The sequence below is a fragment of the Durio zibethinus genome, chromosome 3, assembly GCF_047325235.1.
Source record: "Durio zibethinus cultivar Kanyao isolate XHJ-2024 chromosome 3, ASM4732523v1, whole genome shotgun sequence".
NCBI classification, from domain to species: domain Eukaryota; kingdom Viridiplantae; phylum Streptophyta; class Magnoliopsida; order Malvales; family Malvaceae; genus Durio; species Durio zibethinus.
The window spans coordinates 7,732,325-7,872,457 of NC_143164.1; the positions used below are offsets into that span (position 1 = coordinate 7,732,325).

At 29.6% G+C, this 140,133-nt stretch overlaps 4 protein-coding genes, 1 long non-coding RNA gene and 4 pseudogenes across 6 annotated transcripts in view; 5 read left to right on the forward strand and 4 right to left on the reverse strand.

The window, feature by feature from the left end:
* The window catches only part of LOC111298388 (metal transporter Nramp7.2-like), a 20,278-nt gene extending 679 nt beyond the window's left edge, over nucleotides 1-19,599 (reverse strand). Inside the window, exons 1-8 of the mRNA XM_022893117.2 lie at nucleotides 19,079-19,599; nucleotides 17,812-18,906; nucleotides 17,627-17,705; nucleotides 17,499-17,539; nucleotides 17,215-17,293; nucleotides 17,001-17,105; nucleotides 16,456-16,473; nucleotides 283-374 (exon numbers count right to left, since the gene is read on the reverse strand). Coding sequence (XP_022748852.1) covers nucleotides 283-374; nucleotides 16,456-16,473; nucleotides 17,001-17,105; nucleotides 17,215-17,293; nucleotides 17,499-17,539; nucleotides 17,627-17,705; nucleotides 17,812-17,988 — 591 coding nt within the window. The 5' untranslated portion in view covers nucleotides 17,989-18,906; nucleotides 19,079-19,599. The remainder of the gene's footprint in view (nucleotides 1-282; nucleotides 375-16,455; nucleotides 16,474-17,000; nucleotides 17,106-17,214; nucleotides 17,294-17,498; nucleotides 17,540-17,626; nucleotides 17,706-17,811; nucleotides 18,907-19,078) is intronic.
* Nucleotides 19,600-32,776: 13,177 nt separating this feature from the next.
* Nucleotides 32,777-33,864, reverse strand: LOC149519592 (uncharacterized). The gene is made up of 2 exons (XR_016338637.1): nucleotides 33,288-33,864; nucleotides 32,777-33,115 (listed from the first exon to the last, which is right to left on the reverse strand). It is a non-coding gene; the product is annotated as an uncharacterized LOC149519592 (long non-coding RNA).
* Nucleotides 33,865-44,282: 10,418 nt separating this feature from the next.
* Nucleotides 44,283-45,566, forward strand: LOC111299957 (hydroxyproline O-galactosyltransferase HPGT1 pseudogene; annotated as a pseudogene).
* Nucleotides 45,567-52,107: 6,541 nt separating this feature from the next.
* LOC111299965 (pentatricopeptide repeat-containing protein At1g77405 pseudogene) lies at nucleotides 52,108-53,542 on the reverse strand (annotated as a pseudogene).
* A 2,984-nt stretch (nucleotides 53,543-56,526) lies between these two features.
* LOC149519593 (uncharacterized) lies at nucleotides 56,527-74,886 on the reverse strand (annotated as a pseudogene).
* A 5,607-nt stretch (nucleotides 74,887-80,493) lies between these two features.
* Nucleotides 80,494-84,219, forward strand: LOC111301774 (cyclin-A1-1-like). Of its 2 annotated transcripts, none has more exons than XM_089757929.1 (11): nucleotides 80,494-80,757; nucleotides 81,198-81,564; nucleotides 81,654-81,805; nucleotides 82,195-82,287; nucleotides 82,541-82,674; nucleotides 82,794-82,869; nucleotides 82,958-83,034; nucleotides 83,129-83,162; nucleotides 83,401-83,550; nucleotides 83,663-83,797; nucleotides 83,912-84,219. In XM_089757929.1, the coding sequence occupies exons 1-11, from the start codon at nucleotides 80,566-80,568 to the stop codon at nucleotides 83,972-83,974; spliced, it is 1,473 nt and encodes a 490-aa protein (XP_089614055.1). In that variant the 5' UTR covers nucleotides 80,494-80,565; the 3' UTR covers nucleotides 83,975-84,219. The 2 variants fall into 2 exon arrangements, with proteins under 2 accessions (XP_089614055.1, XP_022753455.1); XM_022897720.2 differs by having other exon boundaries at nucleotides 81,669-81,805.
* Nucleotides 84,220-107,938: 23,719 nt separating this feature from the next.
* On the forward strand, nucleotides 107,939-108,421 carry LOC111299974 (uncharacterized). The gene has a single exon (XM_022895528.1). The coding sequence runs from the start codon at nucleotides 107,939-107,941 to the stop codon at nucleotides 108,419-108,421; it is 483 nt and encodes a 160-aa protein (XP_022751263.1).
* A 2,357-nt stretch (nucleotides 108,422-110,778) lies between these two features.
* Nucleotides 110,779-118,111, forward strand: LOC111299982 (amino acid permease 3-like; annotated as a pseudogene).
* Nucleotides 118,112-138,866: 20,755 nt separating this feature from the next.
* Nucleotides 138,867-140,133, forward strand: part of LOC111298399 (chloroplast processing peptidase-like) — a 4,413-nt gene continuing 3,146 nt past the window's right edge. The window contains exon 1 of the mRNA XM_022893121.2: nucleotides 138,867-139,166. Within this exon, the coding sequence (XP_022748856.2) occupies nucleotides 138,939-139,166 (228 nt within the window). The 5' untranslated portion in view covers nucleotides 138,867-138,938. The remainder of the gene's footprint in view (nucleotides 139,167-140,133) is intronic.

The window sequence follows — 140,133 nt, forward strand, 5'->3', positions numbered from 1 at the left end:
GCAAGTTGAAATTAATACATACAATAATTTCATTAAATTTATTTTTTATTTGTGCTTAATTCAACTCACGTTCTGGAAAGTAGAATAATAAACAGTGTAGAGTACTTAATTAATTATATAGTAAATGTTTACCTTATCTTCATAAGGAAAAATAAATAAATAAATCCTGGTTTAAACTATATTATTATGTCATATAGATGGAAACAAACAGTTAATTTTGTCCTTGAAATGAAATTTTAATGCTTTAATGCTCCAAATTGAATGTTCATACAAATAAATTACCCCATATCTTTGCAGGCCAAGGAGGAGGAGAGTGCCTAAACTAGTGCAGAGAACTCCAACCCACACAGGGATGTGAAACAAAATATTTAGTGTAAACACCATTATTATTATTATTATTATTATTATTATTATTATTATTATTATTATTATTATTATTATTATTTACTTAATTTTTTTCCTTTTTTTTTGTATTTTTTCTTCTTCTCTTTTTTCTTTTCTTTTTTCTTTTCTCCTTTCTTTTTCTTTCTTCTTCTTCCTTATCTGATTTAAATATAGTGTATTAAATGCACAATCCCTAAAATCCAAAATCACCGTCGCTAGTTGCCAGCGGCCGACCGACAAGCCGCCAATCACGAACGATAGGTGTGATTTCTCAGTTGAAAAAAATGGGATTCGAATCCCAGAAGATCTGGGATTTGAATCCCAAAAAGCTTTATAAATAGAGCTTCTTATTTGCAAATGAAAAGAAGGAAAAACAAAAAAAAGGCAAAAAGTTTTAGAAAAAAAAAGGAAAAAAATGTTTCTGTTTGAAAAAATTTTAGCAGAAACACAAAAAAAAATACATAGTCTTCCCGTAGGGAAGAACCCAGCGCTAAGCTTCTTGCAAGAAAAAAAAAAGGTCAGTTTCAAAAAAAAAGAGTCAGAATAGAAAAAAAAAACTCACCGAAAACATTGAAAGTAGATCTAAGGAAGTGGGTACTTTTTTTGTGAAAAAGATCTCGGATCTGAACTCAAGAGACCGAGAGGAACTTTTTGGTATTTTTTAAGAATTTTTTGACCACCAGAGAAGGCGGCCGATGACCGACGAACAATGACGACGACGGCCAGCCGACCGGCATTCGGCTGAAGAAGAAAGGAGAGAAAAAAAATAGGGCGTTTTATTTTCTGAGAAAAAAAATGAGTGAAAAATATTTTTTTGAACCTTTTATATAAATGCTGAAAACCAAAACGAGGCCGTTTCGATAAAGTCCAAAACGACGTCGTTTTAAGCACCCAGGATCCGCGCGTCAACCCGCCACCTAACTCGGGGTCCACGCACCCGACCCGTGACATACTTCCTTTATCAGTCTCTGACCGATCTACTAAACCGAAATCGAACTGTCCAGACCGGATCGAACCGTCGGACTGAACCATCGAACTAAACCGTGCGTTGACCAGACCATTGATCGATCCGATTCAGGTAAAAAAAATTTTTTTTTTTTAATTTTTCTTATTTTTTATATATTATTTTATTAATAATTATGTATATTAAAATATTTATATTTGTTAGATTAAATGATGAAATTGTGGTTAAAATTTTTTTTATATAATTATGTTAATTTTTAAAATAAACTTTAAAAACAATAATATAAAAATAAATTTAATAATAATACTAAAGTAATAAAAAGTGAAGGACAAGGAAATTTTTATCCAATTGTGAGATTTAAAGGTATTTCGAGTAGTGATGCCTACGAAATCTCTAGGTAAGAGATTTTTTTAAATACTACCAGTGTATTGGAGTATTTATAAAAAATTTTCAATACAAAAAAATTTTCTTTTCTTGATAAAAAATAAAATTAATTATTTTAAATAATAATATAAATAAGGAAAAAGGAAATTTTATCCAGTGATGGGATTCTAAAAGTATTTTAAGTAGAGATGTTTTAAGAAATCTCTATGTGAGAAGATTTTTTGTAAAATATTACCAGTGTATTAGAATATTTATAAAAAATTTTCAATATAATTAAATTTCTTTTTCTTCAAAATTTCAATTTTAAATAAGAATATTAATAAAATTTCTAACAAAGGAGAATAAAATGTGTGCATAAACATGGTAACATTTTTGCATTACATGCATGACATTTTTTTACGAAAAATAAATTTGAGCCTCTGAAGATGAGATTCTAAGGTATTCCGAGAAGCGATGCCTAAGAAATTTTTAGGTGAGAAAAAATTCTTCTAATGTTACCAATATACTGGAACATTTTAAGAATTATTTAAATAAAAAAGTTTTAATTTATTTTTCTCGAGAATAAATTTTTTTAATAAATAAAAATTATCAAGGAAATTATTTTTCGAACATCGAAAATTGGACTATTTTTATCAAAATCAAAGGATAACACGTTGTTAATTGGTACTGTTTTTAACAGGTGCTATAGGGGTGCTAATCTTTCTCCACGCGTAGCCGACTCTCGAACCCAGACTGTTTCGTAGATCATAAAATTATCTTTTTAATAAATTTTAATTAATTTTAAAATTTTTTTAAAAGGATATGTTTTAGTAGGTAGCCAATCGTACCTAGCCAAAAAAGATTGGTGGCAACTCCGTTATTTTTTATTTCGTTTCCAAATTCGTCGGGGGGGCACAAAATCGTTACGACAGCTTGGCGACTCCGTTGGAGACACCTTTTATTTTCGAGAGTCAGGCCAAAATTAACTACTTGTTATCCTCAAATTTTGATTTGAATAGTCCTAATCAATTTCTTAAATTTTTATTCTTTATTTTTAGTAAAAAAAAAAAAAACAAAACAAATCAAAAATAAAAAGCAAAAAAATTCACACACATTTCTTTTACTATGCCTCTTATGTTTTATTTTTCTGTTTATATTGCTTTCAATAAATTAGGATATATTTGCACACAATGGCACGATGCATCTCATACATGAGCTCTATACCTGGGCTCTGTTTTTTATAGGAGGAAATAAAGTACCTATGCTCTCGTGAGGTGATAACCTCTACAATGGCAAGTGAAATACTTCCACTCGAATTGAACCCTTTTCGTTCGTAACCTGTAATAGGTGAGGATCGGGGTACCTTACTAGTCTAACATGGACGACAGTGAGGAACAATTTAGGAACCTTTAAACCCTGTTAACTAGCATATAATAAGCCTAGGAAACTAGCCTTATGTAGAGCCTTATCTATCTTCTTGTAGGAAATACCTAAGAATAAAAGTTGTGTATAATATGAAACAAAACAAAACATAAAAAATCTCAAAAACACTAAAAAACAAAAAAAATGTATTTTTTTTAACCACACTAACTCAATTTTGTTTCATTTTTTGCATTAATCATATCATACAATTTTACATCGAGATATTTGCTCTAGGACATATTTTTCCTAAGAAGTTTTCATGGATCCCGTAGAACTATAAATTTGCTCATCCTCAGTCAGTGTGCCATGTGAATCATATAATGAAGTACATGTTTGGTCGAAAGAAGTTCAACAAAAGAATAGAGATTGTTTGCCTACCGGTTATGTGTCTGAATTACCCGAGAAAGTGCATTTAGATCTCACACAGAATGATTTAAAAGAGTTAGTTGTTGTCTGGGGTCAGTTAAGTGAAGAAAAAAAAGAAAGCTTTTGTAAAAAGTATGAGCAGATTGCATCTCTCATTTCAATAGTGATTGATGAACAGCTAGTTAAAGCAGCTATACAGTTTTAGAATCCATCCTATAGATGCTTCACTTTTAATCGGGAAGATTTGATGCCAACTATTGAAAAATATTCGATTTTGCTTGGGATAAAATTATAGTGTCCAGATAAAGTATTCACCCGAAAGCCAAAATCAGGTTATCGTAAAAAGTTGGCCAAGCTTATGGGGGTTAAAATGGAAACCATTGATTCCTTTACGAAGCCTAAAGGTGAACATCTCGGCATTCGTTGGGACTTCCTCTGAAACTTCATTCAGGAGCACTTAAATGATGACAAAGGCATGGCTGTGTTTGCTTTATCATTGTATGGCATGGTAATCTTTCCAAAGACTTTGGGTTACATTGAGATAACTGTGGTGGACTTTTTCGAGCAAATTGAAACCCAAGCAATTAATCCTGCATTAGCAATCTTAGTAGAAACCATTCGATCATTAAATTTTTATTGACGAAAAGGAAATGGATGGTTCATAGGATGTGCACCTCTATTATATGTATGGGTTAGAAGTCATTTTTAATGTCGAAAGAGTGCATTTTCAAAGCCATATCTACAAAACAAAGCACCAATAGAAGAGTTCTGCAAGAGTCAATGGCCAACATTGAAGATTAAGGAAGAATGGGTCATTTTCTTACGAAAGATTATCGATGATGAAATTGAATGGATGGCACCTTGGATGCCTCGAGTGCCCTTGTTGTATCGTGAAGGAAATGAGTCGTGGATACCGTTGTTAGGATTATGGGGTATTGTAAGTTACGCTCTATTAATGGTACTTAGGCAATTTGGTGTAAAGCAGTTTGTTCCTGCTACTCACGATTTGGTCCAAGTAGAATTCATTTATGAGGAACCGAATCCATCAAGAACCTTGAAGTAGTTGATCCAAGCATGGAAGAGAACACGAAGAATGAGTTTAGGGCCTCTCATCGACAAAGTCACTTTTGATTACCAGATTTGGAAAGCAAGGCGGCCTAGAGACATATTACTCCTTCCTGATGATAGCTCATATCAATTGATTAATCTTTCGAAAGAGTTGCAATTATCAGAAGTTGAGCTTGTCAAGAAAGAATTAGAAGCTGAAAAAAACAAATAAGAAGAGAAAATTTGAGACTTCACGAAAAAGTAGGGTAACTAAAATATGAAGCAGAGATACAAGGGAGCAGATTAGAAAAAGTCATAAAAGAACGAGATCTGGCCAATAGTGATTTGAAAGATCTACACCAAAAAAATAAGAAGTTACGAGTTTAATTTAAAATTGAAAAAGTCACCAAGTCTTACCTTAGTCGATAATATGAAATGGATGAACTCTAGGAGGGAATAAACCAATGGAAAGGCAAAGCTCAAGAAAAGTAAGAGGAAACCACCAGAATTTCTCAAAAATGTCAGAATTGGAAGGGATTATATTCTACAACCTCAACAAGGTTGGTAAAATGTCAAAACGAAAAGGAAAGGTTGAAAGTCATGCTCGTAAAAAAAAAAAAGCACTTCGAAATACTGAATGAAAAAGAATCACTTCACCAGGTGATCCAAGGGTTGGAGCTACAACTGCAAGATCACTAAAACCATATTTCAATAATGATAGATGAGTGGCATAAAAGAGAAAAAGATTGGATCTTCACATGTGATTCAGAAAGAGAAGCTCGCATGATGTGGAAAGCAGAAAGTTTATGGAGGTAATAGTACATAGAGCACATAACTAGTCAAGTTTGTAAGGTAGTAAAAAAGGCACGAGAGATAGTGAAAAAGGTAGAAGCATTAAGATAAAAAGTCAATCCTATAGAAAAATATGGACAACACCTAGTAAACTTTCTAGATAAGGCAAAAGACCATTATGAGTAAGTCAAATGCTTCTATGGATATAATTCTAGGATGATAAATCACATATAATCAAAGTTGTATGGAATCAATGAAAATTTCAAGTACTGAAATTTATCCAGGAGCAAATATTTTTTTTACTTGCATTCATACATCATTTGCACCATTTTTTTTAAAAAAAAAATTTTTAAAATAAAAATTTTGACACATGGCATTTTGATTTTTCTAAAAATTTTATGGTAATAAAGGTTCAAGAATAGCTCATCCTTCAAAAATTTTGACTCAACCCACTCGCCATTCATACAACACCAGGACTCAAAAAAGAATTATGGAGCAAGAACAGACCAGTCGATTTAAGAGAATCGAGAAAGCTTAAGAAGAACTAAAAAGGGATCTTAGTACAATAATGGATATGCTCAGGAAACTTGACAAGGGAAAAGCAGTGGAAGAAAGTCTCAGTTTTCAAGAGCAATCACCAGACATGATGGTTCTGTTTATCCTTCAGGGTTTGAGCCACAATCAACTCAACTTTCTTAAGGAACTAGAGTACAAATTCCTATTCCCAATGGATATCCCAATCCTTATCCAGGAATGACATCTACACCTACTCTGAGACAATTTCAAAATTTTGTTAATCCTATTATGATGAAAAAACCACCCGAGCCAATCTTAGTTCCTGATTTAGATGATCCCAAAGAAAGAGAAAAGCTAAGGATAAATATATCTGAGAAAGTGAAAGATAATAGTGCTCAGAAAAAGATAAAGTTATTAGAAGAAAGGCTTAGAGCAGTGGAATGAATGAATTTTTATGGTTCCATAGATGTAACCAAGCTTTGTTTAGTCTCTGATGTGGTCATTTCGCCTAAATTCAAGGTCTCTAAATTTAAAAAATATGATGACACAAAATGCCCGATGACCCATATCACTATGTATTGTCGAAAGATGACAGCACATGCTAGCGACGAAAAGTTGTTAATGCACATATTTTAAGATAGTCTTACGGGTTTTATAGCTAAATGGTATGTTCAATTAGATAGAACTCATATTCGTTCTTGGCAAGAGCTTACAAAGGCATTTCTTACACAATATTGGCATGTCATAGATATGGTTCCAGATCATCTGTCTCTATAAAGTATGGAAAAGAAAGCAACTGAAAATTTCAAAGAGTATGCACAAAGATGGAGAGACATGGCTGCACAAGTCCAACCTCCTCTCACCGAGAAAGAGCTAACTGTTTTATTTGTGAATACTCTGAAAGCACCATACTATGAGAGATTGATAGGCAATGCAACTAAAAACTTTGTAGATATGGTGATATTGGGTGAGATTATCGAAAACGCTATAAAGAATGGCAAGCTCGATACAGGAGAGACAAGTGGAGTAAAGAAAAGTGGAGCTCTTAAAAAGAAAGAGAATGAAGCCCAAACAGTAAATTATGTGGGGCAACAGTTCAGAGGTTTCACGTCCTACCCTGTACCAATCTACCAAACCCATTACCCTTCCATAAATAATGTTACATCCATCCCTCATCCATATCAACCATACCAACCACTACAACCACCAGCTTATCCATCCCATTTTTAGCCATCTTTTTGGACACCCACCTATTCTTATAATCGTTCTACTGTACCTATAAGACTAGAATGAAGACCTAATAATGGTTTAAGAGCCCCAAGAAATATCTAAGAAAAACTCACTTTCGATCTCATTCCCATGACATACACAGATTTGTATCCCCAACTTGTTGAGAAACATCTACTTGCTCATGTTATTTTGAACCTTTGAAACCTTTGTTTCCTAAATGGTATGACCCCAATTCACATTGTGATTATCACTATGGGAATTCAGGTCATTCCACTAAGAACTATACTGCTTTAAAGCGTAAAGTGCAGGGGTTAATCAATAAAGGGGTATTAAACTTTAATACCAACCAACAAGGGAGTCCAAATGTCAATAAGAACCTTCTACCGAATCATACTAGGCCATCAATAAATGCTTTGGTTTATGGGTAAACAAGCTATGTGAAAAGAAGAATAGAAGAGGTCAAAACTCTTATGGCTAAACTGTTTGAAGCCTTGGTCAAAGCTGACATGTTGAAGCTAATAGAACCTCAAAATTGCTCTGAAACGATTAACTCAACTGAAAGCTGTAATTATCACAAAGGTGCTTTGGGGCATTCTATCAAGAATTGTTATCAATTCCATCAAGAGGTGCAAAAATTGATGGATGAGGGTCGAATAGAGTTTTACCAAGAAAGAGAAAAATTAGTGAAAGCTGAAGTGTCTACCATTAATTTAAAGAATAAGTTTATACATAGACCAGTAACTATCTATTATGATGAAAAGCCAACATCGAAGCTAAAAAAGCCCATTTCCCGACCAGTGGTGACAATTAAAGTTTTTGGCCTTTTTCCATATCAGAATGATAAAGTAGTACCTTGAAAATATAATTATGATGTCGTAGTTAACCCAAATACTGCCAACATAACAGGTGTAGGAGGCATAACTCGAAGTGACAGGTGATATACCCCAAAGGCTCTAGAAAAAGCTAGAAAGGAGAAAGTCAAGGTAAGAGAAGAAAATGAAAGTCAGAGTGGTCTTGACGTAACCCTAGAAAAATAATGTCAGAAGCCAGTATTTGAGAGTGAAGTAGGTGAATTTTTAAAGTTAATAAAGTATAACAAGTACAGCGTGGTAGAACAGCTTAACAAGATGCCAGCTAAAATTTCTCTATTGTCATTATTACTTAGTTCAGAGTCACACCGTAATGCTTTGCTGAAAGTGCTAAATCAAGCATATGTGTCTCACAATGCTTCTGTTGAATATGTGGAACAGCTTGTTGACAATCTGACGATTTTAAACTATATCTCTTTTAATGATAAAAAGATTCCTCCTGAAGGTAAAGGAAGTACCAAGGCTTTTCACATTACTGTGAAATGTAAAAGTTATATAATGGCTAAGGTTTTGATTGATAATGGCTCATCCATCAATGTTATGCCTGTGACTACTCTGGCAAAACTCCCTGTTGATAGATCTTATATGAAACCTAGTCATATGATAGTGAGAGCCTTTGATGAAACTAGAAGAGAGGTGCTATGAGATATAAAAGTACCATTACAGATTGGCCCATGTACTTTCAACGTGAAATTTCAAGTTATAGACATCTTTCTTTCATACAGTTATTTATTGGGTAGACCATGGATTTATATGACAAGTGTTATCCCATCCTCATTACATTAAAAAGTTAAATTCATTGTTGAAAGGAAGCTAACATGTGTGACAAGAGAAGAAGATTTATTGATAATTCAACTGATAAATACTCCTTATATGAAATCAACAGATGAAGCTCTAGAATGTCCTTGTAAATCTTTTGAGATTGCCTATGCAACATATATAGCTAAAAGATCTAAATTGTATTCGTCACACTTGTCTACAACAACTAAAATGGTAGTCAAACAACTTACCAAGATGAGATGGTGACCTGAAATCAGACTTGGGAAGAACTTGCAAGGAATCACAAAGCCATCGACTATATATGAAAAGAGAGACAGATTTAGCTTGGGATATAAGCCAACAAGAGAAGACAGAATAAGAATGGTGGATGAGAAAAGAGATAAGAAATAGTTAATCTTAAGGGATATGAGCCGGAGTCAGAGTTCATAATCATTTCATACCTCTACGATTCTTTTTACTTGGGAGGATACATTTATCCAGATTTACCGGAAGCCTCAAGTGCAAGATTCATGCAAAAATTTTTAGATCTGGCCATTCAAATGGTGGATGATAGAGAAAATAAGAGTCAAAGTGAAGAGCTGTCCATGTACCTTTGTCCTTTAGATTTTAAGTTGGATAATTGAAAAGTTACAGAGCTGCTTGTTGTCTTTAAAATTTTAGAAAAGTAATGTACTGTGAAACTTTAAATCCCTAATTACTTTTTACGAATATTAGGAGATTTTTTATGGTGTGTTTATATTTGTCATTTTAATAAAAGACTTCGAAGATGCATCCGTATTTCTTCTATTGTTTTCATCTTTATTTTACTTTCCATTCTTTTTTTTCCATTATTTTCTTGTCAATTCATTTTTATGTGCCAATATTCTCTTCATCTTAACCTTTGCAAGGTCTCAAACAATGAACATGAAGATAATCACGGTAATAGTCTCAGATTTGATTTTGAAAACTTAATTCATGTTGATGAACTTGATAATGAGGAAGATTCAGATAACTACACATTGCCTCTTGATTTGTTAAAATTAATAGAACATGAAGATAAGCCAATTAAACCCCATCAAAAAATTATTGAATTAGTGAATTTGAGAGATGGTGAAAACAAAAAAAAGGTTAAGTTGGTATATCTCTTTTACCAGCTAAAAGACAGAAGCTAAAAGAGCTGCTTCATGAATATGTAGTGTGTTCGCGTGAACTTACTAGGATATACCGAGACTTAGCACTGATATTGTAGAGCACAAGTTACCTTTAAAACTAGGATGTAAGTCGATGCAGCAAAAGCTAAGGCGTATGAAACCGAGATGCTACTGAAAAATAAAAAGAAAATGAAGAAACAATTCGATGCTGGATTTTTGGAAGTGACAAAATGTCCTGAATGGGTAGCCAACATAGTGCCAGTTCCTAAGAAAGATAAAAAATTGAGAATGTGTGTCGATTATCAAGACTTGAATAAGGCAAGCCCTAAGGATAACTTTCCTCTACCTCATATCGATACTCTAGTGGATAATACTGCAAGGCACTTCACATTTTCCTTTATGGATGGTTTTTTAGGCTATAATCAGATCAAGATGGCTCAAAATGATATGAAAAAAACCACATTTGTGATCATGTGAGGGATATTCTGTTACAAAGTTATACCTTTTGGGTTGAAAAATGCTGGTGTTACTTATCAAGAGTAATGGTGACTCTCTTTCATGACATGATGCATAAAGAGATAGAAGTGTATGTGAATTATATGATCGTAAAATCTCATGAAAGAGATGATTATATAGTCAATCTTAAAAAGCTGTTTGACAGGTTGAAAAGATTTCAGTTGAAGTTGAATCCTGTCAAATGTACATTTGGAGCCAAATCAAAAAAACTATTAGGCTTTGTAGTCAGTGAAAAAGGAATCGAAATTGATCTAGATAAGATACAAGCCATCCAAAACTTATCTCTTCCTCATACCTCAAAAGAAGTGCGAGGTTTCTTAGGGAGATTAAACTATATTGCTCGCTTCATCTCTCGACTAACTTATAAGTGTGATCCTATTTTCAAGCTTCTCAGAAAACATGATCCTGGAGAATGGAATGACGAATGCCAAGAAGCTTTTGACAAGATTAAAGAATACTTATCAAATCCACCTGTGTTGGTGCCACCAATGCCAGGAAAACCTTTAATTTTATACTTGACAGTGCATGAAAATTCAATGAAATGTGTGCTGGGGCAAAGAGATGAAACCGATAAGAAAGAACAAGCAATTTACTACTTGAACAAAAAATTCACTGATTATGAGTCAAAGTATTCACCATTAGAGAAGATTTTTTGTGCATTGACCTAGACAGCTCAAAGGCTTAGACAATACATGCTTTATCACACTACTTGGCTCATAATAAAGCTGGATCCTATTAAGTATATCTTCGAAAAACCCTCATTGAAAGGAAGAATAGCACGATGGCAAGTTATGCTTTCAGAATATGATATCATTTACATGACACAAAAGGCTATTAAAAGGAGTGCAATAACTGAATTTCTTGCTGATCGTGCAGTCAAAGATTATGAGCCAATGAAATTAAAATTTCTTGATGAGGATGTGAAGGCCATTGAAGAAAATGAACCTGTTAAAAAATTATAAAGGATGTATTTTGATAGAGCTGCTAACACTTTGGGTCATGGTATTGGGGTAATTTTGATATCTCCTGATGGACATTATTACCCCATCACCGCTAGGTTAAATTTTAATTACACAAACAATATGGTTGAATATGAGGCCTGTGTTATGGGTCTACAAGTAGCAATTGAAAAGAAGATCAAAGTGTTAGATGTGTTTGGAGATTCAGCTCTAGTCATCTATTAGTTATGAGATAAATGGGAGACAAGAGACTCTAAGTTGATTCGGTACCATAACTACATCTCTGAGTTGGTCAAGCAATTTAAAGAAGTACAGTTTAAGCATCTACCTAGAGAGAAAAACCAAATTGCTGATGTACTGGCTACTCTAGCTACAATGATTAAAATAGATGCAAATACTAAAATCCAACCCATCAAGCTGGATGTAAAAGATATACCGGCACATTGCTCAGGTGTTGAAAAAGAAATTGATGGGAGGCCATGGTATCATGATATCATGCAATACATTAAAAGCCAGCAATACCCAAAACATGCAACAGAAAATGATAAGAGGACTATCAGAAGATTGGCTATGAGTTTCTTCATTGATGAAGATATCTTTTATAAAAAGAGGTCGAGATCAAGTGCTCTTAAGATGTATAAATACAGCTGAAGCAAAGAAAATTATTGAAGAAGTGCATGATGGAGTTTGTGGGGCACATACAAATGGTCATATGATGGCTAGACAAATTATGAGGGCTGGCTATTATTGGTTGACAATGGAGGGCCACTGTATTGATTATGCTAGAAGATGTCATAAATGTCAGATTTATGCTAATAAGATTCATGCTTCGCCATCAACATTACACGTTCTGGCTCCTCCGTGGCCATTTTCTATGTGGGGAATGGATGTCATTGGTTCTATCACTCCAAAAGCTTCAAATGGGCATAGATATATTTTTGTAATCATTGATTACTTCACCAAATAGGTAGAAGTTACATCATATATTAGCATGACCCGATTTGTGGTATGTAAGTTCATAAAAAAAGAGATAATATGCAGATATGGGCTTCCAAAGACAATTATTTTTGATAATGCCAAAAACTTGAACAATAAAATGATGAATGAAGTATGCACTCAGTTCAAGATCCGTCATCATAATTCGACACCGTATCATCCGAAAATGAATGGGGCAATAGAGGCTACGAATAAGAATATCAAAAGAATTTTAGAAAAAATGACTGAAACTTACAAAGATTGGCATAAGAAGTTACCTTTTGCTTTGCATGCTTATAGAACATCAGTCTGAACATCTACTGGGGCCACCCTATTCTTTTTGGTATATGGAATGAAAGCTGTGCTATCGGTCGACGTGGAAATTCCTTCATTGAGAGTCCTGATGGAGGTAGAGTTAGAGGAAGCAGAATGGGTTCAAAATTGCTATGAGCAGTTAAACCTCATTGAAGAAAAAAGACTATCAGCACTTTGTTATGGTCAATTATATCAAAAGAGGATGATGAGAGCACATAACAAAAAAATTCATCCCCGTTGTTTTAGGGAAGGAGACTTAATGCTAAAAAGAATCCTTCCAAATCAACATGATAATCGAAAGAAATGGACACCAAATTGGGAAGGCTCATATGTGGTGAAAAAGGCCTTTTCTGGTTGGGCATTGATTTTGACGAAAATGGACGGAGGTGATTTGCCTACCTCAATAAATTCAGATGTTATGAATAAATATTTTACTTAAAAAAAAAAGAAAAAGAAAAAAATGATGACTTATCTAAGATGAAAACCTGAAAAGACGGCTTGGATGTGAAGTAGAAGCATCATCAGAAGAAAATCCCATAACACAGGGGCAAGTATAGTTTGACGAACTCTGAATGATCAAAGAAATCATCTGATTTAGTTTTAAAAAAATCTGAGAATATTTTTTTCATGATTATCTTGTGATCATTATTTGGGCACCTTTGTTTCAACTCAAACACTTTGCCATGCACTTGTTATCAGCTTAATGAAATACACTTATCCTTTCATTTATCCTTATCTGATATTTTTATTCATCGTACAAGTGAATAAGAGAAATGTGTGATTGCATTTTATTTGTCTTGAACTAAAAATGATGAAAAGAAAAACAAACATGAAAGATCTCAGCATTACTTTTTAAAGTTGACAAAGACAAATGAAAAAAGATGAGAAAAGCATGACAAGACATTGATGTTGCAGACTTTAGAAGAGGAAAAATGAAGAATATAATGGTCAGAAGTTAAGAGCAGATTGGTCATATAGCAATTGTTGAGAATTTTGAAGTAAAAAAGTGAGAGATTTTGAGAACCTTTTTACTACAATTAATAATTTTGATTGCATTACATGCATTGCATTTATAGCACTCAGTACATGCATCCATGAGAAGTTGTAACAAAGATAGAAATCTTCCATTTCTTAATGAAAAACAAGATTTTGGTAAAGACAATGATCAAACAAAAGAATTTAAAAGAGAGAAATTTACTTATTCAAAGATGAGAACTCAAATTTAAAAATATATGAGATTTTAAAGTTGTTGAGCTTCTGCTGAGAGGAGCTTTTTCAAGATAAAAATTTTAAAGTTGTTGAGCCTCTGCTGAGAAGAGCCCTTTCCAAGATGAGATTTTAAAGTTGTTAAGCCTCTACTGAGATGAGCTTTTTCAAGATAAGAATTTTAAAATTATTGAGCCTCTGCTGAGAGGAGCTTTTTCAAGATAAGAATTTTAAAGTTGTTGAGCCTCTGCTGAGATGAGCCCTTTCCAAGATGAGATTTTAAAGTTGTTGAGCCTCTGTTGAGAGGAGCTTTTCCAAGATAAGAATTTTAAAGTTGTTGAGCCTTTGCTGATAGAGGCCCTTTCCAAGATGAGATTTTAAAGTTGTTGAGTCTCTACTGAGAAGAGTCATTTTCAAGATGAGATTTTAAAGTTGTTGAGCCTCTGCTGAGAGGAGTCATTTTCATGATATGAGATTTTAAAGTTGTTGAGCCTCTACTGAGAGGAACTTTTACACTAAAAAAAAATTTTTTTGAGCCTCTGTTAAGAGGAGCCTTTTAAACTTTCAAAAATATCAATTGAACCTTTATTGAGAGGAGCCCTTTTCTATCGAAGAAAAAAAAATTTTTTTCACAATGTTTCATCTTTCCAAACAAAATGGTTGTTTGTTTGTTTGTCTTTGCCTTATTTCTGATTCACAGAAATAGACAAAGAGGGGCAACTGTAAACACCATTATTATTATTATTATTATTTATTTAATTTTTTCCCATTTTTTACGTTTTTTTCTTCTTCTCATTTTTCTTTTCTTCTTTCTTTCCTCATTTCTTTTTCCTTCTTCTTCTTCCTTATTCGATTCAAATCTAGTGCACTAAATGCACAATCCCTAAAGTCTAAAATCACCGCCACTAGATGCCAACGGCCAACTGACAAGCCGCCAATCAGAAATGGCATGCGTGAATTCTCAGTTGAAAAAAATGAGATTCGAATCCCAGAAGATTTGAGATTTGAATCTTAAAAAACTTTATAAATAGAGCTTCTTATTTGCAAACGAAAAGGAGGAAAAATCGAAAAAAAAAAAAGGAAAAAATTTTTACAAAAAAAAAGGCAAAAAAAAAGTTTCTATTTAAAAAAATTTTAGTAGAAACACAAAAAAAATACACAGTCCTCCCGTAGGGAGGAACCCAGCGTCAAGCTTCCTGCAAGAAAAAAAGAAGGGTCAGTTTAAAAAAAAAATGAGTCAGAATACAAAAAAAAAAATCTCACCGAAAACTCACAACTTGACCCGAGGTCCGCGCACCCGACCCGCGACCCGCTTCCTTGATTAGTCTCTGACCGGTCTAACTGAACCGAAATCGAACCGCCCAGACCAGACCAAATCGTCGGACCGAACAGCCAAACTGAACCGTGCGTTGACCGGACCGTTGATCGATCCGATTTAGGTAAAAAAAAAATTTTTTAAAATTTTTAAAATTTTATATATTATTTTATTAATATTTATGTATATTAAAATATTTATATTTGTTAGATTAAATGATGAAATTATGGTTAAATTTTTTTTATATAATTATGTTAATTTTTAAAATAAACTTTAAAAACAATAATATAAAAATAAATTTAACAATAATACTAAAGTAATAAAAAATGAAAGAAAAATAAATTTTTATCCAATGATGAGATTTAAAGGTATTCCGAGTAGTGACGCCTACGAAATCTCTAGGTGAGAGATTTTTTTAAATACTACCAGTGCATTGGAGTATTTATAAAAAATTTTCAGTACAATAAAATTTTCTTTTCTTGATAAAAAATAAAATTAATTATTTTAAAAAATAATATAAATAAGGAAAAAGGAAATTTTACCCAATGATGGGATTCTAAAAGTATTCCGAGTAGAGATGCTTTAAGAAATCTCTAAGTGAGAAGATTTTTTTGTAAAATATTACCAACGTATTGGAATATTTATAAAAAATCTTCAATATAATTAAATTCCTTTTTCTCAAAATTTTAATTTTAAATAAGAATATTAATAAAATTTCTAACAAAGGAGAATAAAATGTGTGCATAAACATGGTAACATTTTTGCATTACATGCATGATATTTTTTTACGAAAAATAAATTCGAGCCTCCGAAGATGAGATTCTAAGGTATTCCGAGAAGCGATGCCTAAGAAATCTTTAGGTGAGAAAAAATTCTTCTAATGTTACCAACGTACTGGAACATTTTAAGAATTATTTAAATAAAAATGTTTTAATTTATTTTTCTAGAGAATAAATTTTTTTAATAAATAAAAAAAATCAAGGAAATTATTTTTCGAACACCGAAAATTGGACTATTTTTATCAAAATCAAAGGATAACACGTTGTTAATTGGTATTGTTTTTAATGGGCGCTGTGGGGGTGATAATCCTTCTCCACGCATAACCGACTCCCGAACCTAGACTGTTTCGCAGACCGTAAAATTATCTTTTTAATAAATTTTAATTAATTTTAAAATTTTTTTAAAAGGATATGTTTTAGTAGGTGGCGAATCGCACTTAACCAAAAAAGATTAGTAGCGACTCCGTTATTTTTTATTTCACTTTCAAATTCGTCGGACGGACACAAAACCGTTACGACATTTAGTGCAAAGGCTATCCCAATAACTGCCACAAATAAATGCATCAAAACAACGGTTACATATGTATATACAATTATATATATATAGATGTTTATTTAATCAATTCAATTAATTTTGAACTAAATTATCTAAAATCGAATTATAACTGTAATAAATAAATATATATAATTCTATATCCATGTTTAACTATTATTTTGATGCATACATATATATATATATATATATATATACTATAAAATTGCCTGATTATTTGTTTTGATTTTGAACTAATTTCATTTAATTTTTATGAATAAAACAATTCTGGTTGATTTATTTGCTTTAAACTTCAGACATTACACATGCAGACTTATTTTTTTATAAAGGAAGGTTGTAGTTTAGGGAAAGCAGAAGTGATTACAAGTTTTAAGATATGACTTTTAGACATATTAGGTGTCATATCTTAAAGATACAGAATAAGTCAATTAAATTAAATTATGAATTTATTTGTAGTCTTATTTGTATGTTGCAAAACTTAAATTAGTGAACAATTGGGTAACTGAAACAATAAGAAACCTTCAGGTATATCAGCAGCTATGACAGCAATTTCTGCAAGTATCCATAGGCAATATTTCACAAAATTTGGGTACTCAGCCTTGCACAATTCTGATAAGTGCTTGCCTGAGAGAAAGAAGTAACTCAAAATTACAAGTTAATTAATTAGTTAATCCTAATTAATTATATCAGAAATGAAGTTGATTCATTATTAGTATGAGATATAATTAATTACCAGTGCTGACCCCAAGATTAGCTGCAAGAGACTGGATTATGAGAGCAAAGACTAATCCAATTAACACCACCCACAGCAGCTGAAAATTGCAATATATATAACAGCAAAATCAGCACATTCTTGTATTGGTAATCGAGGGTACCAGAATTTGAATTCTGATCACTTGAATTAAGAATCCATTACCATACGACTGTTGGCAAAATTGGCATATTCTTGCATTCAATTACTTGTCCAAATTAAGAAGTTTATAAGGCTTTCTAATGTTTTTATTCTCTTGAATTTACCTCATATCCATCGTTGGCTCCTGCTTGCAAATCAGTTTCCACTGTGACATGACACCAATCAGATGATGATCATAAGTTGCAAACATTGAAAATGATTGATGGAGGGAGGGATCTGAGAGGTGACTTACTGTTGCCAGGATCAAGATAAGCTATTGAGACAAGGAAACCAGGGCCTACAAATGACAAAAACTTTCTCCATCCAGGTTTCTAAACATCAAAAAAGACCAATCACAAACCATATACACAAGCTATATATAAATCAATGAAATTAAGTAGCAAGTGTATCAAATTCTGAAAAGAAACCAGACCAGACCTGATCATGTTTTGGGTCATCATGATCAAAATGTTTGCTGTTGTTACCAGAGTAGGATTGCGGGGTGGTTCCCTCCACATTGATAGCAGCTATGCGGTTGCTTCCACTACCCCATGATTGAGGAAGTGCAATATCACTCCCTTGCTTTTGCTGCTGCTGCTGTTGCAAACTTTCCATCTCTCCCACTTTAAATCTTTAACTTACTAGCTATATCTCAATATCTATATTATCTTAACAAAACTTTGAAGAATTATATTGACACACATATTGAAGTAACTGAAACTGTATTTATAGTACCGAATGAAGAATCCGTCTAACATTTGGCTTAAAAAGGACAGCTTAACAGTCCACATATATTTTTTAATTTCCTTTCTTCTCTCCCAAACGGTGCCGCATGCCTGACATGTCACTGTCTTTCCCTTTGTAAAGAATGACTTCTCCCAATAAAAGATTAACAGGGAAGAGGGTAACTCTATCTATATCTAGCAAAGCATGAAAAACCTAAATTGGAAGCCTCTAACTTATCTAAATAAAAGAGATACTTGAGTGGCCTAGAATGATAGGCAAATAAATATAATAGTATTGATTTTCAATTTTTCACCTATTAGCTATAAACTTTATAATTTGATGCTTGCATTCTTATGAGCTAAATTATTTAATTCTTTTATGAAATTATTGTAGACACCGGTTTTGTCCGGATCTACTGTTTTTTTTTAATAATAATAATATTTAACAAAACAAACAAAAAACAAAAAATAAACAAACAAAAGAAACAGAAATAAAACAAAAGTCAAGGGGTTGGTTCGGCGCCGAACTGGCCCGACCAACTACCCGATCAGCCTCCCGACAAGCCACCAATCACGGACGGTAGGTATGATTTTTCAGTTGAAAAATGAGATTCAAATCTCAGAAAATCTGAGATTTGAATCCCAACAAGCTCTATAAATATAGCTTGTAAACTAGACTAAAAGGGGGAACGAAAAAAAAGGAAAAGAAGAAGGCAGCTTCTGTAAAAAAAAATTCTGCAAAAACACACAAAAAAAAAAAAAAAAACAACAGTCCCCTGGAACGGGGAACCCAGCGCCAGAAAGCCACCTGAAAAAAAAAAGAGAGAGATCAGCAGATTCAAAGAAAAAAAAAAAAAAAAAGAAAAAAAGAGAGACCGAAACTTTGAGCCCCGATCTACGTCGATCAGGGCTGTTTCCGGTAAAAAGGACACCGGATCTGGAAAGATCGCGTCGAAGAGAACTTCCAGAAGAATTTTCACCTTTCCCGGTCATCAGAAACCACCGTCCAAGACTGCCGGCGGCGAGCCAGACGGCGGCCGGCACGGTGCTCCGGCAACCGACCGACGACCTCTCCCCCAGAGCTCTCTCTCTCTCCCTCTCTCCCTTTTTTTTCTGAAACAGAAGCCAAATGAACCAAAAAAAAAAATCTTCAGCTATATATAGTAAAGCAAAATCTCAAAACGACGTCGTTTAGATAAAGACCCAAAACGACGCCGTTTCAGCCAAGGAGGATCCGCGCGTCAACCCGCGACCCGACCCGGGGTCCGCGCACCCGACCCGCGACCCGCTGCCTTTATCATCTCTGACCGGTCTGACTGGACCGAACCGAACCGCCGGACCAAACCAACCAGATCGAACTGAACCGCCGGACCGAACCAACCAGACCGAACCGAACCGCCGAACCGAACCAGGAGTTGACCGGACCGTTGACCGGTCCGGTTCAGGTAAAAAAAAATTTTTTTTTTTGAATTTTTCTTATTTTTTAAGTATTATTTTATTAATATTTATGCATATTAAAATATCTATATTTGTTAGACTAATTAATGAAATTGTGGTTAAATAATTTTTTATATAATTATGTTATTTTTTAGAATAAACTTTAAAAACAATAACATAAAAAATAAATTTAATAATAATACTAAAGTAGTAAAAAAATGAAAGAAAAAGGAAATTTTTATCCGACGATGAGATTCAAAGGTATTCCGAGTAGTGATGCCTACGAAATCTCTAGGTGAGAAGATTTTTTTTAAAATACTACCAGCGTATTGGAGTATTTATAAAAAAATTTTCAATACAGTAAAGATTTTCTTTTTTAAAAAAATAATAAATAAAAATTGATTAATAAATTAAAATATAACTAATAAAAAATAAGAGAAGAGGAAATTTTTATCCGATGATGAGATTCAAAGGTATTCCGAGTAGTGATGCCTACGAAATCTCTAGGTGAGAAGATTTTTTTAAGTACTACCAGCGTATTGGAGTATTTATAAAAATTTTTCAATACAGTAAAGGTTTTCTTTTTTTTAAGAATAATAAATAAAAATTAATGAATATAATAAAAAATATAAGTAATAAAAATAAGAAGAAAAGAAATTTAATCCAATGATGAGATTCTAAAAGTATTCCGAGTAGAGATGCTTTAAGAAATCTCTAGGTGAGAAGATTTTTTGTAAAATATTACCAGCGTATTGGAATATTTATAGAAAATCTTCAATATGATTAAATTCCTTTTTTCTTCAAAATTTTAATTAAAATTAATAAAATTAATAAAATAATTAATAAAATTTTTGAATGAGAATAAAATGTGTGCATAAACACGAAAATATTTTGCATGGCATGCATAACATAATTTCTTACGAAAAGTAAATTTAGACCTCCAAAGATGAGATTCTAAAAGTATTCCGAGTAGAGATGCTTTAAGAAATCTCTAGGTGAGAAAGAGTTCTTTTAATGTTACCAACGTACTGGAACATTTTAAGAATTATTTCAATAAAAAGGTTTTGATTTATTTTTCTCGAGAATAATTTTAATAAATAAAAATCAAAGAAATTATTTTTCGAATACTGAAAATAAGACTGTTTGTATCAAAATCAAAGGATAACACGTTGTTAATTGGTACCGTTTTTTAACGGGCGTTGTGGGGGTGCTAATCCTTCCCCACGCGTAATCGACTCCCGAACCCAGACTGTTTCGCAGACCGTAAAATTATCTTTTTAATAAATTTTAATTAATTTTAAGATTTCATTAAAAGGATATGTTTTAATAGGTGGCCAATCGCACCTAGCCAAAAAAGATTGGTGGCGACTCCGTTATTTTTTATTTCGTTTCCAAATTCGTCGGGCGGACACAAAACCGTTACGACAGCTTGGCGACTCCGCTGGGGAAGCCTTTTGTTTTCGAGAGTCAGGCCAAAATTAACTACTTGTTATCCTCAAATTTTGATTTAAATAGTCTTAATCAATTTCTTAGTAAAAAAAAAGGTAAAAAAGAAAAACCAAACAAAACAAAACAAATCAACAATAAAAAGCAAAAAAATTCACATACATTTATCTTACTATGCCTCTTATGTTTTATTTTATATATTGCTTTCAATAAATTAGGATATATTTGCACACAATGGCACGATGCATCTCATACATGAGCTCTATACCCGGGCTCCGTCCTTTATAGGAGGAAGTAAAGTACCTATTGCTCTCGTGAGGTGATAACCTCCGCAATGGCAAGCGAAATACTTCCACTCGAATTGAACCCTTTCCGTTCGTAGCCTGTAATGGGTGAGGATCGGGGTGCCTTACTAGTCCAATATGGACGACAGTGAGGAACAATTTGGGAACCTTTAGACCCTGTCAATCCAAACCCAGCATATAATAAGCCTAGGAAACCAGCCTTATATAGAGCCCCATCTACCTTCTTGTAGAAAATACCTAAGAATAAAAGTTGTGTATAATACGAAACAAAAAAAAAATCTCAAAAACATTAAAAAACAAAAAAAAACAAAAAATGTTTTTTTCAAATCACACTAACTCAATTTTGCATTAATCATATCATACAGTTTTGCATCAAGATATTTGCTCAAGGACACATTTCTCCTAAGAAGTTTCATGGATCCCATAGAACTACAGATTTGCTCATCCTCGGTTAGTGTGCCATGTGAGTCGTATAATGAAGTACATGTCTGGTCAAAAGAGGCTCAACAAAAGAACGGAAATTGTTTGCCTACCAGTTATGTGTCTGAGTTACCCGAAAAAATGCATTTAGATCTCACACAGAATGATTTAAAAGAGTTAGCTGCTATCTGGGGTCAGTTAAGTGAGGAAAGAAAAGAAAGCTTTTGTAAAAAGTATGGGCAGATTGCATCCCCTATTTCAATAGTGATTGATGAACAGCTGGTCAAAGCAGCTATACAATTTTGGGATCCATCCTATAGATGCTTCACTTTTAATCAGGAAGATTTGGTGCCAACTATCGAGGAGTATTCAATTTTACTCGGGATAGAACTACAATGTCCAGATAAAGTATTTACTCGAAAGCCAAAATCAGGTTAACGTAAAAAGTTAGCCAAGCTTATGGGGGTTAAAGTAGAAACCATTGATTCCTTTGTAAAGTCTAAAGGTGAACATCTCGGCATTCGTTGGGACTTTCTCCGAAACTTCATTCAGGAGCATTTGGATAACGATCAAGGTATGGATGTGTTTGCTCTAGCATTGTATGGCATGATAATCTTTCCGAAGACTTTGGGTTATATTGAGATAACTGTGGTAGACTTTTTCGAGCAAATCAAAACCCAGGCAATTAATCCTGCTCCAGCAGTCCTAGCCGAAACTATCAGATCATTGAATTTCTGTCGACGAAAGGGGAAAGGACGATTCATAGGATGTGCATCTCTATTGTATATATGGGTCAGAAGTCATTTCAAATGTGGGAAGAGTGCATTTTCAAAACCATATCTTCGAAACAAGGCACCAATCAAAGAGTTTTGTAAAAGCCAATGGCCGACGTTAAAGACTAAGGAAGAATGGGTCCTTTTCTTGCGAAAGCTTACTGGGGATAAAATTGAATGGATGGCGCCTTGGATGCCTCGTGTGCCTTTGTTGTATCGTGGAGGAAATGAGCCATGGATTCCGTTATTAGGGCTATGGGGTGTTGTAAGCTACGCTCCATTGATGGTACTTAGGCAATTTGGTGCGAAACAGTTTGTTCCTGCTACTTATGGCCTGGTCCAAGTAGAATTCATTTACGGAGAATCGAATCCATCAAGAACCCCAGAGCAGTTGATCCAAGCATGGAAGAGAACACAAAGAATGAGGTTAGGGCCTCTCATCGATAAAGTCACTTCTGATTACCAGATTTGGAAGGCAATGCGCCTTAGAGATATAGTACTCCCTCCAGATGATAGCTCATATCAATTGGTTAATCTTTCAGAAGAAGTGCAATTATCAGAAGTTGAGCTTATCAAGAAAGAATTAGAAGCTGAAAAAGAAGAAATAAGAAGGGAAAATTTGAGACTTCGCGAGAAGGTAGGGCAATTGAAATATGAAGCGGAGATACAAGGGAGCAAATTAGAAAAAGTCATAAAAGAGCGAGATCTGGCTAATAGTGATTTGAAAAATCTACACCAAGAAAATAAGAGGCTACGAGTTCAATTCAAAACTGGAAAAGTTACCAAGTCTTACCTTAGTCGACAACGAGAAATGGATGAGCTCCGAGAGGGAATAAACCAATGGAAGGGCAAAGCTCAAGAAAAGCAAGAGGAGACCACCAGAATTTTTCAAGAATGTCAGAATTGGAAGGGATTATACTCTACAACTTCAGCAAGATTGGTGGAATGCCAAAATGAAAAGGAAAGGTTGAAAGTCATGCTTGCAAAAGAGAGAAGAAAGCATTTTGAAGTACTGAATGAAAAAGAATCACTTCACCAGGTGATCCAAGGGTTAGAGATAGAACTACAAGACCACAAGAGCCATATTTCAGTAATGATAGATGAGTGGCATAGAAGGGAAAAAGATTGGATCTTTACATGTGATTCAGAGAGGGATGCCCACATGAGATGGAAGGCAGAAAGCCTAGGGAGGCAACAGTACATAGATCACTTGACTAATCAAGTTTGTAAGGCAGTGAAGAAAGCATGGGAGATGGTTGAAAAGGTAGAAGCATTAAGAAAAGAAGTCAATCCCATAGGAGAATATGGACAGCGCCTAGTGAACTTTCTAGATGAGACGAAAGACCATTATGCGCAAGTCAAACGCTTTTATGGATATAACTCTAGGATGTTAAATCCTATGTAATGACAGTTGTATAGGATCAATAAAAATTTCTAATGTTGAAGTTCGTCCAAAAGCAAATATCTCCCACTTGCATTCATGCATCATATGCATCATTTTTCAACACATAACATTCTAATTTTTTTTTTCTCTCAAAACAAAAATTTTGTGGTAATAAAGGTTCAAGAATAGCTCGCCCATCAAAAATTTCGGTCCAACCTACTCGTCATTCATACAATACCAGGACACAGACAAGAATCATGGAGCAAGAACAAGCCAGTAGATTTGAGAGAATTGAAAAAGCTCAAGAAGAACTAAAAGGAGATCTTAGCGTAATAATGGCTATGCTCAAAAAGCTTGACAAGGCAAAAGCAGTGGAAGAAAATCCTAGCCTTCAAGAGCAATCACCAGATATGGTCGATCCTGTCTATCCTCCAGGGTTTGAACCACGACTGAACCAACCTTCACAAGGAACTAGACTACCAGTTCCTACTCTTGGTGGATATCCTAATCCTTATCCAGGAATAACATCCACACCTGCTCCAGGACAATTTCAAAATTTTGTTAATCCCATTATGATGGAAAAACCATCTGAGCCAATCTTAGTACCTGATTTGGATGATCCCAAGGAAAGAGAAAAGCTAGGGATCCAGACACCTGAAAAGGTAGAAGATACTAGTGCCCGGGAGAAGATGAAGTTATTGGAAGAAAGGCTTAGGGCTGTAGAGGGAATGAATTTTTATGGCTCCACAGATGCGGCTGACCTTTGTTTAGTTCCAGACGTGGTAATTCCAACTAAATTCAAGGTCCCTGAATTTGAAAAATATGATGGCACAAAATGTCCAATGACCCACATCATCATGTATTGTCGAAAGATGGCAGCATATGCTCGAGACGAGAAGTTGTTAATGCACATATTTCAAGATAGTCTCACGGGTTCTGCAGCTAGATGGTATGTCCAACTAGATAGAACTCGTATTCATTCTTGGCAAGAGCTTACAAAGGCATTCCTTACACAATATCGTCATGTCACGGATATGATTCCAGATCGTCTATCTCTTCAAAGCATGGAAAAGAAAGCAACTGAAAACTTCAAGGAGTATGCACAAAGGTGGAGAGATGTGGCTGCACAAGTCCAACCTCCTCTCACTGAAAAAGAAACAACCATTTTATTTGTGAACACCTTGAAAGCACCATATTATGAGAGATTGATAGGCAATGCAACCAAGAACTTTACAGATATGGTGATATCAGGAGAGATCATTGAAAGTGCCATAAAAAATGGTAAGCTTGATGTGGGAGAGACAAGTGGAGCAAGAAAGAGTGGAGCTCCTAGAAAGAAAGAGAATGAGGCCCAAGCAGTAAATTTTGTGGGGCAACAATTCAGAGGTTTCACACCCTACTCTGTACCAGTCTACCAAACCCATTACCCTTCTGTAAACCATGTTACATCCACCCCCCATTCATATCAACCATACCAGTCATTACCACAACCAGCTTATTCACCCCGTTTTCAGCCATCCTTTCGAACACCCACCTATTCCTATAATCGTCCTGTTATACCTACAAGACCAGACTGGAGACCTAATAGTGGTCCAAGAGCCCCAAGAAATACCCAAGAAAAACTCACTTTCGATCCCATTCCCATGACATATACAGATTTGTATCCTCGACTTGTTGAGAAACATCTGCTTGCTCCTGTTATCATTGAACCTATGAAACCTCCGTTTCCCAAATGGTATGACCCCAATGCACATTGTGATTATCATTATGGGAATCCAGGTCATTCCACTGAGAACTGTACTGCTTTGAAGCGTAAAGTGCAGGGGTTAATCAATGAAGGAGTATTAAATTTTGATACCAGCCAACAAGGGACTCCAAATGTCAATGGGAACCCTCTACCGAATCATACCAGACCATCAATAAATGCTTTGATTGATGGGCAAACAAGCTATGTGAAAAGAAGAATAGAAGAGGTCAAAACTCCTATGGCTAAGGTGTTCGAAGTATTGGTCAAAACTGACATGTTGAAGCCAATAGAACCTCAAAATTACTCTGAAATAATAAACTCAACTGAAAGCTGCAATTATCACAGAGGTGTTCTGGGGCATTCTATCCAGAATTGTCATCAATTTCGTCAGGAGGTGCAAAAATTGATAGATGAAGGTCGAATGGAGTTTTATCAAGAAAGAGGAGAGTTGGTGAAAACTGAAGTGTCTACCATTGATTCAAAGAATAAGTTTGTACGTAGATCGGTAACTATCTATTATGATGAAAAGCCAACATCAAAGCTAGAAAAACCCGTCTCTCGACCAGTGGTGACAATTAAAGTTCCTGGCCTTTTTCCATATCAGAATGATAAAACAGTACCTTGGAAGTATGATTATGATGTCGTAGTTAACCCAGATACTGCCAACATAACGGGTGTAGGAGGCATAACTCGAAGTGGGAGGTGTTATACCCCAGAAGCTCTAGAAAAAGCTAGAAAGGAGAAAGCCAAAGTAGGAGAAGAAAATGAAAATCAGAGTGGTCTTGACACAACCCTAGAAAAAGAATGGCAGAAGCCAGTATCTGAAAGTGAAGCAGGTGAATTTTTGAAGTTAATAAAACATAGCGAGTATAGCGTGGTAGAACAGCTGAACAAGATGCCAGCTAGAATTTCGCTATTGTCATTATTGCTCAGTTCAGAGTCACACCGTAATGCTTTGCTGAAAGTGCTAAATCAAGCATATGTGTCTCACAATGCTTCTGTTGAATATGTGGAACAGCTTGTTGGCAATCTGACGATTTCAAACTATATCTCTTTCAGTGATGAAGAGATTCCTCCTGAAGGTAGAGGAAGTACCAAGGCTCTTCACATTACTGTGAAATGTAAAAGTCATATAATGGCTAAGGTTTTGATTGATAATGGTTCATCCATCAATGTTATGCCTGTGACTACTTTGACAAAACTTCCTGTTGATGGATCTTATATGAAACCTAGTCATATGATAGTGAGAGCCTTTGATGGAACCAGAAGAGAGGTGCTAGGAGATATAGAAGTGCCATTGCAAATTGGCCCATGCATTTTCAATGTGAAATTTCAAGTTATGGACATCTCTCCTTCATACAGTTGCTTATTGGGTAGGCCGTGGATCCATATGGCAGGTGCTGTTCCATCCTCATTACATCAAAAAGTCAAATTCATTGTTGAAGGGAAGCTAACATGTGTGGCAGGAGAAGAAGATTTATTGGTAACTCAACCGATAAATACTCCTTATGTGGAATCGACAGATGAAGCTTTAGAATGCTCTTATAGATCCTTCGAGATTGCCAATGCAACATATATAGCTGGAGGATCTAAATTGTATTCGCCATACTTATCTACGACTACTAAAATGGTAGTCAAACAGCTTACCAAGATGGGATGGCGACCTGAAGCCGGACTTGGGAAGAACCTGCAAGGAATCACGAAGCCATCGACTATAAATGAAAAGAGAGATAGATTTGGCTTGGGATATAAGCCAACAAGAGGGGACAGAACAAGAATGGTGAATGAGAAAAGAGATAAGAGGATAGCTAATCTTAAGGGATATGAGCTGGAGTCAGAGCCTATAGTCATTCCACACCTCTATGATTCTTTTCACTCAGGAGGATACATTTATTCAGATTTACCGAGAGCCTCAAGTGCAGGATTCATGGAAAAATTTTCAGAGCTGGCCATTCAAATGGTGGATGATGGGGAAAAGAAGAGTCGAAGTGAAGAGTTGTTCGTGTACCCTTGTCCTTCAGATTTTGAGCTGGATAATTGGAAAGTTATGGAGCTGCCTGTTGTTTTTAAAACTTTGGAAAAGTAATGTGAAACTTTAAATCCCTAATTACTTTTTATTAGGAGATCTTTTATGGTGTGTTTATGTTTGTCATTTTAATAAAAGACTTAGAAGATGCATCCATATTTTTTCTATTGTTTTTATCTTCATTTTACCTTTCATTCTTTTCTTTCCTACATTTTCTTATCATTCCATCTTTGTGTGCCAATATTTTCTTCATCTTACCCTTTGCAGGGTCCCAAACAATGAACATGAAGATAATCATGGCAATAATCTCGGATTTGATTTTGAAAACTTAATTCATGTTGATGAACTTGATAATGAGGAAGATTCAGATAACTACACATTGCCTCTTGATTTGTTAAAATTAATAGAACATGAAGATAAGCCAATTGAACCCTACCAAGAAATTACTGAATCAGTAAATTTGGGAGATGGTGAGAACAAAAGAGAGGTCAAAGTTGGTACATCTCTTTTACCAGCTGAAAGACAGAAGCTAGAAGAGCTGCTCCGAGAATATGTAGATGTGTTCGCGTGGACTTACCAGGATATGCCAGGACTCAGTACTGATATTGTAGAGCACAAGTTACCTTTAAAACCAGGATGTAAACCGATGCAGCAAAAGCTAAGGCGCATGAAACCAGAGATGCTGCTGAAAATTAAAGAAGAAGTGAAGAAACAATTCGATGCTGGATTTTTGGAAGTGGCAAAATATCCTGAATGGGTAGCCAACATAGTGCCCGTTCCTAAGAAGGATGGAAAAGTGAGAATGTGTGTCGATTATCGAGATCTGAATAGAGCAAGCCCCAAAGATAACTTTCCTTTACCTCACATCGATACTCTAGTGGATAATACTGCTAGGCACTCCACATTTTCCTTTATGGATGGTTTCTCAGGCTATAATCAGATCAAGATGGCTCGAGATGATATGGAGAAAACTACATTTGTGACCATGTGGGGAACATTCTGTTACAAAGTCATGCCTTTTGGGTTGAAAAATGCTGGTGCTACTTATCAAAGAGCAATGGTGACTCTTTTTCATGACATGATGCATAAAGAGATAGAAGTGTATGTGGATGATATGATTGCAAAATCTCGTGAAAGAGAGGATCATATCGTCAATCTCAAAAAGCTGTTCGACAGGTTGAGGAGATTTCAGTTGAAGTTGAATCCTGCCAAATGTACATTTGGAGCCAAATCAGGAAAACTATTGGGCTTTGTAGTCAGTGAAAAAGGAATCGAAGTGGACCCGGATAAGATACAAGCCATCCAAAACTTATCTCCTCCTCATACCTCAAAAGAAGTGCGAGGTTTCTTAGGGAGATTAAATTATATTGCTCGCTTCATCTCTCAACTCACTTATAAGTGTGATCCTATTTTCAAGCTTCTCAGAAAACATGATCCTGGAGAATGGAATGACGAATGCCAAGAAGCTTTTGATAAGATCAAAGAATACTTGTCAAATCCACCTGTGTTGGTGCCACCAATGCCAGGAAAACCTTTGATTTTGTACTTGACAGTGCATGAAAATTCAATGGGATGTGTGCTAGGGCAAAGAGATGAAACTGATAAGAAAGAACGAGCAATTTACTACTTGAGCAAGAAGTTCACTGATTATGAGTCAAAGTATTCACCATTAGAGAAGATGTGTTGTGCATTAACCTGGACAGCTCGAAGGCTTAGACAATACATGCTTTATCACACTATTTGGCTCATAGCAAAGCTGGATCCTATTAAGTATATCTTCGAAAAGCCCTCATTGACAGGAAGAATAGCACGGTGGCAAGTTATGCTTTCAGAATATGATATCATTTACGTGACTCAAAAAGCTATTAAAGGGAGTGCAATAGCTGAATTCCTTGCTGATCGTGCAATCGAAGATTATGAGCCAATGAAATTAGATTTTCCTGATGAGGATGTGATGGCCATTGAAAAAAATGAACCTGTTGAAAAATCATGGAGGATGTATTTTGATGGAGCTGCTAATGCTTTGGGTCATGGTATTGGGGCAATTTTGATATCTCCTGATGGACATTATTACCCCATCACAGCCAGATTAAATTTTAATTGCACAAACAATGTGGCTGAATATGAGGCCTGTGTTATGGGTCTACAAGCAGCAATTGAAAAGAAGATCAAAATGTTAGATGTGTTTGGAGATTCAGCTTTAGTCATCTATCAGTTACGAGGTGAATGGGAAACAAGAGACTCTAAGTTGATTCGGTACCATAAATACATCTCTGAGTTGGTTAAGCAATTTAAAAAAGTTCAGTTTGAGCATCTACCCAGAGAGGAAAACCAAATTGCTGATGCACTGGCTACTCTAGCTGCAATGATCAAAATAGATGCAAATACTGAAATCCAACCCATCAAGCTGGATGTGAAAGATATACCAGCACATTGCTCAGGTGTTGAAAAAGAAATTGATGGAAGGCCATGGTATCATGATATCATGCAATACATTAAAAGCCAGCAGTACCCAGAACATGCAACAGAAAATGATAAAAGAACTATTAGAAGATTGGCTATGAATTTCTTCATTGATGGAGATATCCTTTACAAAAGAGGTCGAGATCAAGTGCTCTTAAGATGTGTAAATGCAGCTGAAGCAAAGAAGATTATTGAAGAAGTGCATGATGGAATTTGTGGGGCACATGCAAATGGTCATATGATGGCTAGACAAATAATGAGGGCTGGCTATTATTGGTTGACAATGGAGAGTGACTGTATTGATTATGCTAGGAGATGTCATAAATGTCAGATTTATGCTGACAAGATTCATGCTCCACCATCAACATTACACGTTCTAGCTCCTCCCTGGCCATTCTCAATGTGGGGTATGGATGTCATTGGTCCCATTACTCCAAAAGCTTCGAATGGGCATAGATTCATTTTTGTGATGATTGATTACTTCACCAAATGGGTAGAAGCTGCATCATATGCTAGTGTGACCCGATCTGTGGTATGTAAGTTCATAAAAAGAGAGATAATGTGTAGATATGGGCTTCCGGAGACAATTATTTCTGATAATGCCAAAAACTTGAACAACAAAATGATGAATGAAGTATGCACTCAGTTCAAGATCCGCCATCGTAATTCGGCACCATATCGTCCAAAAATGAATGGGGCAGTGGAGGCTGCGAATAAGAATATCAAGAGAATCCTGGAGAAAATGACTGAAACTTACAAAGATTGGTATGAGAAGTTACCTTTTGCCTTGCATGCTTATAGAACATCAGTCAGAACATCTACTGGGGCCACACCGTTCTCTTTGGTATATGGAATGGAAGCTGTGCTACCGATCGAAGTGGAAATTCCCTCACTGAGAGTCCTGATGGAGGTAGAGTTAGAGGAAGCAGAATGGGTTCGAAATCGCTACGAGCAGTTAAACCTCATTGAAGAGAAAAGACTGTCAGCACTTTGTCACGGTCAATTATATCAAAAGAGGATGATGAGAGCACATGACAAGAAAACTCGTCCCCGTTGCTTTAGGGAAGGAGACTTAGTGCTAAAAAGATTCCTTCCAAATCAACATGATAATCGAGGGAAATGGACACCAAATTGGGAAGGCCCGTATGTGGTGAAAAAGGCCTTTTCTGGTGGGGCATTGATTTTGGCAGAAATGGATGGAGGTGATCTGCCTACCCCAATAAATTCAGATGTTGTGAAGAAATATTTTGCTTAAAAAAAAAAGAAAAAAAAAAAAAAAAAAAGGAAAAAAATGATGACTTATCTAAGTTGAAAACCTGAAAAGGCGGCTTAGATGTGAAGCAAAAGCATCATCAAGAAAAGATCCCACAATGCAGGGGCAAGTGTAGTTTGACGAACTTTGAATAATCAAGAAAGTCATCTGATTTAGTTTTAGAGAAAGAATCTGAGAATATTTTGTTCATGATTATCTTGTGATCATTCTTTTGACACCTTTATTTCAACTCAAACACTTTGACATACACTTGGTATCAGCCATAGAAAATACATTATCCTTCATTTGAAAATAATGCCTATCCTTTCCTTTATCCTTATTCGATATTTTTTGTCCATCAGAGAAATGTGATTGCATTTTATTTGTCTTGAACTTAAAATGATGAAAAGAAAAACAAACATGAAAGATCTCAGCATTACTTTTAAAGTTGACAAAGGCAAATGAAAAAGGATGAGAAAAGCATGACAAGTCATTGATGTTGTAGACTTTTGAAAAAAAAATATTGTGGTTAGATGTTGAAGACAGATTGGTCATATAAGAATTCAGATAAAAGAAGCCGAAAGCGAGAGATTTCGAGAACCTTTTTACTACAATGAACGATTTTGATTGCATTACATGCATTGCATCATGAGCACTCAATACATGCATCCATGAGAAGTTGTAACCCAGATAGAAATTTTCCATTTCTTAATGAAAAAACAAGATTTTGGTAAAGAAAATGATCAAACAAAGGAATTCAAAAGAGGAAATTTACTTGTTCAAAGATGAGAACTCAAATTTGAAAACAGAAGATGAAATTTTAAAGTTGTTGAGCCTCTGCTGAGAGGAGCTTTTTCCAAGATGAGATTTTAAAGTTGTTGAGCCTCTGCTGAGAGGAGCTTTTTCCAAGAAGAGATTTTAAAGTTGTTGAGCCTCTGCTGAGAGGAGCTTTTCCAAGATGAATTTTAAAGTTGTTGAGCCTCTGCTGAGAGGAGCTTTTTCAGATGAAATTTTAAAGTTGTGGAGCCTCTGCTGAGAGGAGCTTTTCCAAGATGAATTTTAAAGTTGTTGAGCCTCTGCTGAGAGGAGCTTTTCCAAGATGAATTTTAAAGTTGTTGAGCCTCTGCTGAGAGGAGCTTTTTCAGATGAGATTTTAAAGTTGTTGAGCCTCTGCTGAGAGGAGCTTTTCCAAGATGAATTTTAAAGTTGTTGAACCTCTGCTGAGAGGAGCCCTTTCAAAAATAAAAAAATAAAAAAAATCAAATCAGGATTTATCTTCGGACAAAATCGTCGTCTTTGTCTTTGCCCTATTCCTGATTCTCAGTAATGTGCAAAGAGGGGCAGCTGTAGACACCGGTTTTGTCCGGATCTACTGTTTTTTTTTAATAATAATAATATTTAACAAAACAAACAAAAAACAAAAAATAAACAAACAAAAGAAACAGAAATAAAACAAAAGTCAAGGGGTTGGTTCGGCGCCGAACTGGCCCGACCAACTACCCGATCAGCCTCCCGACAAGCCACCAATCACGGACGGTAGGTATGATTTTTCAGTTGAAAAATGAGATTCAAATCTCAGAAAATCTGAGATTTGAATCCCAACAAGCTCTATAAATATAGCTTGTAAACTAGACTAAAAGGGGGAACGAAAAAAAAGGAAAAGAAGAAGGCAGCTTCTGTAAAAAAAAATTCTGCAAAAACACACAAAAAAAAAAAAAAAAACAACAGTCCCCTGGAACGGGGAACCCAGCGCCAGAAAGCCACCTGAAAAAAAAAAAGAAAGAGATCAGCAGATTCAAAGAAAAAAAAAAAAAAAAGAAAAAAAGAGAGACCGAAACTTTGAGCCCCGATCTACGTCGATCAGGGCTGTTTCCGGTAAAAAGGACACCGGATCTGGAAAGATCGCGTCGAAGAGAACTTCCAGAAGAATTTTCACCTTTCCCGGTCATCAGAAACCACCGTCCAAGACTGCCGGCGGCGAGCCAGACGGCGGCCGGCACGGTGCTCCGGCAACCGACCGACGACCTCTCCCCCAGAGCTCTCTCTCTCTCCCTCTCTCCCTTTTTTTTCTGAAACAGAAGCCAAATGAACCAAAAAAAAAAATCTTCAGCTATATATAGTAAAGCAAAATCTCAAAACGACGTCGTTTAGATAAAGACCCAAAACGACGCCGTTTCAGCCAAGGAGGATCCGCGCGTCAACCCGCGACCCGACCCGGGGTCCGCGCACCCGACCCGCGACCCGCTGCCTTTATCATCTCTGACCGGTCTGACTGGACCGAACCGAACCGCCGGACCAAACCAACCAGATCGAACTGAACCGCCGGACCGAACCAACCAGACCGAACCGAACCGCCGAACCGAACCAGGAGTTGACCGGACCGTTGACCGGTCCAGTTCAGGTAAAAAAAAATTTTTTTTTTTGAATTTTTCTTATTTTTTAAGTATTATTTTATTAATATTTATGCATATTAAAATATCTATATTTGTTAGACTAATTAATGAAATTGTGGTTAAATAATTTTTTATATAATTATGTTATTTTTTAGAATAAACTTTAAAAACAATAACATAAAAAATAAATTTAATAATAATACTAAAGTAGTAAAAAAATGAAAGAAAAAGGAAATTTTTATCCGACGATGAGATTCAAAGGTATTCCGAGTAGTGATGCCTACGAAATCTCTAGGTGAGAAGATTTTTTTTAAAATACTACCAGCGTATTGGAGTATTTATAAAAAAATTTTCAATACAGTAAAGATTTTCTTTTTTAAAAAAATAATAAATAAAAATTGATTAATAAATTAAAATATAACTAATAAAAAATAAGAGAAGAGGAAATTTTTATCCGATGATGAGATTCAAAGGTATTCCGAGTAGTGATGCCTACGAAATCTCTAGGTGAGAAGATTTTTTTAAGTACTACCAGCGTATTGGAGTATTTATAAAAATTTTTCAATACAGTAAAGGTTTTCTTTTTTTTAAGAATAATAAATAAAAATTAATGAATATAATAAAAAATATAAGTAATAAAAATAAGAAGAAAAGAAATTTAATCCAATGATGAGATTCTAAAAGTATTCCGAGTAGAGATGCTTTAAGAAATCTCTAGGTGAGAAGATTTTTTGTAAAATATTACCAGCGTATTGGAATATTTATAGAAAATCTTCAATATGATTAAATTCCTTTTTTCTTCAAAATTTTAATTAAAATTAATAAAATTAATAAAATAATTAATAAAATTTTTGAATGAGAATAAAATGTGTGCATAAACACGAAAATATTTTGCATGGCATGCATAACATAATTTCTTACGAAAAGTAAATTTAGACCTCCAAAGATGAGATTCTAAAAGTATTCCGAATAGAGATGCTTTAAGAAATCTCTAGGTGAGAAAGAGTTCTTTTAATGTTACCAACGTACTGGAACATTTTAAGAATTATTTCAATAAAAAGGTTTTGATTTATTTTTCTCGAGAATAATTTTAATAAATAAAAATCAAAGAAATTATTTTTCGAATACTGAAAATAAGACTGTTTGTATCAAAATCAAAGGATAACACGTTGTTAATTGGTACCGTTTTTTAACGGGCGTTGTGGGGGTGCTAATCCTTCCCCACGCGTAATCGACTCCCGAACCCAGACTGTTTCGCAGACCGTAAAATTATCTTTTTAATAAATTTTAATTAATTTTAAGATTTCATTAAAAGGATATGTTTTAATAGGTGGCCAATCGCACCTAGCCAAAAAAGATTGGTGGCGATTCCGTTATTTTTTATTTCGTTTCCAAATTCGTCGGGCGGACACAAAACCGTTACGACAATTATAGTAGAAATTATAATTATAATCACAAATTACATTTCATATAAAAATCAATGAAATAAATTAAATATGCATTGACCAACAAAATCTAAATATAGCAATTGTCTTCTTATGTCACAACAAACATCCTAATTAAGGTTAAGGTTATTATTATTATTATTATTATTATTATTATTATTATTATTATTATTATATTGTAATAAGGTACAATTATTACTTCTATATACAGGCAACAAAGTTAGTGATTAAATTTTTTACAAACTTCACTGATAATTAATGTATAAAGCAACAATATTTAAAGTTGTAATCTTAGGTATAACCACAAGTATTTAAAATTACACGAGACAAAGGGGTTAGAAATGTGATCATAAAACAACTTTTTAATTATATTTTCTTTTTCGTGGTCAATTGTTATGAACCAGACTAATTTTTTTCTCATTGTAATTGCGAATTAATGTATAAGTGGCATTGCATATATTGCTTTTCAAGGTTCAAATTAATGTTTCAACAAAAGGAAAGGCCGAAAGAGAAAGGAAAAAAAGACTAAATGAGAAAGAAATTATTTAATCTCATTAACCTCTAAAACAAAATCTGACCTTTAACACTTGAAGCCATTTGTTTGGAAGGTAATGATAGGATCACCACAGCTAGCTTCAAGCACCAATTTTATTTAAATCTCACATGTTGTTGTCAATTAAGTCAGTTGATTTGACCCTTAGTTGAGAAAATTATTAGCTAAATTTGCTGTGATCACCAAATAAGAACAACCACCATATTCAGAATTTTTTACTGGTGACATGAGCCATGCCATCTTCTTTTTCTATACAAAGCAGATGAGATTCACGCCACTCAAATCAATTAATCAAGTTTTTTTTTTTTTTTTATACCATTTACAAATTATTTTTTTGAAGTGTGAAAAGAATGGCAAATGATGCATGGCATATTCTAGTTGCAACTTCTCTGGGCCACCACCTCATAATCTTAATTAATTTCTTTTTGATCTTTAACAAGGAAAAGGCTCTCAAAAATGTTTGGAAACGTAAACCGAAATTAAACATTGGAGGACACACCTCTTGTAATCTTTGTTCATGCACATGGATGGTCAATTGGATATGGTAAAAGTTATATTTAGTATATTCTTATGATCTTTCTTAGCACATATGAGCAGTTTAAAAGAAGGCGGATTCGAAAATTTTGAATCTTTTAAATGATATTATAACAATTGTTAGATTAAGTTTAGGTTAATTATTTTTATATTTGATTCGATATTTAATTGAATACACATGAATTTCTTCTCGTCAAAAGAAAAATCAAAGATTTTCATAAAACAGGAAATATATATAGACAAGAAAAGTGAACTTTGCTAGTGATCGATTGTCACACAATAAGAAGAAAGATTATTTTTGAAATTTATTTTTAATTTGATTCCGACATTTAGTTTATTGTATCTAATTCTCATGGGTATTCTAAAATTTCTAATAATGCCCAAGTATCCCAAAATTAGAAACTCATATTTCATTGTAGTTTTTTAAAATTTCAAGAGAAAAGTTAATTTTGTCATATAACTTTAATAATAATTTTTTCTAATTATTTTACTCTTGAAAATCAATATCTAGAGACCCATTATGATAAGGAAATGGGCATTCATAGCCACAAGAATGAATAAAAGTGCAATCCTTATCACTTGGTTGGATACTTGGTACACAATTAGACACGTAGTATATTATATATAATAAAAATATTATGTTTAAAAGAACAAACATAATAGATAACTATAATTTTATAGCTTTGAAGTTTTTATTTAAAAAAAATTACCTTTTTTATATTTGAAACTTGATTGATAATGAAAATATATATATATATATTATTTTAATTACATTTTTAAGGCAAAAACATAGTCTTTGATATTATTAACTACTTTTCTCAACACATAAACATAATATTTGTAAAAAGAAAAAAATAAAATAAGATTATGTTTCTACTTTCATAAATATCAACAAGGTCATTTTCAAAACGTTTCAAAGAAGTTAACTACGTTTTTTAGGGTAGAGCCTAGTCTTTCACGTTTAAAAGAAAAAAAGTCTTTCACGTGACCTTCATTATTAAATACTTTCATAATGTTAGGAACAGTCTTTCACATTTTTTTCCTATGTTGAAAGCGGTTATTTTCAATACCTTTCAATGAAAGAAAAAAGTAAACATAGTGGTTAGTTTCATTTAATTGAAAAAATTAAATCTCATGTCATAAACATAAAGAGAAAATAATGTAGAAAATGACCACTTTTAAATGGGATAAAAAGAAAAAAGGTAAAGTAAGATAATGTTTATTCTTTTATAAACGTAATGTTTGTAAATTTTTTTAATCAAAGATTATGATTTTACTTTTATGAACTTAGTGATTGCATAAACGTAATGATTATAATTTTTTTAATAAAAAATCATGTTTTTACTTTTTATAAACATAATGATTGTAAAAGAATTTTTCAATCAAAAACTATGTTTTTACTTTCATAAATATAATGTCTCTTTTCATAGAAATGTAGTATTTATTATAAATACTACATCTATATCCAATAAAATATAGTCTTTACTTATTAAAATGTAGTCTTTGACTTATATTTTTATCAAAGACTGCATTTATATTTTTTTAAAAAAATTGTAATCTTTGATTTTATTTATTTAATTTTTATTCATAATAAATCATCTTCCTTTTAAATTTATAAAAATGAAAACTTTTTTATTTTGGTTATTTAATGATGGTCACATTTTAATTTTAATAATATAATTGGTAGTTGAAATGTTAGTCATGTGTTATTTACATGTAATTAAAGTTATTATAGTAAAAAACTTTTATTACGTAATCTAACTTTTCCTCGAATCAAACACAATAATTTAATATTTTCATAATACGAAGAATAAGCTATTGCCAATAATCCACACTTACTCGAGATTATTTTTCTTCTTAAAATTTAAGATTTTGTGAATTAAACGTTCCCTAAGTATAAAATTAAGATGAGAAGCCTTAAATTTTTAAACACAAATTTAGCATTATTCTTGAAAAGAGAATCACTCTAGACCCAATATTTTGATTCATAAGTCATTTGACCACACACGCACATACTCACACACACATATATATATATATATTATTTTTTAGCATGTAATATATATTTAATTGTTAATGAAATTATAAAATATATTGAATTAATGTTAATATTTTAATGACGAATTAAAATTATATTTGGTGCAAATATGATAGATAGGATAAAATAATAATTATCTAATATCATATTTTGATTTATCTCTAAAAAAATGATATGATTGGATGATTAATCCTTCCAAAACAGAGAGAATTATTTTTAATCAATGAGATTAAATTTGCATATCTTATTATATTTTTAAAAATTACATCTATAATTTAAATTTTATAAATTTTGAAGAAGGATAATTTTAACCAATAAACAAAATTATTCTATTCTATTCCTTTTACAAATCAAACACAATAAAAAATAATATTATTTAATTTAATTCTATTTATAATATAATCTTATTTTATCATAATTTTATGTATCAAACATACCATAAATTACAAGGCTCCCAAAATATATATATATATATATATTTGAAAGACCTTTCTAGCAGTTTTAATTTTCTAATTTTTCTCAATCCATTTGGAGAAAAAAGAAAGGTTTGTATAGAGGCATTAAATAAGACCAATTCTAAAGTCAACATTAAGTCCTTTACAGGACTCTTCTCCCTCTGATTTATCCAATCTATCAGTTTTTTCCAAGAATATGGTCTAATGTTTAAAAAAAGAAAAAAGAAAAAAGAAAACAGAAAAATTACTAACATGTTTTTATCCGTATTTAATATGTCGCAGTCGGCTGCCTAACTAACAATTCAGGGCAGGTCTGGCTAACTACTGATCTCACAAATGTTAATAAGCAGGAAATAAAATTCTAATTCTGAATTTTTAATGACTAGTTAAGCAAAATTTAAAGTATCCTGTTAAAATTAAATAATCATTCAAACTTTTATTATTTTAGTATAATTAATTAAACTCTCAAATATTTAATTTTACCTAATTGGACTTTTATTGGACAAAATTGGTTAATCGTCATCATTAATTTTCATCTAATTGAGAGTTTAATTATGTAAAAATAAATATTTAAAGGCTCATTTAATTGAAAATAAATATTTAAAAATTCAATTAATTGCAATAAAATGATAGAGATTTAATGATTATTTAATTTTAGTTTAGAAACTTTTTAATATTTAAGCCAAATTAAAATGAGGTTATTGTAGAATAAAAATTGATTGAACGTACTAATTTTTCTTTTCATTCATCAAATCATGAGTTTGGATTCACAAGCAAGGGCATAACAAGCAGATATCGTTAACTTAATTTTTCTTGATAATTTAGACTCAATTTGAAATGGTTACTATTCAATTCCAAAACTAGTAGGGTTCACTAAATAAAATCAATTTTCCTTCATTTCTTTATGTTAACTAGACAAAGTGTTGGTTAGAACGTGTACATGTAAATTTGTATTCAATTCAAACACCTCTAAAATCCGCAATTTAGTTGCAAATATTTGTAAAAGATGGTTAATGATAAACAAAATCTCTGTCACCTTCCTCTCTCTCCTCTCTATTTGGAGCTAAAGATGGTTTTTCTATGATTGCAAGAATATGATAATGGTTTCGGTTAGTGGTTCAAATCAACCAAACCCAAAACGGTGTGCGTCCCATGCTGTCCTCTCCCAACGAACGTGATTGCAGTCGTTACACAAAACAAAAATCTGGGCTGCCTTGTTTACTTTGATATACAAAAACAATAAGTTAATCATTGTTGGTTAATCTTAAACCAAACCCCCTTGATTTTTGCTGTCGTTACACAAAACAAAAATCTGGGCTGCCTTGTTTACTTTGATATACAAAAACAATAAGTTAATCATTGTTGGTTAATCTAAAACCAAACCCCCTTGATTTTTACAATTCCATCGACTCCCACATTTGGTCTTTTTGGCTTCACCGCAATGATATCATTTTCAATGGAAAAGCTACGCAGTTCATCGCTACACAATTCGTCCTTACGTAGTTCGTTGATATTATTAAAGTGCGCCGCCTTGCTTTTCCAAATAATAATAATAATAATAACAATAAGAAGAAGAAGAAGAAGGAAAAGAGATATGAATCATATCCAAATTTAATAGGAAATCTAATTTTTCTCTGAAGATAAAGATAAGTATTAAATTTTGAAATGGAAATGAATATAATTTTAAATTTTTTATTAGATACAGAGATAAATAATATAGCACATATTGAGCACCTGTATCTATGGATGGATTTACACTGTGGGCAGTGGGGTTAACTGCCTCCTCTGAAATCTTAAAATTCTTTTAAAATATATTATGATATTAGTCAAAATTTTTAATATTTTTACATTTTAGCCCCACTAAATTGAAAAAAAAGATATAAAGGGAAGGGATTTAAAAATATTATAAAGTATAAATATACTTTAGGAAAAAAATGGACTTAATTCAAAATAAATTATTATATGTATATATTAATAACTTTTTGGTTTATAAATAATTATTTCATGTAAGTCTCACTCTAACTAATTTAAGTTACAACCTAATATTACTTTTCTCTCTTTTACCCCCATCTGTCTAGTCTCCTTTTTTTTTTTTCATTTGCATACTTCATTTTTTTACTTATATGAAATATCATTATATTATTGTAAAAGTGTCAAAATCAAGCATAAAATGATAAAATATTTGTAAAAAGAAAAAAAAGCACAAATTAAAGTTAAACTAATTTTGTATAGTAAAATATAGGTATCGGGTAAAATGGAACTACAACAAAATATTCATGATATAAAAATTTATTTTTAACATATCTAAGTACTTTCTTCTCTTGTTGTTTTTCTTTTATATTGATAATGTGATAAGGTGTTTTTTTAATATTATTTAGAATTTTTCATAATATATATTTGATGTAAAATAATGTTGTAGAGATGTAATCTAACAAAATCTAAAATTTAGAAAAAAAAAATAGCATCAATTTTAAAATTATTTTAAAAGTTAAAATATATATAAAAGTAGCCTGTTGTTAGTCTTATTTTGTATTTTCATATCTTATCTTATGCCTTATAAACTATAGAGAAATTAAATTAGTATTTGATTAAAAATTAGTCAAAAACAAATATCATTAGTAAGAGAAAGTGAATTTTAAAAGAAATATTGACATTGAATAAAGTTATATATCTTTTAATTTTGACAATGAAAAAGAAATCCTACATTTTCTATTTATGAAAACTATTTAACTCAATTATATAATACTATTTTCATTTGAAAAATGACAATATTATGTATTTGTGTTTATTTGATAGTTAAATTTTTTTTATTTAATATTATAAGTTTTTTGTTATATTTGTATTAATTTCTATTTAAATTTTTTATATATTTAATATTGTAAGAAATATTTCAAATTCTTTTATTTAAAGTTTGTTTTACATTTAAAAAATATTATCTTTATATTAAATAAAAAATTTTAAGTAAATATATTATATAATAAATTTACTCCCATTTACCTCCACTAAAGAAAAATCCTAAATCTGTCCCTACTCGTATCCATATCCTTATATATAATAAATAGATTTTATATTGAATAATATAAATTTTATTTTAAATTAATTGGAATTAATATATTTCTATGTAAAAATATAAATTTAGAAAAAAATTGCATAAATGTGTAAAATTAACAAAAAAAAAAAGCTAAAAGATAATTTTTATTTTTATTTTTTTAAAATCTATAAATACAAAAACTATTCATACTGATTAAATATCTACAAGGATGGAGATGAGAATAATCTTAAAATGCCTATTGGATATGGGTGCTTGTTGAGTATAATACAAAAAATCGAAGATGGAGATGAGAAATATTTTATTCATTCCACACCCTATCAATTGGCATTTCTAATGATAAACATGGAAATGAATAATATAATTAATTAAGTATTTTTTATCCTAGCTAGTTATTAGATTTGAAAATTTTAAACACAATACAATGATTTGATATAAAACAATAAAAACATACACGAAAGTAATAAAATATAAATTTTTAGCAAAAACTGTATATAATTTTGACAAAAACAAAAATACGTTACGTGTTTGACAAATTTACAAAAATTATGACAGGATAATATATTTTCATATTTTACATGTATTTAACATGCAATAAATATGGAAACATGACTTACCAATTGTACTAATCATCTATCATTTTTTTGCTTGGAGGCAATTCAACCAACTATTAGTAGTAAGATGTCTATAGATTCCAACTCATCCATCATCACTTTGATTAAAAGAAAATAAATTGCTTGCTTCAGCATTATATTGGTGTTTTAGTCGAAAAGGTAAACGAGAAGGACATTTTCCAAATCGTCTGGTAAACCATTTAATTGTATATTTTATCAGAGATAGTAGTTGATCATGCTAGTGATATAAGTAATTAAATTTTTTCACATGCATGGTTTAGTGAAATATCGGCATTCCCTTGGATTAATCCAAAGGGCCTAATAAAACCCAATTAAGCAATAATTAGAAACACAAAAATCACTCACCATTCGCAACAAACAAGAAGAAAAACGAACATTTTTTTTGACATTTTACCCTTAATTCCATCATTTTTTGAAATCGACTAGCTTAAATCAAGGAATTGAAGTAATGGTCCTAAAAGAGTAGTTTGGAATGTCTTTGAGCTATCTCAAAAGAGTGAGAAGAATTGAAAGATCTCTTCCCTTGCCTTTTTCCATTCATTAGCTACTTTCTTCGGGTAGGCCATCTCTTTTATTTTATGAAGTCAATTGTCCATGTGCCCAAATCAATAAAGGTTATTCATCCTTATAAACATTCCATTTTGTTCAAAGTTATATTTAAATTTCTAGATATATTTATAGGGTTTTTAATTTTTAGGCATTAAAGTAGTGTTTGATATGAGGTGATTACTCTCAAAATCTACACATAATAATTAGATCATTGTGTTTGGTAAATACTTGATAATTCTATATGATGATGATTTTAAATCACTAAAAGTAATTAGATCACTACCTTGGAGGGTGATCTAATTTCTCATATAAAATGATAAAAAAATTTATCACTGAGATGAAATAATATGTAAAATTAAAAATTATTAATTTTACCCATTTAATATGTGAATTAAAATTTTATTACATCTTAAAATTGTAATTATTTGATATTATAAATTTTTATATTTTCAAGCTAATATTCACTATAACAAGTTAAAAATAAGTTGTATATGTTTTTACATTTTTTTAATGTTGTATATATAATATAATTTTTAATTTTTCTTATATTATGAATTTAATAGATTGGTTTCATTTTCTAATTTAAATATTTTTTTCATAATTTATATTGTAAAAATAGATTTACCTATCAATAAATATATTTATTAATTTAACAATTTAATTATTTTTAATTATAAATAATTATAAATAAATAAATATTACTAATATTTTACAAATCATTATCTTTAAACAATCATAAAATTATTCAATTATGTAACTATTACATGGTTATTTTTGTACTTTTAAATAAAATAATATTTAATTTTTAGCAGTACAAAACACAATGATCTTTAATTTTTAAGAATTAATCATTGTTAGCTAAACAAAATGATTTCAAATCATAAATATTAAGATCATTTTGATAATAAAATTATCCCGATAATTATATTACCATGATGATCTTGCAAAAGATACCAATCGGAACCTAAATGGCTAATTGGATCTGGAGTTCGCTTTGAGCATTAGGTCCAGCATTTTGTTTATTTTATTTTTTAGTTTATTATGTTAGAAGTAAAGGTCTGAAATATACGGATTAAGCAAAATTTGTTAGGATCAACTTCTATTACATCTAGACTACTTTTGCAATTGAGTTGTAATTTGTTTGAGCTCTGAATCTGGTTCTTGGGAGAGTTCTAAATTAGAATTGGATTTCAAATCTAAAATTGAACCCTATTGAAATTAAACCAGAACAATCTCTTCGACTTTAGATTTCCACCCAAAATAGAATTAAGTGCCTATAAATGAACACATGGACACCATTGAAAAGGGGGAAGGAAATTGCGATTGTCAAAAGGGATCGTCAGAAGAGAAAAACAAAAATTGGCAATGAAGAGTTTTTGGGATTAGCATTCTTGAAGTATAATTTTGGCATTGGGTAGTTGTTGTTTGGATCTGGATTCGAAAGAGGTGGATGAGGGGATTTTTTTTTTGGGTATATCTTCAAGCCGCACACAGCGGAAGCGGCGGTACTTTGTTGGTTCTAGGCAAGGCTCTTGGTAGTTGGTATCTTGAAGAAGTTACAAGAAAAGGAAAGAAAAGATGCTAGCAGCAGACTTGAAGAAGGAGAGCATAGGATAAAAATAAAGCTCTAGTCGAGAAACAAGATTAAAGGGCAGTGGTGCTTGTTCCAAACCACAAGAAGTTCACTTGACATTGAAATTTTTCTTATTTTGTCATCAATTTGACTCACATTGCCAAGACAAAAAATGCAGAATTGTGGCCGGATGCAGAAAACAGGGTTTATTTGATAAAGGACCTTGATAGGATAACTGGGCTGGGCGAATCTGCTATACCAGCGGATGATACTTTGAAAATCATAGCCTGCGGGGAACAGCAGAAGAAATTATCAGCATTTGAGATGGATCTTGCTGCAGTTAACCAGACACTGATGGGGCTGCTTCAAATCGAAGGCCACTTGTAGTAATAGGAGTTCTGACAAGATTTTGACGCAAGAACAACAGAGATGCAATACGTAAGGCATGGATGGGAGGCGGTGCAACTTTGAAGAAAATGGAGAATAAAAAGGGCATAGTCTCACGATTTGTCATGGGAAGAAGTGCGAACCGTGGGGATAGTTTGGACAGGAGCATTGACGATGAAAATAGGCAAACAAATGACTTCATTATTCTTGACCAAGTTGAGACACCTGGGGAGCTTCCAAAAATTTGCTCTTGCCACTGACAGATGGGATGCCGAGTTTTATGCAAAAGTTAATGATGATATTTATGTAAATATTGATGCCTTGGAAGCTACACTTACATCTCATCTGGCCAAACCTCGTGTTTATATTGGCTGTATGAAATCAGGCGAAGTTTTCTCTAAATCGAGCTACAAATGGTATGAACCAGATTGGTGGAAATTTGGTGATAAAAATTATACTTTCGCCATGCATCAGGAGAAACGGCTTGATGTCAAACATGTAGTGTAGATGACGTGGGTGGATTTCTACCTATTATCAATCATTCACCAATGAGTTTTTTAACTCTTTAACAGGTTATATCGAGTCATTTTTGCTCTCCATTGTTGTTGTTGTTGTTGTTTTTTTCTTTTTTTGTTTATTTAGGCATTTATCCATTTATTTACATATTTAGGTTTTTTAGATTAATAACATAAAAATAAGATATAGATTAGATAACAATTGATAGATTTTTTTTTAGTGTTCCCTTTTTTGTGTTTTTATCATGTAATTTTTATAAAAAAAATTGAAAGCTAAAGATCATTCAATAATAGAAATCCTAAGAAAGTTACAAACGTTTAATTTTTTTTTTGAAAATTTTAGGTAAGATAATTTTTTTTAAATTCGACCAAATCGTTGAAGGATTTAGAAATTGATTTCGATATAAGAATTTTTATTTAGTTTTAATTTGAGAAATATAAAATTGAAATAAATTGTGATTTTCTTTTATGATTAATTATTTGTGTTTACATATATTAAATTTTATTTGATTATTGTATTATTATGGATTTGACTATGTATATTTTCATGTATATGTATTTCCTTTTTCATAAAATATTTAATAAATTTGATTACAAGCCTCTTTAAGCAAATAGGTGTACTGTGTGTTACTTGAATACTATTGAGATGAGAAATATTTTTAGAGGGTTGATTGTTAGAGAAAACCTAAAAATATTTTTAATATTTTATTATTTATTTATTTATTGTAATGTTTATATATTTGTTTAACTAATTTATAAAATAAAATAATTAGGAATAAATAAAATTTCGCCCAATGATGAAATTCTAAAAAAGCTACATACATGTAATTTTCTTGGAAATTTTTAAGTGGGAGAATTTTTTCTAAATTCAAATAAGAAATTTTATTTATTTTTAATTTGGAAAAATTTTAAATTGGGAACAAAGTATGATGATTTTATTTAATTACATCTTATATAAATATATAAAGGCAAAACTTTTGGCAAAAAAAAGAAAAATATTCAATTTAGATAGTTTATAATGTTGACATATAAACAACATTTATCAATCGTCATGTGTCTTGTATTAAATATATTTATTCATATATTTTTCTTCAAATTGATATGAATTGATTTGATACATAAAAATTTTAAAATATTTTCATGCATTAATTGTATTTATTTTCTTTTAAATTTTCAATTGACTTATCTTTTATTTTCAATAATATATCCTAAATCTTACATCTTATATATTATATATCTTATATAAATATATAAAAGCCAAAATCTTTGGTAAAAAAGGAAATTTTCCAATATGGATAACTTATATTATTGATATGTGGATAATTTTGAAAATCACCACGTGTATTATATTTTATTTTATTTAAATTATTTTTAAAAAATTAAATTTATTTATTATTATTATTTATTTTAAATCATTTTTAATTAAATTCATATTAGAAGTAATAAAACTTTAATTGCCATCATTATAGAATAGTTTTATGTTCTCCTTTTTCAGTTATAATATTCAACTCTTAAATTATATTCTATATAATCTTATATCATATATAAATATATAAAAGCCAAAGTCTTTGGCAAAAAAGAAAAAAATCCAATGTGGTTGTTCAATTTTTTTGACACGTGTATAATCATAAATAAATATCATGTGTCATCTAATAAAAACATTTTTAATTTAAAAAAAATCAATATATTTAGTTTGATTTGATTCATTGTTAATGTAAAAAAAGTAAATTTATTTCATTTAGATTATTGTATTTGTTCTCTTTTAAATAGTCATTACTCTTACCTTATATAAATAAATTCAATTCAATTTGTAATCAAAGTTAATTGTTATTTACCTTAAATTACTCTTAGTTAAATTTTATTTTTAATTTTTCACACCAACTTCAACATTATAAATAAGAATATGTTTTTGTCCATTAGAAATAATAATATTGGACAATTATTCTATAATTTTATTATGTTCCATTTCTCTTTTTTCTTTTTCTTATTTGTTCTATTGATTTGTTTCCTTTTCTTCCACTTGTTTTATTCTTTTTTATTTCAAAATGTGATTTCTTTTATTGTTTTTTAATATTAAAATTTACCTTTTAGCCAAAAAAATAAAAAAAGAAACTATATGTTAATATAGTCAAATATGTTCAAATGCCACAGAAATTAATATTCTTTTGCTTTTAGTTTTTGGAACCAAAAAAAATAAAAAACTAATATTAGTATAATATACAAATATGTTCATACGCCTTAGAAAAAGAAAAAAAACTAATATTCTTTTGCTTTTAGTTTTTGGAACAATATTAGTATAATATATAAATATGTTCATATGCCTTAAAATTAATCTAAACATTTTCATACAAATATGTTGATACGATTTTAAGTTTATATTTTAATGAAGTAATTTATAATTTTTATGTGCAAATGTATATATGTATGCTAGGTGATAACATTGACTACAAAGTTTTTCCAGCTTTTCTAATTGGTAACAAGTTTTTGTCTGGAACATGTTGGGTTTCAAATATCATAGTGAAGGATCATTGCCATGAAGAAAGTAGGATATGGCACACAAGGGAATGTCCAAATAAATATGGATAGCTTGAATGGGATTAACAATTTCTAAATTTAAATTATTCCAATATCAAATGAAATTCAATTATCTTATACATATAAATGAAAACAAAATATTAATTTGTTATCTAAATTATAATGTATTGATTTCTTAAATATTATTATAAGCAATGAGAATTATGCTAATTGATTTGCTCGATCATTTATTTTGAAAATTCAAAACAAAAGTAAAGTTCACATTAATCACTCAACATATGATCTCCATCAATTGCGATTATAATTTTCATTTAAATTTGACAAATGCATTACTTTTGATAAATGCGTTATAATTTTAAATTAATTGGTGTCTATTAAGCTAAATTATCCTAAATTATAGATCAAAACAAAATCAATTATACTTTATAATCAAAGAATTTCTTAATGATTTAAATAATTAATAAATACTATAATTACGATTATTAAACATTTTTTAGTATCTCAAAAAATTTAATAACCACTACAAAACAAACAATAATAAAAGTCAGTTGGCATATAATCTTAATAAATACTTCTTTTTTAAGATTAACCTTAAATTGTATTCAAATCATTTAATCTATGATTGTAAGATTTTGAATAATCATAGATATAAAAATAATCATAGATAAAAATCATTTAGCAAATACTTTATATAAAAAAAAATCATTTAGATGAATAATCATTTAGCAAATACCTTAAATAATCATATTTTATAATCAGTTGACATATGATCTTAATAAATATTTCCTTTTTTAAGATAAACCAGTTGGCAATCAACGGGTTTAATGATTTAAGAATTTCTAAAGAAATATAATTAATAAATTAATAAATACTACAATTACAACAATAAAAGAGTTGATTCTCTAATCAATTATTTGATACAATTATATTTGATTAAATATGGTATCCATTTGAGTAATTGATATAATTATATGTAAATATAGAAAGCCAATATATCAAATTAATTTTCCATAATTAAGTTAATAAAATAAAATATTTCATTCTCAATCAACCAGCCATTATATGGCCATTATTCGCTTATAATTTTTATTATTTCAATATTAACTTTCATAATTTAATGTTGCCTTATTAATTAACCAACAACACATTTTTTTATAAGTAACTCTAAGTTTTTAATTTTGAAAAGCAATGCATCTTTAACTATCTTTCACTAATTTTATATCTTTTGATTAATGTTCAACTCCACTTCAATTTTTACTTAAATTTTCACTTTACATAATTTCTTGATCTGTGTTACTTAAAGTTTATTCTCTCTTTATACTTATATTTTATATCTTTTTAACCATGATATTAGCTATTTTTTTAATACTTTTTAATTGTTTCTTAAGTATCATTTTGCCTCTTTATTGCAAAATTATAATTGGTTTTATGTGGCCTATTTCATATATATATATATATATATATATATATATATAAATATTATTATTTTTTGTTGGATTTACATAGTTTATTTAATAAATTATTTGTAGTTTACTGGTAATTAAATAAGGTTTATATATGTAATATGGACACAAGATTAAATAAACAAAGGAGAATAGCAATTTTAACACAAAAGTAACATTCACAACATATTATGCCATGTAGACCAATTGGATACATATTTTCAAGGTCATATTCTACCATGGAGGTTAGAAATTACTCTAAACATTAATAAAAAACCACTCAAGCAACACAAAACGCCAAAAACATTTTAGGCAACAAGTATATCCTCTCAATAGAGAACATTCACTCAAATTATAGTCCTTACTTGCAAAACAATATAATCAATACAAGCGGCTATTTTCAAGATCGAACCCAACTTAGTAGATCTTCATTAACTCCTATTCATGCAGAAATGACAAATTTCTTTTCTTGGACAATTGCAAATGACAAATGTTTTTTCTTACAGGGTAATTGTATTTTGAAAGAGAATGATGCTTTAAAAAGTATGCATTTTTTTAAAAGTGGGTCTTTTTTTTCAAATTAAAAATATATACATATGCATATTTTATTGTATATTTAATATTTTATTTTTTGTAATTTTTAACTAAGTCAAAGAGCATTATTTTAGATGAAATATTATTTCAATGTAAAATACTTTTATATAATGTCTTTTAATTCAATAAGACTACATTTTAATTTATAAATTTCTTTATTAAAAATTTTGCACAAATCTGTATCTAATCTTTCATTTTTTCTTCTTATTTATTGTTTTTTAAGTATGCATCATTTATATATAAATATCTTTTACATATTTTTGTGCAATCAAAAAGAAAAAGAGAATGGGATGATTTTATATTTATCTTTTTTATTAATTATTATATTTATTATTATATTTAAAAAATTATGCGATAAAGTTTTTTATTATCTAAATTGGCATTATTCAATAGCAATCGAAAAAGGTATTAAACATCAAAATCAACTATTCATGATGTAAATTATTTTTAACATTGTTTTCGTAATCTACAACAAAAGAATTTGCTATTATGAAAGAGAAAAGAATTTGCTATTAATGATGTCAATTAAAGTTTTATTATCTATTATATGAATTTTAACTGAAAGTAATTTAAGATAAATAATAAAAAATGATTTTTTGTTCAAATTAATTAAAAAAATAAAAGTTGACTATTAACAAAATTAAAACTAATTATACCGAAAATATTTAAATTAGTAGTAATTAATCATTTAATATTTTGTCAACCACTCCATAAAAAAGGCAAGCAATGGAAATGGAATCAATGAAAATTTTAATATTTATAATATATTGTTTTCAAATTATTATATTATATCTTTTGAAAATTATTTTTCAGATAAAATGCTTTTGTGTATTTGAATTTTGTAACTGAATTTTCATTTATATATTCATTTAGGTTAATAATTATATGAAAGTATGTTATTATTATAAATCTAAAATATAAGTTTACTTTTTTTAAAAGAATAAATAACTTATCTTGAGTTGAAATAAATACAAATAATGCAAAATAAATAAAGCAATCTTGAGTTAATCAAACTTTTTTCTATAACATACATTCACTTTCTTTTCTTTAACAATATTGCTATTTGAATATTTTAAAAGTTTTATTTTCTTATATATCACCTACATATATGTACATATGAAATTTGTATTTTTTACTAAGCATAATACTTATATGTATAATTATATATATAAAAACAATAACTCATGGATTGCATGGGCCACAAACTATTGATTGATTAAATTTTGATTAAATGATTATTGTATTTTATTGAATTGTATATTTTATTTATGTATTTTATTGAATTGCATATTTTATTATATATTAAATTTCATAAAATATTTAATAAATTCGATGACAGAGTTTTTTCAAAAAAACTAACATATTACTTAAATACTTTTGAAGTAACGAATATTTTTAAGGGGTTGTCCAAAATGTTGGAAAAAACCTAAAAATATGTCCTATATTAAGATATTAAAATTAACAAAAATAATAAATCAATAAAGATGAATTAGGAATAAAAGACTATTGAATTAAGGTTAAGAAGATAATTTAAGATTAATTGATACAAACTTGTGAGCATTGTAAGAGTATTATAACTTTCTTTACATATAATCGAATTTCGAAACCCAATTTTTTTAAGTAGACTAAATCATATTCTTTTTAAGGATCCTTAATTAAACTTAGGACAACTACGAATAGATTCACTTAAATGACCAATTATACCTAAATAAAAAATATTAGAGACGATTCTATATATTGTATCTAATGAGCTAGATCTAAGACTTACACGTTATGATAGTCCTTACCCTATGTTTTATTTTAGCTGTGAAAGTAGTAGAATTCAACAGTAAATAACATCAAAAATCAAAATGTAGGAAGTCATGGAAAACTTAGATGAAGTTTGTAAAATTTTATATTAAAAATGATTAAATAAAAATTAAAGTCTATAAATTAAAAGTTGTTTTACATAAGTTAATCATATAAAATTAAAAAAAAAATAGTAAAATTTTGATATATTTTTAATAGATATTTTTAGTAAAAATTTACAAACCTAACCAAAAAATTTTCGTCTAAATTTTATACATATTTAAAAGGACAAGACGGTGAGTAAAACTGCTTATAATTTGAAACTCAGAAGTCTCAAACAATAAACCAAACTTGAGAAGCAGAAAGGAAATTCAATTAACTCTGTAATACTTACCACCAGAGTGCCTCAACAAACAACTAAATTCTTCTTGTCTGCTGTGCTTTAAATGGTTGAGAACAATTACCTTTTCCTGAAATTAAACCTCCCCACACAATCCTCATTGTCATTATGCGACTCGATACTTGTTTCACCTTCATCACTTGTCCACATTTGCTCTATATACCGTCTCATATTGTTTTATGCAACCCATCATCTATCAAATTGGCCGCTCCTACCGAATTCAGTGCATCACAAACTAACTTATATGTATATTCTCTAGGAATCGATCCCCCTCCGATCAACTTAAAATGAAAATCCTTGGCCTCCAACACCCTTCCTGCTTCACACAGAGCATGTATGCTGGGAGTGTAAGAACTATTTGTTGTTACCCCATGATTCATCTGTTGCATTCTGCGCATCATCTCAACGCCCTTATCAATCTCATTAACAGCACAATAGTATCTAATAAAAGAACTATAATATCTTCAAAAAGTTCCAAAGCCCTTTCAATCCGATTGGTCTACAACAACCATCAATCAAACAGTCATAAGAGACAACATCAGGAACAAAACCCTTAGAGAACATTTTCGCGAAACAAGTGATTCGACTTATAAATTCTCCTCCTAATTGCCTTTCTACAACCAGTTTGCATGCTAAATTTACAATAAGAAATTATCAAAATCGTGTGAGTATACACATCTGGGGGACATCTAAACCCTGGTAACTCCTTTTGTTCCAACAAGAACCTTGCTTTATTAAAATTCCCAGCCCTACAAAGAGCTTGCAATGAAATAGCTTCATTCTATAAAAGCATGCCAATTCTTCAATAACTAACCCTTCTTCTTCTAGTACTTTAATGAAACAGGTGACAGTAGAAGTAGTAACAAAGGCCTCATCTTCTCTTCCGGACATTTCCTTGAGAAAATGCCAAAGACCCTCAAATTATTACCTTTAGCCAAAACAAGGGCCATTTCTTTACAAGTTTTCTCATTATGGGCAAACCCAAAAAAAATTTCTACACACAAAAAGAATACCATTGCTTTATCTAATCCTAAAAGCCACCCTTTTGGGGTTTCTATAAGCAGCAGGGCCAAGAACAAGAACATTGTGGGATTTCTCAAATCTTTCTTGTTTGAGGTTTCTTTGCTTTAAAGGAGCACGTTGGCGGCAGACCTTTCTGGCGGCCGAATGGAACGAGGGGATTAGAAGAAGAATTTTGGAACGGGTCTAAGGTTGCCCATGGATTTCAGGTTGTTGAAGAAGCGAGTTGGGCATCAAAGGGTCGGTTTTGGAGCATAATTGATAATACTTGGTGTACTTGGAGCATAATTGTATAAATGTAAATAGCTTGACAAAGCCCATAGTTATAGTACTTCACTTGGACTTCCTTCCATCAAAGCCTATTGATAAGGCCTGGTCCAATTCTCTGATCGAATCTTACTGAATGGATAACAATGAAGAAGATAGTTGCCAAAATTAACAAGCTTAAAGTATCATCCACTCAAAACTCTGACAACCAAAAACCCTCTACAACAGGATCAAAACATATGGAAACTATAGTAGCTATATATCGGTCAGGAAAAGCACCTCATGAAAACAAGTAAAAATCAATGAGGGGTCGAAAGACCATCTTTATCCAAGGCATATACAAGCGAAGAATACCTTAATTAAGGAGTCTGACTTTGATCATATCATTTTTGAGTTATCATGGGGAAATAGGGGAAAAAAAAGTTTTTAAAACCTCGCTCTTGAATTTACAATAAAAACTTGGGACTACTTCCGTTTCCCTTTAGCATCACTTCATTGGGCTTGCGATAAGGAGAAATGGTAACAAACCCATGTGACAAATAACCAAATTTATACAATACATGAAAAAATTTCTCCAAAAAATTTTCAAAATATCATTTTTATTATTTGATAAGAAATTGAAGCTGACTAAATTGATTATTAAGTATTCATATAATAATTACAAAAATATTTATTCTTTTATAATTTATTTATTATAATACATTACCTAAAAATTTATCAAAATATCATTTTCATTATTTGATAAGAAATTAATATGTAACAAAATTGATTATTCTTCTCTCATATTATAATTATGAAAAAATATATTTTTTTATAATTATTTATTATAATATTCTTAAACAAAATTATGAAAATATCCTTAAAAAATTGACATGTGATCAAATTGACTATTATATCCGCATACCATAATTATGAAAATATTCTTTCTCTTATATTTATTTACTATAATTTCTTTATACCATAATTATAAAAATATCTCTTATAATTTATCAAAATTACTATAATGTCATCTTACCATAATTACGAAGTACCTTTCTCTCATAATTAATCAAAATTATTATAATGATCCCTATTATATTTATAAAAATACCCTTATGAATGCTTAATAAGAAGTTAACATGTGACATTTTGTTTCAAAATCAATCACATATATTAAAACAATCCCATTGATAATTACTATAAAAGCCATTTATTTATTTGATATGATATAGATTAGAAATGTAATCGATCGAGTTTAAATCGATAAAATATTAAGCTTGAGCTCAAGCTTGACTTCAAATTTGAAGTTCGAAACTTAGTTCGAACTCAATCAAGTTTTTTTTTTTAGCTCCAAGCTACTTGAGCTCGCTTGATTCGATATAGAAATTGAGCTACTCGAGCTTGCTCGATTAAGCTTAATTAATATATAAAAATAAGCTCGATTCTTATATTCCATAAAAATTCGATTATTTGTGCTTGAGCTTAAATTCGAGTTCGAGATATTTTATCAATTAAAATAATTAAAATATATTAAAATATAAAAATTTAATTAGGCTCACGAGCAACTCGAGCTGGGTATAATAATACTCGAATTCGGCTCGATCAATAAATCAAGCTACTCAAGCACGAGCTTGAGCTCGGCTCAATAATAATCAAGTCGAATTTAAATTTTATTCGAATCGAACCCAAATAGCTTACAAGTACTAATGTATCATTTATAAATCTAATATAGACACATGCCCAAATTTACTACAATGCTTTTCTATCATAAATGCAAAAATACTTCTCCTCTTATAATTAGTTAAAATTAATATAATATCCTCCTATTATAATTACAAACATACATCTCTTACGATAATTAGTTAAAATTACTACAATACCCTTTTACAAAAATTACAAAATACCCTTAACATAATTAATTAAAAATTATTATAATATATCTCATATCATAATTACGAAAATGCTTTTATAAGTATTTCATAAAAAGTTGACATGTGCCATTTTTTTTCAAAATTATTATAATACCTCTATTAAATTTTATATTAAATTTTAATATAATATAGAATTAACCACATATTAAATTATTAATATATCATTGTCAGTGCTTTATAAAGATTTGATATGTGATATTTTATTTAAAAATTATTATAATATCCCTATTAACATAATATAAAATTAATTACATATTAAATTACTAAAGCATTCTTGCCATTGGTTCATATATATTTGACATGTGAAATTTTGTTTGAAATTTACTATAATACTCGTATTAAATTATTTATTAAATGTTAAATAATATATATATTAAAACAATTCATATAGAAACTACTATAACGCTATTTTATTTATTTAATATGATGTTAACACATATCCATATTTACTATAATACCTCTCACCATAATTACGAAAATACTTCATTTTTCATAATTAGTCAAAATTATTATAATGCAATCATATCATAATTATAGAAATGCCTTTCCCACTATAATTGGCCAAAATTACTATAATATTTTTTTATCATAATTACAAAAATGCTCCCTCCTAGCATAATTAGTCAAAATTACTATAATACGCCTCATACCATACTTATGAAAATGCCCTTCCACCATAATTGACCAAAATTACTATAATGTCTTTTATATCATAATTACATAAATATTCTTATAAGTACTTCATAAAAAGTTGACATGTGACATTTTTTTTCAAAATTATTATAATATCCCTATTAAATTATGTATTAAATTTTAATATAACATAAAATTAATCACATATTAAATTACTAAAATATCTTTACCATTGGTTTACAGAATTAGACACGTGACATTTTATTAAAAATAATCAAAATTAAATGATTAAGTGAATTAAATAATTATAATTTATATTAAAATAAAAAATTTTAATGTTTTATATTTTAAAATAAAAAATTAATCCATAATAGGCTTGTTCAACAAGAAATTGCAAACCTTTGCATAAAAGCATGATTAATTTGATTATCCTAAAAAAAAGCTATACAAACTCATTTTCTCAAAATAGTCCAAAGTAAACCCCTTTGGCATTAGCTACAAGTTGGGGCGATGACCTAAATGATGAAAAAGATGATGCTGGCAAGTTATAGAAGGGTGAAAGTGACCTCCGACTTGACACTGACCACCATGACAACGTGTCAAGATCCAAAACACAATTGTGTTTAGATTTTTGAGTCCTCATATTGCTTTCTTTTTACCTAAGCAATGGTGATGGGAAACAATGTTAATAATTTAGAATACGATACATCTCACGTTGGATAGATAGATTTAATTATTGATAAATAAAATTAATTTTATATTAATTTTATATATATTTTAAATAATTATATTTTAATAGAAATAATTATCATATGACAAATGGTCATAACATTTTATTATAAATAAATTGTTATTTATAAAAGTCATGATTATACATGTAGACATCAAAATTGTCCGGCCTTAATCAAATTTGCTAATAAGATAATATTATTATTAAATACAATAATAATATAAAAAATACAAAAAAATAAAAGCTAAAAAAAAGGAAAAAAAAAGAGTCGGTGGCAGTGGATGCCGTGCACAGCACCACTACTACCCTCTTATTCACCACCCATGACCCTACCCCTGCCCTTGCCAAGACCCTGTGCTTACCCGAGCACAGGGCCAACACTAATAAACAAAAAAAATAAAGGTAGAAGGAGGCTGGAGCCCGGGGTGCCGTACATGGCACCTTCTCTCTACCAGGCCCTGTGCCACTTGCCCAGGCACAGGGCCACGGTCAGAGCACTATAAATAAAAGCTCCTAGTCGATCCATAAAAAAAAAAAGAGGAAACCCTACCAAAGAAAGCAAAAATAAAAAAAAAAACTTGCCAAAAAAAAATCAACAAAAAACACAGTCATCGTCGAATCAACGAGAAACCCAGCGTTAAAGAGGTACTTGCAACAAAAAAAAAAAGATCATTAGTTTGAGCTTTGTTTAAAAAAAAGAGAAAAAAAGAGAAAAGGTCGAAACTTTTAGCCTCGATCTACGGTGATCAAGGTTATTTTCGGTGAAAAGAACACCAGATCTATAAAAAAGATAAAAAAAAAAAAGCTTCGGGGTGTTTTGAAAGCTTTTCAACATCGGTGACCGATGGCTGGTGGTAAAGCATGGCAGTCGACATGACAAACAACCACCGGTCAATCCGTATAGAGAGAGAAGCTCTGATAAAGGGGAGAGGTAGAGAGAGAGGGGAGGGAAAAATGAGAGAAGAAAAATTTTTTTAGCTTTTATAGAAAGCTGAGATTCAAAACGACGTCGTTTCAGGACGTCGTTTAAGAAAATGGCTGAAATGACGTCGTTTTGCTGAAAGAAAAGATTCACGCATGGATCAGGATCCGACCTGGGATCTGCATAAACAGACCTATCGACCTGACTCCCCTTAGCCCCTGGCCTAATCGGTCCAATCAAACTAGACCTTGACGGACCTACTTCAAACCATTGAACCGATCCAGATCGAGTCGGATCAACCCCAAACCACTGAACCCTATCGGACTGCTGAACCGCCTGGATTGACATTGGCTGGACCGTTGACCGGTTTGATTCAGGTGATTTTGTTTTTAATTTTTTTGAATTTTTTTAAATTATTATTTTGATTATTTTAAATTTTATTATTAATATTTATGCATATTAAAATGTTTAAATTTGCTAGAATAAATTTTTGTTGTTTTATAATATTAATAAATAAGAATAAATAATGAAATATATAGTAAAAGTTTATGATAATTTTGTTATTTTTAAAATAAATCTTATAAAAAAATTCAAGAATAAGAAAAAAATAAGAAAAAAAAATTTTTATTCGATGATATTCAAAGGTACTCCAAGTATTGATACCTACGAAATCTCTAGGTGAGAAGATTTTTTTTAAAATACTGCCAATGTATTAGAGTATTTATTAAAAAATTTTCAATACAATAAAAAATTTCTTTTGTTATAAAATAGTAAATAATAATTAACTAATAAATTAAAAATAAGAAATAAAAATGAGAAAAAAGAAAATTTTATCCGATGATGGGATTTTAAATGTATTTCGAGTAGAGATGCTTTAAGAAGTCCCTATGTGAGAAGATTTTTTTAAATATTACTAGTGTATTGGAATATTTATAGAAAATCTTCAATATAATAAAAATTTCATTTTCTTCAAAGTTTTAAATGAAAAAATTAATAAAAATTAATAAAATTTCTAAATAAAAAATATAATGTGTGCATTAATATATTATCATTTGCATTGCATGAATGGCATAGTTTTTTGCAAAAAATAAATTTGAGCCTCCGAGGATGAGATTTTAAAGTATTCCGAGAAGTAATGCTTATGAAATCTCTAGGTGAGAAATAGTTCTTTCAATGTTACCAACGTATTGGAACATTTTAAGAATTATTTCAATAAAAAGGTTCTAATTTATTTTCCTCGAATAAAATTTGAATAATAAACTTTAAAAAAAACCAATTTCAACAAACAAAGAAAATCAAGAAAATTATTTTTCAAACACCGAAAATAAGACTGTTTTTATCAAAATCAATGGATAACACATAGTTAATTGGTACCATTTTAAACGGGCGCAGTGGGGGTGCTAATCTTTCCCCACAGGTAACCGACTCTTGAACTCAACTATTTCGCAGACCATAAAATTATCTTTTCAATAAATTTTAATTAATTTTAAAATTATATTAAAAGGATAAATTTTAATAGGTGGCCAATCACACATAGCCAAAAAAGATTGGTGGCGACTATGATTTTTTTTATTTTCATTTTCCAAATTCGTCAAACGACTCTAAAATCGTTACGATAGCTTGGCGACTCCACTGGAAAAACTATTTGTTTTCGAGAGTCAAGCAAAAATTAACTACGTGTTATCTTTAAATTTTGATTTAGATAGTTCTAATCGATTTTTTAAATTTTTATTTTTCATTTTCAATAAAAAAGAGGGTAAAAAAAAAAACAAATCAAAAACAAAAAGAAAAAGTTCACACATGCTTTTTTTTTTACTACGCTTCTTATGCTTTATTTTTCTGTATATATTACTTTTGCTAAATTAGGAAACATATACACACACAATAACATGATGCATCTCATACATAAGCTCTATACCCAGGCTTTGTCATTTATAAGAGGAAGTAAAGTACCTATGCTCTCGTGAGGTGATAACCTCCGCAATGGCAAGTGAAATACTTTCACTCAAAGTGAACCTTTTTCGTTCATACCTTGTAATGGGTGAGGATCAGGATACCTTATTAGTCTAGCAGATAACAGTAAAGAACAATTTGAGAACCTTTAGACGGATGTTAACCTAAACCCAAGCATATAATAAGCCTAGGAAGATAACCTTAGGCAGAGGGATACCTTATTAGTCTAGCAGATGACAGTAAGGAACAATTTGAGAACCTTTAGACGGATGTTAACCTAAACCCAAGCATGTAATAAACCTAGAAAGATAACCTTAGGCAGAGCCTTGCCCACCAAAAACGTATAAAAATAAAAGTTATGTGTAATACAAAAATAAAACAAAAAAAAATGTTTTTAATTTCAAATCACATCCTCACACTAACTCAATTTTGTTTTGTTTTGTTTTGTTTTGTTTTTACATAAATCATATCATACAATTCTGCATTAAGGTATTTGCCCTAGGACATCTTTCTCTTGAAAGGTTTTTCATGGATCCCATAAAACTATAGATTTGCTCAAACTCATTTAACAAAAGTTGTATGGAATTAATGAGAAATTTTAGTGCCAAAATTTGTCTAAGAGTAAATATCTCCCATTTGCATTCATGCATCATGTGTACCATTTTTGTTTTTTTTCAAAAAAAATACAAAATAAAAATTTCAACACATGGCATTTTGATTTTTTATAAAGGTTCAAGAATAGCTTGCCTACAAAAAAATTTTGACTCAACCTACTCAACATTCATATAATACCAGAGCTCAAACAAGAATCATTGAATAAGAACAGGTTAGTTGATTTAAAAGGATTGAGAAGGCTCAAGAAGGACTAAAAGAGGATCTTAATAGGATAATGGACATGCTCAAGAATCTGGATAAAAAAAAAGCAGTGGAAGGAAATCCTAGCCTCCAAGAACAATTGCCAGACATGGTGGATCCTATATACCCTTCAAGGTTTGAACCACGGCCAACTCAACCTTCTCAAGAAGTCAGAATTTAAATTCTTACCCACGGAAGATATACTAATCCTTATCCAGGGATGACATTCACACCTGTTCCAAGATAATTCTAAAATTTTACTAATCTTGTCATGGTAGAAAAATCATCTGAGCCAATATCGATTCCAAACTCATATGATTCCAAAGAGAGAGAAAAATTAGAGATAGAGATATTTGAGAAAGTAAAAGATACCAATGCTCAACAGAAGATGAAATTATTAGAAGAAAGACTTAGGGCCATAGAGGGAATGGAGTTTTATGGCTCCACGGATGCAACTAAGCTATGTTTAGTTTCAGATGTGGTCATTCCACCTAAATTCAAGGTCCTTGAGTTTAAAAAATATGATGACACAAAATGTCCAATGACTCATATTATCATGTATTGTCACAAGATGGCGGTACATACTCGTGATGAAAAATTATTGATGTATGTATTTTAAGATAGCCTTATAGGATCTGTAGCTAGATGGTATGTTCAACTAGACAAGAATCATATTTGTTCCTAAAAAGAGCTCTCAAGGGCATTCATTACACAATGCTAGCATGTCATAGATTTAGCTTCAGATCGTTTATCTTTACAGAACATGAAAAATAAGGTAACTGAAAACTTTAAAGAGTATGTATAGGATAAAAATATATGGCTGCACAAGTTCAACCTCCTCTCACTGAAAAAGAGACAACTGTCTTATTTATGAACATCCTGAAAGTATCGTACTATGAGATATTGATAGGCAATGCCACTAAAAGCTTTACAGATATGGTGATATCCGGTGAAATTATTGAAAATACCATAAAGAATGATAAGCTCGATGCAGGAAAGACAAGTGAAGTAAAAAAGGGTGAAGCTCTCAAAAAGAAAGAGAATGAAGCTCAAGTAATGAACTATGTGGGGTAATAGTTCGAAGGTTTCACTTTACACCTTACACCAATGTACCAAACCCATTACCCTCTCATAAACAATGTCACATCCATCCTTTATCCTTGTCAACCATATCAGCCACTACAACAACCAGCTTGTACACCTCATTTTCAACCATCTTTTTGGACACCTAGCTATTCATACAACCATTTTACTACACCCACCATATCAGAACAAAGATCCAATCCAGGTAGTGGTCTAAGAGCCCTAAGAAATATTAAAAAAAATCATTTTTAACCTTATTCTCGTATCTTATACAGAATTGTTACCTCAACTTATCCAGAATCGACTTTTGAAACCTATGCATCTAGAATCCCTTCAACCCCCTTACCCAAAATGGTACGATCCTAATGTAAAATGTGATTACCATAATAAAAATCAAGGTTCTCAACAGAGAACTGTCCTACACTAAATACAAGGTTAGAGATCTCATTAAAGCTAAAAAAATAAAATTGGAAACTAACAGTGATCATCGTGTTATTGAAAACTCTCTACCTTGATATATTGGAAAAGAGATAAATTAAGGGTGTTAAAGCATTGATGTGATGACAGATAAGAAATTGGAGAATGATTTTATGGCTTTTCTTGGGAAATGATGGATACTTCATTTGGTGTTGCAAAGAGGTGGATTGATTCAAAATAAAAAGTATGCCCTTTTTGTTTCTTTTTTCACTTTTGTATTAGACATGTGTATGAACTTCATGACTTGTATGAAAGTTGAATATACCTGCTAAGAGCTTTATTTTTTTTATCTCAAGTTTTTTAAAAAAAAATTTTTTCTCTTCATAATAAAAATCTCAAAAAATTTGGTGGTCATTATTATGAACTTACTCGAATAAAATATTCCCATGTCCTTTTCATGTCTCAAAATCACTTGAAAAAGAAACCTTAATGCTCTAAAACATACAAGTTTAAACTTTGTGATACCTTCCTCAAAGCAACAAACACTGAAATGATCAATATGAAAAAAAAAATTGAAAAAAAAAACTTTTGAGTTCATTGACAATCAGGCAAATATGATGCTCTTTTATCTAGATGTTGGTGATTTGATAGGTGTCAAGACTATGCTTCAAACAAAAAGTCATTTAGATAGCCATGAATACACAAACACACCATTTTTTTCTAGGGGGCATACTGACAGAAGAGCATGATTTTTAGTTGCCTCAAGATTACCTAGTTTAGGGCACGAGGTAATTTCATGATGACGTACACAATTGAGATGAAAATAAACCCTTTCAACATGATTTTCATTGTCACATAAACCTTGCTAACTTATCAAGATATAACAAAGATTGGTTGTGATGTGAGTTGTGAAAACAAGAAAAAAAATAAAAAATAAAAAAATATTGATGGTTACATCGTGTGCTCTAGATATTCAAACGATCCCAAAAAGAAAAAGGAAAAAAAGATGTGATAAAAATAAAATTTTAATTTTTTAAGAAATCACTCTTCAGTATAAAGGACCAGATTTGAGATGACAAATGACCATATTTCCTTATCCTTTCACAAATAAAAAATTATTCATTTGCTATCCGTTTGAGCCTAGTTAATTCTTTCTAAATTAACCTTAATCAAGGATCACTTTTACATTAGGAGAAAAATACAAAGAAAGATTTATTTGATGAAGTCATGAAAGAATGCCTTAAATTACAGGGGCAAATGTTAAACAAATTGAGTTTAGAAGTTTTTAACATATTCCAACAAATATTAAAACATATAAGAAAGAGTAAAAGTGAAAGCAAAAAAAAAGAAGAAAAAGAAAGGAAAAAAGAAATGATTGGATGTTACGACTGAAGGAATAAAAAATGAATGTCCAAAAGAAAGTCCTTCACATGGTATAAAATGATCCTTAGTTCGATCACCTTCAAACACATGTTTTGGGTTTATTTATCAATTCTTTCAGAACTTCGAACCCTTGCCCATATTACATACCTTGAAAAGTCCATTTTGATCTAACATGGACACTTGAATTAAAGAATTTATTCCTTGCAGAATCATCGTGACCAATTTCACTTTTGTCTATTTTCTTAGCAAGATTTGTTTTTCACAAGAATACTTGAGTGCATGATGAAATCATCAAAAACAAAAAAAAAAAACAAAAAAAGGTAAAAAAAATGAAAGAATGAAGCTCTAGGGTGAAAACCTAAAATAGACAATCTAGAGCGAAAATGGGATTGCAACACAAGAACTCATCACAACCAATGATTGAGATGTGTATAAGGGTTATCATAAAAAATCTTAGCCTTGCCCAATATGACCTTGAATTTATTGCAGTTGGTCTTGATATCTATTAAAATACCACATTATGATACTAAAAATGGTATCAAATCTGATTTAACCATTATGGAACCTCCCAAAAAAATTTTGTTGTTAAGCTTAGATAAAAATTCAATTTTCCTATGCATACCTTAGTTTGACAATTAATCATCTAAGCCATTTGAAAAGATAGAATTGCCATATACATAATAATGATCACTATTTTTTAGAGACTTAAAAGTCACTTTGATTCATAATGGTTGACTAAGGAAATTTTTTTTTTAAAGAATTTTGTCATTAAAATAAAATATTTTTAGAGCGAAAAAATAAAATTTTTAATAAAATAAGGGGCAATATGGGAACACAAAAGTATGTTTAATCAATTAAGTTTTTACCATGGTTCAAGGGCTCATTTTCTTCAATTCCCTTTCATCAAATTTGAATTGGTCATATGCATGTTTGATTTAAAGATGAAAAATGAAAAGAAAAGTCAAGAAATCCAAATCGTGAAGAAAGAAAGCAAAATTGATGAAAATGAATAGCAAAGAAAAGATTTGGAATTGTAGTGAAAGATTCAGGATTGAATGAAAAGAACTTTGAAGAAAAGAAGATTTTGGGCAGTAGCATATCTTGATTCTTTAAAAAAAAATGAGCATTTAAACCTTTTGACATTGCATTTGCATTATTAGCTTGTCCTTCATTGATAAAGCATATGTATTTATAGAAGAGATATTTGCATTTCATGTGCATCATTTTAAGAAAAAACATTTGTATTTCATCTGCATCTCATGTGCATAATTTTAAGAAAAGACATTTGCATTTCATTTGCATCATCATTTTAAGAGAAAACACTTGCATCATAATGGTATTCACTAATTTTGGAAGCATTAAGAAGAAAAAAAAAAAGAAGGGCAAAAACATATTCAAAAGATCAAGAATTTTTAAGAATTTCAATGAGATGGCACAAGATGAGAGCTTTAAGTCCAATTTAGCTGGTAAGAAGGTTGTTAACCCAGTGAAATCGACATCAGCCAAGAAAAATATTATGATAAATTATTTTCAAAGTTTTCGGTGGTGATATTCGAGTATTAAAATTTACATTTGCATTTTCTTAGTGGTGAAATCCAAGACATTTTCAAAATCACTCGGTGGTGATATTCGAGTATTAAAAAAGTCATTTACATTCTCTCAATGGGGATATCTGAGTATTAAAGCTTGAATTACATTTTTTCAATGGTGATATTCGAGTTTCCTTCGGTGGTAATATCTAAAGTCTTTTGCATATTCTCGATGGTGATATCCGAGTTTAAAATTTGAATTTGCATTTGCATTCTTTCGACGGTGATATCCGAGTATTAAAGTTTGAATTACATTTTCTCGGTGGTGATATTCAAGTTTTTTTAGGTGGTGATATCTAAAGTCTTTTGCATCTTCTCAGTGGAGATATCTGAGTGTTAAGGTTTGAATTGCATCTTCTTAATGATGATATTTGAATATTAAAGCTTGAATTACATTTTTTTGATAGTGATATTCGAGTTTCCTTTGGTGGCGATATCTAAAATCTTTTGCATATTCTCGATGGTGATATCTAAGTTTAAAGTTTAAATTTGTATTTACATTTTTTCGATGGTGATATCCGAGTATTAAAGCTTGAATTGCATTTTTTCGATGGTGATATTCGAGTTTAAAGTTTAAATTTGCATTTGCATTCTCTCGACGGTGATATTCGAGTATTAAAGCTTGAATTACATTTTCTCGATGGTGATATTCAAGTTTCCTTCAGTGGCAATATCTGAAGTATTTTACATATTCTCGACGGTGATATCCGAGTTTAAAGTTTGAATTTACATTTGCATTTTCTTGGTGGGAATATCCAAGTATTAAAGCTTGAATTGCATTTTCTCGATGGTGATATGATAGTTTTCTTCGGTGGTAATATCCGAAGTCTTTTGCATATTTTCGGTGGTGATATTCGAGTTTAAAGTTTGAATTTACATTTGCATTCTCTCGACGGTGATATGTGAGTATTAAAGCTTGAATTGTATTTTCTCTATGGTGATATTCGAATTTCCTTCGATGGCGATATCTGAAGTCTTTTACATATTCTCGGTGGTGATGTCTGAGTATAAAGTTTGAATTTGCATTTGTATTTTCTCAACGATGATATCTGAGTATTAAAGCTTGAATTACATTTTTTCGATGGTGATATTCGAGTTTTTTTCGGTGGCGATATCCGAAGTCTTTTACATATTCTCGATGATAATATCCAAGTTTAAAGTTTGAATTTACATTTGTATTTTCTCGAAGGTGATATCCAAGTATTAAAACTTGAATTGCATTTTCTCGATGGTGATATTAGAGTTTCCTTCGGTAGCGATATCCGAAGTCATTTGTATATTCTCGGTAGTGATATCCGAGTTTAAAGTTTGAATTTGCATTTACATTCTCTCGATAGTGATATTTTATCCAAGTATTAAAGCTTGAATTACATTTTCTTGATGGTGATATTCGAGTTTCTTTCGGTGGTGATATCCAAAATATTTTGCATATTCTCGGTGGTGATATCTGAGTTTAAAGTTTGAATTTGCATTTGCATTTCCTCAGTGGTGATATTCGAGTATTAAAGCTTGAATTGCATTTTCTCGATGGTGATATTTGAGTTTCCTTCGGTGACGATATCTGAAGTTATTTGCATCTTCTTGGTGGTGATATCCGAGATTATTTATCCTTCGATAGTAATATTCAAAGTTATTTTTTAATGGATTTTTAAAGTTGTTAACCCTCTACTAAGGGGAGCCTTTTTCAAGATGAGAATTTTAAAGTCATTAAGCTTTTGCTGAGATGAGCTTTTTTACAATAAATTTTTAAAGTCGTTGAGCTTCTGTTGAAAGGAGCTTTTTAAAATGAATTTTTAAAGTTATTGAGCATCTGCTGAGGGGAGCCTTTTTCAAGATGAGACTTTTTTTAAAGTCGTTGAGCCTCTGCTAAGAGGAGCTTTTTAGAATAAATTTTTAAAGTTATTGAGCCTCTGCTGATAGGAGCCTTTTAAAATGAATTTTTAAAGTTGTTGAACCTTTGCTGAGGGGAGCTTTTTTCAAGATGAGACTTTCTTTAAAGTCATTGAGCCTCTACTGAGAGGAGCTTTTTAGAATGAATTTTTAAAGTCATTGAGCCTTTGCTGAAATGAGCTTTTTAAAATTAATTTTTAAAGTTGTTAAGCCTCTGCTAAGATGGGCCTTCTTCAATATGAAACTTTCTTTAAAATTAATGAGCCTTTGCTGAGAAAAGCTTTGTTTAAAATGAGAATTTTTAAAGTTGCTAAGCCTCTACTGAAATGAGTCTTTTTCATATTTTAAATTTTCAAAAGCTGTCGAGCCTCGAGTAAGAGGAGCATTTCGATTTGATGAGAAAAGCTTTCTGATTAGTTTGTATCATATAAAAAAAAAACTTTCCTAAACAAAATTAATATATTTGTCTTTGCACTATTCTTGATTCTCAGCAATATGAAAAGAAAGGCAACTGTAGACATCAAATTTGTTCGACCTTGATCAAATTTGCTAATAAGATAATGTTATTATTAAATACAATAATAATATAAAAATATAAAAAAAAAACAAAAGCTAAAAAACAAAAAAGAATAAATAAAAGAGCTAGTGGCAATGGGTGCCGTGCACGACACTGCCACCCCCTTGTTCACCACCTATGCCCTCTACCCCTGTTAGGACCCTATGCTTACTTGGGCATAGGGTCAACACCAGTAAATAGAAAAAATAAAGGTAAAGGGAGGCTGGAGCCTGGGGTGCCACACATGACACCCTCTCTCTGCCAGGCCCTGTGCCACCTGCCCAAGCATAAGGCTATGGTCAGAGATCTATAAATAGAGCTCCTTGTGGATCCACAAAAAAAAATAGAGGATGAGACCCTACCAAAGAAAGCAAAAATAAAAAAAACAAAAAAAAACAACAAAATCAACAAAAAAATTGAAAAAAAAACAATAAAATCAACAAAAAAACACAGTCATCGTCGAATCGACGACAAACCCAATGCCAAAGAGGTACCTATAACAAAAAAAAATCATTAGTTTGAGTTTTGTTTAAAAAGAAAGAGAAAAGAACACTAGATTTGGGAAAAAGATAAACAAAAGAAGCTTCGGGTGTTTTGAAAGCTTTTCGGCATCAGCGATCGACAGCGGATGGTGAAGCACGATAGTTGACACAATGGACGGCCACCAACCGATTCGTCTAGAGAGAGAAGCTCTAAGAAATGAGAGAGGTAGAGAGAGAGAGGGAAGGGAAAAATGAGAGAAGAAATTTTTTTTTAGCTTTTATAGAAGGTTGAGATTTAAAATGACGTCGTTTAAGGAAAAGGTTGAAACGATGTCGTTTTGCAGATGAGAGGATCCGCGCGTGGATCAGGATCTGACTTGGGATCTGTGCAAATCGACCCATCGATCTGACTCCCTTTAGCCCTAGGCCTGACTGGTCTAATCGAACCAGACCGTGCTAGACCCGCCCCAAACCGTTGAACCGATCCAGACTAAGCTGGATCAACCCTGAACCGCTGAACCTAATCAAACCATCAAACTGCCCGAATCGACGTTGACTAGACCATTGACTAGTCCGGTTCAGGTGAATTTTTTTTTTTGAATTTTTTTAAAATATTATTTTTGTTATTTTAAATTTTTTTATTAATATTTATGCATATTAAAATGTTTAAATTTGCTAGAATAAATTTTTGTTGTTTTATAATATTAATAAATAAGAATAAATAATGAAATATATAGTAAAAATTTGTGATAATTTTGTTATTTTTAAAATAAATCTTATAAAATAAGAAAAAAAAATTTTTTATCCGACGATGAGATTCAAAAGTACTCCGAATAGTGATACCTACGAAATCTCTAGGTGAGAAGATTTTTTTTAAATACTGCCAGTATATTAGAATATTTATTAAAAAATTTTTAATACAACAAAAATTTTCTTTTGTTATAAAATAGTAAATAATAATTAACTAGTAAATTAAGAATAAGCAATAAAAATGAGAAAAAAAGAAATTTTATCTGATGATGAGATTCTAAAAGTATTCCGAGTAGAGATGCTTTAAGAAATCCCTAGGTGAGAAGATTATTTTAAATATTACCAATATATTGAAATATTTATAGAAAATCTTCAATATAATAAAAATTCTATTTTCTTCAAAGTTTTAAATGGAAAAATTAATAAAATTTCTAAATAAAATTATAATGTGTGCATTAACATATTATCATTTGCATTGCATGCATGGCAGAGTTTTTTGCAAAAAATAAATTTGAGCCTCCGAGGATGAGATTTTAAGGTATTTTGAGAAGCGATACCTAAGAAATCTCTAGGTTAGAAAGAGTTCTTTTAACGTTACCAACGTATTAGAACATTTTAAGAATTATTTCAATAAAAAGATTTTAATTTATTTTCCTCAAATAAAATTTGAATAATAAACTTAAAAAAAAAAAATCAATTTCAACAAACAAAGAAAATCAAGAAATTATTTTTCGAACACCGAAAATAAGATTGTTTTTTACCAAATCAATGGATAACACAGTTAATTGGTACCGTTTTAAACGAGCACTGTGGGGATGCTAATCCTTCTCCACACGTAACCAACTCTCGAACCCAGATTGTTCCACAAACAATAAAATTATCTTTTTAATTAATTTTAATTAATTTTAAAATTTTATTAAAAGGATAAATTTTAATAGATGGTCAATCGCACCTAACTAAAAAAGATTAGTAGTGACTCAAATTTTTTTTATTTTCATTTTTCAAATTCGTCAGGCGACTCCAAAACCGTTACGACAATACAGAGATCATAACCATTTGAATAGAAGTTTATATATGTTCATTCATTATAAATAAATATTTCAGTATAACTATTTTCACTAACCATTTTCACTACTTTTGATTGAAGAGTTTGAGGCTTTGTTGTATTCTAAAGGCATAATTACTTTTAAGAAAAGTGTTTTTCATGCCTCAAAGCTAAAATTCTTTTCTATTATTTAATTTCTCTTATTTATTTTTTCTAACAATTTAAAGACAATTATGATAATTTTATATTTCATATGAGAAAGATACAAGGAAAAAAATTGACATGATTTGGGGATCAATATTAAAGGATACTCAAGGTGTCAAAGGATTAATGTTTCCATGGACCAAAATGTTAATTTTTATAAAGATTTTCATTAGAGGTATGTATTTTATTTTTTGCGTAATTACTAGTAAGAAAATTGACTGAATGAGATAAATATGTTAACAATCAATTTCATTAGTGTGTAAAGTCAAAACACAATATATAAAATATTGATTACATTGTATAAATTTATGCATATACTGAAATTGGCTTCACAATTGGGTTTAATAAATTATGTTATATGTATTTGAAAAATCAATGCTTATAAAGATTGAGATGGAAAATAGCCTAAAAACATTAAAAAAAGGAAAGACATGAATTTATCTACAACCAAAAGAATTATTACTTGTTATCAAGTAATGAATTAAATTAGGTTCTAATGGAATGGCCGATTGTTTAGTTGTCATGTCTTGATTATCTATTGAATAGGCAAATTGTCCCATGATTTTTATGAAAACAATTAGAAATGGGTAAAAGAATTTACCATGAAAAATTATTTATAAGTGGAGAATATATGTAAAAAATAAGATTTGACTGCAAGATTAGTTTTACTTTTAAATCATGGCACCAAAATTGAGATAATAAGTTGAGTTAAGCTATTTATATGGTTCTATCTTTATTGGTTATTTATAGATCAAAGGTTGATATATATATTTTAAAATTTATTATTGGTTCAAATTTTGACTAGTGTTCAATTTTTATGAAAATCAATTAAAATTAAATTGATGTATGTGAATAATTATTATTAAGATATGGTGTTTCATGGATTAATCAGTGGATAATAAACCAAATAATTGTTATTATCAGAAACATAGGCAGTGTGACATGTATTTTGCATGCTAGGTGTGTTACACTAGAAATGATTTTACAAAATAAAATTTTATTATGAACAATCACAAAGTCAAAATCATAAATAGCCATTAAAGAGTTAATCAATGGTTACATAAAAGCATTGTTGCTTTTCGCAAATGGGATATTAATTAAAAAAAATGGCATGTCATTAAAAATATTGAAGCATTCATCAGTTACTAGCATTTTGAAATATGCTCATCAATGTCTAATTAGTCATATTTATAAATTAGAAAAGAACATGCAAATTCAATGTTCCAAAGTCACCAACACATGTATGTGTTTAATTCCATTTTGTGATGGCTTGGAGAATATTGGTATAGTTTGCCATATATTACGAAAATGAACTGAATAAGATGGAATTTTTTTTTATACATATAAGAAAGATATGGACCATGGAGATAGAATGCTATCATTCAATTAATACAGTATTAGTTAAAGACAATAAAGATATTTTTACTTCTTGTACCTGAAAAAATGGCCTTTTGTAGGCTGCTAAAATGAAAAGTGAACAAGTTTTTAAGATTTTCAATAATTTCATAAGAATGGCAAGGATGTGGCTAGTTATACATCTTATCAACATATGGCTTAGATAATAATATTGGTTTGTGAAAGTCATAAGCCTTGGAGTTAGCCAATTAATGATTTAACCAATGCAAATTCATCACAAAATTTTGCATGAAATATTAGTATAACTCATATTATAATTATTGTTTATACTATTATATAAAAATAATTCTTTGGATTCATGTTTCATTACTTACGTTGATATGGTGATCTATATATGAACATATTGATTACAAAATGATTGTGAAAGTATTTGAAATTGGAGTTAAATATACTATGGACTCTTATTATACATAGGCATATTGTTCATATGAGTAAAGTTTGAATTTATTATATATCTGAAAATGTTATAACCAATTAAAAGTGGTAAATAACGAAGATATATAAACTATATAATGGAGGAGAAATAAAGTTCTCATAAAATTTTGAAATCAAGTTTAGAGGTTTTAATAGTCATGAACTTTGAATTGGCCATTGGGCAATTAATATATGCATTGGAAACTCATGATAACATTTGAGAGAGCCGGTTTTCAATAAAAGCTATTACTATAAATGAGATAACTTCAATTGCTAAATCTACATGATTTGTAGGTATGATGTTGATTATTATGGTTAGCTTAGAATAGCCATAAGCCAAAATTGATGCCATAATCTTGATCATGTTGTGATAATTTTTTTTTATGTATATGATCTAATTCATGGATTGTACAAATGATTTATCATCTATGATATTATATAGTTAAAATTTTAAAGTATATTTACTTTGGAAGCCATTAGTGATTCAAAGGTCTTGTGAATATGAAAACTTTTGTAATAGTAAAAGGAATACTATTTAATCTATTAGGATGATGGAAATGGTTTGTTCATGGTAATAAAAATTATTAATGGTGTCCATGATGAAATAAATTCATATAATTATTTATGAATTGACATAACAAGTCTTAAAAGAAGACTATAGAAGCGTGGTTATATTTGAAATTTGCTTATTGATGTAAACTCTTATATTGAGTTAAAATATAAAAGTTTTGGAACTTTTATAGAAATATTAAGATATTTGCTAATTATCTTTTACTAATGGTGGATTTGGAGGCCTCTTACTTAAAAAAAAAAATCACCAAACAGTGAAAAGATAAATGAAATGACAACTTGATTAAATATGCATGATATCTTAACAATTGAATGAGTCATTCTTTAATAAAAGAATGCATACTTACACATAGTAGGGGTAATAAGAATCAAAAGAAATAAAAATTACCACCATAGTGTTGTAAGATTCTAGTATAATTTTATGAGCAAATTATACAAGCTAATAAGTTTAGACATTTATTAAAGTAAAATAATAAAAAGGTCCTTAAAAATCTTTAAATGGTTTGATTTATTCATTCAGTTTATCCAATTGTACTAAAAGTATAATTATATTAAATATAAATATAACAGTATGGAAAAAAATGGTTTAAATTTATGATTACAGAGAGTTATGGCCACAATTAATACCAACTATTTCTTGAAATGATAAGAATGAGGCAACAATGTCTAGAGCATATAAGTGATATGCAAAATGAAAAGTTCAAACATATTAGCTTGAAGTGATTATATTAGAGATTCAATCTCAAATGTGAGTAATTACCATAAAAAAAAATTGAATTCCAAGATATTGGCTAGTAGTACTACAAGTAGAATGGATTTAAACCCTTACTATTAGATATCAATAATGGGAATCCAACTTTGAATTAGTAACCTCTAATTACAAAGTTTAATGGGTAAAAGAAAGTTATTATTCTATGTCTGTTAAGTACTAGTAAAATCCATTCAAATTTTAGAAACTAGTGTGATCCATTGCATGGGGGATGATAAGTATTTATACTTTTAATGGAGTTTTAAATGACTAAAGTAATAGAGATATGATGAAAACTCTACCTAAATAAATATAAAAGTAGTGTTGCTTCAACAAAAAAAATTGGGATATATCTTGTAAATGTTTATAAATAGGATAAGCACATGGCCATAATAGTACTAAAAAGAGTTATAAACCTCTGATAGAATAATAAATAAGTATTATGTGTATTGTATCTTCAATTTTAACATTAGGAGTTGAAATTTAATTTGCGGACACTATCAACTTCGTTAGAATTCTAAGATATATATATACGCTAAATTGAATGTTTAAATAAAAAAATACCTTATTGTATTCATAATATTTATTTGTGTGAAATGTTTAAAAATTAAGCACCAACATTCCAAACTAGTGAGGGATTATTAGTAGTTTAAAATGTAATGCATCTCACCTTGGATAAAAAGATTTAATTATGGATAAATAAAATTAAAATTTGTATTAATTTTATTTATATTTTAAATAATTATATTTTAATAGAAACAATTATTATATGACAAATGGTCATAACTGTTTGAATATAAATAAATTGTTATTCATAAAAGTTATGATTATACAAAAAGTCATAACCATCTGAATTGAAGTTTATATATGTTCATTTATTATAAATAAATATTTTAATATAATAATTTTTACTACTTCTGATTGGAAAGTTTAATGCTTTATTATATCTTAAAGACATAATTACCTTAAAGAAAGTATTTTTGATGCCTTAAAAGCTATATATATATGTTTTTTTATTATTTCTCTTTTTTTATTTATTTTTTCTAACAAACACCCGGGTGAAACACATTCTGATTGGACCCGGGCGGGTTGATCAAACCGCCAACGCTCGGAACGGGCACGTGGGTAGACCTGAAAGAGTGACTTCGAGGCTTCGGAGTTAGGAGCAACTAGGATCCAGCTGGTTGTGGTTTAAGCTTTTGTTGAGGAGGTCCTGGTGGAGTTGGCAATGAACGTAGGTTTATAAAAGGTGATGCTGGTGGCGGCAATGGTGGCGGTGGTTGCTTTTACTTTTGCTGTATCCGCTTCTGTTTCAGTGGTAGCGATTGTTCTTGTTGTTTTTGCTGTTGTTGGACCTTGGGAACACCGGTTGGATCTCCCACTTAAAGGAACAGCTCCAGGTTTTTTGAAGGAATCATCTACTGCCACTTTTTTAAGGGGAATAGCTATCAAAGTATAATACAAAGAGTAAAAGCAACTGATCGTAAAACAAACATCTATCATCCGGGGTGAGTCCATGTCTTTATATATAATTGGGGTGGCAGAAAGTTGAGTCTTGGCGGGATTAAAGAAAGGCATGAAGATGGGGTTGGTGGAATCGATGCACGTATTTGAGTTTGACTTTAGGGTTCATTAGAGGCGAAGGCTGTTTCAATCATAAAAACAGAAGAAAGTGAATGAGACAGAAGATTCAAACATCTGCTAGTACTTGAGCTAGACTTTTCACCATAAAATTCGAAATCAGATGAGGGATTTTCCTTTGATTTGGGATAATGGGATCTAATTTCACTATCAAATGGAACTTGCAGCTCTGGGTTTTTTGAATTGTCGTATTAGAATAGTAAAAAATCCAAAAAACTGTTTCTCGAAAGGGGCAATCTTAGCATCAGAGACCAAACCTGATAACTGCCATAGCTAGGCCAGCTATGGAGATTTGAAATTTGGGTTCCACCAGACATTATCATTAAGAGCTGCACTGGTATTGTGTTCCATTTAAATATATTTGTCATGTTATCCTACGATATCAGTGACAAGCCCGTTGCAAACGGTAGGATTGGCTATGAATTGAATCATACGCAGCAATCATCATGCAGGAAACCCCAAGCAACTGTAGTCGTCGCCTGTTAATTGAATTGCCACAAAGATAACGATCACTACAGTTCACTGTCAAAAGTAATGTCTCTGGTACAAGTCTATATTCTTCACCCACGCACAGTTGAAGTCATAAGGCAATTCTAAATGAGAAAAAACTGCACATTATAGTAAATTATAGGTCTTTGATGAATTTCTTGCTTTGGTTGGTGATGTCGCTAAGAGCTGGTCTCTTCTTAGCCAATTGTGGTTTCCCTGCAGCCTTTAGGTTGTCTAGGATCGGCAACTTTGGTGGACATTTCCTTGGAACTTAGGCAAGGTTGGGGAAGAGCCTTGCCGCTTTTTGTCCGAAGACTTGATAAAATTAAGAAAAGAGTAGTTATTTCATTTAAATAGCTAAATAAAAACCTTTTTCCTTTGATATAGGAGTGTTGAATAGGTCCAACAAAAGAACTTATAACATAAAAATGGATTGTGTAAAAATTTATAGATTTTTTTTATTATTTATCTAGTTATTATGGTAAGATAAATGTAAATAAAAAGAAAGAAATGAGAGGCGAGGGGGTGACTCGTGAGTGTCGCAGGGGAAGGGAAGTGCCTTTTTGTTATTTGATCTTCACTCTTTTCAGTAAAAGAGGAGTGAAAAAGTGTTTGGTTGATTTCAAAGGTGAAGAGATCTTTGCCGTTCGTATGGAATGAATGGAGTAATCTCGGCCATCTATTTCGGTTAAATACAAAAATGGCCCAATCAGGCCCAATGCAATAGATGACGTATCTATGATTTCGTGCTTTCAGACCTTTAGGGCTTTCAATCAAGAAAATACTAAGTGGACCAAAAGTTAAGAGAAGCAATTTTTTTACGATTTTATATATGGGATTTTTTTTATTTAACTGTTTATCGATAAGGCAGTTGAGTGAGGAGAACAATTTCTCTTTGCTTTTTAATTAAGATTCAATCATGGTAAAGAGCATTTTAAGATTTAAATTTTAAATGTATTGGGTTACTGTATGAGAATATACTTTTAAAATTACTTAAAATTGAAATTGTCGTAAGTAAAACTTGAGAATACTCCGTCATATTATAAATCAGATTATATTATGTTGTTTTTCAAATATATACCAGTGGTTTTAGAGTCAAATATTCATAACAAAAAATCTCGTAGAGTTTTATATCATTTCATGGTCAATTATGAAATTATCTTTTCTATATAGCATATTAGCCATTGTTATTATATCTTGATTCTTCATTCATATGGTTACGAAAAAATTGCAAGATGAATAATAAACTATACGATTGAAATCATTAAAGGATAATATTTATTGTTAAAAAGTATTTTGAGAATATGTTAGTTTTAAAACCTTTGTTTTATTTGCCTTCCATATAAAAAATTTGCTATATTACATTTCATATGATCGGGTGTCTATTGTGTTATTTTGATTTAAAATTTAAAATAAGTATCATTGGTTATTTTGTAATATAGTAGAAGGTATTTATCAAACTTTGTTTTGAATATAATTTTCTCTCTAAATGATCTTAAAGATGTATTCCCTCAAATTGGTCTGATGCAATCAGGATTTTATTTTTAAAATACTTCTCACAAAAGATCAAACCTAAATTGACAAGGAAATAAAAGTCTTACCCCTTACGAATTGGGCTAACCCTATTAAATATTGACTCAAATTTTAATTGAAAATTAGTTTGATTTTCAGTAAAATTTTATTAGTTAAAGAATTACTTTGATAATTAAGTTTATTTAAGCATAAATATTCTTAATAGGTAAGAGTTAGTAATAGGAATTCTTTGTGATAAAGCAATGGAGCTTTATAAACATAGAGTAAGTATTAACTTTTAGACTTATAAGAAAAAGTTATGAGATCTTTATATGAAAGATGGTTTGTTGGGATGTGAAAAAAAGTTTGTTTGAGAAAACACCAATTGTATAGGATCAAGGATATTTTATAGGTTATACACTAGAGAGTATGGAAACTAAAATTGTTTCAGAGGCTCGAGATTAGTGCTTATGTATAGTATTTTGTACTTTTTATAATCTCCACATTTATAATAAATTTTCTCTTTCATTCGTGGATGTAGGCAATTTGGTTGAATCACATTAAATATTGTCTTTTGCATGTGATTTATTTTGTGTTGATCTTAGTGTGGAATTTGTTTCTACTTTAAAAAAATTTCAACAAGCGGTATCAGAGCTAGGTCGTTAACATCTCTTCATGAACCAGGTATAAAAGCTTTCCTTATTGCCCGATATATGAAAGGGAGAGATTATTGAAGTTATCCTACATTGATTGTAAAAGGGGATTTTTTGTTGTAAATTGTATTCGTGAGATCAAAGACATGTAAGAAAAGATATTGCAAGAAGGTGTTAGTTGCAGGTGAAATCAATTGGATGAAGTTGATTTTGCTACACATGAGTATTAACCATTTATGTGAATCAGGTAGAGTCAGTACTGATTCAACTATGTGTAGTCAAGATTTCTTGAAGGTTAATGTGATGGTAAAATTTGTGTCAAAGTGAAAATTTATTAGATATTAACTTAAATTCTAATTGGAAATCTATTTGAATTCCAGTAAAATTCTATTAGTTAAATAATTATTTGACAATTAAGTTTATTTAAAGATAAATATTCTTAATGAGTAAGAGTTCTTAGTAAATAAGAATTCTTGGTAATCAAGTAATGAAGCGTTATAAATATAGAGTAAGTATTAACTTTTAAAATTGTGAGAAAGAGTTATGAGATTTCTATATGAAAGATAGGTTTGTAAGGATGTGAAAAAAAATTTATTTAGGAAAACATCAGTTGTATGGGATAAAAGATATTCCATAGGTTATACACTAAGGAGTATGGAAACTAAGATTGTTTCAGAGGTTTGAGATTAGTACTTGTTTATGATATTTTGTACTTTTTATAATCTCTACATTTATAGTAGATTTTTTCTCTTATCCATGGATGAAGTTAATTAAGCTGAACCACGTTAAATATTGTCTCTTACGTGTAATTTATTTTGTTTTGATTTTATTGTGAAATTTATTTCTGTTTAAAAAAAAAAACCCAATAAGTGGTATCAACCCTAGGTTGCTAACATCTCCTCATGAGCCATATATAGAAGCTTTCTCTTATGGCTTAATGTGTGAAAGGGATAGATTATTGAGGTTATCTCACATTAATTATGGAAAAGGATTTGCTATTATAGATTTTGTTTGTGAGATTGAAGAGATACAAAAGAAAATGCTACAACAAAGCATTAGTTGTAGGTGAAGTCAATTGGATGAAGTTGATTTGGCTGCACATGGGTATTAACCACTTATGTAAATCAAGTGGAGTCAACACTGATTCAACTGTGTAGTCGGGGTTTCTTGAAGGTCAACATGATGGTAGAATTTATGTCAAGATAAAAATTTGTTAGATATTGACTCAAATTCTAATTGAGAATCAGTTTGAATTTTAGTGAAATTTTATTAGTTAAAGAATTAGTTAGTAATTAAGTTTATTTAAGGATAAAATATTCTTAATGGGTAAGAGTTCTTAGTAATAGGAATTCTTGGTGATAAAATAATTGAGTTTTATAAATATAGAGTAGGTATTAACTTTTAAAATTATGAAAGAAAGTTATGAGATCTCTATATGAAAAATAGGTTTGTAGGGATGTGAAAAGGACTTTGTTTGGGAAACATCGATTGTATGGGATAAAAGATATTCCATAGGTTATACACTAGGGAACATGAAAACTAAGATTATTTCAGGGGTTTGAGATTAGTGTTTGTTTATAGTGTTTTGTACTATTTGTAATCTCTACATTTATAGTAGATTTTCTCTCTCATTTGTAGATGTAAACAATTAGGTTGAACCACATTAAATATTGTCTTTTGTGTGTGATTTATTTTGTGTTGATCTCATTGTGAAATTTGTTTATGTTTTTAAAAAATTCTCAACAAATCCCTTTTGGTTAAATATCGTAGCATTTAACTCACAATTAAGTATGTTATCTTTTTGCTTAACAAGTTGAGTTATAATCCTTTTTTTGAAATAAAGAAAAAAACAAATATAAAGAAAAATGAAAAATAAACAAAGGCATGCAAGAAAAGGATGTTCCATTGTTGTATCCATCCTTAATTGCAATTTTATATAACTTAATTAGTTCATTATATCTTTAATATTTTCGACATTTTCAACCCAAGTCAAATAAACTTGGTTTGTGGATTCCATAATTTAATACATACAAATACCAAAATTTTAATTTTTTTTTGTACTTGAAATTGTCAAGATTTGAATTTTGATATTAAAATTAAAATTTTAATATTTTTATCAACAAACTATGCAATTATTGGTAAAGTTTCATTTTCAATTTGAACTTTATATGTACAAAAGAACAATTAAAGGAATACTAATAGATACAAAGAGCGAAGTTGTATTTTTTGTTGTTGTTTACTATTTAAGTAGGATCAAAAAGTAATTTTCAAATACAAAAGTTAATTCAACAATAATACTAAATTAGACCTCAATAGATCTAAATAATAATGTTTTTATTTTTTTAATATTTAAAATTAACAAAATTCAAACTTTGATCAACAATACTCTAATAGACCATACTATTATTAGATCCTAATTAACCAAACTATTATTGGATAAAGTGTCATTTTTAATTTGAACTTTATATGTACAAAGGAGCATAACGATTAATTAAAGGAACACTAATAAAGTAGAAAGCCTCAAATTTTAGGTAAGAATTTGAACTACTTCCTTGTAGACAAAAAAAGAAGGAGAAAGAAAACTTTTTTTCATTTGGGAAAAAGAAACCAACAAAAAATTCTTACAGTAACACTGATAATTCTCTAAAATTAAATAAAAATATTTTGGGTCCTCTACATTAAATTTTATTATTATTATATCTACTTCTTTCTATGCAAAAGACCTGTCAAAGTTCAATTATTCAAAAAAACTTTTTGTTTTTTTGTATGTTTACCAGGTTACTACACAGTGAAGACAGATCTTGTGACCGTTTGAAATTCGAATTCAAAAATACCTGAAACCTAACTCACCCGGCTGTGACTTTTGCTCCCAATAACACACCAATCAAATCCACTCAACCCATTGAAAAGACCAAAACCCCAACTTGTAGTTCAACGTGTCATTTCTTCATTGGTGACCGTGACCACGGATGAAAGAGGTCGAAACATGGTCCGTTGTCCCCACATCACGCTCCTAACGATAATCGAGTGGAATCAACGGCTATGATCTTTCGACAATTCAAATCAACCAACTCCCCGCCTCAAAAGGATCGTTAAGAAAATATAAAAATAATTAATTACACGCAAGAAGAACCTCTCAAATAAAAACCCCAACCAAATTTCTCTGCAATACTCTCTTTCGAAAAAGAAAGCTGACAATGTCGACTCAAAATGGCAATCGGCGATCGTCGTTTTCGTCATCTACGACGTCGTATTTGGCAAAACGGCATGCGTCGTCGTCGGAGAATGTGGGAAAAGCCACGGCTTCTTTGGCTAAAAAGAGAGTCCCTCTTAGTAACATTACTAACCAAAAGAATACCTCAAGAAGCTCGGTTTCGTCCTCTTCTTTGGTGAATCTTGAGTTCTTTTTGCATACATTTTAATCTGTTTTAAAGTTTTTATGATCTTTTTTCTTTGTTAATCGTTTCTGGATTCTTATTTTCTGAGACAATGTAAGAAAAGAGAAGATAGAAGGTGGTGAAATTTTAGTTGTTTACAATGTTCTTGGAGTTTGATGGGGACTTCAAAGCCTCCCTATTTAAAATTTTGCTATAAAGCTAGAATTGTTAGAGATTTAATTTCAAGATTGGAACCTTTTTATTTCTTTTTTGGCATTCTAGGCACATTGGTAATCCAATTAAAAACTATGCCTAGCAACTGGCTCTGTTTACATTTAAGTAGGAAGCCGTGGGTTTGATTGATTATGGCACTAGTATGTTTTGTATATTTCATTTTGGTATTCTTGTTTGCTCCAGCTTTAGATTTTTGATTTTCAATTTCAAATTTGAAGGTACCATGTTCAAACAAAATCCCCAAGCCAAGGAAGACACAGCCTACAAGTAATGTAGGTTTCTCAGGACATGTAAGAACCAGTTCAGTTTTGCCTCCCAAGGTTGTTACATCTTTTCCAAGAGGAAATGAAGTGGTGTTGCCTCCTCCTAGTATCTCAACTGTCCCTCCTCCACCATGTAGCATGGAGTTTTCTCCTAGGAAATCAGACGAAGTATCTGTTTCTATGGATGAGACAATGTCTACTTGTGATTCTTTCAAAAGCCCTGAAGTCGAATATATGGACAATCATGTTGTCACAGCGATTGATTCCATTAAGCGAAAGACGTGCAGCAACCTCTACACATCGGACCATGTAGAAGCAACAGGTTCAGTATCAAGTGCAAAAAGAAAATTTATTTCTAATCAATTTCATTGGTTCTTATCTTTTTCCTGATTTACTCGTTTAGTCTCAAAGTGATTTGTTTTGCAGGAAATATCTGCAATAGAGATGCACTGGCAGAGATGGAAATGGACGATAAAATAGTTGATGTTGATGAAAATTACATGGATCCACAGCTTTGTGCAACATTTGCTTGTGATATTTACAAGCACCTACGTGCATCAGAGGTTTTCCATCTTTTTTCTACCTCCAAGTTATGCTTTTGAAGATTTGGTTAACAAATCAGCATAGTTCTAAAAGTTACAATCAGAAAATGTATAGGAAAATTTTAGACAAAGATATATACATCATGTTAAACACTCTTGACTGAGAACAATTAATGGTTACCCATGGAGTATGAATGTATAATGTCTTGGTCCTCTTGGAAAATCTCAAGTGGAATTCTTAGGAGATAGGAGGCCAAAGTTGAAGTGTTTCAAAGAGATGTCTGTCCTGCTTGAGTCTACTTCCTGATTAGATTGGGAAGCTCTGGTTCCTGTTGTGTGCTTCTATATGTTTGTCCTCCTTTTGCCTGCTTTGATTTTCTCTTGAACTTTCTTATTTCTTTGGTTTTCAGGTGAAGAAAAGACCTTCCACTGACTTCATGGAGAGAATTCAGAAAGACATAAATTCCAACATGCGTGCAATACTTATTGATTGGCTTGTAGAAGTAATTTTCTGTCTGTTTATAAAGTTATATGGTTATTTAGAATCCAATACACAAGATTCAATAACTATCTCTGCTAGCATAATCTCTGCTGCCAGTAGCCAGTACCTTCTTGTTTTCCCCTGTTAATGCTAAAGTTTTTTTAGAATCCAATATACAAGATTCAATAACTATCTCTGCTAGCATAATCTCTGCTGCCAGTAGCCTACCTTCTTGTTTTCCCTTGTTAATGCTAAACTTTCAATTTTAACTGCAGGTGGCTGAAGAGTATAGGCTTGTACCCGATACGTTATATTTGACAGTGAACTACATAGATCGGTATCTTTCAGGGAATATGATGAATAGGCAACGGCTACAGTTACTTGGTGTTGCCTGCATGATGATTGCTGCGTAAGAAATAACACTTCCACTACTTTCTTTTGTTTCTTTTACATTATATCATTTCTCAATTTTCATCCAAGATTTTTCCAGGGATACAATGTTTAACATTAGAGTGTTTAATTTAACAGAAAATATGAGGAGATTTGCGCACCTCAGGTGGAGGAGTTTTGCTACATCACTGATAATACATATTTCAAGGAGGAGGTTTGTTCTCAGTCAACTCTCAATAATTTTTAAGTTGCTACTATATAAAATCTTACCAAGGCATTATTAAACTTCTAACTTATAACAGGTTCTAGAAATGGAATCTTCTGTTTTGAATTACTTGAAGTTTGAAATGACTGCCCCCACAGCTAAATGTTTCTTAAGGTAATTGTTAAGCTCATTATTATTAAAAAATTATTTTCTGGTTTTCATGTTTAACATTCTTGTAGTAACTTTTGATCACTGATATGACATTCAGACGGTTCGTTCGTGCTGCTCAAGGGATCAATGAGGTATTTGTCTTTGAGTTTCAGTGATTCAGTTTCTGGCTCCTCTGTCTTTCCTCTGTCATATGCAAATAACATCACCTACTTAGATACCATAATAACACCATTTGTGACTATGTTTAAAGTGGTGGTCAATTGAAATCAAACAAACCATGGTCATTTCCACTGATGAATAATTGGTTTTCCTCCCCTAACTCCATGATTTCTTGTGTTGGTTTTCCTCCCCTAACTCCATGAATAATAGGTTCCATCAATGCAATTAGAGTGCATGGCAAACTACATAGCTGAACTATCTCTGCTCGAGTATTGTATGCTTTGTTATGCTCCATCACTTATTGCCGCTTCTGCAATTTTCCTGGCCAAATTTATGCTTCTTCCTTCAAAGAGACCTTGGGTATGTTTTCATGTATAATTTAAATAAAAAAAAAAAAATTTTGTTAGTTAATAAAAGAACTCTTTTTCTTGACTTTTACTATAAGTCTGATCTCCATTTCTTATGGGTGCAGAATTCTACCTTGCAGCATTACACACTTTACAAGCCCTCTGATCTATGTGACTGTGTTGAGGATCTTCATAGACTATGCTGTAACAACAACAATTCTACTTTACCTGCAATCAGAGAGAAATACTATCAGCATAAGGTAAACAAAAGATTGGCTACACCAAGTTGGCTCATTATTTCTTCACTAACTATGACCAAATGATATTAAACAGTTTTAGGAGTTTCTTTGACTCCTTTTATTTTTTTCCCTCAGTACAAATGTGTTGCAAAGAAGTACTGCCCTCCATCAATACCTTCAGAATTCTTCCAGAACTAAACATACTCGACATCAGCGCAACTGTTCCAATTCTTTGTTGGATAAACTGTTCTACACCCGTCATGTGCTGCTTTTTCCAGTTCTGAGAAGAGCAGTTCACCTCGTATCACTTTTATTTAGACTAGATAAACAAATTAGGATCTTCCATGTGTAAGACAGAACTTAACTTTAGTTTAGTGTAATCAATGTAGTGTTCATTTTATTAATGGATGCCACGTGGCAAAACTTAGCCATGTTTCATTGTCCATGTGGCCAAATTTTGCTACTTCTTGTAATATTTCTTTTTTAGTTTTGAAGAATTTTAAAATGTAATAATTTTTATATGCGTCAATTTAAGAACCATCCCATCAGCACAAAGCATCCCTAGTCCCTACACAAACAAACCTTCTGATCACCCCGTTACCCCATTAATTCGTTGAAAATTTCTCACATATTTTACCTGATTTTGCAAGGAAAATTTGTGATAAAAAGATTGGATGAATTGATGAATCAAATGCCAGTCTCCAACTCATAAGTTCACGAATCACAATTCCGAAGCCAAATAATAACCATGTGTGCGTGCCACCAACTCTGGTGCAAAGATGAGATGGTCGAACTCTGCTTTCCTAATCTGAAATCAGAAAATTTTGCTTTCATTTCTGGGTCTAGAACTAGATGTTAGTTCCCTTTTGCAAGCACGATAAACCCTGCACCACATAATGGATTATATTCTTACCGTGAAGCCTTCGTAGTGTACGACGTTCCAATTCCATGTTTGAAAAAAAATGAGAAAATGATATGATATATAAAGACTTAAACTGTAAATAGAGGTGAAGACAAAAAATTGATAAGGGGGTTAACAATAATTTCAATAGAGAAGAGGACGCCAAGGTAAGAATGAGGTGAGGTTGGTCACTATATTATAAGAGAAGTAAAAAATTTTTGGGGAGATTATGGCTTTTACCTGTCCCCTTTAACTTTGCACTTGTATAGAAGGCATTTTTATAAAACAAAACCTTTGAGAGTTTTATATTAAAATAGATAATACTTCACAAGTTGATTGTAAATCTTTATAAATGATATCAAAACAATCACTAATCGAAAATTCGAAAATTAAGTGCTATACTGTAAGAGTTACTTTTAAAATCTTAACGTTTAATGTGATACTGATTACAATTCTATGTCAAGTTGGTGTGATACTAGTCATCATTTTATATTAAATTTGAAGAGGACATCAAATTTTAATGAGAAATATCGTAACACTTCTAATCTCGTACAGGAAAAATGTATTTTGGTGTGATACTAGTCATGATTTTATGTTTCGTTTGACAAAAACGTCAAATTTTAATGATAGAGATTGTGATGCTTGTAATTCCACATAAAAAAGATATCAGGATAACCGCACATAAAAAAAGTGTGAGTAGAGAATATATTATATATATTGAGATTTAAATTTATATTATATTATATATGTAAAAATTTAAATTCATACTTGTGAGATTTTTTTATAGGACAAAACTATAAGAACTTAAATTGGGTAAATTCCTTGTCTATCGAATGCGGATCTGAACATAGTATCATTGAAGATACAAAGCTGAGACTGATACAAATTGCTTCGTCATTTAACTTGAAAAGAAAAAAACCAAACAATGAGACGAAAGTTTTATAATTCGCCCATTAGTTTTATAAAATTTGAATCTTTTCACATTTCTTTCTGTTATACCTGATGCATTGGAAGCTGGATCAGGGCAAACAGGTATCTCGATACTCGGCATCGGATATATTCGGACTAGTTGCCACTTGCCATAGTACTTGCACAGCCGATGATCGTGACAAAGAAGAATGTAACGGCCAAGATAATCGAAATGACCAAACCAAAGCAATAAGGACTTGTGTAAATAAACACCAAAGCATCGCAGGGGGTAATTTGGGTGCTTACTCAAAGCCTTTTCCAGATAATTATTAGTCTGCCAATAGATTATACCAGCGAGCAACTAGAATAAGGAACACGCAGCTAGGGATTCAATTTCTATGTCCTCTTCTTCATCACCATTCAACACTTTCTCAAGAATTACAAACAACCGTGTAATTATTGCTTCAACCATAAGAATGCAAATTGCAACGGTTGTGACAAGACTAGCACCAAGGAAGAAGCAAGAACCCATCATTGCTCTGAGGCTCAATTCTTACTTTTATTTTGATCATCCCCCCCCCCCCCACCCCCCCCACATTAAGAGCGCAATTACCAATAAAAAAAATGTAAAATGCATTAATCCTCAAGCCAAACACAAACATCGAATGCCATGTTTTGCTGCTTATTCTTTAATTTAAACCCAAATATAATTTATTAGTGCTTTTAGAGTCTGTAAGCGAAAGATTAATTTTATTTAGTTTTCTTTTTCCTATATATGTAGAAAAATATTTAATTCTTGGTATAGCTACCGTGCAATAATAGTAATATTATTATACATCCATCTTACAGATATTACCGTGCATTTGAATATTAAAACTACGAATTTTTCAAAGTGTAAGTTACCGTATCTACAAAGTAAGGAGCACTCAAAACTAATTAGAAGGCATTTGGTTTCCAAATCGGCCGATTGTTGATTACAATAAATGTATTTACTAATTATATACCTTATATGGTCATAGTCTCTGCTACACCATCACTTGTTATTCAGTAGTCAAAAAGGTAAACTTCTATACTCGTTAAGCTAATATATAACCGATTACCATATCATCATTAAAAATGATCGACATCTCTAGACTCTTTGCTACAGTATGAATTCATCAACTATCACCACTAATGTCTTATTCATCATCTCACAATAGATAAATTAACTTTCGATTTATCTATAATCGTTAAATGTGACTCATATTAGTTAGTAATCATTAATTATAACATACACTTAATAACATAGCCCTTCATTGAGTTTCGTGTGGATTTATTATTAACTGTTAACAACTTTAGTTACATCACTATTTTTTAGTGACAAATCTAAAATTTTAAGTTAGAGGGGACAAAATAAAATAAAATCAATAATTAAAAATTTTTATTTAATATATAATATGTTATTATTTTATAAAAAATTATCAAAAACATATGTGAAATATTAAATTTGATATATGTAATTATAAACAAAATACATAAAAATTCAAGTATTAAAAAAAAAAAACTACTAAAAATGAAGGAAACTCAATTTCTTTTATTTAAAATTGTGCATGGCAATATTTTATGAAAAAAATAATTTGAGTGGAAAGTTTCGTCAAAATTTTTTTAATGTATAAAATAAGATTATTTTCAGGGAACTCTTCTTACATTTGTTACGAAATTTTGTTTTAACAATTTTTATCATAAAAATATTTTTTAAGTGATGTAGTAAAAATAAAGAGGTACAAAAGATTAATCAACATAAAAAAAAAAAACTCCTTAACTTAATCTTTCTTCACAAGTTAATCTAAAATAATAAACAAAACCTGAACTTTATTAATTAATTAATTATTTTAAAATTTAAGTAATATTTTGTATAATAATATTTATTTAAGGAATAAGACAACAATGAAGTGAATTTATGATATTTTTATAAGACTGTAATAATCAAATAAATATTTAATAATTTTTTTTAACATTATCCAATGCAAAAATTTAAATCAATAACGTATATAAAATAATTAAAAAAACTAAAATAAAAAAAAATTTATTTCATTATATAAAGCAATAAAGCAATTTATTTTTTAGTTTTTAAAAGAGGATTAAACTATTAAATATTAATATATTTTGCAAATTGATTAGGATTTGAGACTTGAATTTTTTATCTTAAAATTTAAGCTTTTTTAATCACAAAGAACTTTCTTTTAAGGCCATCTTTATCTATTTGAGGAATCTTGTAGATTAAAACTTATCTAAATACAAGATTTCAAAAATGTTGGGGGAGCCATGGCCCCCTCTAGATTGAAAGTAGCACCTCCAATGCCACCTTTGTTTCATATATAAAATAAAAAAGAGGTACGGGTACGGCAACAACAAACTTTCTCATTTAAGCTTCTTGAGCATTCTCTGCAACTCAACTTTTTCCTAGATAAATCCTAAACAATTGACTGATTTGAATGTCGGAGTGTATCCCGAAAAACTAACTTCGATGCTCTTTAACTTTGTTTTCCTACTACAGGTATAGATCGTTCTCAACACAACTTTCAAACCATCATCCAGCTTACTCATACCCAGAAATCACTAACAGTCTCATAGACCAATTCACCGACCGAATTATTCATTCGATCCATGAAAGTGGTCTAATTTGAATTTGGTTCTGGACATAAGTTTTAGAGTTTAGACTAAACTCGAATTTTATTTGTTAATAAATTTCACTTGAATTTTAATAAAATATATTTTTATTTAATCTTAAAATATAGTTAAATATAATAAAATTTTTATATTTTCATATTTTTAAGTATTAAAATAATTTTTAAAAAATTCGAGTCTCTTGAATCCACAGACCAAGAGGCATTGAATCACCAAAATTACTATATTCAATTAATTGGGATAAAAGAAAAACTTTGCATACATGTCAACAAAAGCTGCGATCTGTTTCTAAAACTTAATTCTCAGTTTTCTCATAAAAAGGGTTTGTTTAAAATGTAGTTTAAAATGAGAGAGCTATAAAAACATTGAAGGAGAAGCATTATTCTTGATTAGGGAATATTATGTGCAGCCTCAAAACTGACATAAATCACGAAACATACTTTCATCTTTGGCCTCTACTTTTTCCCAGACTTTGCTGGTGTTATTAGTTTTTGTTCAAGGCTCATAATGTTAAGTTATTTTGTTGCTTTGGTATTTTAGGTGTTGAGTTTGCTTCTCTTTTCTTTTAATTACTTTAAATCTACATATACAAAAGAAGTTCACTGTCTAGACCATTTGTCTGAACTTTAGAGGAACCTAATCATATATGACTTTCATCTTTTGAGATCGATATTTTATGTTTAGACAACCTATCATTATTTCAATCTAACTATCATATTGTATGTGGAACATGTAGACACTTAATTTTGTTTTGATTGATTGAAATAGGTTCGAATTGCATTTGTTTGTCTGATTTAAACCTATTTGGATATTTTGATCATGTTTTTGTTATATAGATTATTATTATTTCATTAATTAGTTTAGAAAAATAAAGAAGAAAAGGCAAAAAAAAAGAAGTAGAAAACTTTGAAAAATTTTAATCAATCGAATTGCTTGAATTCGGCTGTTGAATTTTTTTTTATCACCCATCATGTCACTGCCTAACTTGGCAACACAAAAATTAGCCCTAAAGTCTTCTCCAAATCCAAGGAAATCTAGGATGAATTGGCTTTTTAAATTGAGCCTAAAAAAATCGCTAAAGAAGGGGGCAATTAAAAAAAATCTTGCAAAAATAATAAAAAAAGTTTCTTTTAAACCAAAGCCTATCCCCATTAACGCTACCAGCAAGTTGCCAAAAAATTATATCCAGCCAAACACAGTCCTCAACTCCCATTTACAATATCAAGACATTGCCTAGCACTAACCCAGCTGCAGCAAACCTCTTTTTTGCCCAACACCAGCCTTGCCAGTCTTTTCTTCACCAAACTCGAGCCCATACCCAGTCACGACCAACCCAACCGTACTAGCCTAGCTCACCAGCGCACTCGAGACCATACCTAGCATCGACCCTTGCTCAGCATAGCCCCACATCAAGCCTTCCAGTTTCCACTAGCCTCGTGCCAAGCACCATTAACTTTCATTGTCAAAACGTAGCACTATGCCACTAAACCATTTCCCACCAACAACCTATTCTACCAAAACTAAAAACCAAAAAAAAAAAATCACCAAAAAAGAAAAACCAACAACAACACCACATAGATCTAGCAAAAAAAAAAAAAAAAACTAAGGCAAAAAAAAAAGTTTTGCTGGGAATAAAAACTTTGATCCGAGCATTTTGAGATTTTTTTTTTTTAAGAAAATCAATTTAGGAAAGATGTTTAAGAGATCAAGGGAAACATTTTAGGATTTTTTAGGAATTTTTGAATTTCTTTTGGTCTCGTTGAAAATTGAAAAAATTTAAATTTTTCGATGATCGTTAAATTTTTCAGTCACTGGCATCTAGGTTTTTTTTTGAATTTTTTGACAAAAATTGAATTTCTTGATCATTGTTTTTTGGAAAAGCTATTGGATTCTAGACTTGATTGAAGTTTTTGACCAATTTAGAGGGAGAAAGAGAGAAAATCTCAAGGAAGAGAAAGAGAGGGAAAAGAGAAAAACAAAAAAAAAAAGGTCAGATTTAGGCTATTTATAACCTAGCAAAACAATGTTGTTTCTACTAAGGGAGGTCCGCGAGTTTACTCACTACCTAGACCTAGGATACGCACAACCGACCTAGAAACCTATCTTTTTTTTAGCCAAATCGCCCTAAACCGGTCCAAACCAGTTTGAATCGCACTTGACTGCACGATTCATTTGCAAATCACTTTGAGCCTCCTAAACCTCTCCAAATCGATTGAAATGTGCTAAACTGATCGGATTGCCTCTAAATTGTAGACTAAAGTTGACTAGTAGCATTTTCAATATTTCTTTCATAAATTTTTATAATTTTTATTCTTAATTTTTAATATATTTTTATTATTTTATTTCTAATTTTTGTGATATTTTTATTTATTTTTGCATGAACTTTTGTTGTGAGAATAGAATAAATGTTACAAAAGACTTAGGTAAAATAAAATAACTTTTAGTTGAAATTTAGTAAAAATAATTAAATATATATAATAATTTTAAAGAAATATCTACTTTCTTAAACACTTTTAAGATGAGAATAAAAATGAAAATGAAAAAATAAAAATAAAATTTATGAATAAAAAGTAAACATTGATGAATAAAAATAACAATAAGTAAAATCACAAGTGGTGATTTTACTAATAATCTTAAATCAAGAAATTTTCTCAAAAAATTTACCAAAAATGTTGGGAATATTTTGAGAATTTTTTAAATTAAACTTTTATAAGATATTTTTAACTATTAAAATAAAATTGCAAGTGGTAATTTTATTAAAAATATTTACACAAAAGAATTTTCTAAAATATTCTAAAAGTGCTAAAAATATTTTAGAATTTATCAAGTATAAAAAAACATTATTAATAAAAATAAAGTCACAAATGATGATTTTATTGAAAATATTTATACAAATAAATTTTTTAAAATATTCTAAAAGTGTTGAAAAGAAATTTTCAAACATAAAAATAGTAGCAATAATATTCACTTCGAACAAATAGTAAGAATTAAATAAATACATTAAGAAAAAAGTAATAACAAAAATAATAGAATCACAAGTGATGATTCTTAAAAAGGTATTTTTTTTCAAGGAAGGAATTGAATGATTTTTCTTACAGAATGCAAGTTTGCACTCTTGGTTGAAGAAGGGATCAATCACCCTATATAGGATATCGATCACCCTCTTAAACCAATCGATCCCCTACATAAAGTGATTGATCGGGTACTATTATTTGTAAGGCGTAATTGGCTTCCAAAAGTGAACCAATCAATCCCCTCATAGAAGGGATCAATTGGGTATGCCTTGAAACAACTCCAATGGCTAGTTTCTTATGCTTTTAATGGTCATTTTCTTCTCCCAAGCATCCCCAATGGCTAGGTCTTCAATTTCTCTATATATTGACCACTCTAACACACCAAGAAGGTTGATGAATCAAGATAGCAAGATCAAACAAGTCATATATTCATTCTCTAAAATAAATTAAGAGTTTTAAAGCTTTAAAGTCTATATCTTTGTATTTGTTGTATCCAAATCATTGTTGTTATTCATTCATCAAATTTTTTTTTACTTCATTAGGCAAAAACTTAGCCTTTGAGATGTGTTTTTAGTTTGCATTTTTATTTAGTGATTTTATAATCAAGAGGTGAGGTATCCTCTTGAATTTATGAAATTAAAAAGTTGCTACTTAGCCTAAAAAGTAGATTGTGTAAGGTTTCTATCTTAAGCCTTAGAGAAAAAAATATAGGGTTGTAATTTTCATTCAAGATTAATGGATTGAAGCCTTGGTGTGGACAACTAAGAGGAGAGAATGTAGGTTCCTTATGAAGAAAGATCGAACCTCTATAAATCATTGTGTTTGATTTCTCTATCTCTATCTTTTTACCTTGCATTTGGTTTAATATTATCAATTTATTGTTATTTGTATCATATTTTGATATTATTTTTAATTTTCCATTCAATTACTTTGAAATCATTGTTTGGGAAAAATTTGAAGAAATCTAATTCATCTCCCTCTTGGATCACCATCTCACTTATAAAACTAACAATTAGTATCAGAGCTTTGGTCTCCTTTTGTAGATTTAACCACGTTGAGTAAAGATCCTATGGCTCAATTTACATTCCGAGATGGTGAGAAAGTCCTCAAAGCTCCTATGTTTGATAAATTTAAATTTTGTAAATGAAGAATAAGGATGAAGATGTTCATCATGTCACACAATTTTGGAGCTTGGTTAATGATAGAGAGAGAGCTTGTAACTCCTTTAAATGATACAAACTATTTGAGGCAAATAATGGATGATACAAAGGCCAAGTACTTACTTTATGGAGCTCTTGACTCCTCTAACTTCAACTTGGTGTCAAAATGTTTAACTTTAAATGAGATATGGAGAAAGTTAGATGAGATATATGAAAGATAAATTTACAACTAAAATGCATCGTGTCTCATGGCTTTTAAAAAGCTTATGGCAACTTCTAATTCTATTGATTCAAATTCATATACTTTGATGAATTACAAGAGGCTTACAATAAGTTGTATGATGAATGTGAATCAATAATGAGGAATTATAACAAAATGATTTCAAAGTTGAATGTAGAAAATAAGTTTTTGATGAATGCAAAAACTATTTTAGAAAAAGAAAATGAAAGGGTGAAAATAGATTTAAAAAACTCTCAAAATATGTATGAAATTTAAAAAAAAAAATGTTGATTTGAAAAGGAAATTTGATGTTTTGATGAATGTAAAACAAGAGTTTTTAGATAAGAGTTTAAGGGCTAAAATGATCAAATGCAAATTTTATCATTTTCATGGTCATACTTCACTTACTTATCTTATTAGAAGAAAAGTCCATTTTGAATTAGACAAGTATGGGTTTCTAAAGGAACAAGAGACTTGGTGACTAATTTCCAAAGACTCAAAGTAATTTGGGTACCAAAAATCAAATGAAAATATCTCTTGTAGGTGTGCTAGAGTAAGGAACTATAATATGATATTGAAGATTGGAACTATATACACACAATGGAGAGATGGGTAACCTCTAAACTTTATTTGAAGAGAATATGAATTTAGTTACATATTCTTGATGAAATTTGAATGCTTGATTGATTATGCAAATTTTAGTTGAAATTGATTACAAGACCATAATCTTGAGAAAATGTGAGCTTGAATTGAATATGTATTTATTTTTTCTCTTGAATGTATAATTTTAATAATTTCTCATGCTTGTTATTATGTATAATGCTTATTTGCTTTAGATACATCTTTAGGAGAATTCATGAATGCTTTAATGAATTTATCGGATTACATGTGCATGATTTTGATATTTGAATATTATTTGTGAAATTGCTATTGGTGCTTGATGTGATTAATTGTGTGCTAAATTATTTTTATATTTATGCAAAACTTAGGGGGAGCACTTAAAGTTTAATGATTTTGAAATTTTGTGTTTTGCTTTGAGAGTGATTTTTGCTAGACTCAAGCTTTAAAATATGAAATATTATTTTAGCAAGTTTTTAATTGTAAAATGAATTTGAATATCTTGAATTCAATGATTTAAACTTGCTCAAACAAAGAAAACTTGAAAACTTGTATTGGTTTTAATTTTTCATAGTGTTACATGCAAGTTTCAAAGGATTTTTTAGCTTAAAATATCAAATCTTGTTTTTGAACATTTATAGGCATAAAAACCATTTGAACTTTTTCAAAGTGTGATATAAAACTTTTTTAAATGGCTTGAAGAGTTTAAATATGTGTTTAAACATATTTGCCTATCTTAATAGCCTTTTTCAATGAAATATGAGGATTAAGAGTTGACATTTTGATTTTCTTATTTTCAATGCCAAATGATCACTTGAACAACTTTAATGCTCACTTGAACAACTTTGTTTTGTCATTTGAAATTTTTTGGAATGGTTCAAGTTGGTTAAATATGAGCTTGACTAATTATGAGATTTATTAAGGTTTTTTTCAAGCAAAAATAAGCTTCAAAATATCAAAAATAAAAATCTTGAAAATATTAAGCTTTAAATGATTTATCATATTGTATTTTGGATAAATATATTTGTTTGAATGATTTTGACATGTTGGAAATGATTTTGTGATTTTTATATAAATTGATTTGTAATTATTGAACATGCTTATATGATTATGATGTTTAAAATTACTTAATTTGTTTATACTACTTGGATCTTATGAATTCTTTAAAATAATTTTTATAACTCTTGATTTGTGATTTAGAAATTGATGATCATCTTATGCTTAAATCATAAATATTGATGTTTGATTGTTCATCTTTTGATTTCTTATGAAATAGTCTTGAAATATGCTTTAATTCTTTATCCTTATTAATTCAAGATTTATTTCTTCTCTTTTGTTGATGAATTGATGAAATTTATGAGCTTAAAAGATATATATTGATTATTTGTTCATCTATATTTTTGGTCAAGATATGTGCTCATATGATGATTGATTCAATTTGGCCTTAATGCTTGAATTGTTTATCTATTGATTGTGAAAGATATTTTGTGAAATATGCTTATTTTTGTGCTTAAATGTTTTAGTACTTTTGTGAAATATTTTGGGTCTTTGTGCTCAACTAATATATCTCTTGATTTGTGATTTTGAATATGATGAAATACTTGTTTGTAAATGAAATATCTTGTTAGTTCATCTATTGTTCTTGTCAAGTGTATGCTTATGTGATAAATGTTATTTATCTTTACTTGACATGCTTGCAGCATAACTTAAGTGAGTGATTTTCTTATAATGCTTATTTTTAGCTTAAGTGATTATTGATTATGGCCCATAATTTGTGTAGAAATATTTATGCTTTTATGCTAAAATTTTCTTAAATATGTTTTTGATGATAAATATATTTTCCTTGAGTTCTTAGTTTTTATATAGCTTAAAATTTATTTTAACATATTCTTTGGTGATTTCTTGAAAATATATGAATATTGAATATGTTTATTTTGTGTTCATGAATGATCTAAAAAGTTTGATTTTTGCACATTACATGAGAACTTTTGCTTTAATGCCATTTTTGTGCTATTTGATGCTAAATTGATATATGACCTCTAACTTAAGTATATATCTCCCTTACAATTGGTAACTTGTACTTAGTGAATAAATTTTTTTTTACCTATATTGACTTACAATATGGAATTGTTTTCTAACAATTGGTATAATTTTTATCAATTAATTTTTTTGATGCTTTTAATGAAAATCTTTTATCAAGAATATTTTCTAAATCTATGCTAAGAGAACTTGAAATGAGCATGAATAAGCCTATATTTTTATAATTTCAAGTATAGCAAGTAAAGCATGTCATCCTCATCGATCAAGCCCAAATACATTAAAAACTAGCTCAAATGATGTGAAATGGAGGATTCAAAGCCTCACTCAACTATAATGAGTACAACAACATAGCTTGATAAGGATGGAGGTAATTATATTGAATATATGCTATGTGCCTATGATTTATAATGTTTAATGCATAATTTGATAAATGCTTGCTTTTATATGTGCAAAAATGAGATATTGTGTTTGAATTTGTGAACACTTTGCACAAATTAATCACCAAGCTATTTGATAGAATTTATCTTAACTTTGTTAAATGCTTGGATTAATTAATATTCGTGCCTAGTTCTTGATTACTTTGATTAATAGTTTTTATAGCATGAATATTCGTTTAAATCTTTGAACATGGCTACGAGTTAGCTATATTGATTTCTTGATTTTTAAATTGATTTGACTCATAGTTAGGAATAATAAATTTAAAATTTATATACATGTTCATTGATTGAGATCATTGAGATGGCAAGTGCCAAACTATGCCAAAATGCTTGCATATATATTTTTTAATTAGGTATATTGCTTATGTATTTGGCATATGCTTGTATGATTTTGATTGAAATATATGATTGAATACTTGCATATGTTTGAGTTAAGTACATTGCTTTGCATTGAAATAATTTGAAATATATTTGAAATTATACTTTTAATATTTCTTTGCTATAGCTTATGTGTTCATCACGTTTGAAAAATGCTTGAATAATGTTTGTTATTACATGATGATAATTGAACCTCATTACTCATTAGTATTTATGATTTATTAAATACATATAAGCTTTTGGTTCTTGTTTGGATAAGATAGTTTATGAAATATTACTATTATCATATATGCATGTATTGAATGAATCCTTCATATGTTTGAAGTATGTGTGCTCTATGAAAGTTGTTGAATAAAATTGCTAACAATTGGTAACAATTAGTATCAAAATTGCTAAAGAATTTTTTAACTTTTATGGACACTTGTTTATGTGTCTATCTTTGATATAGCTTGTACCTTTCATGTAAAATTGTGTGTGTCTTAATTGATTAATCATTATTTTGAAAATGAGGAAAAATCTTAGAATATAATTTTGCTTGATTTATTTTATGATAACAATTGGTATACTTCTTGATAACATATCTTTAACAATTAGTATCCATAACAATTGGTATGAGCTTATATGCATGTGCTTGAATTTATGCTTAATTACCATTGATGTTTTAAGTTCTAAGCACATCTTATGATAACATGATTTATGAGTAGGTTGCATATCATTTATTATCTTTTACTTATAAATTTTATGTAGTTAGGTTGAATGAATGATTTTGTGCTATAACATTTTAATTGGATACACTTATGCTTTTGTACTTGAATACATGTATGTGAACTTCATTGTGCATATTACACTTAATTACATACATTTAAAATACTCTTGATATTATTGGTATCAAGTATTTTGTCCCATGCCTTGAATTGATCTCTCTTTCTTTTGAAATGACAAAAAAATGAAGAGAGTTTAGAGATATTTCTTCTTACATGCTTATAGCAGTTGATATATGAGCATAAACATTTGATATAAAGAGCATAAACAAAAAAGAAGAGAAATGTTTCATGAATATATTTGCTAATGATGCCTCTTTGTGTTTATTTGCTCATCAATATGCTCACGCCTTTTTGCTATGACAAAAAAAGGGAGAAATATCATATGGACAAATTTGCTTATGTTTAACATGCATATGTTTTATTGTTCTTATTTCATATATTTGAGTAACATATATTTGTTGAGTTGTGTTAGATTAAGATGCATTAATTGAAGAGGAAGTTTGCCTTGCATTGTTTAAGGGAGAGTTTTTCAAAATGTTTTTCAAAATCTTAAATGTCTTAAAGAAAGTTTTTTATCAAGTAAATTTATCTTTAAGTTTTGTTATATCAAAAAAGAGGAGATTGTTAGCCTTGAATTGATCCTTATTTTGAAATGACAAAACATTAAGCTAAATAAGATTGATCAAAATTTTGAAAAAGATTTATTTAGTACATGTTCTTAAGTTTTATATTTTTGTACTAAATAAATAATATATTTTTCAAAGTTTAAACAAAACTTTCTTTATGTTTTCTTATTTCTCAAATCAGAACTATCTTTAAACATTATTTATTTGAGCTTAAATGAAAGTCTAATTATTATTTTTAAAGTGAACTTTTTCATTTTAGACTCCATACAATTTTAATAATTTTGATTTTGAGAAATAGATTAACTTAAGAAAGTTGTTTTACAAGAACAAAGTTTTCCAACATGGAAAATTTTTAATTTTTTTATATTAATTCACAAAACTTTAATACTTGAATTTTATATGGTTGGAAAGCTCTTTGAGTATACTTTCTAATGGATTAAACAAAATCAAAATCCAAATTTTTTTAGAAAAGATTTTGAACTTTTATTGGACATTTTATGATTGTTTAAAAATTGCACAAAGGATAGATTTGAAAATTCACTATAATTATTACACAATGAATTTGGTGATGAATTTTATATGGATAGAAAGCCCTTTAAGTCTAGTTTCTAAATCTTTAAACGATTTGTGATTTGGATTTGTATAACTTAAGATATGATCAAATTAGTGAGTAGAGTGCAAAATAAGAAATATGCACCTAGATGGACAGGATCGATCCCCTCAGGGAAGGGATTGATTGATTTTTCTTACAGAATGTAGGTTTGTGCTCCTGGTTGAAGAAAGAATTGATCACCCTATATAGGAGATCAATCACCCCCTTGAACCAATCGATCCCCTACATAAAGGGATCAATTGGGTAGTGTTATTTGTAAAGCATAATTGGCTTCTAAAAGTGAACCAATCGATCCCCTCATGGAAGGGATCGATTGGGTCTTGTTTTCCAGGCATGAAATAGGTTGAAAAAGTGAACCAATCGATCCCTTCATGGAAAGGATCGATCGAGTATGCTTTGGAACAACTCCAACGGCTAGTTTCTCATGCTTTCAATAACTATTTTCTTCTCCCAAGCATCCCTATCGGCTAGCTCTTCAATTTCTCTATATATTGGCCACTTTAACACACCTAAAAGGTTGATGAATTAAGAGAGCAAGATCAAACAAGTCATATATTCATTCTCTCAAAAAAAATCAAGAGGTTTAAAGCTTTAAAGTCTATATCTTTGTATTTGTTGTATCCAAATCATTGTTGTTCATTCATCAAATTTCTTTGTACTTCATTAGGCAAAAACTTAACCTTTGAGAGGTGTTTTTAGTTTGCATTTTTATTAAGTGGTTTTGTAATCAAAATGTGAGGTATATTTTTGAATTTGTGGAATTAAGAGGTTGCTACTTAGCCTAAAAAGTAGAGTGTGTAAGGTTTCTATCTTAAGCCTTAGAGAAAAAAATAAGGTTATAATTTTAATTCAAGATTAGTAGATTGAAGTCTTAGTGTGAACAACCAAGAAGAAAGGATATAAGTACCTTGTGGAGAAGGACTGAACCTTTATAAATTTTTGTATTTAATTTCTCTATCCATTTCTCTTTACCTTACATTTGATTTAAAATTATCAATTTATTGTTATTTGCATTATATTTTGATATTGTTTTTAATTTTCCATTCAATTACTTTGAAATCATTGTTTGGGAAAATTTTAGAGAAATCTAATTAACCCCCCTCTTGGATCACCATCTCACCTATAAAGCTAACAGGATAGAGCCATGTCCTTCCTTGCTGGAGAAATAAACAAAATTTAGGTCACATGCCTATTTTTTTACATAAGTTATGTAATAACTTGTTTTATCTTTTTTGTTATTTATTTATGCTAACTCTATTCTTGTTTGTTACTCCCTTTTTGCATAAATCATGTTAACATCGATAGGTTCGCAATTATTTATTTATTTGTTTGTTTGGTTGTCTATTTTCATTTATTTCATTCATTTCACTCATTCATAGATCATTATCATTCATTCATCATGTCATTGCATAATAAATAAATCTTTTGCTTTATCAGGATTAGCAATTTAAAAGACATGGGAGATCAATTAGAAGCACAGATACAGGCCTTGAAACTCAACCAAAAGGAATTTGGTCATGACATACGAGAAATAAAAATGCAACTTACCAAGTTGGTGGAAAAGCTTGAAACGACCCATTCTCAAGAAGCCTTATCACACCCAATTTGTTTATGCATCACATAAACACTAGGTCAGGACCAAAAAACTTCTCACAATACTAATGGTACCAATGCATCTGATGGCTTAAAAAAAGATTAAGTTAAAAAGAAAGCAAAAAAAATAGGACCTTCTAACTTAATCCAAACTCCACAAATTGGTTCATACCCAAATCTACATCCTTATCTAGTTATCCTTCAACAATCATTTTTGAAAGCCTAAATAAAACTGGCTCCTATTTAATCCTCACAAATCAACCTAAACCTATACTATTTTCCAGTTATGAACAATGTGTCCCAAAACTCTAATGCTTATCAATCCATCTAGTAGCCAAGTTTCCTAACAAGCCATCCAGTATATACACTTAATTCTGTTTTGAGGCCTACAACATTGAGACAAACAACTACTCAACCTAAAAAATTATAGAGTAAAAAGAAAGAGACAGCCATCATTAATCCAATTTCCATTACTTACATTGGGCTATTCCCACAACCCTTTAAAAACCATCTGATCGCATCGTTTCCTTTAGAGCTACTAACACCTCCTTATCCTAAGTGGTATAATGCTAATGCTCAGTGTGATTATTATTATGAAAATGTAGGCTATTTTATAAAAAAACTACCTCACTTTTAAACATAAAGTGCAGGGTTTTATCAAAGTTGGTTGGTTAAGTTTTAGGAACAAAGGGGAGCTCAAGATTGCTGAAAGTTTATTGCCTAATTGTATTAGTTAAAAAACCTATCAATGGCAATATCATGATCTTGAAGTTGAAATATAAAATTAGGCAATAGATTTTAGGATTATTTAAGAATATTATTTGAAGATTCTTATTGTTAGGATAATTTTCAATTTTTAAAAGCTTTTTTATTTGATGGCATTCAACACGTGCATCTATCTATTCATTCATATAAATCTATTTTTGTTTGCATAAATTTGTAGCTACCCATCATCCTAATTCTTCATTGTGATAATAATGGTTCAAGGGCTTAATCATTAAAAGTTTCAAAGAAATCTACTTGCCATTTATCCAATACCCATGGAGTAAGAACAAAAGAGCTGAATTGAGAAATTTGAAAAAGCTTAAAATGAAATGAAATGATACCTGACCCAAATAATGGGAATGTTGAAAATTTTCAATGGATAAGTGCAGGAAGCCCACGATCAAAGAATCGGAGATTCCTCATACCCTGCTAGGTTTGGCTCACATCAAGTCTAAATATCCCAAGGAGCACAATCACTACAAGCCTCACTTTTTGGGGCATACTCTCATCCGAAAATACCTTTAGTAGTTGCACAAGGATAGTCCCAAGGATACACTATTCTTAGAGATAAATCTGATCCAATCCGAATCTCTAACGATTATGAAAAACTAAAAAAATTAAAAGAAACTTCATTTGAAGTAATAAAAAATTAAAGCACCTAAAAAAAGATAGATCTCATAAAACAGAGGCTTCAAGTTATTAAAGGAATAGATTTTTATGGATCTATGAATGCATCGAAGCTTTGTTTGGTGCTAGATGTGATTGTTTCGCCTAAATTCAATGTCCTAAAATTTGAATAGTATGATGGGACTACATGCCCAATGACCCATGTCACTATGTACTATAGGAAAATGGTTGTCCATGTTCGTGATGACAAGCTCTTAATTCATATATTTCAAGATAGTTTTACGAGGTCTATTGCTAGGTGATATGCTTAGTTAGACAGAACTCCATACTTCATAAAAAAACTAGTTAAGGCATTAGCAACCCAATATAAATACATTGTAGATTTGGCTTCAGATAGTCTGTCATTGCAAAATATGAAGAAAAAAAAAACTACTAAAAGCTTTAAAATATATGCTTAAAGATGGAGAGATATAATCGCCTAAGTTCAACCATTGCTCATAAAGAAAAAAATCATTATTTTGTTTATTAACACTTTTTAAGTACCTTATTATGGCAAGATGATTGGGAATACCATAAAAAAAATTTACAAACATGGTAATTTAGAGGGAGATAATTCATAATGTAGTTAAGAGTGGAAAACTCAATGTAGAGATATGAAAAAAGATGATGCATCCTAGAAAGAAGAAGATGTGCAAACTATAACTCATAAGGAGCAACGGATAATGGTTTTGCCTCGTATTATCCTCACCTAATTTACCACCTTTACTACCATTCTATAAATAATGTCTTATCAAATTTTTACCTGAACCAATTAAAGGTTCAACCAAGCTTTTACCTCCAAACACCTGCACCTATACCCCAACTAGTTAATCAATCAAATCTCTTTAGAAATAACAAAAAAATGTGGCAAAACAATAACAAAGAGAATCATGTCAATCTTATTCTTATATCTTACATTGAATTGTTACCCCCAACTTATCTAAAATCAACTTTTGGAACCTTTGTGTCCAGAATCCCTTTAACCTCTTCACCTAAAATGGTATGAACCTAATACAAAATGTGATTACCACAGTCAAAATCAGGGCCATTCAACAAAGAATTATCCTGCACTGAAATACAAGGTTAGAGATCTCATTAAGGCTAGAAAAGTAGAGTTTGAAAAGAAGAGAGATTATCATGTCATTGAAGGCTTTTTACCTTGATATATTGGAGAAAAGGTGAATTGAAGGTGTTAAAGCATCGATCTAAATAATTTTGATGCAATGGTTAGATGAGGAATCAGAGAAAGGTTTTATGTGTTTTTATGGGTAAATGATGGACACTTCGTTTAGCATTGCAAAAAGGTTGCTAGATTCAAAAAAAAAAAATGTGACCCTTTTGTTTCCTTTTTAATTTTTCACTTTGGTGTTAAACATGCATAGGAACTTCATGACTTGTATGAAAGTTTGAATCTGAATGCAAATTGAGATATTGTTTTTCCATTTCATTTTCGTCTCAAGTTTTTTTTACAAATTTTCTTTTCTTTTCATAATAAAATGTCTAAAAGAAAATTGGTGGTCGTTGTTATGAATATATCCAAACAAAATATTTTCATGTCCTTTTCATGTCCCAAAACCACTTGAAAAATCTTAATGCTCTAAAGGATACAAGTGTGAACTTTATGATGCCTCTCGTCAAGGCAAGAAACATTGAAATGATCAATTTGAAAATACCTTTTTAGTTCCTTAAAATTAGACAAATATGATGATTTAATAGGTGTCAAGGCTATGCTTCAAACACAAAGTCATTCAAATAGCCACAAATACACAAATGCACCATTTTCATATCTAGGTGTATATTGACAGAAAAGCATGATTTCTTATTACCCTAAGACTACCTAGTTTTGCCACTATCTAATTTGATGATAATATGTGTAATTGAGACCTAAATAAACCCTTTCAACATAATTTTCATTGTTACATTGTTGGCCTATCAAGATAAGACAAAGACTAGTTGTCATATGAGTTATAAAATAAGAAGAAAAGAAAAAAAAAAAAAGATCGATGGTTACATTATGCACTATAGATATTCAAATGATTTCACAAAAAATAAAAATAAAAAAAAACTCAAAAAAATGATGAAACAAAAAAAGAGAGGTGATAAAAACAAAATTCAAATTTTTCAAGGAATCATGCTTCAGCATAAGTGACCAAACTTGAGATGACAAATGACCATCTTTCTTCATCGTTTCACAAATAAGAAATTATTTATTTGTTACCCCTTTGAGCCTAATGAATTCTTTCTAAATCAACATTGATCAAGAATCACCCTATATATGAGGAAAAAAAATAAAAATAATGATCTATTTGATGAAGTCATGCTTTGACAATAGAGGAATAATGCCTTATGTTGTAGGGGTAAATGTTAAATGAATTAAGTTTTAGAAGTTTTGAACATATTCCTGCAAAAGTTGAAATATGCAAGAAAGAGCAAAAGTGAAAATGATGGAAAAAAAAAAAAAAGAAGAAGAAAAGAGATGATAGGATATTAAGACCAAAGAAATAAAAAGGATAAATGCTCGAAGGAAAGTCCTTCACATGATATGAAATGATCCTTGGTCTGATCACCTTCAAACACATGTTTTGGGTCTATTTATTCATTCCTTCATAACCTCGAACCTTGGCCTATGTTATATACCTCGAAAAGTCCATTTTGATCAAAATGGATACTTGAACTAAAGAGTTTGTTCCTTATAGAATCCTTATGATCAACTTCACTTTTGTTTTTTTTCTTTGTAAAATTTTCTCTTTCATAAGAGTACTTGAATGCATGAAAAAATCATAAAAAAATAGAGAAAAAAAATGGAGAATGAAGTTTTAGGGTGAAAACTAAAAAATGAGCATTCTAGAGCAGAAATGAGATTGTAACATGAAAACTCATTGCAATCAATGATTGAGATATGTGCAAGAGTTATCATAGAAAATCCTAGCATGATCATAAACCTACCACAATTGGTCTTGACATCTATTAAAATACCACATTATGATACTAAAATAGGTGTCAAATCTGATTACACATCAAAAGAAACTTCCAAAGGAATTTATTGTTGAGCTTGGATAAATAGAAATTCAATTTTCTCCATCAAGTCGTGAGGTTTCTTTTGATAATCAAGACCTCAATATGATAATTAACCATCCAAGCCATTTAAAAAGATGGAATTGCCATTCTGTCCAAACATGTGCTTAATAATGATCATCATTTTTTTTAGGACTTAAGAGTCACATCATTTCATAAAGTTGACAAGGCAATTTTTTATGAAAATTTAGTCAATGAAATAAAATGCTTTTGGGAAGAAAAATAAAATTTTGAAAATTAAAAATAAACAAATTTGAGAAAAATAAATGGCACCATAGGAAGCATTTTTTATTACAAAAATATGTTTAATCAGTTGAGTTTCACCATAGTTCAATGGTTTGTTTTCTTCAATTCCTTTTAATCAATTTCAAGCTGATCTTATGCATGTTTGATATGAAGATGAAAATAAAATCCAACTTGTGAAGAAAGAAAGCAGAAATTGATGAAAAATGAGCAGCAAAGAAAGGATTTGGAATTGGAGATGAAGATTTGGGATTAAAAGAAAAAGAATTTTGAAAATTAAGAAAAGAAAATTTTGAGCATTTACATATTTTTGACTTTATTTTTGCATCATTAGCTTGTCCATCATTATTAGGGATGTATGCATTGGCATCTTCATAAAAGATATTTGCATTTCATTTGTATCATCATTTTAAGAGAAGACATTTGCATCATGGTGGTGTTTGCCAATTTAAGAAACATTAAAGAAGAAAAAAGAGAAAAAAAGGGCAAAAACATATTAAAAGATCAAGAATTTTTAGGAATTTTAATGCAATAACACAAGATGAGAACTTTAAGCCCAATCTATCTAGCATGAAGGTTGTTAACCCAGTGAAATCGGCATTAGTCAAGAAAAATGTTGTGATAAATTGTTTTCAAAGTATTAGGTGGTGATATCTGGGTATCAAAATATGTATTTCATCTTCTTCGATGGTGATATCCAAACTCTTTTCAAAATTACTTGGTGATGATATCCGTGATATTAAAAGTATAAATTTCATATTCTCGGTGGTGATATCTAAATGTTAAAGCTAAAATTCCATTTTCTAGGTGTTGATATTCGGGTGTTAAAGTTGGAATTCTATTTTCCCCGTGGTGATATTCAAGTGTTTAAAGCTTGAATTTAATTTTCTTAGTGGTGATATCTAAGACATTTTCAAAATCACTCAGTGGTGATATCCAAGATTAAAGTTTGAATTTGCATTTTTTTCTCTACATTTGTATTTTCTCGAAAGTGATATCTGAGTTTTTTTCGGTGGCAATATTTAAAGTCATTTATATTTTCTCAATAGTGATATTCAAGTCTACTTTGATGGCAATATCCGAAGTTATTTGTATTTTCTTGATGGTGATATTCAAGCATTTTTCGGTGACAATATCCAAACCCATTTGCACTTTCATGATGGTGATATTCGAATTTCTTTTGATGGTGATATCCAAAGTCATTTTTATTTTCTCTATAATGATATTCAAGTTCCCTTTGGTGGTAATATCCGAAAACATTTGCATCATTTCGGTGGTGATATCCGAGTTTTCTTTTGTAGCGATATCCGAAATCATTTGCTTCTTTTTGGTGGTGATATTCAAATTTCCTTTGGTAGTGATATTTGGATTATCTTCAATGGTGATATCTGAAATCATTTGCATCCTTTCAGTGACAATTGTCATAACATATCAGTCCAAAAACTTAATCACTAGATATAAAAATTAAAATTGTGAAAAATGCAAAGAGTCGCTACTAATTTTTTTAGGGTGTGATTGATCACCTAAAAAATTTATTTTTCTAATAAAACGGGTTTAGAGTTTATTAAAAAGATGATTTTGGTCTACAAAAATAAGATTGGGTTTGAAAGTCGATTATATGTGGGGAAGGATTAGCACCCTCACATCGCCCACAAAATTAGTATCAATTAATTATGCGCTATTTATAATTCTAGATAAAAATGATTTCTATATGAAATTTAATTATAATTTCCTTAATCTTATAAAAAGAAAATTAATTTAAAGAAAACTTTATTTAGGAATATTATGAAAATCTTTATATTAAAAAAAAATACTTTCAAATTTTTTGACATAAAAGTAAAATTCAAAAATAGCCTTTTCATCTAAGATTTATTATATCATTTCTTAAAAAACAATAATAAAATAACATTATTTCTAAATGATAAATATAGGCAACTCTCCAACATTTAGATAGATTACCAACAATTATTTTTACGAAATACTATTTGAATTTTATTTGTTTAAAACAGGTTTTTCAAAAACTTTTTATGTAGTAAAAAAATGAAAAATGATATAATTAATATTAAACATTAATAATTAGAATAAACATATATATGCATTATAAATGTACACATTATTTTAAAAATGAGTCGGATGCAAATGATGATAAAATGCGAATTTATGAATCAAGTTTTCAAATATAAAGAGATTACCTGAACTCTCCAACCTTTAAGTAGAGTTTAAATGCAATTATTTATATTTAAAATCTTATTTTATTATTTATTTATTATTTATTTTTTAGTAAAAATTTTATTTTAAGTTATGGAAATATATGAAAATTCTTAATGAAATAAAATTTCTTAAATACCCTATCATCTAGACAGCGTTCAAGAATAAATTATTTCATAAAAGGGTTTCATACAAATCCTTAAAAATTTAAAACGAAGTTAGAGTTTTGAGTAAGTTTAGGATTGTAAAGTTTAATTTAGGTGTTCCACTAAGGCTTTGAGATTCGGGTTAGGATTTAGGGTTTCAGGTTTCACTTAAAGTTTGGATTTTTAAGGTTTCATTTAGGGTTTTGATTTCACTTAAGGTTTTGATTTTAAGAGTTTCATTTAAGGTTTCAATTTATCGAGTTTCGATTTTCGAGTTTCGGTTGTGGTTTTAATTTTGAAGTTTCATTTCACAAATTTACAAGTGTCTCTAAAAATTTTCAATATCTAAGCAAACTTTCTTGAGCAAGCTTTTTTTTTTATAATTTCTAAAAATTAATTTTTATATATATTTTTCTATACAAGCTTGCTTTTTATAATTTTTCTAAAAAAATTTATATTTTATATTTTATATTTTTAATTAAATTTATTATTATTATTATTATTTATTAATCTTTTATCTCTATTATTATTTAATAATTCCTTAACATATAAGCGAAATTATTTTTTTAAAATACGTTTTTTATTTTCTCTAACATCTAGGCAAAGAATTTTAAATCTTTTTATTATTATTTTGGCATAAACCTAAGATATATGGGAAGTAAATTATATTCTAAGTAAATTAAAGCATGAAAAATTAAATAGCATTGAAATTAGAAAAAAGTATTAAAATTTTATACACAATGCAAATTCATATAAAACAAACACAAAATTATTAGAACATGGCAGGCGCCATTGAATCACCAAAACTAATATATTCAATTAACTGGACAGCACATAAAAAATACAAGGTCACTTTAGACTTTTCCTATTTTAGATAATTATGTTTTTGTTAATTATTTATATATCTATAACACAATTCTCTCGGGAATTGTATTCCTACTCCTTGTTTTGTTGGGAGTTCTAATGTATATATAGAGAGAGATCTTTCACGATGGAATTGTAAAAACAAAATTAGGAAAAGCTACAAATTCTATTGATAGGAATTCTGGTTTCAGGTACTTTTTCAGAACAAGGGAATTACATCGACTGGAGAATGATCAAATCCCAGATGACGACGACATGGATTTAGAGGCCCATTTTCGTTGTTGCCATGCTTTGATCAATCTCTACCAACTGGATTCCCAGAAACTCATTGAAATATTCGAGCGAAAATTTTTCCACCAGTTGTCTTATCTCACTTCTGGCGGCCAACGAATGCCAGAAACGGTCAGGTACGAGTGTATTCTGGACATCTTGGAGTTCACCGAGTCCATGTTGAGTGATGAACGCATCGTGAACCAACTGATTGCCATGACATTTGGAGCCATAAGATATAATGATGAGGCAGAGGAGGATGAAGCTGGAGAGACATCAATGGAAGTTAGTTTTGTTCCAGCTAGTAAATCAGGCATTGAGGCATTGAAGAAGGTTTCTGGTTTGGGCTGTGAATGTGTGATTTGCCTTGGAAATTTTGCCAAGCAAGCTAATGGAGACTGCAATGTTCAGTGGCCGGAGAAGAGTCATTTGTGTCCATTCGAAGACATTTTGCACTTTAATCTTTGAATAATACATGTTTCGTGAACTAATACTCTTTGACCAAAGCAGATATATTTAACAAAAGAAACAAAATCTTTCCCTATTTAGAAATTTAAACATCTATTGACTTATATTAAATAGATGACTTTTTTTAATAACATGATTATAATATATATATATATTAACGTGAAATAAAACGTTTTATATAATTTTTTTATATTTTAATTAGTGGACAGGATTCTTGAAAGTTTAAATATTAGTTAGCACAAAACTACATGTACTATAATTTAATTTATGAACCGATCGGACCCAAAACAGTGAGCCAGGGAATCCCCTTTATGGATTATAGGGCTGTTAGAGGAAACTTGAAAGTGTAGTTACGTCATACTGTTGAAATTTGGAAAGGACAACTGTCGCCTGCAGGAAACTGCTATTACTTCTTTGTGGGGGTTAACCCGGATTGGTTGGAAAGATTTGTGATAATTTTTATGTTTTTTACGTGTTTGGTTAACGGAAGTTCACGAGCAATGATTATAAATAATTAAAAAATTTGTTGCATATATATTTGTTAGTGGCATTTTTTGTTCGTAAATATATAATTATTTTTTATCTTAAGAGAAGCTCATAATTAGATTCGAGGTCTTTTGATTTTTAATCCAAGTAAATTTATATAAATATTCCCACCCCCTCTAAATAAAATAGGGATTAATTCTTCTTTTAACTCTCATTTTTTTTAAAGTTCCTTTTTTCAATTCTTTCATTTTTATTTTTAAGTTTATATTCAATCCCTTCCTATAATCAAAACTTAACAAATGGCACGCGAGATAAAAGCCTTTTTCGATTGAGTTCAAAATGACATAACAAAAAGGTAAAAAAGCTCACATTCAACTCAACCAAAAAAATTCGAATTTACAAAATACTTTTATAAAAATTCAATTCAACAAAACAGTTCGACCTAAGAGTTTGGATTCATCTTAGTTAAAAGAATGTGGATCTACAAAATACATTCATAAATGCCTAATTCGATAAAATAACTCGACCTATGAACTTGAACTCAACTCGATCAAAAAAGTTTGAATCTACAAAATACTTTTATAAATGTCCAACTCGACAAAATAGCTCACTCTAAAAATTCGAATCTACAAAATGCTTTCATAAAAGCTTAATTGGACAAAACAGCTCGGCTTAAGAGCTCAGACTCAACTCGACCAAAAGAGCTCAGATTTACAAAATACTTTCATAAAGGCTTAATTTAACAAAATAACTCGACGTAAGAGCTCGAACCCAGCTCAATCGAAAAAACTCGAATTTACAAAATAACTTTGTAAAGGCTTAACTTAACAAAATAGCTCGACGTAAGAGTTTTATCAAAAGAGCTTGAACTCAATTCAGCCAAAAAAGCTCAACCTAACCAAATTTCATTGATAAAGTAACAGTTTTGTCACATTTTCTTAACAAAAGATTAGCTCGACCTAAGAGCTCATGTCGATTAAAAATTTCAGCTTTACCTAATTACTTAGTTAGGTAAAAAAACTAACTATAACAAAAATTGACTTCAAAGAAATTCACTTTGATAAATTTTTTTTTAATAAAGCTTCATTCAACAAAATTATCTTTGCAAGAGTTCAGATTCATCAAATTCACCTCAATAAAAATTATTTCGGCATAAATTCATTTCAATAAAAATCACCTTGGCATATTTTTTTCAATGTAAATCGCCTTACACAAATTCACTTCAATGTATATAAATTCTCTCAACACAAATAAATTTAAAATTTCATTATAAAATTTATTAAATGTCACATCGATTATTGAATAACTAATTTAAACGAGCTAAATGCCTCGGATCAGCCGTTACAACTGTTCCTTTCTTCACTTACAGGTTTACCTGGTACTCAAAGTCTTGATCCCGTCCCTTCAACTATCAGTCCATTGATTAAGTAGTGGACCTGGAACAAAAACTTCACGAAAAGGAAAATACATTAATTATATTCTTCTTTAAATATCACCTTGATCCGCAACATTCGAATTTCATAATCTGAAAAAGAGAAAGATGCAAAAAACGCATAGTATTAGTTATGTCATATTGAGTTTTTAACCTACTCTCTGTCTTTTTCTTTTTTTTCTGTTAGTATTAGTTGCAGCTGCACCATTCTTACCAACCCATGGAAGTTATATATACTCACTCACATTCTCATTTCTTTAATCTTACAAATTTAATTCAGCTGCGGATTCTCTTTTGTTCTTAGTTTTCCATCTCCTAGAAGTCCTTGGTCTCAATCTATTTGTGCTGTTGTGACTATTGAGAGGTGGTTACACTAACAGTCCTTAAATTCTGCTTCTTTGGCATAACAAATTTTGATTGGTTTCTTTGTTTAACAGAGATGGGAGAGAACGGTGCTGGAGTGAACGATCTCCACGACGATAAAGTTTTTGACCTCTCTATTGATGCGCTTCCACAAGGCGGCTCCAAATGCCTTGATGATGATGGCCATCTTAAGCGAACTGATTAGTTCAAGGAAGTTTTATGACAACATTCCTTTGGTTTTTTGTTGCTTTTGTTACTTTTGTTGAAAAGTAAATTCACTTGGAATTCTACATTTCTACTTGATATAAAGTTCAATAGAATTCTACTCTTATGTTACTGATTTTCCTGTTCCAGGAACTGTATGGACCGCAAGTGCTTATATTATTACAGCAGAGATTGGTTCTGGTGTCCTGTCCCTGGCTTGGGCCACAGCTCAGCTTGGATGGATCGCTGGTCCAGCAGTGATGTTTTTGTTCTCTTTTGTAACTTACTACACCTCTACTCTTCTTGCTGCCTGTTACCGCTCTGGCGATCCTGTCACTGGCAGGAGAAACTATACTTACATGGACGCTGTCCGATCAAATCTTGGTAAATTCACTTAACCTTTCTATTGCATTAGCAAATGGCATCGTTCTAAATCTTTTGCACTTAATAATATCTTATTTTTCTGTTACTTTTCAGGTGGGGTTAAAATCAAAACATGTGGGTGGGTTCAATACTTGAACCTTTTTGGAGTTGCTATTGGATACACGATTGCATCATCGATTAGCATGATGTGAGTTTGATTTAATAAAAGAATCGTATTACTCGTATTTGCTCGGTTTACAAGGTCAACTTTTTTGGATGTTCAATCATTGCACACTCAATTATCACATCACCTCATTATAGAATTAGCTCGTCTATTATATCCACTAACATCCCATTTAAATATCATTTCATAATTGAATACTTTGATTCTAATTTACTTAAGATTATTAAATGTAACTCACACTTACCTAAAATCATTAAATATAGTTCATAATAACCTATGCAGAGCTTTCTCGAGCTCTACATAAATTCATCATCAATTGTTAATTATCTCATCTAAGTCATCGCCTTTAATCTCATATATATATATATATATATATATATATATATATATATGGTAAATAGGAAGTCCAAGTATGTAAAACTTAAGCATTTACCCTCAAGTAGCTTCTTTAACACACTTCACCTTCTTCCTCTCCAAACCCTAAATATATTACTAACTTGAGCATAGAAGTACATTAAGACGAACCAACTTTGATGCCCTTGACCATACTTTTTGGTTGCAGGTCCAAAACACCTCACCTTCAACCTTCATCCAGCTCCTCTCTGGTTAAAACACTTTAAAACACCATCAACAAATCCCATGATGTAAACATCTCATTTTGTCCAAAATTTTTATGATATTATTGGGCTTTGAATTTTAATTTGATATTGGGTTTTAATTATGAAATTAAATTTTAAAGCCAAATAAAAGAGCTCAAAAATTTTATTCATTATTCTTTTCATATTGAAATAACAAATTGAAGATTGGAAAGCTTGATTCGTGATCTTTTTGAAAGATTTAAATGAAATCATACAAAGCTTGGATTTGACAATACTTGGACATTAATGTAATGCAAAAAACAAAGGACATTGAAAGAAATCAAGAATCATATTTTGAAAGATTTGGTTTTCTTTAAAATTTTCCTCAAAGCTTTAGGATTTAATTCAAGAATAAAATGAGTTCATGGGAGCTCAAAGGAGAATCAACAAAGGTAATAAGCAATTTTGCATAATAATTAGCCTTAATCAAACATTGATAAAAATAAATAAAGTAATCAAGCATACATAGGGTAAAGAAAATTGGCAAAAAAATTATGGTGTTTCAAGTTAGAAATCTTGTGGTTTTAAAAAAGAAACAATTGGCAGACAAGGTGAAAGCAGAGAAAGAGCAAAACAACAACAAGCAACAATTCAAATGTTAACAAAGCCCTGATACAAACAATCGAATCAACAAGTCAACCTAAAACCCAAAGTCTAGAAAATCAAGCAATAATAGGAATTAATCGAGAACACCCAGACACAAGCAAGAATAGAGAACTTCAACAAGCAAAAACAGAGTTAGCAACCTTAAAAAGCCTATAGGTAAACCAAAATCTAGACAAGAAACAAATCCAACACAACAATTCAACAAGGTAGAAAAACAATCAAAACAAGCAAGCCCAAAATAGAGGTAAAATGTAGAAGTAAAGAGGGATTCAAAAGAAGGTTTTGGTAGTAAATTTTGAAAGATTTGGTATTAATTTTGTGAGATTTTTGTCCAAGAAAGGCATCACAAAACAATCAACAATTGACTCAATTCATCAACAATCAATAATAGTTCAATCAAGTACAAAGAAAATTAATAAGGAATCAACAGTTAATCTTATAGATTCGAAAACAGAAGCAAACATAAAAGAAAACAAGTTAGAACTCCAATTTAGCAAATAGCCTCCCATAACTTGAAAAACCTAGATTTGATCCCTAAAATACATTGAAACTAGCAAAAATTTCATTCCCAGAAGCATAACCCAAACCTAAAAAGTCAAAACTATAATTCAGCAACACCAAGAAACAGATCCATAATCAAAGCAACACAAACAACTTAAACAGTTAGACACAACAACACAAAGCAATAGAAACCTAGGATTAAGCCAGCAAGCATTAACAATTAGCAACTCAATACAATCAATCCAATAGACCATATAACACAAGCAAAAAACATTGTCAATGGAATCGCCCGAAAGCAAAGTTAATTTTTTGGGTCTTTGGTTTAGCTTGGTTTGAGATTTTTTTCTTTTTTTTGGGTTTTAATCTTTGTAAAACAAGATGATTGATTTTGGGTTACCAACAACAAAAATGGTGGCTTAAATAGTGGCTGAGCTTAGGTAAGGCTTTTTAAGAACCCTTAGCAAAGCTTAGGGTAACCTTAAATATAATAAATTTACATAGATGATTAATCATACCTAGATAAAAAAGATTAGTGATAAATCTATATTTTTGTATCTAATGGATAGGTTCTCAAATTTAAACATTATGACACATGATATTTGTTTTTCTTGTTTAATTGTTTTGCATTTGTTCGAGCTAATAGTTTTTTTTTTTTTTTTGTTCTTTTTAAAGTTTTGATATAACAGGACTAATAAAAAATCTAATTGCTTCTATACTAGTGGTGGCAACAACAATGCCATACAAATGGCAACCTTTATATGATTGCTTTTGGAATTGCAGTAATAATTTTCTCTCAAAGCCCTGACTTTGATCAATTATGGTGGCTTTCCATTGTTGCTATTGTCATTGTCATAACGGTTTTGAAGCTGCTAGACAAATTTGAAAAAAATAAAAAAGAGTCATCACTGATCTTTTTTAGTTATGTGCAATTAGCCACATATTAAAATTTACATTTTTAATAAAGTCTTAAAATTAATTAAAATTTACTAAAAAGATAATTTTTGGGTTTATGAAAACAGTTTGGGTTTTTGAATCAATTATGCATGAGGAAGGATTAGTACCCCCATAATACCCAATAAAAAAGTATCAATTAATTATGTGTTATCGTTTAATTTTGATAAAAAAAGATCTTAATTTTGGTATTTACAATTAATTTTCTTAATTTTCTTTATTGTAATAATAACATATTTTTATTTTTAGTTGTTTGCTTGAAAAATAAATAAAACATTGCATATTGAAATATTCTTTAAAATATTCTAATACTTGACAATATTCAAAGGAATTTTGTTACCTAAGGATTTCCTAAAAATTACTACTTAGACGTTTTAAGAATCCTATCATTGACGGCTCGTATTTGTTTTCCAAGAATTAGGTGCATGCAATGCAAATGACAAAATATTAATGTTCATATTTTATTTTTCTTTTTTAATTAATAATATTTTTTGTTAGTTTTTTTTTATAACTTTTTTTTAGGAAAAAGAAAATTTTTATTGTATTGAAAATTTTTACAAATACTCCAATTAGCTAGTAGTATTAAAAAATACTAAATGTTCAAATTGGGATTAAAAGTTTGTGCGATTACTCAATTCAAGACTAAACGTTTTAATTTGTTTCAATAAGGATTAAATATTATCAAATATTTACAATTAAGGATAAATTTGGATGAAATATGTGCGTGTGAAACATGCACCATTAATTTTAATAAAACTAATAATTAAATGAAAAATGCCATGTGTCACTTTTTAGTGGTTAGTATTATTTTAAATAAAAAATTAAAAATAATCCTAAAATTGAGATTTATTTTTTTATAAAAAAATAAAAAAATTCGTTTCATTCTTTTTAATTATTTTAAATACATTTTAAAAATAAAAAGTAAGAAAAAAAATTCAAAGGTTTGGTTTTTTTACATAATAATTAAAATTTCAATTATTCAATATTAATCTATACAAAAAAAAAAAATCACCAATCCATATTATAATACCCATGAAATTTAAAAACCCACAACTAAACCAAGAAATTTTTGTTTGATTTCAAAATCCAAAATTTTTTCCCTACTATTGAAACCAAAAAATTTTTGTTTGTTTGATTTCAAAAACCTAAATCCTTTCCCTACTGTTTGAATCAAGAATTTTTTGTTTGATTTTGAAAACCCACTTCCCCTATTTTCGCTTTTAAACCCCCTTATATTGGAACTTGATTTTTTCAACTACAGGCCTCTCACTTATGTGTTTCACCATATTATTTTCCTTTTCAAACAGAGGACTACACCAGCATCTTTATTATACTTTGCCTCAAACTCTTCAAGGAATTACCTGAAAAGAAGGATAAATAGTGAAGCCAAGTTTTAACTTTTTTCCATAATCTATAAAATAGCATTCCAAAAGCAATGAGCCTAAATCAAAACTAGTTCCACCACCAACAGCATTACATACCAAAAATCCTTACAAACCAGTGCGGTTGTCAGCCAATTTTCTTTGCCCTCTATATAAGAATTCACTCGATATATGCCTCTGCAAGAACAAAACTATAGGAGCTTTCGTAGAAAAACAAGAGTTAAAAGGAGAAAAATATGAAGCTAGGACAAAAAACATCTAGAAAGAAAAAAGAAAAAAAATTGTTTTGTTCTTATAAAACTAGTGTTTTTATGATTTTATTATTTTTTTGAGTTTTGGGTATAAATCAATGTCAGTTTAAAACTTTTGGGTATAAATCAGTGTTAGTATAAAACTAAACCATGCAAATAAACCACGCGTAGGAGACACTCACAAATTTTCATCCAAATTTATCCTTAATTATAAATGTTCAATAACGTTTAATCTTTATTCACATAAATTAAAACGTTTCGTCCTAAATTAAACAATCAGGCAAACATTTAATCACAAATTAAACATTTAGCCATTAAAAGAAAATCTTTTCACTTATATGTTTCTTAGGCCTCACTACTCAAACAACATTGAGATGTCATCGTCGAGTAAAGTTTTTTTTTTCATTTTTATTTTATTTTTTCATAAACATTTGTTTATCTATTTCTCTCTTTTTCATTTTATCATTTTTTTGAAGAAACAAAAAAAAAAATTTATCACATTAAATATTCCAATATGCTAATAGTATTTTTTTAAAAATTTTTTCTTATAAATTTTTAGGTATTACTACTCATAGTACCTTAAAATCTCATTATGAATTTTTTTTTTAATTCTTGGTTCACCCTAAAATTTATATAAAAATACATTATCTATAAGTTCATTTATTTCCTAAAATGTATACTTTTATACATATTTTATATTTTTATTTCTTAAAAAAATTATTTAAATTAAAAAATGATAATCTTTGTATTGAAAATAAATTTTAAATATTTTAATAATTTGATAATTTTTAAAAGTTCTTTTTCATCTAAAAAATATTTGAGAATCACCACTCAAAACTTTTTGAAATCCTATCATCTAAAATTTATATTTATTTTATTCATCATAAAACTTCATACAAAAATATATATGTCCATGAACTATTTTATTTCTTAAAATTATCTTCACAAAGTAAAACTTAAAAAAAAAAAAATTAACGTGCATGCATACAAAAACGAGTAAATGAACATAAATGATGAAATGGACTAAAAGATTTAGTAATTATACTTCATTAAACCTTGGGTTGAGCCCTAAAACAGGGGTCCAAAAAATGGCCCAAAGCCAAGTCCGCGACAAATGGGCTAGAGCAAATCAATGGGTCACAGGCCAAGTCAAAAGGCACAGGATCGCTTGTCTGGTTCGGGCAATAGGGTTAGGTTGACCCGCTTCTCTTTTTGTTTTTTTTTTTTGTTACAACAGATAAACCTTTTTTTTTTTTTTTATAAAATCATTTCCATCTTCTTTCTGAAAAAAAAACCTCCTTGCTCTTAAAGAAAACAACCCCCCCCCCCTTTAGATAATCAGAGTCCGATTCCGATGGCGAACCGGCGACGAACTGCCGCCACCCGTGCTACAGCCAACAAGGCTGTTTCCTCTTTTTTTATTTTTGCTTTTTCTCCTCCTCCCCTTCCTCCATTCTCTTCTCCTATTTTCCTTCGCCGTACATCAAGCCTCCAAAATTCCCTTTCTCTTTTTTTTTTTTGGTTTTTGGCTTCCTCTTATGGCAATGGCACTGAGGTTTCTCCCCTCTGGGAGAACTGTGATTTTTTATTTTGAACTTTTTGTATGATTTTCAAAAAGAAACAAGGGATTCTTTTGTTTGGGGTTTGAGGCTAGAAATTTTGGTTTTTTCTTTTTGTGGTGTCTTTTTTTATTGACGGTGGGGATGAATCTCAAGTGGTTTTATTGGTTTTTTTTTTTTTTTTTTTGTGGTCTAGGGGTTCGAATGGTGGGTGGCTCGGGTTTTATTTGAGCCGGATTTGTGAAGGGTGTTGGGGTCGGTCCGGGCGAGTTTTTGGCTGGGGTTGACGCGGCAATGGGTACAGTCTTGGCTGGGGTTGGTGTGGCAATTGGTGGGGTCTTGGCTGGGTTGGTGGCTTGGGTACCAGCGAAGGGGAATGGGGTGTTTTTGGTCTTGGTGAGGGCTGGGTGCTGGTAGGTATGCAGCTCTCTGGTTTTGGGGACTCGTTCGGCTAGCCGGGGTCTAGGGGCTATGACCGGGGGTTGTGCTGAGAGGCGCGGGGCTTGGTGCGTGCAGCGAGGCATGGGGATTGAGCTGGGTTCTAGTAGGGATGCGGCTCTCTGGTTATGGGGACTGATTTGGTTGGTCGGGGTCCAGGGGCTGTGACTGGAGGTTGTGCTGGAAGGCGTGGAGCTTGCTGCATGCAGGGAGGCGTGGGGCGTGGTGTGTGCAGGTTCGGTTCTGGTACTAGGAAAGGGCTGGTGCTTGGGGGTGGTGCTAACAGGGGCTGTGTATGTGTGCGTATAGGGGCTGTGTACGTGTGCGTGTAGGGACTGTGATAGTGATTTTTTTGTTAGAGATTGGAGGATTGAAAATTTTTTTGTTTTTCTCTTGGAATTCTTGCTTGTCGTTTCAAGATTGATCCCCCTTTTTTGCATTGAATTCATCTCTATATCTATGAATTTTTGGGTTGTTGCTGAACCATATAGGACATAGGCATTCAATATTTTTCAGAACTGTAGTAATAAAGCTGTTGTATCTGAAGCAAATTAAAAAAAAACTTTGGCTGCTTGTGGCGTAGAGTGGAAAAAGAAGCTCATGTACTGCCGGCCTCTTCAGTTTGTCTCTTTCTTTTTTCTTTTTTTTTTAATTTTAATTAATTAAAATAATTACTTTTAAATAAAATTACATTGGACCTTCAAAATTAAATCCAACTCACATCAAATTTTAGGTCTTTAAACTTAAATAATCAAAATTTGAATCAATTCAAATTAAATTGATTTGAAAATGATTAATTTGAAATAAACTTAAATAATTTAATTTAATTAAATCTAATTAAATTAACATAATTTAAAATGTTAAAATCAAATTTTAAAAAATAAAACAAATTCAAGTTGATTCCACTAAAATTAGGTGCTAATAATCAAGTCCTTCATTTAATAATTGCACTTGGTTTTGAAATTGCTAAATTAGCAAATATTAATAATTTCCTTTATTTCATTCTTTTTTTTTTTTTCTCTTTTAAATCGATTTCTAATTTAAGTGTCGGAGTACAAACACTAAAACCCCCTTCACCCTTTGTCAATAATCACTATCTTTTTCTCTCTTGTGTTTTTAGGGTTTTGACTTCCTCAGATAGTTTAGCACAAACATTTGGTGTGTCAAGTAAAGACTAATTTTCATCCAACAAAGTTAAAATGCCTAAAAGAAAAGAGAAACTGCTACTAGGATAGAAATCCAGATCAATTAGCCAAATTTCAGATCGACGTGCCACAATATTCCCTACCATAGAACAATTTGAAGCTTTTACCCAACAATTCCAATCCCTAAAAGAAATGATAGAAAACTTGACCACAAACTTTAAAGGCACCAAACCTAATAAATCCCAAAAACCCACCTATGCAAAAGCTGCCAACCTATGATAACACATCAACATTGTCGACATCAGATGAGCATGAAACACTAATAACCTATTATCCACGCACACCTCAATACAAGCAACTACCCAAAAGTCCAAACAAACCACTTCAAAATCATAGTCTAACAGAGATTTAGAGGCTTGGATGGAAACTATGGAAAAAAAGCTGAAAAACAAAGCCCTCACCTTTGACGACGATCTAAGGTTTTGAAAAGCTCATATTAATACACAATAAACAATTTTATCATCAAATAAAAATACAAATATAATAAGATTAAAACTTATAAGAAATAAAGCAATTATACGAGGTTTGTTTGCTTATTATTGTAAAAACAATTGCACATATAATTTATGTTGATAAATAAATTTATTAAAAATAATCATAATTAAGTCAGTATGTTTATATTTTTTCTATTTTTTGCTTTTCAAATTTTTTTTAATTGATTTACTAACTATATATATATAAACAATTATATCGGGTTTGTTTCTTTATTGTTGTTAAAATAATTGCACATGTTGATAAATAAATTTAGTAAAGATAATCATAATTCAGTCATTAAAATATATTTTTTATTTTCTATTTTTTGCCTTTCAATTTTTTGTTTTAATTGATTTACTAACTATATATGTATGTTAATGATTTATTGTTTGTATGTTTTACAAGTTGATCATTTGACCAATGATAACATAATTAAATATTTTTAGTCACTTAAAATATTTTTTTCATATATATTATTCTTCTAACTTAGTATGACCTCTATAATTAATTTTTTTTTATATCTTTTCCTCTAGAATTTTATACTTGTTATTCTCATAAACAAAAACTAATATCAAATTAAATACAAATCAATTGTACACATTCTAACAACAATTAGCACCATGTGAATGATTTATTTAACACTTTGAACAATTAGCAAAAAAACGAGATGAAAGATTAATTGATTATACATAGCTTTATCTTCTCTGTATGATAAACAATGTTAGTGCTATTTGATATTTCAATTAAAAATATATAAATATATTGATTTCAAATTTTTTAGGATTCATATGAAACTTTTTTATTAGAAAAAAATTGTATAATATTTTTTAGGGTTCGTATTAGGGCTTATTTAAATAAAATTATAAAGTTTAAAAGCTTTTTTTTTTTTTTAATTTTAGTCATGCTTCATTTTCTTTATTATATCAGTTGATGAATTGTCACATTATATCTAAATATTTAAGGTTACCATATTAGATAATATTGTTCAAAAGTATTGAAATTAATCAAATTAATTATCATTATTACATTTAATATAAAAATATTATTATAAATTACAATTTAACTAAATTTAAAAGTGATTAAAGAGCATTCATTAGTAAAATTTATTTGATAAATTTTTATTTAATTGTGTATCTTATATTTCAATTATTTTGAATTTTGATTTTTCATAATTTTGAGTAGGTTTTAAACTTAGGATCAATAGTCAACTAAATTAAGCTAAGTTTTATCATCTACTTCTATTTATAGTATATTTAAGAGTTAATGTCATAAATGACTCTTAAATTATAATAAAATATTTAATGTAGTACATGAACTTTAAAAATTTCCATTATGGTACCTGAATTATAAATATATTAACTAACTTGGTACTCGCTCCTAATGTAGTTAGTTTCAAATGATAATAAGTAAGGGGAAAACAATTCTCCAAGTACTATATTAGTTAATAGATTAATAATTCAGGTATTACATTAGAAATTTTTAAAGTTTAGATACCACATTAATTATTTTACTATAGTTTCATGCAAATGTAGTGCATGTATATAATTAGTCAATTATTCACTACACTCAATTTAGTGCAAATTGAACGTTTTGAACATTCACAACATTAACCTTGTGCTCAATTATTCACTTATGCTTGTCTTTATTTAAAAAGATGAATTCAAATTATCTTAAATCTAAATAAAAAATAAAACATACTCAATTACTTATAATTGTAATTTCACTTTAAAAATATTATTTAAAATTAATTAACTAATTCAACCACAAAAGAGAATAAAAACAAGACATTGAAAATGAAAGAAAAAAATTTTAAATAAAGAACTTTTAAATTGTTATGGAAAATAAACAAGAATATTGTATTCAGATTGGGTTACTATTTTAATTCAAATTTTGGTTATGCTAAAATCATTTCAAGTTTTAAAAAACTACTAAGTTGTTGACTTTTGGAAATAAATTGAAATCGAGTTAAGTTAGTTTATTTTTATAATTGTCATAACATTTTATGTTGGAAGAACCTACCCATTAGATACAAATATCATGGAATTGCTACTAATCTTTTTTATCTATGTATGATTGGTCACCTATGTGAATCTATTCTTTTTAAGGTTGTCCTAAGTATAAATTAAGGGTCTTTAAAAGAAATAGGTTCTGGTCTACATTATCAAAACTAAGGTTTAGGAGTTGGTTACGTATAGGGAATGTATTAGTATCCCTTTACACCCAAAATTGGTACCAAATTAATTATGTGTTACCTTCACTAAGTCTCATCAAAGATAGTTTTATTGTGCAAATAAATTAACTCCAGTCCTTTTATTTATTTACAAAATATGATGATACAAAAATTCTATCAAAATATCAAGCAATCATATAATAAATATTAAATTATACCATGCAAAAATTATCATGCAAATATAATATTATAAAATCATACCAAATATCATGTAATAATATCATGCCTAAATCTGCTAAAATATTCATGCAAGAGTGTCATGCAAATATATTAATTATCATGCAATAATATATCATGTAAATATATAATATCACGCAAATATATTATCATGCAATAATATAAAATACCATGCAAATATATTAATAACCATTTATGCAAATATATAATCATGAAATTAAATATAATCACACAAATATATTATGTATAATCATGCAATTATGCACATAATAAATATAGAAACATGCAATTAAATATCATTCAAGAATAATATTAATGATGTAATAACATGTAATATCATATCATGTAATAAATATAAAATCATGTAATAATAATAACTAAATAAATAACTATGTAAATAAATATATTAATAATCATACAATCACACAAATAAATAAATTAATAATCATGCAAATAGACATGCAATTAAGTATAAAATCATGCAATTAACAATGTAAATCATGTAAATAAACAAGCAATTAAATATATAATCATACAAATAAAAATATAAATAATGCAAATAAACATATAATTAAACAAATAATAATATAAATCATGCAAATAAACATGCAATTAAATATATAATCATGCAAAAAAATACAATTAAATATATAATCATGCAAAAAAATGCAATTACATATATAATTATGCAAATAAATAGATTAATAATGAAGCAATTAAATATATTAATTATCATACAATCAAATTAAATATAATCATACAAATAAATATAATAATGATAATAATGCAAATACATTAATCACAAAAATAAATATATTAATAAAATATATTTGGCAAATAAATTATCTTACAAATATATTATTAGTCATGCAAAAATAAATACCGTGCAATAAATATAAAAATAAGAGTAAGCAATTAAATATTATAAAAATTATTCAAAAATCACAAAAAAATGAAAGCAAACATTACCTCAATTAGTCCCAACAATTCTTCACTTTTTAAAATTGATACTTCCTACTATAAATATTAACTTTTCTTTCAAAAACCTTCTTGCAAACTTTTTTGCTTGATTGTTTCTTCTTTATTAATTCAAACTGTGCCCAAATTTTCTCTCTTTTCAATGACTTCTATTTAATCATGAAGTGAATTGCTGTGAGGTTCCCATTTTGATCATAGATTCAAGGTCCTTATATAAAGATTTAATCCCTTTAAATTTAGAAAAAATTATTTCAACCGAATTTAAGATTTTTCTTCTAATTTTATTCTCTTAATAATCTTTCCTTTTTTCAATAAATTGAGCCAAAGTCTTTTCAAAATATTCAACCATTAAAGTTAAAATTTGAGATAGAATTTAAAAGTTGGATTGAATTTAAGATTTTTCATACAAAATCCCACATTTTTTTCAAAAAATTTTCACCCATTTTTTTTTACCAATTGACTTTAACTCTTTTGATTAAAAAACCAACAATTAAACAAAAAATTAAAATACAAATAAAATTTAGGGTTTAATCTTTTGGCAAAAAATTCACATTTCCAATTAAGGCCTAATTGCTCAATCAAAATTAAAATTCGAAGCCTAATGAATTTTTAAAAAAATCCACAGACAAAATGGGGTGTCTACAGTTGCCTTTCTTTATGTATTTTCTGTGAAACAGTAATTGTACAAAGACAAAATACATCCATTTTATTCGAGTCAAGAAAATAAAAAAAAAAAAAATCTCAAAGGCTCTTCCTCAAAGGTTTGAAACTTTTTTTTGTTAAAAAATGTACCATCACAACTGAAGTTTTAGAACTTTTGAAAAATAAAATACTCCCCCACAATTGAGGCTTTGGAACTTTTGAAAATAATAAAATGCTCCCTCACAATTGAGGCTTTGAAACTTTTAAAAATAAAATACTCCCCCACAACTAAGGCTTTGAAACTTTTGAAAAATCAAATGCTTCCCCACAACTGAGGCTTTGAAACTTTTAGAAAATAAAATGCTTTCCCACAACTGAAGCTTTGAAACTTTTGAAAATAAAATACTTCCCTACAATTGAGGCTTTGAAACTTTTGAAAAATAAAATGTTCCCTTACAATTGAGGCTTTAAAACTTTTGAAAAATAAAATGAGATCATTCTTACCTTCAAAAAAGCTCCTCCTTGATAGAGGCATTGAAACTTTAAAAAATCTTAGCTTAAATTTAGTTTTTGCATCTCATCTGAATCATCATTGATTGCCTTCCAATGTATCTTCTCAAAATTATTTCCTTATCTAGTTTTTCCTTTCTGCATTCCAAACATATACAATGAATGAAAAGATTATCCACAATTCTCAAATTCAATTTCAATATTCAAACTTTAATTTTTCTCCTTTTAAAACATGCATAATGTATGGGATGAATATGATGAACACGATGTATGCATACAATGAATACATGAGCCAAAGATTTTTCAAAATTCCATCCTAATTTCACAACCTAAACTTTGATCTTTCTTTTCCAAGCATGAAATGCATGAATGCAACAAATGTGATGATGTATGCAACATGTAATGAATGCAGTGAATACAACGCATGAATGCAAATTTTCTACCCAATTTCAAACTTTAAACTTTCTTTTTCTTTTTCAAATATGCATGATGAATGCCAAGAATAAGTGCAATATTCTCAGTATAATGCATACATGTAATACATGTGGTGAATGTAATATATGTTATGCAATCTGTTTATCTTTTCAATTGTGGTAAATCAAAGGGAAAACTCTTAATTTATCTTCTCACTCCTTTTAACTCATCAACCCTGTGGTTTTCAATGTGAGCTATCATGCATCATTAAGTAGTTTCATCCATTATATAATCTAAATCCAAAGTTTCCTTCTTTCAATGGGATCTTAAGACTCTTTTTCATGTCTTTCTTTTAGTTGTTCATCATGTTTTTCTTCGACTTTTTTGGAACTAGCTAGCAAATATATCAACCGATTTGTGACTCAAAATTCCTCTTCATTAGCTTCATCATTTTATCTCAACATTTGGAATGCTTTTTTTTATTTGTAAGCCATAAAGATCAACATTATTTTAAACTTCTTTCATCTTTCACATTTTATTTTCAATATGCCCCAGTCATTTCCAACTGTTTTGAAATAATGCAAGGATATTTTATAACAGTTATTTATTCAATAATCATCATTTCAATTCAACGCCAAATGTAATCCATCACATTTCTTTAATTCATCATGGGAAGAAATAAATGGTAAAGAACAAGAAAAATAATAAAAAAAAGATATTAATTATAAGAACAAGTTTGGTAAAGAATAAATAGGTCAAGAAATCATTTCAAGATGAATCATCAAAATAAATGCTGGAAAAGGTATACAATATCTAAAATAAAGAATATTTATACAATTTTAAAAAAATTAATTCTGAATCTTTTTTAAAAGCTCATTCCATTGATATTCTTGACCTTTCATTAATTCAAGCATTATCCTTATTTCTTGGGGATCCTCAATAAGGCTCTTTTTTTCAAATTTACTTTTTTATTACTTAAACTACCATTTCGAGTTTTCAGTTTAAGTTTTCATGCAAATAAACATACAATTAAACATATAGTAATATAAATCATGCAAATAAATATGCAATTAAATATATAATCATGTAAATAATAATATATAAAGCATGCAAAAAAAACATGCAATTAAATATATAATTATGCAAATAAATATATTAATAATCAAGCAATTAAATACGTTAATAATCATGTAATCAAATTAAGTATAATCGCACAAATAAATATATAATAATCATGCAAATATATTAATAAATCACACAAATAAATATATTAATCAAATATATTACGCAAATAAATTATCTAGCAAATATATTATTAGTCATGCAAAAATAAATATCATGCAATAAATATAAATATAAAAGTAAGCAATTAAATATTATAAAAATATGCAAAAATCACAAAAAAAAAATGAAAGCAAACATTACCTTAATGAGTCCCAACAATTTTTCACCTTTCAAAAATTGATACATCCTACTATAAATTTCAACCTTTCTTCCAAAAACTCAAACTGGATCCTTTTGTAAATTTTTTGCTTGATTGCTTCTTCCTTGTTAATTCAAAACTTTACCCAAATTTCACTCTTTGCAATGACCTATGTTTGATCATAAAGTAAATTATTGTGAGTTCCCCATTTTGATCACAGATTTAAGGTCCTTATATAGAGATTGAATCCCTTTCGATTTGGAATGAATTAATTCAACTGAATCTAAGATTTTTCTTCTAGTTTTATTCTTTTAGTAATCTTTCCTTTTTTCAACATATTGAACCTAAAGTCTTTTCAAAATTATTCAACTATTAAAGTTAAAATCTGATATAGAATCTAAGAGTTGAATTGAACCTAAGATTTTTCATACAAAATCCCACATTTTCCCCTTTTTTGTTTTTTTTTACCAATTGACTTTGACTCTTTTAACTAAAAAAAAAATTAAACCAAAAATTAAAATACAAATAAGATTTAAAACTTAATCTTTGGGCTCAAAATTTACTTTTCTAATTAAGGCCCAATTGCACATTCAAAATTAAAATTTGAAACCAAATGAATTTCAAAAAAATCTCTAGACAAAATGGGGTGTCAACACTAATTATCTGTACTATATTAATTTTTAATTAAATTAAAATTTAAAATAAGTAAAAAATTTATGTATACTCAATTTGAGTTTTGAATTGTTTCAAATTTGAGTTAATTAATCATATTATTTATAGCTATACTTTTATGATATTGGTAATAAACTTCAAAATAAAATGAAAACACAATACAATGACAAAAGTTATGAAGAAACAAATGATAATTTTAGAAGAAAATTTATATGTCCAAATCTTATAGAGATTAAATGATATATCTTTTTTTTTGGATTTTGAAATTCGTATTGCAAAAAAGTTAATCGAAATCAACGAGTTTATAATTATTCATTTGTTGATCAAGTTGCTACTGTATATTGAAGGAAACAACTCAAATATTTCATTTAAAAAAGATATTATAATTCATACTTATTTAGGAAAACAACATACAATTAAACATTATTTGGATTGTTATGACCCTTGCAATATTCTTTGCTCTTTACAAATGGAAAAATTGATTGGTATCAAAATATCAAGAATGATGATACTAAGAATGAAATAACAATTGGGAATATAACATCTTTTCGTTTTATAAAAAAAAATTGAAAAAGAATATGAATGTAATTACTACTAACCTAATATTTTAAAAAATTTTGTCTATTTATTTTTATAAATTTTATTTAGTAATATTTTAGTACTTTTATCATACATATAATAAAAATTTCACCCTAAATTATATATTGAAAAATAGAAATAAAGAGCAAAATTTATTACTTTCATTGTTAGTAGAACATTTCAAAATTTTCAATCTTTTATATACAATCATATTTTGCTAACATGTATAAAAATACACATTAATAATTACCAATAAAACTTATCTTAATATGTACTATTTTACCATCAACCAAAAATTTAAAAAATATCTTAGAAATATTGCCTTAATATATATTGTATATATTTATTTAATTTAATTTTAATACATACATTATAATAGAACTTATGATTTTAATTTATTATTACATGTTAAACTATGTATAGCAAATTAAGAGCATTTATTCATTGCTTTTCAAGTTGTCTATGCTTCAACTTTTTCTCACTTTTTTTTTTATTGTTAAATTATATCATCTAGTATACATTAAAAATTTTCAACATTCCCATTACAAGTTTGTCTTAGTTCAATTCATGATTTTCCACTTTGGGCATTCACATTCAATTAAAATAGACTTTTAAGGGACATAACGTAAACTAGGATGAAGGGTTATGAAAGAAATGGATAAAGTAGACCTAAAATTAATTCAAAGGGTTATAAACCAAATGATCATTTATTATCATATGGAGTAGCTTGGTTTTTTGCCCTATTCTTCATCAATTCTCTCTTTTCTTTTTTTTTCTTCATATTTTTTCGATTAGCATTTTTCATCCTCTTTTAGGAAATATCTGAGAACCAAAAAGGATTTTTTTTTCTTTTTTGCCCTTGAAATCATTAGGGACCTTCACTTTCTTTGTTTTTCTCTTTGTGATCAAATTTGTTTTAAACTTTGCCCTTTAGTATGGAAGGTGATCCTTGATTAGGGTTTCTTCTAAAAAAATTCAATATGTTCAAATGGCATAGCAAATAGATAATTTTACTTCTTGTGTAAAGGGTAAAAGAATGATGGTCACTTTTCATTTCAAATATAAATACTCTCAATGAAGAACATTTATTAACTAAAAGCAAACTTATGAGTGAACTATCATAAAAAGACCACACACTATATTATTTTTGTCTATGAATGAAAGAAATCATATGCTAGTTTAATTTCATGAAACTTATCCTTTTTTACTTCAATGATCCTAACAAATTAAAGCATCAACTTATCAATTCCATCAATATGAATAACGCTTTCAAAATCGAGTCCTGAATTATTGTCATAATTCTCTGAACATTCATTATTTAAAATATAGGAGTGGGTGAAATATGAAAGGCATGTATATAAAAGCAATGAAACAAATAAGGAAATGTAATAAAAATGCATCTATCACTTTATTGAAATGATGAAAGATAAATAAATGATTGACATAAAAGACTCTCAAATGTTCAAAACTTACATTATTTCTTAAGGTTCCTAATGTGATAGACATTTATAAAATGTTTTTCAAAATTATGCCCCAGTGTGGTTAAGAAAAGTGTTCTTGATGACACATATCCTTGCTTCTTGATCAAAATTCACCAATCCATTTTTTATCAAATTTTACACTTTATATTTTAATACTATGCAATTTTTTATAGAATAGCCAGCAATCCTAGGATGAGAGTCATAAGTAGTATTAGCATCATACCATTTGAGGTAAGAAGGCTTCATATGTTTTAAATAAATTGATGGGACCTAATAGTTCTTAACGAGTTGAAGAAGTAACTCAGTGTATGTCATAGGAATTGGATATGTAAGAACTCTTTCTTTTTTCACTCAATTTTTAAGTTGAGTAACTAGCTGAGAGTTAGGTGACTGTATGATTGGTTGATGAGTATAAGAACTTAGGAAGACATTGTTGATGGTTGGGTGTAAGGTTGGTACATCGGGTAAGGAGAATATGGGGTGAAGCCTCCAACATGTTGCCCTTCATGAATTACAACTTGAGCATCATTTTTTCTTTTTTAGCACAACCCCTTTCTTTTCATCACCACCTTCAAGCTATCCATTCTTGATGGCATTTTTATTGATTTCTTCAGAAATTACCATATCTTAGAAATTTTTAGTGATATTTTTAATCATCCTTTCATAGTAAGAAGCCTTGAAAGTATTGACAAACAGGATTATAGTCTCCATTTTAATGAGCGGTGGTTAAACTTGAGTAACAATATCCCTTCATCTCTGGGTATATTCTTTGAAACTTTTAATATCTTTCTTTTTTATGCTTTGTAGATGTAGACACTCATCTATGTCTGGGTCATCTATTTATTTTTATTAATATTAATAATAATAATAATAATTTTTATTATTATTAATCTGCGTTGAATCAGGCAATCAATCTGCATAATCAAAGGGGTTTTAATTCAAAACTGAATCAAATTAATCAGATTTGCCAAACCTAAGCCTAAATTACATTGGACAAAATCCAATCCTAGGATTCAAGCTTGGATTGGTTTTATTTGAGCAGAATCCCAGGATTCAAGCCTAAATTGATTTTGTTCAAACCCTAAAATCTCTACTAAGGCAAGCTATAAATTGGACACAGGATCATAAAGAATGACACGAGTTGATTTTTGGAGGAAAGACTCCGGGTTTAAAGTTTTTGGGTTTAGACTTTTTAGGTTTCGCATTTATGGGTTTAAGGATTCTAGTTTTGAAGTTTTTGGGTTTACAGATTCTGGGTTGGCAGTTTGAGAGTTTGAAGTTTTTGGGTTTTTGGGTTAAATTTCTAGAAAATTCTAAGAAAATTTGGAAATTTTGGGTTTTTGGGTTGAATATTTGAATTTTTTTATTTAATTTTCAAGTGAAGTTTGAATTTTTTTTTATTTAATTTCAATGATATTTTCCAGAAACCAACAAGTTATCTAATTTTCGGTGGCTTGTTCTTGGGTTTTTTAGATAGAGGACAAAGTGAACTCTACTTAGAGAAAGAGCGAAGATCGAAGACTTATGAGGAAAGTGAAGAAGTTTGGCTTTTATTCCAGTGCCAAACGACACCATTTCAGCCAACCTAGGATCTACGTGTTAACCTGTTGATCTGCACATGACCCACGTGTTTGATCAAACCCGATTGCAGGTTTTTCCTTTTCTTCTTTATTTTATTTTTTAATTTACATTTTTATTTATGTTATTTATATATTTTCCATTTTATTTTATTTTATAGATTTTTTTTCTAATTAATTTTAAATTAAATGATTTATTTAAATACTTTTATAAATTTCTTTTAAAAAATAATAAAAAATTTTAACAAAATAAAAAATGTTTCTAAAAATGAATTCATGAGTCCTACCAAATTATTTGAAGTTTCTTTATAAATTTAAATTTTTATGAGTTCTACCAAACTATTGAAGAATTTTATAAATCAATTTTTGAAAAAAAAAATTATTAATGAAGTATTTTGTATTTATCCTACCAAACTATTGAAGAATTGCATCTTAAGTTAAATTTTACCAAAATATAAGAAGATTTAATAAATTTTTTTAAAAATAAAATTTTATAAATATTTTACAATAAAATCTTACCAAACTATTGGGAGATCTGCATCAAAGTAAATTCTACCAAACCATTGTAAGACTTTACTAATTATTTTTTTGGGTAAAATACATTAATAAATTCGACGACAAAGCCTCTTCAGGCTGGAACACTAATCTCCCTGGATACTCTTAAGGTGAGAAAATTATTTTAAATTGCTACCAAACTATTGGAGTAATTTTAATATCAATTTTCGATAGTAAATATTTTGGTAAATTATAAACAAGTTTAAGGTTTGAAGAATTTTGAAATCAAATTAGTACCATCTTTTAGGTAGGTGCTGTGAGCATACTATAACTTGTTTCACACATGACCGCACTCTCGAATATGAAATCTAGTTTTGTGGACTAAAATATACTATTTAAAAATACCTAAGTCAATATTGGGATTTCTTTTTAAATAGGATAAATTTAATCAGGTGATCAATCATACCTTAACAAAAAAAATTGGTGGTGACTTTTTTTGATCCATATTTAGTAGTAGGTCTATAGATTTATACGTTATGACAGTAGAGATATACAATCTAGTGCCAGATCTATAATGTGTTTGTATTGTGCAATGAAAGCCTTGCAAGTTTTCTTTATCCACGAATGCAAGATCTATCCAATTGCACATACTATTTAACAACTAAATCAGTAAGATTGTCTTAGAAAACATAAATGAGTAACTTTTCATTATGAGCGTATGTAGCCATCTTGCAACAAAACATCATAACATGTGTATTAGGGCATTTGGTTTCATCATATTTTTCAAACTCAGGCACTTTAAACTTTGGTAGAATCATGACATCAGGAACCAAGCATAGTCCAATAGCATCCAATGGCCCATAAAAGTTTATTCCTTCAATGGCTTTAAGCCTTTCTTTTATGAGATCCATCTTTTAAGAATCAAAGCTTTCTTTAGTTTCAATAAAGCCTATCTTCAGCTTTTTTTATTCCTTATGATCATCAAGATTTGAAACTTATGTAATATCAAATGTCTTGATGTCAAGAACAAGGGAAATTGAAGAATGAATAGCAATTGTTAGCATGTCAATCTACATATAAAGATAACTTGTAGTAAATGGCATTTGTATTGGGCCTCTTAGGATGCATGTGTTGTATGTAGGCCAAAACTAGAGGGATATAATGGATCAGTCTCATTTTGTCTCACCATATTTTCCACCACTTTTTTCCCTTTGCTCATGTTTTTCAATAATTTGGTAATAATTTCCAACTGTCCCTTTAATTTTTCTTAGGCTTTCTCTAGCTTTTAGAGGTAAATAGTGTTTTCTTTTTCCATGATCCTTACTTGATATCTAATGTTGTAGCACTTCAGATTATTTAAAAATTAAGCTATCCTTTAATCTTGATTTTTCATAATTTTTAAAAACTAGGATGATTTGTTATCATGCATTTTGGAGAGATGTTTATGTATGAATGCATTAATGCATTAATGCAATTAAGAGGATTTACCACATAACAATTGTTAATAAAAGAAATCTTTGTTGAATTAAAAGTTATTTCTAACCAAATCCAATTTTACATCTATGAAAAGTCTAAAGTTTATTGTGGAAAAAAATCCTTAACTTATCGATAATAGCCTTGCACTTCATTAAGGAAAGCTAGCAGCTCTTAGCCATGTGCTCCCATTGATGGCACCCTTGTCTTCCATTCTTTAGCTTTTTCCACCATATTCTTAGCTTTGTAAGTAACCATGATAATTTGACCAAGCAAGCACTCCAACTGGTTATGCTTTCTCATAAATGCCTTTTTTACTTGCTCACATTTTACATTCACAACACCCATTTGCATTTCAATTTTGACAGCTACCCTATTGAGTATTTGGATGTGCTTTTGTGTGTCGATGAATGTTTTATCTTTTTATTGCATCTTTACTTACAATTATCTATTTTCTTTCAAAAGTTAGGCTAACTCATAATTGGTGGATGATTGTATGATATTAAGATTAAAAAAAAGATTTTTCCATTCATCCATTTCTTGTTTTAGTGCTTAAACATTTTTTTTCATTCTTCTCTCTAACTTACTTTTTAGCCTTTTTTTTTTTAAGCTCCAATTCATCTTTTTCAGCTTGGAGCTTTATTTTAACGATTTTCACTACTAATAAGGGATCAAGAGTTGGTGATTTCATTAGGTCATTTGGAGTTGTTTCTTCAAGGATTTTAATGTCTTTATCTTACCTAATATGCCACATAAAGTACTTAAGGGTAACCTCATTTGAGCGTCTTCTCCTATCTTCCCTTTGAGGTAAATTCCAAGTTTGTAAGGCTTTGGCTACCTTTATGAAGGCACAATTTCAACATACGAGAACTCTATTTTACTAAGTCAAGAAATGATAGGGATAAACTGTTTATAGCCATATTATTTTTGCACCATCATGAAAGAATAACTCACTGCACTGTAAAGGCCTAAAAGATGAACCCAAACCTTATCTTCACAACCATACAACATTGGTCCATAAGGTATCCAAAGTGCTCTTTATATCACATCTTGGCTAGTGAGCTTGCATAAAAATAAGATCCATACTTCCTTAGATTTTTGTGCAGGCTTTTCATCTTCACAAAATTCCTTGATGAAAGTGCTTGTAGTGAAATATGGCTTGTGAATTGTACCAACATTATTTTCGATATGACTTTTCATCCAAATGGTTAACAATTAAGCACATAAAAAATGACTCTCTCTATTTCAACGACAATGATTTAAAGATCTAATAGTCTCAGCCAAAATTATGGGAATAGAGTTGATTTGGTAACCAAGTTGATAAAAGAAATCCACTACTACAACATCAATATAACCAATTACTTTTGGGAATGCCATTATCCCATATAAAGCCAATGCCTTCAAATCCATTTCTTTTTCAGTGCCAAAATATTTGTATATAAAGTCACAAACAATGGACTAAGGAATACCAACACTTTCACCTTTTCCTTTTACCCAATTATCAATAGTTTGGACATCTACGACCATCATTTGAACAAGCTTTTTTCAGTAACTAGTTTTTTTTTTTTTTTTTTCAATATACCTTATCAAGATTATGTAGATCTAAGTGAATAAAAGTTATATATTCTCTAATAGTTGGTATCATGTCAAACTCACTAAACATAAAGTAGAGATATAAAGGGTCCCAAAATTGAACCATGGCCCTAATAAGCTGATCATCAATAGGACCAAAAAAAAATTATGCAAGGCCCCTAAACTTCTGTTGGAAAGTCTTCTTGGCAGTGACATTTCATTGGCTTTAAATACTAACTAAATTGCTAAGATCATTTCGTTTGAGATTGAGATGGATTTTGATAGGTAAAGTAGTTACATAATTGGCTAGCAAACAATCACTTCCTTTAAGCTAAGCTTCCTCGGACTTCATTCTTAGATACATAGGAAACTTTGATAGGCTCTCCATGGATGTAATTAAGATTCTTTTTGTTAAGATTGTTTTATGGCAATCATTCCTTATATAAATCTAATGATGCATTCATGCAAAATAAAGTAGAGAAAAAATGTTAGTTAACATAATATAACATATACAAGGAATAACATAATATATACAATGAACAATATAAAAGGTTAGTATGCAAAACTATATACAAGGAATAATAAATTTACAAGAATAGTAATTGTCACATCATGTGTCCTACTTAGGTTTTTTTCTAATAAAAGGGAGGACAGGGCTCTAGCCTAGGTTTAGATCCTTAGGGTTCATGTACATGAAGGGTTCAAAGGCTTGACAATCTAAAGGCTCTCAAATTGTTCCTTATATCATCATCTATTATAAACTAGTAAGGTACCCCAATCCTCACCCACCATTATAGACTCAAACAAAAATGGTTCAATTTGAGTGGTAGTTTCGCTAGCTCACACGAAGGTTATAACCTCACGAGAGTGTAGGTACTTGGTTCCTCCTAATAAAGGATAAAGTCAAGGTATTATGCATGAATGCAAGTGTGGTGTGTGTAAAGAGACATGCCGCATAATCAAATAAATAGGTGTGAAAATAATATTTGTAAAACAAACAAATAAGAAATCACAAACAAATAGGTTAGTCAACATAAATAATTACATAATAAAAACTATCAAAGCAAGGCTTAAGATAATATATAGCTAACTAATGACTGGACTCTCTAATATCTCTAGTGGAGTCACCAAACTATCATAATGTTTAAGTTAAGAGAACCTACCCATTAGATACAAAAATCATGGAGTCGCCACCTATTTTTTTTTTTTTTTATCTAGGTGTGATTAGTCACTTATGCGAATCTATCTTTTCTAAAGTTGTGCTAAGTGTAAACCAAAGGTCCCTAAAAGAAAAAAAATTTGGTCTACATCATCAAAACTAAGGTTAGGGAGTTGGTTATGTGTAGGGAAAGTATTAGCACCCCTTTACATCCAAAATTGATACCAAATTAATTATGTGTTACCTTACCTAAGTCTTACCAAAGATAGTTTTATCATGCAAATAAATTAATTTCAATCCTTTTATTTATTTACAAAAAATGGTGATACAAAAAGGTATTAAACTATCAAGCAATCATGCAATAAATATTAAATCATACCATGCAAAAATTATCATGCAAATATAATACTATAAATCATACCAAGTATCATGTAATAATATCATGCCTAGATTTGCTAAAATATTCATGCAAGAATGCCATGCAAATATATTAATTATCATGCAATAATAACAATCATGTAAATATACCATGAAAATATATTAATAACCATTCATGTAAATATATAATCACACAAATATATTATGTATAATCATGCAATTATGCACACAATAAATATAGAAACATGTAATTAAATATCATTCAAATATAATTTAATTATGCAGTAACATATAATATCATATCATGTAATAAATATAAAATTATGCAGTAATAATAAATAAATAAATAACTATGCAAATAAATATATTAATAATTATACAATCACACAAATAAATAAATTAATTAATTAATAATAATGCAAATAGACATGCAATTAAGTATATAATCATGCAATTAATAATGTAAAATCATGTAAATGAATAAGCAATTAAATATATAATCATACAAATAAAATACAAATCATGCAAATAAACATACAATTAAACAAATAGTAATATAAATCATGCAAATAAATATGTAATTAAATATATAATCAGGTAAATAATAATATATAAATCATGCAAAAAAACATGCAATTAAATATATAATCATGCAAATAAATATATTAATAATCAAGCAATTAAATACGTTAATAATCATGTAATCAAATTAAATATAATCGCACAAATAAATATATAATAATCATGCAAATATATTAATAAATCACACAAATAAATATATTAATCAAATATATTACGCAAATAAATTATCTAGCAAATATATTATTAGTCATGCAAAAATAAATGTCGTGCAATAAATATAAATATAAAAGTAAGCAATTAAATATTATAAAAATATGCAAAAATCACAAAAAAAAAAATGAAAGCAAACATTACCTCAATGAGTCCCAATAATTTTTCACTTTTCAAAAATTGATACATCATACTATAAATTTTAACCTTTCTTCCAAAAACTCAAACTGGATCTTTTTGTAAATTTTTTGCTTGATTGCTTATTCCTTGTTAATTCAAAACTTTGCCCAAATTTTTACTTTTTTCAATGACCTATGTTTGATCATAAAGTAAATTACTGTGAGGTCCCCATTTTGATCACAGATTCAAGGTCCTCATTTTGATCACAGATTCAAGGTCCTTATATAGGGATTGAATTAATTTAACTGAATCTAGGATTTTTCTTCTAATTTTATTCATTTAGTAATCTTTCCTTTTTTCAACAAATTGAACCTAAAGTCTTTTCAAAATTATTAAACTATTAAAGTTAAAATCTGACATAGAATCTAAGAGTTGAATTGAATCCAAGATTTTTCATACAAAATCCCACATTTTCCCCATTTTTTGTTTTTTTTTTACTAATTGACTTTGACTCTTTTGAGTAAAAAAACAAAAATTAAACCAAAAATTAAAATACAAATAAGATTTAAGACTTAATCTTTGGGCTCAAAATTTATTTTTCTAATTAAGGCCCAATTGCACAATCAAAATTAAATTTTGAAACCAAATGAATTTCAAAAAAATCTCCAGACAAAATGGGGTGTCAACACTAATTATCTGTACTATATTAATTTTTAATTAAATTAAAATTTAAAATAAGTAAAAAATTTATGTATACTCAATTTGAGTTTTGAATTGCTTCAAATTTGAGTTAATTAATCATGCTATTTTTAGCTATACTTTTGTGATATTGGTAATAAACTTCAAAATAAAATGAGAACACAATACAATGACAAAAGTTATGAAGAAACAAATGATAATTTTAGAAGAAAATCTATATGTCCAAATCTTATAGAGATTAAATGATATATCTTTTTTTTTTTGGATTTTAAAATTCGTATTGCAAAAAAGTTAATCTAAAGCAGCGAGTTTATAATTATTCATTTGCTGATCAAGTTGCTACTGTATGTTGAAAGAAACAACTCAAATATTTCATTTAAAAAAGATATTATAATTCATACTTATTTAGGAAAACAACATACAATTAAACATTATTTGGGTTGTTATGACCCTTGCAATATTCTTTGCTCTTTACAAATGGAGAAATTGATTGGTATCAAAATATCAAGAATGATGATAATAAGAATGAAATAACAATTGGGAATATAACGTCTTTTCGTTTTATAAAAAAAAAAATTGAAAAAGAATATGAATGTAATTACTGCGAACTTAATATTTTAAAAATTTTTGTCTATTTATTTTTATAAATTTTATTTAGTAATATTTTACTACTTTTATCATACATATAATAAAAATTTCACCCAAAATTATATATTGAAAAATATAAATAAAGAGCAAAATTTATTGCTTTCATTGTTAGTAGAACATTTCAAATTTTCAATCTTTTATATACAATCATATTTTGCTAACATGAATAAAAATACTTACATTAATAATTACCAATAAAACTTATCTTAATATATACTATTTTACCATCAACCAAAAATTTAAAAAATATCTTAGAAATATTGCCTTAATATATATTGTATATATTTATTTAATTTAATTTTAATACTTACATTATAATAGAACTTATGTTTTTAATTTATTATTATATGTTAAATTACGTATAGCAAATTAAGAGCATTTATTCATTGCTTTTCAAGTTGTCTATTCTTCAACTTTTTCTCACTTTTTTTTTTATTGTTAAATTATATCATCTAGTATACATTATAATTATTTTCTTTTTGGATATACACAAATTAATAATAATATAATAGTAAATAATTAATAATTTAATAATTAATAATTGAAAACTTAAAAATAATCAGTATAACTTAGTAGTAATCATTAATAATTTAATAATTAACCAATGATAACTTAATAGTAAATTATAAATAGTTTAATAATAAATTAGTGATAACTTAATAATAAATAAATAATAATTTAATAGTTAATAATTGATAACTTAATAATAAATCAGTAATAATATAATATTAAATACACAATAACTTAGTAGTAAATCAATTATAATATAGTTGTAAATTTATAATAATATAATAATAAATCAATTATAACTTACTAAAAAATAAGTGATAACTTATCAAAATTATGTTAAAAGGTTATCAAAATTTTATAAAAATTATAAAAGTTATATTAATGGCTACAAAAATTATATCATAAGTTACTAAATTAATATAAAAAATTTTTAAAATTATATAAAAAATTATCAAAATTTTATTAAAAATTTTCAATCTTTTAACAAAAGTAACCAAAATATAAAATATTATCAAAATTAAAATTATATAAAAGATTATCAAATTTTACTTATATTAGCCCAAAATAAAAATTAAATTATTAATATTTAACATTATTATCGTAATATTCAAAAAAATTATTTATTAAATTGAATCTTCAAAGATAAAAAAAATTTTAAAGACAAAAATTATAGCCAAAAACTAGTTATCTTAAATTGACAGAGTGAGCTGGCCTAGACTAACAGGCGCGAAGTGAGATTTCAAAGTCGTTGGTCGTACTACATTTTATTAAAAAAAACATAGCATCATTGAACTCTATGTTTCTTAACATTGAGTCTTACTCTCCAAGGAAACCATGGTCAACGAAACCTCCTTTTATAAACACCGTTTCCACACTCTTTCCTTCTCTTTTATCCAAGTCTTGGAGCTAAAATTTCAGTTGTTTTTTTCCATCTTTTGCAATTCTGGGTCCATGAGTTTTTTGAGACCATGTGCTTCGTACAGGACTCTCATAACTTTCCCTTCACTAAGATGGATGCCTTGCCAGAGCTGGGGTTTCCTTAGATGGCCAGGTCTTGATGGGTTGTTGAGGTTCGTGGTGGTGGCTCTTTTGTGGACCACGTTTTCTGAGATTCGTTTCATTCCTTCTTCTTCTATGTTCCCTACTCTTCGTGTTGGTGATCGAATCATTGTTGAAAAGGTAAACATCTTTAGCCTTTCACTTCTGTCGATGGTTAGTTTCGTACTCGTTGATACTAGGATGATAGGATCTTTGCTGCTGAATTCAGTTTTAGTATTTGCAGCTTCAGAAATGATGTATATATGTGGCCGTCTTATCCATTGAGCTTAACATTGCCATTAAACTCCATTTCTGTCTTGCTTCAGATTGAATTCTGTGGATGATCTCATATTTTGCTTAATTATGATAGATTTGTGTTTTCTAACTTTTGGTAAGCAACTTTCCTAATTTGCTAAGTACATTGTATGGTCATTTGATCTAGAACGTAATCAGATTTCTTTTTGCTGGACATTTTGAGTAATGGTTTGTCCAAAGATAGATGTGCTTCGTTACCATTTTCTCAGGAAAGCACAAAGCACAATCTTTAACTATTCTTTCCATATTAATCAGTTAAGCTCTGTAGTTGTTCCCTAATCCTAAGAGAGCATACTGAGCAGTTTTTAATAAATGATATGTTAGATTCATCTTCATCTTTGTTAACAGCCTAATATTAATTAGTGCTTTAATAAGATAAAAAAACCCTTAATATTTCCTAGTTTGCCAAACCAGTTTGGTAATATAATCCCTTCGTTCAGTTGTTAACCTGATATGGGATATTGTGAGTTTAGATTTCCTTCTATTCCAGCTAAAGATACTGTGTGACGAGCATCACAAAATTGATTTGCAAATTGCAGTTTCTAAGGTTTCTAAGGTTGAAAATTTACAGTTTCTAAGGTTTCTCTTAAAGCAAGTTTCTAGTTTTGCTGATTCTTTGCTTCATCCTGCTGCTAATTCCTTGAAAATGTTTAGAAAACTGTCTGAATTCAGAAGTTGATTGCAAACCTGCTGGCCTGTAATGCAAGAAAGAAGTAGAAAATAAGAATTAAAATAAGAGAAATCTTAGTTTAATTTGACAAAATCATGACTTAAACAAAGAACTTCCAGATTT

Bases quoted from the DNA above. Each gene is read 5' to 3' on its own strand.
- LOC111299974 (XM_022895528.1), top strand. From the start codon at position 107,939: ATGGATTTAGAGGCCCATTTTCGTTGTTGCCATGCTTTGATCAATCTC.
- LOC111301774 (XM_089757929.1), top strand. From the start codon at position 80,566: ATGTCGACTCAAAATGGCAATCGGCGATCGTCGTTTTCGTCATCTACG. The intron at 81,565-81,653 runs GTTCAGTATCAA...TTAGTCTCAAAG, and splicing joins GGACCATGTAGAAGCAACAG to TGATTTGTTTTGCAGGAAAT. The intron at 83,035-83,128 runs GTAATTGTTAAG...TATGACATTCAG, and splicing joins ACAGCTAAATGTTTCTTAAG to ACGGTTCGTTCGTGCTGCTC.